The sequence below is a fragment of the Phodopus roborovskii genome, unplaced genomic scaffold (genome assembly GCF_943737965.1).
Source record: "Phodopus roborovskii unplaced genomic scaffold, PHOROB, whole genome shotgun sequence".
Classification (NCBI taxonomy): Eukaryota; Metazoa; Chordata; class Mammalia; order Rodentia; family Cricetidae; genus Phodopus; species Phodopus roborovskii.
The window spans coordinates 1,740,160-1,879,162 of NW_026125059.1; the positions used below are offsets into that span (position 1 = coordinate 1,740,160).

The window sequence follows — 139,003 nt, forward strand, 5'->3', positions numbered from 1 at the left end:
CCCTAGACTCCAGGTGTGACAACCCAAACCTGTAATCCACGGCCAAGGAGGCAGAGGCAGGAGAATTCCTGGATCTTGCTGGTCAGCTACTCTAGTGAATCAGGAGATTCCAGATCCAGGAAGAGACCCCAAAAATAAAGGGATGAGGCCCTGCACTGAAGGAAAGAGCCTCCGAGGATCTGCAGAGGTCAGACTGCTCAGAGCAGGCGGCATCCTCACATCCCCCTGTACTGCCCCTAGTCACCACTTGGGGGCAGCGGAGAGCCATCCTGGGTCAGAGGCTAAGTGAGAACTAGGGAGGGGAGAGGGAGGTCGCCCTGCAGAACCTTAGGCCTCAGAGTTGAAACTGTTTGTGCAAGGCAGTCCTGTCATGGTCACTGAATGGCCCTGGGTCTCTTCCCCAAGAACAGCTGCTCTGCCCAATGTACCCCAATACCACATAGGGATTGTGGGCCGGCTTTGTATTTGCTGTTACTTTTGGGAGGGGGTTGTAAGAATGTTATTTTGTTCTTTTTGTTGTTGCTTGCTTGCTTTTGTTTCTCAAGTCAAAGTTTCTCTGTGTATCCCTGGCTGTCCTGGAACTCATTCTGTAGACCAGGCTAGTCTCGAACTTACAGTGATCCTTCTACCTCCCTAGTGCTGGGATTAAAGGCATGCATCACCACTATCCATATTTATTGCATTTTACTTATTTGTGGACACGTTTATACATGCTGGTGCACATATGACTTGGTGTGTGTGTGTGTGTGTGAAGGTTCAAGTACAATTTGAGGAAGCCGATTCTCTTCTTACACCGTGTGGAACCAAGGGTCTAACTCAGGGCATTGGTCTAGGTGCCGTTCTCCACTGAGCCATCTCTGGACCTCTTCTGACTCTGGAGATGGCTCAGCAGTTAAGAGCACAGGCTGCTCTTCCAGAGGACCTGGGTTCCATTCCCAGCACCCACATGGTAGCTCAAAACTGTCTGTGACCCAGGAGATCCCAACATTCTCAAACATACAGGCAGGCAAAACACTGGTTCATATACATTTGGAAAGAAGTATGCTGTATCTGGACAGATAATATCACATAGGTATTGTGGGCTAGCTTTGTACTTGTTTCTGTTTGATCATCCTTTTTACTCTTAAAGAGTCTCATTTCCATTTTATGTGAATGGGTGTTTTGCCTGTATGTGTGTATGTGCATCGTGTGTGTCTGGTGCCTGCAGGTGTCAGAAGAAGGCACCAGATCCCCTAGAACTGGAGCTACAGATGGTTGTGAGCTGCCCTGTAGGTGCTGGGAACCAAACCTGCATCCTCTTGAGGAGCAGCTAGTGCACTCAGCTGCCACGCCATCTCTCCAGACCCCCTCCCTTCTGCTCCTTTAGCCATGACCTCGGACAATTTGTGTAGTTGTTTCTTCTAGCTACAAAGCGGAGTGATTGTAATGAACCCACCCTACAAGCCTGGAGTCACTTATATTCAGTTAGTTAGCATATGCACAGTTGCTCACCTAAGGTGTGTACCCAGAAGGTGCTTGGTATACCAGAACTTACCACCATCATCATTCCTACCATCGCCACCATTATTGCCAATATCGTAACTACCATCGTCATCATAAATCACCAACATTCCATCATCAGCCCCGTTACAGTCTCATCGTGATCACTTTCATCGATATTATAATTCAAATTTTGGGTGTATAGGATCCCAATCCTCAGTCTTACAGTCTTGATCTGGGTTCTGGGGTTTTGTGTGCAGCGGACCCCACTGGATTTCCTATACCCGCCCTGAAGCCCCACCTCACAAATATGTAAGCTGAGACTTAGTGTACAATGGAGCAGCTATGTGTGGGCGGGCCAAGGGGTGGAGCTAGGCCAGCGTCCAGTACAGTTTGTGCGAAGGGGATCCAGCTAGGACAAGGAAACCTTCCTAACAGGCCTGGACTTTGGTCAGGGTAAGGGACAGGCCTTCCCCTGGGGCAGGTCCAACCAGGGGTTTCAGCCCCTGCCCACTCGGGTCCCTCCAGGATGAAACGCTGACCCAGCACATAGTGGGACTCCTAGGACCACTGCTTCCCAGCATGGTAGAGACCATTTTCTGGTCTCCGGCAGCCAGCAGAGGGTCAGCCACACTACTGGAGTCTAGAGACCCATCAGGTCATTAGCCTCAGGCCCAAGGAAAACAAGTGGGAATGCTGGCCTGGGTCCTTCCTGCTGCCTTCCATTCCTTCTACTCTGTTCTGTTATGGTTCGTGTCGACCTGACATAATCTAAAACCCACTGGGAGCATGTCTGTGGGGGATCATCTTAGCGATGCTCACTGACGACGTGGGAAGACCTGTCTGCTATGAGTGGGCCCATTCCTTAAGCAGGAGATCATCCCAGGCTAGTGAAGTGGAGAAACTGAGCTGAGACCTTGTGAAGAATAAAACACTGTTTGGCTAGTGGCCAGGCAGGAAGGATAGGTGGGTCTACCAGAGGAGGAGACAAGGAGAATTCTGGGAAAGGTAGGCAGGGGGAGACTGGAAAGAGACACCACGGATTGACCAGGAGGATAGGACCAACCAAGCATTCTCCGATACGATAAGGCCATGTAGAAATAGATTAGTAGTTATGGATTAATAATTAAGACAGAGCTCTCCAGTAAGAAGCCCCAGCCGTCAGCCAACAGTTTTATAATTAATATAAGTCTTTGTATGTTTATTTGTAACTGAAAAGGGCGGCGGAACCTGGCAGGACAAGAAAACTGCGCAGCGCTGAGCTGAGCCCTTGCGAGCCTCATTTTCATTACTCTTGTGACTGTGGAGCCAGAGAACACCTGGATTGGCCCACATGAGGAGCCCTCCCTGCCTGGAATGAGCACCAAACAACCCCCCCCTTCCTCGCTTCAGCTGCTTCTGTCAGCTTTTCTGGTTTTCTCACTGCATCAGGAAAAGAAACAGTGTCTCCCTGGGCTGTTACATTTTAATTCTTACTGTAGTTCCTTCAGTGAAACCCAGCCCATACCCCGCCGGGAGCACAGGCCCCAGACACTTAGGAAAGCCACCTTTGATGCTGCCTGCTGACCACTGCCAGAATTGGTCTGAGTCTGGGTAGACCCCATCCTGCTCCCCAAAAGACCCCCTTCCAGGCCATGAGTGACTAGCATGGAGAGGCTGCACCCCACAACCCAGTCTAGCCTAGGCTCTGTGGACAGGTCTTACCGCATGTGTACCCACAGTGTGGGTGACAGACGGTGAAGTTAGAATTCCCTCTCCACGAGTGTCCCATCTTGCCTCTACCCAGCTCTGGGTCACAGGGAAAGAGCCTTTGTATCCCAGCAATCCCACCGGAGCTCTGATACTAGCCAACACTCCCTCCAACCAAGATGCCAGGTTCAGAGAGATAAAGCAGAGCGGTCCTCCTGAGTCCTGCCTAGCTACTAACAAGCTGGCCTCCGACCCCAGTCATAGACAGTGTCCAGACCCAGATTCCAGGCTGACCTCTGAGCCCAGGCACAGATGGCCCTGACAGGCCTCGGGCTGGCTTGTTTCTGGACTGCTGCCACACCCTAGCACTTCCCTTCCCTTGGAGGCATGAAGACACATGCTGCACGCATGAGCCAGCAAGCAGATCTAGGCACTGGGAGGAGCTGGGGCCCAGCCCGTCCCGTCCCAGGTCGAGCCTGCCCCCGGGTAGGGCTCCTCTAGCACATACCTCCAGCGCTGTCGGTGACTTAATCTCTTCTGTCAAACAGGTTCCCCACAGTCATATGCTTCTTCCCATGCCCTCCCCTTTGGCTCTCCTGTCAAGGACCGAATGTGTTTGCTCACTCAGATATGATCTACTTCTGGAATGTCCGTGTGTCTGACACCCTGATGCATGGACACAGTTTCTTGGAATGGTTAACCTAAAACACACCCCTTCTCCTCCTAGCCTCCTTCTGCCTTCCCCACCAAATTAGCCAATGGGTGTAGATTGTGAGGCCGAACCCCTCAGCCAATGGCAGAACCAAAGCACACGCGCGTGCACACACACACACACACACACACACACACACACACACACACACACAGTTAGGGGATAGGGTGGAAGCCAGTGTGGAGGACGGGAGCTTGCTCCCCAGCTTTGGGGGACTCCTGATTTAGAACTGAAGTTCTCCTTGCTGTGACCCTTAATTCGAGCGGCCCCACAGTTGTCTCTGAGGACATGGGGCCCTCGCCCAGGATTCTGTCCCTCCTGAGGAGGTTCACGGCTCCCTTCCCGGAGGAAAGTCATCCCAGACCTGTAAGCAGTGAGCCCTGGGCCCTGAGTCTCTAGTGCTCCCTGGGCTAATGAAGAAAAACAAACACAGGACTGGAATCTGGAAAGGTGGCCCAGGGCTTAAGAGCTCTTCCTGCTCTTCTAGAGGACCCAGGTTTAGCTTCCAGCATGTGCATGGTGGCTCGCAACCACCCTGAACTCCAGATCCAGTGAATACAACATCTTCTAACCTCTACAGACACCTACACCCACACATACACACAGAACATATATACACACACAAACACACAGACATACATAAACTTACTTTTTCTTTTTCTTTCTTTCTTTTTTTTTTTTTTTTTTTTTTTTTTTTTTTTTTTTTTTTTTGAGACCTCTCTCAATCGCCCTGGAATTTGCTGGAATTCACTCTGTAGACCAGGCTGGCCTGGGACTCACAGAGATCCACTTGCCTCTATTTCCCAAGTATTGGAATTAAAGGTATGAGCTACTATGCCCAGCCATAACTTTTTTTTTGGGGGGGGGGAGACATGGTTTCTCTGTGTAACCCTGACTGACTGTCCTGGAACTCACTCTGTAGACCAGGCTGGCCTTGAACTCAGAGCTCCTCCTGTCTCTGCCTCCTGAGTGCTGGGATTAAAGGCGTGCACTACCACCAACCAGCCATAAACTTTTTTTAAAGCAGGGTGTAGCCTTTAATCCCAGCACACACACACACACACACACACACACACACACACACACACTAGGACTGGAAGGTTCTCAGCTTCAATGACTCAGACCCTGTGCCCAGGACACAGTTTAGAAACATTGGAGCCCACAGAGTGTTCCTTGGCGGTTGGGTCATCATGGAGGTTGAATGAGAATAAATAGAAACTGTTCATGAGTGTGGAGTCACTCTCTGAAGTTCCGTGGGTGCACATCCTGGTGACGTCATCCAGCCTTTGCCTGTGCCTTTGGACCTATTCAGGGCTCTACACCAACATGCCCATTGCCAAGAAGCATCAAACACAGGATACTGCCCCATAAGAATCAGTTTGAAGCCATGTGATCGTGATGGTGACGCACTCCTTTAATCCCAGCACTCGGGTGGCAGGGGAAGGTGGATCTCTGAGTTCAAGGCCAGCCTACCTACAAAGCAAGTTCCTGGACAGCCAAGAATAGCTAAGACTACACAGAGAAATCCTGTCTCGAAAAACAAACAAAAAGGCTGTGTTTCCCAAGAGGGAATTAAGTATGCTCAGTGCTGGAGGGAACGTTCCATAGTTCTGCTCCCCCTAAAAGCAGATCCGGACAACAGCAAAGATGGACGAAGTGTAAATGAGAATCTTGCTTGGTTTTCTCCCTCCTGATGTAGCGGGGCCACTGCTGCTCCCTCTGCCTTCTCTTCCCTCAGACAGACGCTGTGTTAGGCTCAGCCAACGCCAGCTCCGGTCAGCAACATGAGAGAAGTGATTATCTCCCAACAGCCTGAGACCCTTCGGCAACTGACGCACCCACTTAGGAAAGCTCCCCTAGGAAGAGGAGGGGGCTGTGTTTGCATGTGAACTCTCTGGTCTTTTGGTGAAGTCAGAGACAACCAGGAGCAGAACCAGATCCCATGTCCTGGAAACCAGGAGAAACTAAGTTAATAGAGGACACTGAACCCCACTAAAGCCAGGCTTGGGGGGGCAGGGACTCCATTTCAGGGCAACCTGGTCTTCAGAGTGAGTTCCAGGACAGCCAGGGCTACACAGAGAAACCCTGTCTCCAAAACAAAGAAAGAAAAAAAAAAAAAGAAAAAGAAGGAAGAGGAGAAAGATTACCTATTTCTTATTACTGCCTTGTAATTTAGCCCTACTTTACTTAGAAAAGCCATTCCTTTTATCTGTTACTGTTAGTAGAAGGACGGCAGTTGGTGGCTTCACACAAGAACACAGAGGACAAAACTACTCCAACCATTACTCTGGTCTGTGCGAGAGCCAAAGTTACGTTTTAAGTTTTAATTACTTTGCCTTGGAAGTCTACCAGACAAAAAAGCTCAAGGACAGATGGTTCCTGAAATGCTGGAGGCTGTTGTTTATGGGAGATGACAGCCTCAAGTCCTTCACTCCCCTCCTAAACAAGTTTGTTTGACCCATCTGCATGCAACAGATGTGCTTGGTCACAAGTGAGCAGGAGCTGCACTGGTGGGAAGAGGTCAGGATGTGTGCTTGTCCCTGATTGGATGTAAGCTAGAGGTATGTATGCTTGCCCCTGATTGGACCTGATGGGAAATGCAATGAATTGTGGGTTTTCCTTCTTCAGCCACTGCAAACTGTGACTCAAGGGCCATTTCCAGGAACCTGGGTAGGGACCAGGCCAGAGCCCATCTACCTGGCCAGAATTTAATTTTAAAGCTTGCTTCAAATTTGGCGTTACACTGTGGTAGTGGTCTTATTCTCCAACGATGGGATTTACAGCCTGCCAAACCCGTCCAGTGGGTTACAGCCACTGCTCTTCCTGTTCTTCTAACAGAAGAAAACAAGACACCAACCTTTGAGGGAAGATTACTATTCATTTCCCATCAAAGTATGGGCTACCTCATACCACCGGCTCACGGACTCTCAGATCTTCGAGAATGGTGCTGGCCTACTAGAGGTTGATGACTTGCCTCTGCTGGTCCTTGGATGCAGCCCAGCTTTCTGTTTGCTGTCATATGACTATAAAGGAATCTGAACACCATTGTTTGCACAGCACAGAATCCAAACTGAGGTCCTGTTTGACCTAAGAGAAATTCACTTTAATACCGGACTTGGGAGACGGGCTGGAGAGATGGTTCAGCAGTTAAGAGCACTGACTGCTCTTTCAAAGGACCCAGGTTCAATTCTCAGCACCCCACGATGACTCACAGCTGTCTGTAACTCCTGTTCCAGAAGATCTGATGCTCTCTGACCTCCACTGGGTCCAAGCACACACATGGTGAACAAACATCCCTGCAAGGCACAACATACACACAAGAGTAAATAAAGGGTGTGTGTGTGTGTGTGTCTGGGGAACAGTCTAACAGGGAACAACCTGAATTTGCTGAAAAGGCCGCTTAGACATGTCCTTAGTCTATCTCACCTTCGTTACGTTTCCTATCTCAAGTTCTCTGCCCTGATATTAACAAGGTAGGGTCTCCAAAGATGAGGATGGGGAAGGGTTCTATAGAGATGGTTTGGTGGCTAAGAGCACTTACTGCTCTCGAAGAGGTCACAAGCTCAGTCTCCAACACAACTGCCCGTAACTCCAACTGACCAGAAACTTCTGGCTTCCATGGGTACATACTTTATAAATAAATCATTAAAACAAAAGGTAGGAAACAGCTCTTACAAGCAGACAGAAAATGCTGCTTAAGCCCCAAATGTGTGAATTACTGTACCATGCACTTTAGGGCAGTCATTGGGACACCGAATGACGTGTAATGATACTCCCTTAGAATTTATGGGTACCTGGACCTTTACACCATAGCTAAAGAAGTCCAAGGATGCCTTATTTGTTCTAGTGTAAATAATCAAGGTTTGAGACCGCAGCCTTCTGGACAACACAAGACTCAAATAGTCTCCTTCCTGTTAGGGCAGACCTTCAGTCCAAATGTCATGCATTGTATGGTGTCCCTCTTCCAAGACTGAGGGCCCTGAAGCAACGTGTCCTGTAGCTCCTGTCCCTGCCGTTTCCCCCATCAAAGACATGGCGCCCTGACTGCCATAGAGCCCCCACCCCCCAGGAGTAATTGCACATCATGCCTTTCAGTTGACTCCAGTGGACCGTGGGATGGGGCACAGTAAAGGTCTGCCCTTTGAAGAGCTGACCAGTCAGCCCTGGCAGTCGCACAATCAGATATGTGGTGGTGTCATGGAGGACCCTTAATTGAGGTCCGATCAGTGGATCAGAGTGACTTGTACTTTAGTGCAATTGGCCACCTCTTTCAGTATGGCATTTAGATGTCCCCACCTGCCTTAAGGGCCCATCCCACAAGAAGGGGGTGCTGTTAACTCTAGGAGACTCGTTTGATCCCCATATTTATGTAGATGATATAGAAGTGTCCTGGGGAGCCCCCAATTAATTATTTCTAATCAATTAACCTTGGACCCAAATAGCAACCAGTTTCAAGCCAGCGTTGTTCTGGTGGCCAAGGGTTAATAAAAATGCAGGTTGTAATGTTCGCTTCGGCAGCATACATATAAAACTAGAATGGTACAGAGAAGAGTAGTATGGCCCCTGAGCAAGGATTAAGCAAATTGATGAAGAGTTCCATACTTTTTTTTTACTCCAAGCTCTCTGCTTCCGTTCCTGCCTCCAGGCTCCTGCCTTGACTTCCCTGATGAAGGACTATATAACCTATAAGCCAGATAAACCCTCTCCTCCCAGAAATAAGGAAAAAAAAAAAAAAAAAAAAAAAAAAAAAGAACAAAAGGAAGGAAATGAGGGAGGGAAAAGAAAGAAAGAAGAAAGAAAGTGTAAATTGTAGCAACTAGCCTACTACAATCAGAAAAGATTGCTTAACGGTACTGGACGCTGTCAAGGGTGTAGTGGAATTACTGATTGGGGAAATAAATTGGCAATTAGCATGAGTTTAGCTGAAAAAGGTGGAGTCTGTGTTTGTGAGGAGGACAGTGCTGCACATTCATTCCAAACAATGTTGCACCACTGTTACCATGGGCCTCCATGGTTCTCAGCAATGACATACCCAAAAACTTAGGAATAGACAACAGATGACCCCTTTACCAACTTAATGGAGCAGTCGTTTGGAAAATGGAATAATGACCTCACCTTTAACATCCATCATAATAGTTGGAGTCGTGATTCCAGTAGGTTGTTGTAGACAACCTTGTGTTCTAGGTCTAGTCCCAAGGCTTATAGTAACAGCTAGTGCCAAGCAGCCGCCACTCGGTGCCCACATAACCCTTTCCATTGGCCGCTCAGCAAGAGAGCTCCAGTGCCTCTTAAGAAAATTTGAAGAAGGGGATATATAACAGAACAGGGGTAGGGGTTTGTGAAAGATTTAATCTTTTTTATCAAACAAGTTTAGTAGTGGTAGCCTGCTTCCTCTCAGGTCCCTCCTGTTTTGCTACTCTGTAAGGACTTTGTGTTTGTTTAGCCAGATGTAATCTGCTTCTTGGAATGTCCATATGTCTGACACCCTGACTCATTGCCACAACTTCCTGGAATGGTTATCTGTTAAAATTTACCCCTTCAGGCTGGAGAGATGGCTCAGCAGTTAAAAGCACCCAGCTGCTCTTGCAGAGGTCCGGAGATTGGTTCTTAGCACCCACATGGTGGTTCACAATGATCTTTAACTCTGGTTCTATGGGATTTAATGACCTCTTCTGGCATCCATGGACACCAGGCATGCACATGGGTCACAGACATACATACAGGCAAAACACACCTGTACTCCCATGCACATGGGTCACAGACATACATACAGGCAAAACACACCTGTACTCGTAAAACAGTATTTTAAAAGCATTAAAAAACCCATCCTTTCTCTCTGTACTTTTCTGTTTCCTTTGTTGCTAGTTTTCAAACTGGCCAATCAGGTGTAAATTGTGAGGTTGATTCAGCCAAATCCCCCTTGCATTAGGGATAAAAGGTTGACACCATTTGGGGCTGGTTGTGCGTAGTTTCTGGCGTTTGACAGCAACACACCCTTTTGTGCACAAGTAAAGTTTTGCTTTGTCAAACCACATTGATTGATTGGTTGACTGATTTTTTTTTTTTCCCCCGAGACAGGGTTTCTCTGTGTACCAGCCCTGGCTGTGCTAGAACTCACTTTGTAGATCAGGCTGGCCTTAAATTCAGAGCTCCACCTGCCTCTGCCTCCTGAATACTGGGATTAAGGGCGTGTGCCACCATACTGGGCTTTTATTTTGATTTTGAAACAAGCTTTCTCTGTAACAGCCCTGCCTGTCCTGGAACTTGCTATATAGAGCAGACACTGCCTTGAACTCAGAGATCTGCCTTCTTCTGCCTCCCAAGTGCTGGATTTAAAGGTATACGCCAACACACCCGACTCTGAAACACGGTGATTTCTTGGTTTGCCTTGTCTCTGATCTTGTCTCTAGCAGCAGTATTCTGACACATGGGAGAGTTTCTTGAAGGTTCCAAGAGAAACACTTTGTTTCTATTTTTTTTCTTATTGTAACTTTCATTTTTGTTTTATGTGAATAGGTGTTTTGTCTGTGTGTGCACACAGGTTCATGCACTGCCTGCAGAGGCCAGAAGAAGGCATTGGATCCCCTGGGGAAAAGAGTTACAGACAGTTGTGAGCCATCATGTGGGTGCCGGAAATCGAACCTGGGTCCTCTGGAAAAGCAACCAGTGCTTAGCCATATTTCCAGTGCAGTTTCTGTTTTTGTCTTCTGTGAAAGGTGACTAGACATCCAAGGGCCAGTATCCCATAAACAACCCCCCCACACACACACATTTGTGAAATGTTGCTGTACATACCTGTTTGTTCAACCCTAAACATTCTGAGATTGTCGCCCTCTCCTTGTGCCCAGTTGAGCTAGATTACAAGGTCAAGCTCCTACAAATGAAATGACACACAGTCACCGCACCTACCTGCCTTTGCTTGCCAGTGAGGTCTGGCTTGTGGCATGCCATTAATGTAAAAAGTGCCTCACTTTCTCTTTATGCATCATTGTGCCACACTGAGAATATTCTTTTCTAACAGTTCTGAGAAAATATACATTCAGACTCCACTTTACAAACCAGGAAAACGAAGCTGAGCGAGAGGAAGTCAGTCCTACAGAGTCAGAAGCTAGGAGCCTGAGGGTCCAGGCTGCACTGCTCAGGGGGATTAGGAACTCAGGGACCTCCTCTCCCAGGTGAGGCGAGAGATGTCCAGCTGTAGCCCTGGATGCACTGCAGAGAGAAGTACCTGCCTCCCTAGGGCCTATTCCATCAAAGAGTAACTGTCATCTAGGTGTGCTGGTAGCTGCCAAAACAAGCCTGAGGCCAAGGTCTGCTGGTGGAAAAAGAGAATCCAAATTTCTGCCCAGGTGAGTTGCCTGGGCTTGTCTCTCTCAGCCTGGTGTCGTAGCTCCTGGAGGCTTTCACCCCACTGGCTTTACAGGTCTCTCTGGAATGTTCTTAGAACCCATAGAAAACGCTGCCAGAGTATCAAGGCCCTGCAGGAAGATTCAGAACTCCCCCCCCCCTGCTGTGCTCTGCTCATCCGGGCTGAAGTCTGCCCTGAGCCCTTGGCAACAGTGCACCAAGATTTCCAACTAGCCTTGTGCGTGCCCTGAGGATAGAGCTGTGCAGGAAAGCAGGGACCCTGGATGGGCTCTACGTCTGGCTAGCCACTGCAGGACGACCTGTCTGTGCTGCTGCAGCCAAAACCTGTGCATTGCAGGAGCCATGCCATTATCCAGGTGCATGAAGGCACCCTACTCCCTTTGTGAAAACCTCACGGCCACAAGCCACTGTCCAATGTTCTTCGCTGTACAATACAGCCTGGACACCCCCTGGCCCGCCCTGACCTGCCCCAGGCACAGCCGAGCTCAGCCACCGTCTGCCTGGCCTGGGCTGTGTGCAGCCCCAGCTCCAGGCACACCTGAATCACAGTTCCCCACTACTCTGGCCATTTGTCCAGGCCTGTGAAGGGCAGGGCAGGGCAGGGCAAGGCAGAAGGTCACAGAAGTTTCCCACAGGACAAGTGGCAATATGGGAGACATCTGAGGTTCTCACAACTAGGGACAAGTAGGAGGGCTCTTTTATAGGGGCCGTGGTGGTGGCTGCTCACAGGCCACCTGTGACTAACCTAAACAGTCAACAACCTGGACAGGTCTTGTTTTCAGTTGGGGGTGCTGGGGACGGAACTCAGAGCACCCCACATTCTGGGTTAACACTCACTATTGAGTTAAAACCATAGCCTGGCATCCAGATCTTTGTGGGTTCGAGGCCAGCCTGGTCTACAGAGCTAGATCTAGGACAGGCAAGGCTGTTACATAGAGAAACCTTGTCTCAAAAAACAAAACAAACAAACAAAAACAATAACAAAAAGTAGCCCAGCAGTGAGTGAGTGGCTGGGGGTTTTTAAAGGGCCATGGTTCCAAGGAGCCATGTGGGGAGGACGGCCTCTTAGAAAAGTAGACTCTGTTCACAAGTGAGCATACCTGAGCTAGCCCCTCCCACCATAAAGAAAGGCAGAGGATGCTGGTGCCACTGTGCACAAAGAGAGCTCAGCAGGCTCCTCCCAGCAGTGCCAGGCCTGGGGGAATTCCAGAGAGAGGCCCACTGCATTCCTCTACCTGGGTGGGCAGGAGCCGGGGGCCCTGTGCATTCCTGGTAGAGACGGGCCCACAGGCTGCTGCACCAGCATCAAGAGGGACCTAGATAACCTCTGCCCAGGCTCAGCTCAGTGCAGTGGGGCTAGGCCTCGCTGAGGACAGCAGGGGTCTCTGCCACACTTAGAGGCCTGGAAAGCTACTAGGTTAGGGCTTTTCCAGCCTGGTGGGCGGGTGTGTCTGGGGGGGTAGGATGGGGGGGCAGTGTCACTGGTGTCTGGAGTCAAATGCTCACCTGTCCAGTCATACGTGGCTTGTCTGCCACAGTTTGTTCTGTGAGCCGGGTCCCCGGTGACACTGTCCCTCCCATTGGAACCATATACAGGGCTGCAGAGGCCAGGAAGTGGCCCCTGGCTCCATGCACAAAGGTGGCTCTGGGACTGGGCCAGAGGGCCCAAGGCAGACGATGGTAAAGGTGGAGAACAATTCATCACTGTCCCAAGGTTCCAAGGGCTATGCCTGGCCTGGTGGTGTAGCAAGAGCTAGTCTGGGCCCTCCTGGCAGGAGAAGGCACAGAGGCTCTCCCTCTACCTTCAGCAGGACTGTTGCCGGGGATCTGAGAGAAAGCCCTCAGTGCCCGGCTGCTGGGACCGCATATAGACCTCTGGAAAGAATCATCTTGTGCTTACAGCTTACAATGAGACCTCCCCGCCTGCCCAGACGCAAACCCTCAGAAAGCAGGAGCCTCTAAGTCTCCAGATGTTTACATTCCCTGGAGATATATTTCTACGCAAGAGTCACAGGACAAATATTTTGCTAATGTTGGAACTTGGGGCAAACAGAGCAGGAACGCAACCTCCACCTTTGATCAACCCCTTCCACATAGGTATGACCTCCTCAACAGGCCAACCCATGTTCCCAGATGGCCTGGCCTGAGCTGAAGGCTACCCAGCCTGGCCAGGAATGGCCTCCCACCTCCCACATCAGTAACACCTCCCACATCAGTGGGCACCGCAGGTTCCTTCCAAGCTTTCTGCCCACGTTGGACTTTTCCTAGCCCTCTGCCATCAGCCTGGGGGGTGACAGCCTGTGATAGTAGCTGGGTGTCACTTTGTAACCCGTGTGCCAGGCTTCCTGTGCATAGGGTGGGGTGGAAGATTGTCCCAGACAAACTCCAGACTCCGCAGGAACCTGGGGTGGCTGCTTAACTGAAGACATGACAAGGGGGTCCGGTCCACAGCTCTAAGTCCCTGGGCGTGCCATGGCGTGTCCCCTCAGGCTGAGACAGCTTGAGGGTTGGGCGTCCTGGGTTCACTGCAAACCTAAACATGGGTGCAGACCTTCTAGTGCAACGTGGCCCAGCTGCGGTCCATAGATCCCAGGACATCGCTGACAGCCCCCACTGACAGCCTGATAGGCCCCAGGCACCCTCTCTGCCTCCGTGGCCCCCAGGTCGGCTCCCTGACCAGATCCAGTCACTGGGCTTGCACAACTGAGCTTCCCTTTGACACCCAGGAGGGCCGTGGCCACGGCATGTCCTGAGCTGTCCACATCTAACCCTGGGCAGCCTCTCTAAAGAGCTGGCCTTCAGGGTCTACACAGCAGGCCGGGTGTGCGGGAGCCGCCCTCCGGTGCTAGCCATGGCTGACGGGCACTGGGCCACCTCCACCTCTCAGCTGTGGGGACTGATGCTGCTGTAGACGTGGGTGGGTACACAGCCCTCTGCGGCTCGGTTTCTCTGATGGTTTGTGGGAGTCTCCATGGGTCAAGTGTGATCGTATTTACTTCTAGAGCGGCCACTAGACAGACTGTGGACACTGCTGCACCTCAGCCGTGTGTGCAGTCCCTGACATCTCTCCTTACCCCTCTCATGGCCCTGCTCAGTGAGTAAAGACTGACCACCCCTGTAGGCCTCAGGCGGCCACAAACAAACATGGTGTCTGAGCACCGACCAAGTCCTTAGCCTGCTGGCCTGTCTCTCTGATCGGAGCCTCCAGCACCTGGCATGCGGGAAGGGGATGGCCTCCAGGTCAGTGTGAGAATGACGGTGAAATGGACCTCGGGTCACGCGCGGCACTTTGAGCCAGCCATGACTCAGCACTGGGCTGAGGCTCACAGAACCATCGCACCTCGCGGGCTCTTGCGCACCGGGCTGAGCGAGTCACAGTCTTTCGCTCTTTGCTGTTACTGTGTTGTTGGTCCCCACCCCCACCCCCCACCCCCAAGGGGAATGGGAGTTTCTCCGTGTATCCCATCCCTGCTCATCCTGGAACTCTTTCTTAGACCAGGCTGGCCTCGAACTCAGGGATCCACCTGCCTCTGCCTCCAGAGTACTGGGATCAAAGGCGTGTCACGCCATAGGCTGTTAGCTGCTGCCCACTGATAATGGGGTTAGTTCTTAGGAACTGTGCTACAGCTTCCTAGGGACCATGGCAGACCCTCCCTGGGCTGGGGAAGCACAGCATTTCAGGGCGGAGTGAGGCCTGGAAGCTGCCGTGTAAGGTTCAGTGTCCCGTGGTCCCTGTGGATGAGAGCCAGGCCCAGCGCCATCCTTCAGTGTGAGGCAGGATCTTGGTACCCTGGAGTGACTAGCCCCTGAAGTAGCCTCATGCCACCCGCCACCTCACAAACAAAGCGCTGAGGATGAGGACGGACGTGGTGTGTATGGGGTGGCTCTGGGTGCCCTGGGGTGGGCTCTGAGTGGTTTCAGGGCACAGCTAGGCCAAAGATACCGTGCTTCTGAGGACAGTGAGGCCTTCCCAAGGGAGCAGGTGGGAGAGACCTGGGGGCAGCGAAGGGGCACTAGTAGGCCTGAGAAGCTTCTGGAAGCCCAGCCCTAGGGCAGTTGCAGAACTAGGGCCTCTCAGCTTAGGGGTCCAGGGTATGGCCCATTGTTCAACCCAGTCCTGACAGGGCCAGACCCTGCTGCGAATTTGGTAGACCTGGGTGGCACTGGCCATGGGGTGGAGAGACAGAGACAGAGAGATACGTGGACACAAAGAGACAGAGACCCAGAGGTAAAACCACAGACAACAGAGGCAGAAAGCACCCTGAAAATGCAACCCAGCAAGTCAGAGAGAAGTGAGTTGGGTTAGGAGAGGTGGAGGGGGTCAGGTGGGCAGAAGGGTTGCTCGCTGCAAAAGGCAGAGGTTGCTGGGCCTAGAGACCTGTCTGATGGGTGTGAGCGGGGTACAGTTTGAGTTTAAGGACCCGACACACCCGTGCTCCCAAAGTTGGTGAGAGTCCTCTTAGGTGGCTCGCCTGCTGGGCTGTGGCCAGGAGGCCCAGGCCCCTGGGGAGCAGTGGCAGTCCAGTATGGCTTGTCCCGGCAGCACTCAGGCTCTGCCCCAGGGCCTTCCCTCAGAACATTCCTCCTGAGCTTAAGGCCTCCTGGCCATATAAGGCTGCCTGTGGGCACCTCTCACAGGCCCTCACCCCCACCCCACGTCTGCCCCATGGGAGCCAGTTTGACCAGCCAGGATGGGGAGGAGCCTGTGGGAACATTGGTACTGGGGAGAGCAACAGCATCCCCATGAGCCACCAGTCTCCTGTTGTGTCCTGAGCTCTTCTCTCTTGCTCTCTCCCTACAGGTTAGAGCCTCAGGCTTCTCCGGGTGCTGTCTGGGAGGTGATGGGTGGGGAAGGCAAGATGGATCCCAAACCCTCTATCTCAGTGAGATGCCAGGAAGTACTTCGATACTTTCTTGAGCAGGTAGTTTCCTAGGAGCAGACTCAGGGTTGGTATCTGTGGTTCCTAGGCCTATTACGCTATCCCTTCCAGGAAGCTGTTGGGCCTAGAAGAATCCGACATTGCCTCTCAGGCAGGCAAAGGGCTGTTGTGCTCTTGCGAACTGGCAGGTAGAGGTGATGTCTCACCTGGATGCAGTGATGTCTTACCTGTCCTTTACTCTGGCAGGGATGCTTCTGGGGGGCCCCCTTCTTCCAGTTCCTGAGCCCTCCTCCCCCAGGCTGGGAAGTGCCAGGATCGGCAAGAAAATAATTGGGTTGTAAAGGTGAGAGGTCTCCCTGGGAACACAGATCTTCCTTCAGACTCCTACAGGTTTCCTCTGAGAACTTCCAGGGCTCGGGGCAGGGGAACCCCAAGAGTTGGTCCATTACTCACCAGGCTCTGGGCACCTCATCCTTCCCACTGGTGGCCTGACTCCCACACTCAGATAAACTCTCTCAGGCTGGGTGAGCATCTGAGCTGGACCCCGAATTCTTGAGCATCAAATTGACCACTGTATGGAGGCCTCCCTAGGCTGTGTACCCATTATAAGTGTGCCCTCCGCTTAGGGCATCCAAACAGTTACAGAGCTTCATCCCACCCTAGGAGAGGAGAAGCTGGGCAGGGAGGGAAACCTTGAGTGAGCCTTGTGCGATGCCTGGGACCTGAGCCACCATTACCCACTCTCCTGCCACACCCTACCTATCAGGCCTCCACCCGGGGGACAGTGACTGCCTTGGGTCAGGCCTGCAGGGGTGATGGACCCACTTGGACCCTTAGGTTCCTTCTGTGGAAACGAGACTATGTGCTGTCTGTAGGTATATATATATATATATGCACATACACACGCGCGCGCGTGTGTGTGTGTGTGTGTGTGTGTGTGTGTGTGTGTGTGTCCACAGAGCCCAGACTTGAAGGTACTAAAGAACCAGGAGGGAGAAGCCCCTGCTTGAGGAACAGCCAGAGACTGTCTCCAGGCTCTGACTTAAGCCAGAGATGTCTAGTAGCCCTCAGCCCCACCCTCATGGGTGTAGGAGCCAGGAGACTTTGGGGAGGTTGGGGCAGGTAGCTAGCTGCCCTTGGGACAGGGTTCTCCAAGCTTGGGTGTGAGGCTATGTGACTGCTGACCTCCAAGTCACCAGGCTCCCCGGCTCTAGGCTGCGTCTCACGGTGCACAATGCTGACAGGACACAGTGTGCTGCTCTGCCAAGCAGTGGTCAGCAGAGGCCAGAGTCTGTCCTTTGAGTTTACGATGTCCTGATGTCAGCTTCTCAGGGCTGTGATTCCTTTTGGCACCCATCCAATATGAATCTTTGGAGGACAGAGCTGGATCTTGCTGGCAGCAGCTGCCAGAATCGGCCCTGCCACTGGCTCCTGGCTGCCCGCCATAAGCAGGGATAGAGGTCCCACCATTGGCTCCCTGAAAAGGCCTCGGAGCAGCCCTGAGAAAGGGAATGTGGCTTCCATACTGGCTTCTCTCCAAAGCCTGTCCCTGTGGAGGCACGCATCCTGGGCCTTCGAACTGGACCCTCTTGATTTAGCTTGTCCAAGCAAGAGGTCGTTAGCGCCAGCTGTCTGCGAAGGTGTGGCGGCTACCTGAGGCTGGCCCGTCTGCTGTTGCTTGTGATGCCTAGTGACATGGTTGAGTGTAAGCAAGGGGTACCCTCCTGTCTTCTGTGTGGTTCCCCAGACGCTCCCAAGGTGTACTTCATGTCAGATGGCTCTTATCTGGTTCTGTTTCCAACAGCTGTCCCCAGGCTGGGTGGCTCAGGGGCTGATGTGTACCCCTAGAATGCTGTTGGAAGTAGGACCCTGTGCCAGGGCTGGGAGAAAATAATGCCAGACTTCTTCCCTAAAAGCTGCAACTGACTTCTCTGCATCCCCCTGAGCCTGGGCCTAGATGAGAACTCTCCCAATACACATCCCCTCTACTGGCCAGCTTATTCCTTACCTCATTCCGGATGGGCACCCTCTCCTGCAGGTACAGGACAGAAGCTTCTGGTGCTGTCTGGACTGTCTTGGGGACCGGTTACCCAAAAGATCCCAAAAGGCATGTCTGAATAAGAAGTAACGATTTGATTCCTTCTCTCTTTAGAACTGTGTGCAGTTGCCTGCCTCCATCCACATCCACGTAGCCTCAGTTTCTCCATCCACGAGGAGGAAGAAAATTGGATGGGTTGCCTATGACTTAGAGGAAGTTGAAGATGCTTGCCCACTGTAGCAATGACTGGAAACAGGACCTGGTTAGCAGGGAGCTGGGGTGCAGTGGGCAGAGGAAACCACCTCATGGGATAACTCCTCCTGCTCCATTCTCCAGCTGCAGCTGCCCCCTCCTGGCCCAGGCACATCAGCTGCCACAGGGTAGGGGCAGAGTGTGGACACCTCACCAGTCCTGTACCACAATGTCCTCTGCCCACATCACTCGCCCGCCCTGCCCGACACCAGTTGCTCTTGGGGCAGCTGTCTGCTGGGAAGTAGCTAGCTTGGGGTTAACCCTCCCGGTGCTGGCTGCTGGGCTGACTCAGCATATTCTCAGGCATCTGCCCCTCTCTTGCACTGGGCCAGTCTTCTGGGATCAATCCCAAATACGTCTTGCCTGGCCACTAGGGGGCTCAGAGGAGCCCTGGCACAACCTTTGCCCTCTAGACCCTCGGGAAATTCACATGAAGTCACTAGGCTATCAAGCCTGGCGGGCAGACACTTCAGTATTGTATCTTTCAGCCTCAGGCTATTTGGACCCCCAGCTGTCAAAGGGGATAGAGGCTGGAACAGCGTCCCGATGGGTGGACCTCCCGGCAGCAGTAGGGTGGGGCCAGCCATCTGGGAACCTGCTACTGCCTCACACGGGGTCATAAATCTCCTGAGTCTACTCTACCGAATTCCAGATTCCTCCCGGCCTCCCGCCCTCCCTGGGGCCAGCCCCTCCCCCACCCCAAGTCTTTTCAGCAAAGGGAAGCCGCTGCCTTGCCCTCCCCCAGGTGGAAAACTCAAGAATGAGGTTGTGGAGGAATTCCGGGGAAGGAAAGTGGAAGAATCCAGGCAGGCCAGCTTGTCTCGGTCGGTCCTGACCGGTTTTCAACCGAGGCAGGGAGCCACCCAGCCCCTTGGGGTTTAAGATTTGTAGGAGGCTGGGGACAGCCAGGAAGATGCGAGGGTGGTGCGACCTTTCCTAATAACTATGGGTCAGGGCCTGGCCAGGACACGATGTCGTCAGGAACTCACTCAGATCCCTGGGATTAGCCAGAAGGCCCAGCAAGATGAGAGCCCTACCCCCCAGCGTGAGATGATGGCTTGGCTGGCCTGGCTAGGAGACTCAGGGGAGCTGCTGGCCCTGCTGTTGTGGTCCCACTCCTACCGGCTTGGGACTTTCCTGGAGATAAGTTTGGCCCTAGAATCCGAGGGAGGAGATCCAGCGGCTGAGGCTGAAGCAGAAGTGAGGGACATACATAGTCGTCTCAGCTCAGCCTCTAGGACCTTCAGTGCCTGCAGCACGATCATCTGGGGCCCAGAAGCTCAGGAGCTAGAGGGACCGCTTGCTTAAAAGATGTGTCACCAAATCTCGCTTCCCGAGGAGCCCACCAGACTGGCACCTACAGGACAAGGAGCATCCTTGGAAATGCCCCATGGGTGGGCACCTGTATCATTCATTTGCTCCTGTCCTGATCGATTACTTATTGCAGAGGATTTTTAAGCCCAATACAGGTAGACAGGGCTAAATCTGCCCTAGCAATGGAGGAGGCAGGGGGTCCCCTCCTATCTGGTCTTACCCCCCCCACCGTTTGCAGATCACATATCCCCTCTGGGCCCCCACCACGCATGGCCACACGGTTTATACAAACACCAACAGGGAGGAGAAAGAGTAACAGGATAGGGCAACAGGGAGGCGCCAGGTGGCTGAGACCTGTTTGAAGTTAGGAAAACAAAAAGGGGAGCCGCTGGGCGGGTAGAGGCAGGCCCGGCTTGCTGGGGTCCCCAGCATCCACGGAAAAGGCAAGGGAGACTCCCTAAGGGTCGAAGCGTCGACCCGGGGGAGAGGAAAGGCTCAGCAGCGCCAAATTCTCACGGCCTGGCCTGGGGCCAGCAGGTGCCCCTTCCGGGACGCTGGTCTGGCCGGGGTCCGAAGGGTTAAGGTCCCCAGGCCGCCCCCTCCCTCGTGCCCTTCCCCAACCCCCTCCCCGGGGCACAAGGCTCGGGCGCCGGGGCGGGCCGAGGCGGGGCCTGACGTCCTCGGACAGGCGGAGTCAGCCGGGCCGGCCGCCCCAAACTAGACTCGCTGGGCTCCCGCGGCGCGCGCTGTCCCCAGAGCCGCTGCCCCCAGCAGGAAGATGGCGAAGCGCGGAGGGCGGCTCTGCGCGGGGAGCGCACCGCGCGCCTGTGGCCCCCGGGGCCTCCCGCCGCCGCCGCTGCTGCCGCTGCTGCTGCTGCTTGCTAGGCTAGCGCTGCTAGGCGAGGCGCGGACTCCCGGGGGCGATGGCTTCAGCCTGCACCCGCCCTACTTCAACCTGGCGGAGGGCGCCCGCATCACCGCGTCCGCGACCTGCGGCGAGGAGGCCCCGACGCGCAGTGCCTCACGCTCCACCGAGGACCTCTACTGCAAGCTGGTTGGGGGTCCGGTGGCCGGCGGGGATCCTAACCAGACCATCCAGGTGAGCGCGGGGCGGGAGGAGTTGGTTACACCATCCTGCGGTCTACCTACTCCAGAGCCCGAACCCAGCCCACTCCTAGGGGCTCCGGGGGCGGGGGCGGGGGGAGCTCAAGAACCGACGTCCCCACCAGAACTCCCTGGTCCTATGTTTTGATGGACCCCAAGGCAGCCACCGAAACTCGCTCAGAACCTGCACGTGCCTCGGGGAGAGCCTATGAAGTGTCCCGGTGGCGGACCAGGGGCCCCAGGGGCGGGTAAAGCTCGGGTGTGTGTGTGTTGGGGGGGTGACCTAGGCCCGAGGGGACCGGTGATCAGTCCCTGGCGGCCCTAAGTCCCGGATCCCTGCGTGGGCGGGACTTGGCCAGGGTGCCCGCTGACTGTGAGGAGGGGGCGGGAGCTCTTTCTTCCCCCGGGACAGGCTGGAACCTGTCGGCCTCCCGGATGGGGACGGAATGAGCGCGGAAGCTATGCCGGCGGCGCCCTTTCTCCTGGTGTAGGGTCTCTCTGTCCCAGCCAAGGGTTGAGGTTTCTCCACTTAGGATCTGGGCACTTCGGAGCGAGGTTGGAGAACGCAGGCAGGCAAGGTTTTAACCGGGAACACCTGTGGCCCATCAGGAGGCAGCCCCTTACCCAGCAAGTGTGGTCCCTGGGCTTTAGTCTACCAGGAGTTAGGATTCTGTGCCGAAAGGCAGACCTGTCTTTAATGCTGAGCCTGCAGGTGGGCTAAGTAGCCCGTTGCAGGACCCCAGCCTCGTGTTAGGGAGTTGCGAACTGTAAGGGCCTAGCTAGTAACTTTAGCTGCTTCCACTTTCCTGGAAGGAGGCTAAAGAGGGGGAAGTAGATGAAAATGAATTCCCCGGGTGGAGGAAGAGGGGAGAAATGAAGGCGCTTAGTTCTGTTCACTGCTTACCTGGCCACCACCCTCCTTGCCTGCACTTAGCCCCCCTTCCAAGTCGGAAGGAGGGAGTTGAGAAGCCCCACCCCCACCTTGAGTAAGAACTAATGTCCATCAGAAGCAGATTCAGAGACAGGAAAACTGAGTCCTGGAAAGTTAACCAACACCTGTTTTGAAGCCGTTTTAAGTCAGAGCAGGGTTCATCTGAGCCGAGCTGTTGGAAGTGGGATGCCTTTCCCCCTGTGTATAATGTCAGGGAGCTGGCTGGGTCTCACGAAGGGGGTCCAGTAGGGGCCTTCAGACCTGACCCGCAGGGACGGAAACTCAAGTCGATGCCCACACCCCAGACCATGGTTCCCTCGTCTACCTGTGCACAGGGTCCTTGCAGAGAGTCACTGGCGTGGATGACTCTGTTCCTGCTCAGCTGTTACTGGGGGGGGTCAGAGGTCAAGCCCCCCTCTGCTGTACCTCCTTGGTGAGAAAGTAAACGTAACAGCTGCTTTGCCAAGAGACTGCTGTCTAAAGAGATGGGCGTGGGACACAGACCCCCAACCTCACAGCATGGCCCCAGGAGTCAGGGACCCTCAGGAGAGGGACTGGGCACCCCAGGTGGGAGTCTGCATGAGTCCCACAGGGCCTCTGCGCAAGGTGCAGTGCAGGTTGGCACTCCTGCCCTGCCAGTGTCCGGTGGGCATCTGAAGAACGCCGCAATCCGTGACTCATTGGAAGGGGAACTCCTAATCAGCCCCTGTGTTTCCTAACTCTGTTCCTGGCAGGACCCTCTGCAGCAGAGGGGTGGAGCAAGCCTGGTTTCCCAGCCCTGTGTGCTCTAAGCCAGAGAGAGGTCAGTGGGGAAACCCAGGCCACCAAGGGTGCTTGTGGCTTGCTGCTGACCGGAGACTCTGACTGTGGCATCCGAACTCTAAGACCCTCTCTGTTGGCTGGAAGGGGGCACACTGGCTTTCCCGGACTCCCCCTGGGCCTGACTTCTGGGGACAGTATGGTCATGTTCCATTCGGTCTGGACCACAAAAAACCCCGCTAGGGGGCCTGCCCACCCCACCGTGCTTGGCACCCGTGGGGGCAGGGTCCTATCAGTGAACCCCTTGGGGCCCCTGCTCTATTCCATCCTGTGGCTCTGAGAACAGTTAGGGGAGGGAGGCTTGACAGACAGGCCCACTTGGGGTCACCATGATCCCAGCTCATCTGAGAGGCAGCTGCGGATGGTGGAGCACAAAGGTGCGTCCAACACCAAAGACTTTCAAAGACTTTCAGGGCCGCAGTGTGGGACTCTACGAGAATTGGTGCTTGGGGTGGTGGGATAAATACAGCAGGAGGCAGTTCCTGACAGGGGCAGGCCACCTTCTGGGGTGGTCCAGAGCAGTGACCAGGGACTGACATCTAAACCAAGATCAGAACAGTAAGCACCAACACCCTTACAGGGTGCCAGGCAAGAGCCTCCCAGATGTCAACACCTGGGTTTCCGAGAGCCACAGCCTTTGGAATGGGCACACAAGGTGGAAGGAAGTCTGACGCCAGGCTTTCAGGGAGGCATCGGCTACTCTGGGCCTGTGGGGGCTGGAGGCTCTGTTGCCACTAAGACCTCCTAATTAGGGCAGATTTCTTCGGAAAGAAGTTCTGTACCCCACGCTCGGTCTGGGAGGAGCGGGGGGGGGGGGTCACCTTCTGGGCCTCTCCGGGGCTGCCTTTGTGTAGGACAGGCTTGGTTTCCCTGTGGAGTGGGGCAGTGGGGAGGGGGTGGTGTTCTCCCTGGCCTGAAGCCATGGCCCCTCCCCTCCCCCACCAGGAATAGCAGGGCCAGGACACTGTTGGGAACTTCCTACAAGCCCCAGCAGGTGGCTAGGCTGTGACACTGAAACCTATCCCTACCCTGCAGATGGGAACACTGAGGCTTCCGGGGGTGGGGTGGGGTGGGGTGTCCTGACCTGGCTGTGTCTTGACTTAGCTTTGCCCCAGAGCTCAGACAGAAACGGTAGTTGGAAGCTCCAGGCCTCTCCTGCCATTGCCCACACACTTGCATTCTATCAGGGGCCCCCAGAAGCTGCAGACAGCTTAACTCTTGTATCTAGAGACCCAGTCTAGGAAGTAAGTACTGGACACGGGGTGGGGCCTTCAGGTACAGGCTGGGAGTTGGGGGGAGCATCTGACCCCCCATGAACCCTCTTCCTAATAACTCTCCCTTTCTTACACACACACACACACACACACACACCCTGTAATCCCGTACTGACAACCCTTTGTGGGATCCCTGGAGGGTACCCTACCCTCTCTTACCTCTTTGCTCACTGGCTGCATCAATCCTGGAGCCTTTCCAGTAGCCAGCCCTCTGCTGGAGCTGAGCTCCCTTTCCCCGGAAAGCCTCTGGTGCTGTCTTCCCAAGGAGACTGGCCTTGATTTTTCTCACCAAAAGCAGGTGTCTCCTCCAACACTGGTTTTCCTGTAATGTGAGCCATCCCTCTTGAGTTGATTTAATAGCGGAAAGATGGAGATGGGAAGGTTGAGGACAGGGACTGGTTTTGTAGGTCCCCGGGTTCATATGGCAGGGTGCTGTGTCTCTAGAGGGGGAAGGGGGCTGCTGGGCCCTTCTTGGTCATCTGGCCATCTCCTCCCTGCAGGGCCAGTACTGTGACATCTGTACAGCTGCCAACAGCAACAAGGCACACCCTGTGAGCAACGCTATCGATGGCACAGAACGCTGGTGGCAGAGCCCACCCCTGTCCCGTGGCCTGGAGTACAATGAAGTCAACGTCACACTGGACCTGGGCCAGGTAGGGCTCTCTTTTGCCTGCAGCTCCAGCCACAAAGCTAGCTTTGGGCACAAGACAATGGGTTTGGTGAGACCCTCTGGGGAGACAGCCTGGTAGCAGGGCCAGTACAGGCAAGGCCCCGTGGTGGGCATCTTTGTTCTTACAGTGTCCCCGGGTGCACACCGAAACTGGGGACTGAAGGGGCCACCACCGAGGGCCACACCAGAGATGGCAGGGGATGAGTGCTGACTGCACAGGAAGGCATGGCAGACCTGCCTTCCGGCCCCTGGTGCCCTCCGAGCTGCCCTGGTGTTCACTCTGAGGAATCCCTGGTGGAGCTGGGAGGGGCACAGGAATGTGCAGGAACCCTCGCAGAAGTGCACATTCCTGAGATACCTGTGCTCTGGTGGCCACCCTCAGGTCGGAGGCTCACAGGCCGCCAGGCTCCTGTGTGGGCAGGAGGGTTGGATGAGGCTGTTTCTCGGTGATGAGCAAGCCACCCCCAAAGTGGACCGGGCCCGGGGACTCTGGTGTCACTGCAGGACTGGGTCACACACACACACACACAGAGGCTCCCTGGGACCAGGATAAGGATGTGCAGGGATGAGCTGGGCTTGGTGGGGCTGGGACTGGGGAAGGCTACGTGGTTGATCCCACGGGCTTGCCGTCCTTCCAGTCCAGAGGCTGTGTCTCCGTTCCGCCATCCCTGCCACAGCACAGCTGGCCTCTGCTCCTTCCTGGGTCCTTGTGCTGCTGCAGCCTGAGGTGTTGGGGATGAGACGCTGGGCAGAGTGAGGTGTGTCTCCACAGCCCAGCCCACGGAGGGACAGGCGGCTGGACAGCAGACAGAACCCGCATTCGCAGTCAGTGTGGGGAAGGAGAGAAAGGGGCTGCCTCTTCCATTTCCCTCTTCTCCCAGCTTTCCATCATCAGAGTTCCTGTACCCTGGTGCTTGGGGCTGGGGTGGGGGTCTCAGGAGCTCCTTGAACCCAAAGCCACCCTCTTCTTTGGCAGTGGGGCACCCGTGGGAGGGTGTGCGTGTGAACTGTCACTTGCTGGGGGCAGCAAGGGGATGCTCATGTCCTCATTCCCCTTAGCTCCATTTTCACATCTGTGCATTGGGTCTTCTGTTGTTACAAGCTGGGGGGGAGCTTCATGCATGGGCATCTTCTTTCTGCCTCAGTTTTACCAGATACAGAATGGCACAGGGCAAAAGGAAGCCTTCCCATCCACCGCCGCCTTCCCTATCTGCACTCTCTTGGTCCGCTACAGCTCCTTTCACTCCCAATGGGTGCCAGCCATGGTAGAAGCAGGAAACTCTGGGGTTGGGGCAGGCAGACTGACTCCGGCTCTTCACGGGCCAGCGAACTTCTTCCTGGGTCTGTGCTGCAGGTCTGGGAGGTCCTCCAAGGCGCTAGCCCTGGGCTGAGGCTCCTTCAGGAAGCATCAGGAAGCGCCTGGCCAGGCGCCTTTGTTCTGGTGAAAGCGGATGCCCTGCGAAGGGGTGGGGGTGGCTGGCAGGGAGCCCTGCAGGCCTGGGGAAGGCGGGCTGGGCTGCTAGACTGCCCTGGATCTTGTGCCCTGGTTTGTGGGTCCAAGGCTTGGAAGGCTGCTCCCTATGACACCTGTGTGGAAGTGGCCAGGGCACCTGGACTGGACACCTAGGAGAGATGTTTACTGGAGGCTTGAAAGAGAATGCTTTCTGTTGGAGAGCGTCCCCAGGAAGAGGTTCCAGTTTCCTGAATCCTAGCCTGACTTCCCAAGGGTTGAAGGGGCTCTTATATCTCCTTGTGTTGTGTCCTCTGGAAGTTTCTGGTGCCCAGCAGTCAGCTTGCTGCTCCCATCTTTCTCGGGGGACCAGGCTCAGGTCTCACGGCAGGCAGGGATGAGTGGCTGGCCCTGGCTTGTGTTCTCTTCCTCTGCCGACTGTCTGGGGCCTCGAAGGACTGTTGGTGGCAGCTTCTCTACCTGCATTTCCTCCCTCCCCAGGTCAGCTCAAAGAGGTGAGGAGTGTTAGTCTCCTTCCTGATGGGTGCTTTACTCTCTTGCTAGTGTGCAGGCTACTCAGCCCCAAAGGCCCTGCGCTTCAGGATGTGCTCACTGGAGGTACCAGGCAGGCTAAGGGCAAAGAGGAGGTGGGCATACAAGGGCGCTGAGGCTACTTAGGATGAGGGCTGAGCTGGTTGGATCTAAGCCTAAAAAAGTTGGCTAAAGTCAAGTAAGGCCAGAGTATGTGCCCGGTGCCTTGGCGGTGGCTGTATGGCTGGGTCTTGACTCCTACCCCAGGTTTTCTAATCTGACTGGGAAAACAAGAGCCACCCGTCACAGACAGGCATGGTGGCAGTGGGCTGTCAGATGCCCTGTCTTGCTTGCCTGGGGCTGACAGGGTTGGGGGCCCTGTAGACAGGCTTGCTAGTCTTGGGCTGCTAGTGGCCATGAGGTCGAAGCTTCTGGCATGGTTCCCTGGGCCTGGCTGGGCACACAGCCACATGGCCAATGTCCGGAGACCAGTTGGGTTGTCCAGGGAAATGGCAGGAAGTGTAGCTGTGGCCAGGCTTAAGTTACAAGTTACAGAGTCCAGTGGTCAGGACAGGTGCAGGGTTCTGCCAACCTCATCCCCCCCCCCTTTTTTTTTTTTAAATTTGTAAGCTGTTTTGTTGTATGCTACAGCCAGTGTACATAAAATAAATAGTCCAACCCTGTGAAACAGGAATCCGTGAAAATTCAGAGAGGTAGATGTTAAGAACTGACAAGTAGAAGATTGTCTATTCATGGCACGTGTTTCAGAGCTTTTGCACAGGCTTCAGATTTGGTTCTCTTGAATAAGTCACTGGTTCACGAAAAGTGGCTTGAGAAACCTTACGATATTTGACTACGAAAAGGAGCGGACTTTCTGGGGTCTGAAGGGTTTGTACTTGACACTCCGGCGGTCAGTAGAGGGTCGTGGTGAGCATTCTGCAGACAGAACTGTTTCAGGTTGAGTCCTGCCTCCAGCGGGAGCTGCTGCTGAACCATGCTAGGAGAACCCGATATGGCGCTGGGGACAGCCGCCGACTCGTCAGTCCGACTCCCACACTCCCACCCCCTTTTTTTAAGTGCATTAGTGTTTTGCCTACATGTATGTTTGTGTGAGGGTGTCAGATCTTGGAGTTACAGACAGTTGTGAGCTGCTGGGATTAGAACCCGGGTCCTCTGGAAGAGCAGTCAGTGTTCTTAACCACTGAGCCATCCCTCCAGCCTCCAATCTGACCCTTTAGCTGGACTTCCAGGGGCAGGATAGAGTAGGGGTCCTGCAGGCAGGTTCTCAGACCATCCCTGAGTTAGGGCCACCTTCCTCCCCTCACTGGCTAGCTTGGCGCTCACACCGCTTACCCCTTCTGCCCCTCCCCCTCCCTCCTTCTGGGTCTTCGCTCTTCCCAACTCCTCCCTCCCTGCTTCCCCCCCCCCCCACACCTTTTCTTTCTTTCGGTTTTTCGAAACAGGGTTTCTCTGTGGCTTTGGAGGCTGTTCTGGAACTTGCTCTGTAGACCGGGCTGGCCTTGAAATCAGAGATCCACCTGCCTCTGCCTCCTGAGTGCTGGGATTAAAGGCGTGCACCACTGCAGCTCAGCCCCCCTCCCCTCCCCTCCTTTCTTCCTCTTCCTTCTTCCTCATCTACCTTTCTCTTCCCTCCTCTCACTCCTAGCTTAGGGGAGGTCTCGGCCCGGGGGCTGTGGGTACCCTGACTGTTCCCTTGCCTCCCATACCTCTCTCCCCTCTCTCTGTCTCTGTCTCTGTCTCTGTCTCTCTCTCTCTCTCTCTCTCTCGCGCACACACACACACACACACACACACACACACACACACGAGGAGTCCCTTGCTCGCCGCTCTGAGTAAAATGATGTGCACACTCCTACGCCGCCACCGTCTCTGACTCTCCCGCGTGCCTTGGCAGCCCCCAGAGGCTTCCTGTTTTCTGTGTTCTTAAACAAACTCCGCTGCCCTGGCCTCTACCTCTCAGTAGAGACTAAACTGTTTAGGTTTTAGCTGTGGGGGGTCCCCTGCCCCACTAGTTGACCTTCTGGCCCTGACCTGGCTGGGTGGCAGGGAAGCAGACACCAGCTGGGCGCATCCCAGGAACCGCAGGGTCTGTTGGCAACCTCCTGTCTCCTGCAGGACCCCTCATCCCTGCCAGTCCCTTTAAGGTCCTTCAGCAGCGCTCAGGACATACCTGTGGTCTGTTCTGGGTGTGTACCACGTGTTTTGTTTGTGTAGTTTATATAAGACAGTATCTCCTGTAGCCTTGAACTTCTATGTGGCTGAGGATGACCTTGACCTTGCCTCAGCCTCCCAAGTGCTAAAATTACAGACCTGTGCTACCATACTGACTACTAACCGGTGCCTTCGTTGAATGATTTGCCTCTTTTACAGTCTGCCCAGTCCCTCACACGGGCTAAGCAGGTATTCCACCTCTAAGCCGTACCCAGACCCCCGCTTTGATTTTATTTCTATGTTTGAGTTGGTGGGCTTGCCTGGTGGCTCCCTGGATTTTTCCGTACCTGTCTCTTGGGGTGGAGTCCACACATGGCTTGTTTTTGGACTCCCTGGTCTGTTGAAGTAACGGCTCTGCCTGTTTACCCAGCTGTTGAGCCTGAGCAGACCCTATCGTGGCCATGCCATCGTGGCCATGCCATCACAGCACCTCCTGTGGTTTCTGTGTGAGGTGGGTAAGGACGGAGAGACTGAGGGCTGGACTGGATCACTCAAGCAAGGTCAGAAGGTCCCAGGTGCCGTGGAGCTTGATGTGAAGGGAGCCAGGGCATTAGCCGGAAGCCTGGGGCTAGGAAGGGCTTCCTGCCTCCACCCAGCACCGCCTGGGACCCTGGCCTGTCCCCGGGAATTGGCAGCTTGCCTCCTTCCTGCAGGGCGCAGGCTGAGTCACGGGCGGCCCGCTGAGTCATCCCACTGGAAAGGTGGGCTGATGCCCTCAGCCCCGGGACATGTGTCACAGCCGACAGCCTGGGTCTCCCTCGGTCCAAGATGGGCCAGGGCAGAGCCCCAATCTTTCCCTGGAGGTGCCAGTTGCAGCCGGCCTCTGGGTGAAGTGGTTTGGTTATCTGAGTCTAGGAGGCTGCCAGCCAGGGGGCTTTCCTTCTGCATACCCACGTGCCAGGGCCCGGGAGACCCCACCCGCTCCCCTCTCATCCTCACGAGTGTGATGTGCAGACCCAAGATCAATCCCACTTACTGTGCCGGTGGCTCTGGGGCTGGCTACCTTATTAGCGTCACCTCTGCCCGTGCAGGAGACAGGTGTTGACTTCCCGTTGGGGCTTTGGAACCTTCATACCATCATGGAGCTGTCTTACGTGGCACTTCTCTGTGTCTTTTCCTACTGCCCTGTCCCTAGGATGGAGAAGTGGTTTCATAGGGCCACACGGTCACCTTGCGCCCTGAGCCTGCCCTAAACTCCCACCCTGGATGCCCAGCCTGCTTCATGGGACTTTTGCCAGCGTTGTCAGGCAGGGTTAAGGGGGCATAACCTCTCTTTTAGAATCTTGGCCCTCTGCGGTCTGGCTGGGCAGGGGGGAGGTGGGAGGGGTATAGTGGCCAAGAGCCTGGCCCCGGCTGCTGCCCTGGAGACGTGCCTGCCCCAAAATAGCAAGAATTTTTAAAAATAACCAGCAGCTTTTGTTTGCCTTTTGCTTTAAAAGACATTTTTTCCCCCTCTGCAAAGAACTGTGCAGCAGTAGAAAGGTCAGGCTGCCTGGGCAGCTGAGCGGGGTGGGCGTGGCAGGGGAGGGGCTGAAGCCAAGGGTCTGTGCCCCTCCCGGGTCATACCCCGGGCATTGCTGTAGTCCTGGGAGCAGGGACCAGGTTGGGGACAAGCCTTCCTGCCCCTCAGTGTCTGCAGCCAGCAAGCCCTTGAGGACAGCTGCCCAGGGCCACAGTGCGAGAGGGACTTAGCCGGGCAGGTAGATGGGAAGCGGTACGTGAATAGGTACATGCCAGCACAGGATAGCCATTTCCATGGCCCCTTACTCTGCTCATTAGCGGCTTGGAATCGGTATTTGTAAATGTGCTCTCAGCTGGGAAAAATGCAGGGCCAGCTGACTGGGGAAGGCCAGAGCCTCCAGCGAGCTCCAGTGAGGATGCAGCCCGGGGATGGGCCCAGGGAAAGGCGGGGGTGGGCCAGGCTGCCAGCTCCCAGGAGCGAGCAGCCACTGTCCATGTCTGCTGCTGTCCCTGGCCCGTCTTCTTCATGGGGGTCCTTAAGTCATTACACACTGTTCCAGGCCTGCTGGACCTCCGGTTTAGGGCCATGGGGCACAAGAGGCCGAGGCATGAGGCAGAGTGTAAGGTTGTGCCTGAAGTGGCTTGAACACCCCTTGGGTGGGGTATCTCCCTGCCCTCCCCCACAGGGAAGTGGACAATGACCTCAGTACTGGCAGCTTATGAATAGGCCTGTGCCTCGACCCTGGGAGAGGTTGTGCTTGGCCCTGCCCTTTATCCCAGCAAGGACAGCACTCAGATTGTGTCTGGGGGTCCTGGTACACTGCCTGCTTGGGGTCTGGGTAGCTTGGGTCTCCCCAGGACTAGAGCCCCAAAGGTCTGTTTCTGCCTGAGGCTCCGTGGGGCTTCAGGATGACTCAAACTGTGTGGTTTAATTTTTGTCAACTTGACATGAATATACACATTCCTAGGACATCCATTCTTTCTGTCTCTTTTCTTTCAAGACAGGGTTTCTCTGAGTAGCCCTGGCTGCCTTGGAACTCACTCTGTTCCAGGCTGGCCTTGAACTCAGAGGTCCACCCTGGTGCTGGGATTGAAGGTATGCGCCACCGCTGCCCGTCTGTGGGAAGGGTTCTCGACTGAGGAATCACCTCCCTCTGACTGGCCTGTGCGATGTTTTCTTGACTAATGACTGATGTGGGAGTGTCCAGCCCACTGTGGGCGGTGCTGTCCGGGACAGGTTATCTAATAAAAAGGCAGCTGGGGGAGGCTCAGTGGTTAACAGCACTGAATGCTCTTCCAGAGGACCCGGGTTCAATTCCCAGCACCCACACGGCAGCTTATAATTATCTGTAACTCTCACTCTAGGGCATCCAGTACCCTCCTCACCCAGACATATGTGCAAGCAGTGAACATAAAATAAAATTAAATAAAAAAAAAAAAAAAGGTAGCCACACCAGGGAAGCAAGCAGGTAAGCGACATTCCTCTGTGGTCTCTGCCCAGTTTTGGTTTTATTACAATGACAGAAAGCAAACTAACACAGCCTGGAATAGGGGTCCCCCTGGGGGCGGGCGGGGTTCCTACAGACTTGGTGACAGACTTTAGCCTGATGGCGTCCACCTGCTATTGGTGAGAATCACGGGCCAAGTCCAGCCTGCTCACGCTTGGCTCCAGCACTTGGAGCAGATCCTAGCCTAGACAATTGTCTTCTCTTTTCATCCAGCTCCTGTGCCCAGGACTTGTGGGGGTGCCTTCTCAGCTTTCAGACTGTGGAAACCACTCCCTCCCTTCCTCAGCATGGGAGAGGTCAGGCCTGGGGTGAGGGCTGCCGTAGAAGCAGACAGCAGGGGACATGGAACTTCTAGGTGCTGTCCAGGAGTGAGGGAGGAGTGTTCGTGTGTGTTTTTCTTGAGATGGAATCCAAGGCTTCATGCTCTCGTTTACTTATTTACCTACTTATTTATTTTCTGATTTTTCTTTTTTTTTTTTTTCAAGACAGGGTTTCTCTGTGTAGCTCTGGCTGCCCCTGTAATTCGCTTTGTAGACCTGGCTGGCCTCGAACTCACAGAAATCCGCCTGTCCCTGCCTCCAAAGTTCTGGGGTAAAAGGGGGAGAGGGGGTGTGCCTCACTATGTCCTGTGACATTCCCATTCTAAAAGGGACAACAAAAGGACAAGCATTAAATCCTATAGCTATGTGCTCAACCTTTAAGGCCAGGCCGGCAGCTTTATGTAAATGACCTGCTGTTTGCAGGTCACATGGCCTCTCTGGGGGTCAATGCCCGCAGCTTTTCTTTGCAGATCTTCCAAGTTTCTGACATTACCAATACCTGGGTTTTTGCTGTTGCTTAGGCTTCTTCATTTGCAACCTGACTCTTACACATCGAGTCTCCTGATGGGTTTTTCTCGGAAATCTTGGTAGAAGTCTCCATGACCCCATAACTCTTGTATTCTGCACCCCAGCAAATCTAGGTGATTTGCCAGGTTCTGTCACCAGCCTGAGCAGTAGATGGGCCCCTCGTCCCATAGCTGCAGTGGCGTGAATCTGTGGCGATGTGTCCCTTCTGCTAGTAGGCGGCAGCATTCCTTATAAAGCCTTTCGGAAGGATTTGTAGTTTCATACCATGGAGCCTGCTAGAGTCGTCTCGTTTCATCAGGGTGGCTAACACATACCAGCAATAACCATGGCATAGCTTGAAAGCTGTCTTGAAATTTACTCCACAAAATTAATTAGTCCATTACTTTTTAATTTAGCCTCACTCACTCATATTTTCAGGGCATAGGCAAAGTATAGACAGATTCCTTGCCAGAATTAACACGGTGACCCCAGTCTGGTTTCCTATGGGATAATGGTTCCAGTCTGAAACCTCATGAACCTACCTTTCATTGTCCACAATCACCCCCTCCCCCCCATACAGGCTTTCTCTATGTAACCAATCTGGCTGTCTGTGCTAGAACTCACTTTGTAAACCAGGCTGGGCTTGAGCTCACAAATTTTCCTGCCTCTGCCTCCCAGGTGCTGGGATTAAAGGCTTGTGCCACCAATACCCAGCTGTACATTTAAAAGGAAAGTTAATTTTTATGTGTATGGGTGTTTTGTCTTCATGTATGTTTATGCACCACATACATGCCCGGGGCCCATGGGAGATGGAAGAGGGCGTTGAGTGTCCTGGGACTAGAGTTAACAAACTTGTGAGTTGCCATGTGTGTGCTGGAAATCAAAGCTGGGTTCTCTGGAGAGCAGCGAATGCTCTTAACTGCTAAGCCATCTCTCTCCAGCCCCTGTCCACATTTCTTCTATTATGTTGTGTGTTATTATATTATTGTGTATTTATGTGCCTGTGTGTCTGTGTAGGCATGCATGCCATGGGACACACGGTGTGGACTTCAGTCCATCTTTGTTGGGTTCTGGGGATGAAACTCGGCTTTTTGTTGGTTGGAAGCACTTTATCTATACATGGAGCCATCTCCTTGTCGGCCTGAGTTTCTCCTGGGGTCCTGGTCTTTCATGCTTGGTCAGCATGTCCCAGGAACCTCCTCTTCCAGCTTCTGGACTTTTCTAATCTAACATTCCCACATTATCCTCACTCCTCCTTCGAACCAGTTCCAGAGGCCCGGGAACCACGTGGTTAGGTTTAGTGACAGCAGCGACCCACTGCCTTGGTATCGAATTCCTTTGTAAGTTACTTTTGCCATGCCGTGCCTAAACTGAAACGAGGAGGCAAAGGTTTATTTTGGCTCGCGGTTTCGATCTGTCCTGGCAGGGAAGAGGTAGTAGAACAACTCGGTTCTTGGTGACGGGAACGTGCTGGCAAAGGTTGTCAAGTCGGGAACTATGTCGTCGAGGCTCCACCTTCCAAAGGCGCCTCACGTCCCGGCATCTGAAGCTTTCTCTGCATTGCCTCACGCCTGATAGGGTGGGAAGGTACACAGAGGGGCCCAGTGCCCGACGTCACGGTGGTTGTCCCCTGCAGGTATTCCATGTGGCCTACGTGCTCATCAAGTTTGCCAACTCACCTCGGCCCGACCTCTGGGTGCTGGAGCGGTCCACAGACCTCGGCCAAACTTACCAGCCATGGCAGTTCTTTGCCTGTGAGTGTCCTGAGCTGGGGAAGGCTCTGCAGTTGGGCTATAGTCGCCTCAAGGCCTCTGATGCCAAGCCCTACCCTTGGGATGGCTTCTGTGTGTTTCGTTGCCCCTTGGGTAGATGGGAGCTGACTTCCATGCTTGGCGCTGGACGTGGGCGGTGTCACACTGCTGGTACCAGGACCCTTTGAGCCATCTTATTGCTCCTCTAGATTGGCTTCAGCTCAGGCAGCTCCCATGGTAACAAGGCAGCCCTGGCAGCTGTGGGCCTATTTCCTGCCAGCTGCCTGTGGCAGGAGGGAGCTGGAATCGTTGGCTGTCGTGGCCACACGTCACCCTGACCAATCGATCATGTTGGCAGGGTAGAGATGCTGATTACACAGGCCTGCCTGCCTGCCTAGTGACATGTCCCCCAAAACTCCCTGACAGGTTGTTGAAGACTGCCTGGGAAGAGGTTAAGGAATGTTTGTTCTGTGGCATGACCCAGGGAGAGGCCTGGGTAAATGGCTTATGGGAGGCTCTGCAGGCCAGCCTGGCATGGCCGCCTGGGGGCCTCTGCCTTGAGCCAGGGTTTTGCTCTCTCAGTAGTAACTTCCGGCCAATAGAACACGGGAGAGCAGTCCTGTTTCACAGACTTCGGGGAGCCCGGGGTGCGGAGCACTAGGCTGGGCCCCGGGGTTGGGTATGCTTCTGCTGGCCACTGTCCTCACCTTGTCATCCGTTTCCTGTAGCCTCCAAGAGGGATTGTTTGGAGCGATTTGGACCTCGGACACTAGAGCGTATCACACAGGATGATGATGTCATCTGCTCCACAGAGTACTCTCGAATAGTGCCTCTGGAGAACGGCGAGGTGGGGGTGGGGCGTAGCTGTGCTTGTACGGGGCGGGGGCGGGGGGTCCTTGTGGCCAAACTGGGCCTCTCAGCCAAGCCAACATGCGGTCTTCTTCAGATTGTAGTGTCCTTGGTGAACGGGCGTCCCGGCGCCACGAACTTCTCGTACTCACCTCTGCTCCGAGACTTCACCAAGGCCACCAACATCCGCTTGCGGTTCCTGCGAACCAACACACTTCTGGGCCACCTTATGGGCAAGGCGCTGCGGGACCCCACCGTCACCCGCAGGGTGAGCCTGTGGGTGTGGTTGGGAGCTGAAGGAAGGGTGGCAGAGCTAGTTTCTCAAGGCTCGGGGAGCGGGGAGGTGCCGGTGTCACCGCGATGGTGGCGCCTGGCCCTCATGGCCTCCCCTACAGTACTATTACAGCATCAAGGACATCAGCATTGGCGGTCGCTGTGTCTGTCATGGCCACGCAGACGTCTGTGACGCTAAGGACCCCTCGGATCCTTTCAGGTGAGGCCTTTTGTTCTCTGCCCAGCCTCATCTACCTGCCTGCCCAGCACAGCTCTGGCTGCCCGATGGGGCCTGCACTAATGGCTTTCCCGTCAGAAGAGGCAGTACTGTGTGAACCTCTCAGGGTGTCCTGGTCTTGGTTGTAACTTGCCCTGGATGTCCCAGAGGTGGGGCTGTAGACCTTTGGGATGGGCATCGACGACAGACAGGATCCTTGCCACACGCGTGTGTCATCCCTAGATGGTCATCCCTAGATGATTGCTTGCCATTTGTCTAGGCAGCCCAAACCAGCCCCCCTCACCTTTGAACTTTATCCCCTGAGGCACAAGGTCAAGGACAAAGGAACTGCAAGTTGCAAGTGTGCAAGTGTTCTCCATCTCATGTAGCTAGGCTCAGACCAGCCAAGGGCTTTGACCTCTTGTGTAGCACTGTGGCCTGGCACTGGCTTGGTTTATACAAGCTCCCAAAACCCACCCAGAGCCAGCTGCTCGGGCAAGATCCAGAATCTACACCCACCACCATCACACAGTTTGTGCCTGAGTCTAGATCCTCTGGTGGCCTGACCCCCCAGTAAGCCCTTACCTAAATGGATGACCGGAGCCTCGCTCTGGGTCAGGGCTCACATGACCCTTATTCTGCCTGGAAGCTGCTCTCAGGACACAGTCTGTTTGTCCGTCCGTCCTTCCTTCCTTCTTTCCTCCCTCCCTCCTTCCCCCCTCCCCCTCTCCCTCTTCCCCTCCCCCCTGCAGCAGCCGTATATTGCGCTCCCTGCAGACAAGGCCCTGTTGGCACAAGCACACCTGCCAGCATCTGCCACACAGGGACAGCACGGTTGGAGCTGTGTGGCAGAGCTGGCAGTGGGTAGCCAGCCCGTGGCGGCGAGACTCCCGTGTCTTGACCCGGTACTGCTTGGCCAGGCAGCCCACCCCAGCCCCACAACCGTCCCCAGAGGTCAGCAGCCCACCTGCCACTTCATTGCCTCAGAGTTCTTTGGTCTTCGGCTCAGTATAGGACCTTTTCTGGGGTCTTCAAGCTTCACCCCAGCTCCAGCTTCTGGAGGAAGTAGGTGGAACCAAGACTCTGGGCAGAGGCCTAGCCACACCCCCCTTCACACACTGACAAAACTGTCTCCTTCAGAGGCAGATGATGGCCCTAAAGTAGGTGTGGCATGGTGTCCCCAGCTGACGGGCGCAGGCTGGCTGTAGTCCTGGCCTTCTGAGTCCCCTGGCAGTATAGCTCTGGGCGCTGCTAATTGCCCTGGGAAATTAAATGTCAAGGGGAGTACAGCTCCCTATGGCTGGGGCGGATGGAGCCTATTAAGCCTATTAGAAACCACATTAGCCTTAGCGGGAACGGTGCCCCAGGATCTGTGCTTACCTGTTGGGAGAAGTCCACCGTTGGGCCTGTCTCCCATGCTCGGCTGGAACTGAGGCCGGCCCTCCCTTCAGGGCAGGAGGTGAGGGATGGTGTATGCTGGCATTTTTCCCAGAACCACAGACTCCAACGAAACATTATCACACAGCTCCATCACAGGCCGTATTCTCGGCCCACGTCCAGGCTGGGGAGGTGTCCTGCCCCTGCAGCTGGCTCTTCCCTGCCCCTGCTCCAAGCTCCCCTTCATCCCATCATTCCAGAGTTGTTCCACCCCCTACTTGTCCATACCGGGGCTCCCGCCTCTGGAGATGAAATTAAGTTGATCTTCCTGCCTCAGCCTCCAGAGCGATTATAGGTTGCCCCACGAGGCCTGGCGGCATGTACTTTGTCACGGTTTGCCTGGCTCAGCCAAATCCAGATGTAGAGAGATACTCTGGCATCTCCCCACGTGGCCTGGTCCTTAGCCTCACGTTGTTCCCACGGGGGATATTTGCTCTCCCCATAGTGTCTGGGTCTCCTTCTTGTCCCATGATCCTTGTTCTCATGGCCCCTTGCTTCCCCAGATCTCGTTCCTGTTTTCTGGAGTGTGTACCTCTCAGCCATGTTCTTTAGATGTTTGCTTAGCCGGGCAGTGGTACCACCTGCCTTTAATCCCAGAACTTGGGAGGCAGAGGCAGGCAGATTTCTGAGTTCAAGGCCAGCCTGGTTTACAAACTGAGTCCCAGGACAGCCAAGGAAGGCTACATTAAGAAACCCTGTCTTGAACCACGCCCCCCCTTAAAAAATAAGAAGACGATGGTTGCGTAACTAGAGTATGTTGCTTCTTGCTTGATGTCTGAGCCTTCAGACCTTTGTGGGGAGATCTTTACCTATGTCAGCATTAGGTACTCCACAGGGTCGAGGGTCCCTTGGGCTGTTCCTGTTGGAGTTGTTGCCATGTGTGTATGCCCTACTTGGAAGTGGGGGGGGTATGTGTGAGGGGTGTTTCTTGGGCCTCTGCTCTCTGGCTCTGAGATCTAAGAATGCATGTGTCTTTGCTAATCGGGGGCCAAGGCCCTCCTTGCCCTTTGGGAGCAACACAGGGCTTCCTGAGAACAGCTCATGCTTTCCATTTGCCTGCCCAGTATCGAGCATCCTCAGCCCCAGCTACCCCCTCACGGCCACCTTTTCCCATTGACTGTGTCTGCCCCCTCCTTTACCTATTCCATTGAGAATCTTACTTTCCTTTAAAATATTTTAAGCATTTTCTATGTACGAATGAGTGTTTTGCCTACATGTGTGTATGTGTGTCGAGTATTTGAGGAGGGCCAGAATAGGAGGGTGTCAGATCACCTGGAACTGGAGTTACAGATGGCTGTGCGCCATAATGTGGATTCTAGGAATCAAACGCTGGTCTTGGAAGAGCAGCCGGTGCTCCCAGCAACAGATCTTTCCAAAGCCTGGTCTTGGCGCTTGGCTTGGGTTTTTTTTTTTACATTTCATAATTGCATTTTTTTTTTCAATTCTAGAAGTCCTGACTAGTAATTTTTCACATCTGCCTATTTTTAGGTTCCTTTGTTTATAGTCATCTGAAACAGCCTTCCACGGCATCTACCAGATTGTTCCATTAAACGGAGTTCTTGGGCTCAAGTCCGCTCTGCATGGCACCCGCCACCCCCATTTTCTTGTTCCCGAGCAAGGTTTCCCCGGGGCTCTATCTGTGACTAGGAAGACTCCCCTCCCCCCCGCCCCCCGGGTAGACCCGGAAGGATTTTTACCAGTTGGCCAACTTTACACCTCTTACTACACCGCCTTTGCTTATTATCTCAGGCCTTCCGTGACCATGCAGATCACGCGGAAGCGAGACCCCCACTGCCGACCTTTGGCTCTCCCTCCGAGGGTTAGGCTAATAGATGCTGTTTATCTGTACTGACAGGTAGTTGGTTTCTTCTCCTCTACTGAGGCTGAGGCTTTTCCAGAAGCCCTTGGGATGGGAGGGGCATCAGGCTTGACTCCCAAGGCCACGGGGCCCCCTGTTGGGGATCACCGGGAGTAGAACTTGGTGATCTGAGACTCTGAATTTCTGGTGGGCTTCCGGCCCCCTGCTCAGGAAATGCACACGCTGTCCCTGAGTGGGCTGGCTGTGACCCTGCCACGAGTTGGTAGAGTGCAAGGAAGTGTTGGTTTATGCACAGCGTATGCTCCAGCTTGTCCTCATCTCCAACCAGCTGTCCCCCTGCCCACTGGGACAGCAGGCAGGCCTCCAGCCTCTGGAAAGAGGAAATGGTTCTTGGCCACTTGCCCCTGGGGAGATGCCCTAGATATACGGGGGTGTCCGGCTGACACAAGGATTTCACAGGCTGAATGAGATCCAGGTCCAGGGTTTGTGGGCTGGGCAGCACTGGAAGGTGCCAATGTTACACCCGTGCTAAGCTCCTAGCCTTTCCCACCTTCAACAGTACCCTTCTCTCTGACACATAAGGCTGTCACAGAGGTCCCCTCTCCTCTCTGCTGACACAGGGAGTCTCCGCTGTCTCCTTTCTGTCTTCTGTGCCCATTCTCTGATGCTTCAGCCATGTGCGGAGCCACATAGGGTAGGAGTAGGGAGTCTGGACCACAGCTTACTGCGTGACAGCTGGGGAGCTGTGGGGAGGGGGACCTGTGCCCACACAGCAGCAGGCTGGCGGTGTCCGGGCACATACCACCCACCTCGTCTCAGCCCTCTGTGGTCTCTGGGCTCCTAACTCCTCCGTGTCCCTTCACAGGCTACAGTGTGCCTGTCAGCACAATACATGTGGAGGCTCTTGTGACCGATGCTGCCCAGGCTTCAACCAGCAGCCATGGAAGCCTGCCACCACTGACAGCGCCAATGAGTGCCAGTGTGAGTGTTCTGTGCATGCGTGCACCGCCAGCGCCCTTGCATGACTCAGGGAGCGTGTTCCAGGGGTTCCAGAGACTCTCCTCAGGACAGTGCTAACCATCAGCCCTGACTCCACAGCCTGCAACTGCCATGGTCACGCCCATGACTGTTACTACGACCCTGAGGTGGACCGGCGTAACGCCAGCCAGAACCAGGACCATGTGTACCAGGGCGGGGGCGTCTGCCTCGATTGCCAGGTAGGCTGGGCAAGGTGGTCGGGTGTAGGTGGGCCTGTGTGATGGCAATGCAATGGAGACATGCCTGGACTGAGGGAGCTGTGTTCCCTGTATCCCCAGCACCACACCACGGGCATCAACTGTGAGCGCTGCCTGCCTGGCTTCTACCGTGCCCCTGACCAGCCGCTGGACTCACCCCACGTCTGTCGCCGTGAGTAGAGCCGTGTTCTAAGCCGTGGAGGCTGTGAGTTCCAGGCTGGGAGGGTCTTAGTCTCCCAGACCTCCCCACCCCAGGAGGCGAGGCCATAACTCCCCGTCGTCGTTTGGTGACTTTTATCTCTGACTGTTCTTCAGGCTGCGACTGCGAGTCAGACTTCACCGACGGGACGTGTGAAGATTTAACAGGCCGCTGTTACTGCAGGCCCAACTTCACAGGAGAGCGGTGTACAGTCTGTGCCGAGGGCTACACTGGTTTCCCACACTGCTACCGTGAGGACCAGCTGGGAGCTCGGGGTGGGGGTGGATGGAAAGGCAGACCCAGGGTTGCTGTCTGAGGGGCTCTCAGAGGGCTGAGGAACGCACTGCAGAGGACCCAGAGCTCTGGGGTGCTTGGTGGTGCTGGAGGCCGAAAGCTCGCCCAGCAGACCTGGTTGACATGTGTGTGATATTTACCCCCTCAGCTGTGCCCTCGTTTCCCCTCAACGACACCAGAGAGCAAGTATCACCTGCAGGACAGATAGTGAGTAAGTACGCTGAAGTGACTGACGTCACAGGAAGGAGTGTGAACCAAGGACGGGTTTTTTTTTTTTTTTAATCTTAGTTACCTTTCATTTAGTCTCTTCAGTTTTAAAATTAATTTTTACTTCATATGCATGTGCGTTTTGCGTGTATGTCTGTGCACCATGTGCCTGCCTGGTGCCCGTAGAGGCAGAAAAGAAGGTGTTGGACAGCCTGGTCCTGGGGTTACAGTAGCTCTGAGCCGCCCTGTGGTTGCTGGGATGGATCTAAATCCCAATCTTCTACAAGAACAGCCAGCGCTCCAAACTGCCGAGCTATGTCTTCAGCCCCCAATTTTTTAATTTATTTTTATAAATAATGCAGGCACATTTGAAACCCTGACAGAAGCTCAGTGCTTGAGAGCAGCCTTTTGGGGCTGTAGCTGCAGTTCAGGGGTGTAGCCCTTGCCTAGCTTTCACAAACCTCCGAGCTCCATCCTCAGCACCTCACATGCACGGTCTGTGTGTGCTCATTCTTATAAACACTGTAGTGAACCACGCACGCTGTTTAGGGATTGTGTCTGCTCCCACCACAATCCCGTAAACATGTCTTTTCACAGCCCGGTATGGAGCATTGAATTAACTAACTGCCCTGCCCTCCTTCCAAAAGATGTGACAGACATCCAGACAGCAGTGTCTTTTCATGGTCTTGTCTCCACAGGGTGTCTTCCTGGAAGTCAGCAGGCTCTCTCTGGCTTATCAGACTTCCATATTTTGTGGCCTTTTGCCCAGGTGCCAAGTTGCTTTCCCAGCATACGGCAGCATACTGGTACACTGGCTGTGTGTACAGCTGTTGCCTGGACTGTTGCCAACCTGCACAGGAATAGCCTCGTGAGTGGAGGCTTCTCTCCCAGTGCAGAGACAGGCGCCTCCTTCTCAGGGTTTCTGGGTTATTGTTTATGTTCAAGACAGGGTTTCTCTGTGTAGCTCTGGCTGTCCTGGGAACTCATTCTGTAGCCCAGGCTGGCCTCAAACACAGAGATCCGCCTGCCTCTGCCTCCCGAGTGCTGGGATTAAAGGCGTGCGCCGTTGCATCCAGCAAGATGGTTTATATTTTGCAGTGTTATTGTTTCCCTAAGGCACTAACTTTGGGAATTTCACTTTTGTTAGATCCTGATTTGTGCTCTGTGAGTGTGCAGTGGTGTGACTTTGGGGAGAAGTTGTATTTTTTTCAGGTGGGACGGGTTGGTTTCTGCCCCGTGTCTAAGCCTCCTGCTCCCGCCTCCCAGATTGTGACTGCAATGCCGCAGGCACCCAGGGCAATGCCTGCCGGAAGAACCCGCGGTTGGGACGCTGCGTGTGCAAACCCAACTTCCAGGGTACCCACTGTGAGCTCTGTGCCCCTGGGTTCTATGGCCCTAGCTGCCAATGTGAGTTCAGCCCCCTCCTTACCCCACTTGGGAGGAGCCCTGTAGCAGCTAAGCGTTGACTGACCAGTTGGTCCTGTCTTTGCAGCATGCCAGTGTGCCAGCCCTGGGGTAGCCAATGGCCTCTGTGACCCAGAGTCAGGCCAGTGCACATGCCGTACAGGCTTTGAGGGGGACAGATGTGACCGCTGTGCCCTTGGCTACTTCCACTTTCCTCTCTGTCAGTGTGAGTGGTCTCCCTTCCCGCGGCCTAGGCGGTTGGGGTCCCCAAGGGACAAGCTGCCCCTGCCAGGGTCCCCAGTGACACATCCCACTCTGTCTACAGTGTGTGGCTGCAGTCCTGCAGGGACCCTGCCTGAAGGCTGTGACGAGGCTGGCCGTTGCCAGTGCCGACCTGGGTTCGATGGCCCTCACTGTGACCGCTGCCTCCCAGGCTACCACGGTTACCCTGACTGTCACGGTGAGCAGAGAATTAGGGTAAAGGGAGGAAGGGGTCAAGCCGTCCCCACGGGATCAGGGTCCGACACCCCTCCCCCCGCGCCCCTGTGCCCATAGCTTGTACCTGTGACCCTTGGGGGTCCCTGGATCAACACTGTGGAGTAGGTGGTTCGTGCCGCTGTCGTCCTGGCTACACAGGCGCCGCCTGCCAGGAGTGCAGCCCCGGCTTCCATGGCTTCCCCAGCTGCATCCGTAAGTTTCCTGGGAGAATGGGAGGCGGGCGGTTCATAGCCCTGCCTCGTGCTCACTGACTTCACCCCACAGCCTGCCACTGCTCTGCTGACGGCGCCTTGCACACCGCCTGTGACCCTACCACGGGGCAGTGTAGCTGCCGGCCCCGCGTGGCAGGACTACGGTGTGATATGTGTGTGCCGGGTGCCTATAACTTCCCGCACTGTGAAGGTGAGCTATGGGTGGTGCAGCAGACGGCAGCCCTGTTTGTGTGATGCGTGCACTGTTCGTGTGTGGGGGGGGGCGGGGGGGGTCCGCCTGTGTGTTCTTCCAGGGACTGTGTTCTGTAGCTGTGTCCATGCACTGACTAGGTTTTGTTTCTTTTTTTTAAGGTTGCTCATACGTTGTATGTTGTGTGATGTTTCTGTGTGCTGCGTATGTTCCCGTGGTTTGTGATGTTCATGCAGCTGGCTATTCATGTGTTTGCTCTGTGTGCGTGTTATGTGTGTTCACTTGTGTGTGATAGTTCACGTGTGTTCATGCATGTATCCACATGTTGTGGCCACTTTCCACATGATGGAGGAGCATGTGCACCCTTGACACATTGGCAAGGGAGGTTCATGTTTCCACTTCTGTTCACAACTACAAGAGGGATTTGGGTTCTGTTTGGGGCTGGTAGGCCACTGGCCTTGGGGTCACTCACTGAGGAGTGATCAGAGCTCGGTTACCTCTCCCTAGCTGGTTCTTGTCATCCTGCTGGACTGGCCCCGGCTAATCCTGCCCTTCCTGAGGTGAGCATAGGATTGCCCTTGGTGCAGGATTAGGCAGGGGACCCAGCCCAGGTAAAGGTCTGAGGCCCAGAGAGACCCTGGCTTCCTGCCTACTGCTTGTTTGCTATGCGACCTCAGGCATTTTCTCCTGCTTGTCCTTTATTTTCATCCTGGGTGGCTGCCAAGCACGGGGCAAGGGCAGGTGAGGGTCTTTGGCCTTCTTTTGTCCTTTGCCAGGACTCGAGGGCTATTTGGAGGGGACCTCCGCCGTGCACCCACAGTTTTACCCTCTCTCAGACACAGGCTCCCTGTACGTGCCGGGCTCACGTGGAGGGGCCAAGCTGCGATCGTTGTAAACCTGGGTACTGGGGCCTGAGCCCCAGCAACCCTGAAGGCTGCACGCGTGAGTCTGCCCGGGAGGGATGGTTAAGGGCTTGAAGGGTAGGCCCCCAGGCTCTCCTGTCCCCCAGGGCTCTCACTCCTGCTCTGCCCTCCCCAGGCTGTAGCTGTGACCCCCGAGGCACACTGGGTGGAGTCACTGAGTGCCAGTTGGTGAGTCACTGTCAGGGTACTGGGTTGGGGTCTGTGGGTCAAGTGCATTAAGACCCTGCTCCACCAAGTGTCACTTCCTGTCCTCCCCAGGGCAATGGGCAGTGTTTCTGCAAGGCCCATGTGTGTGGCCAGACCTGTGCAGCCTGCAAGGATGGCTTCTTCGGCCTGGATCATGCCGACTACTTCGGCTGCCGTAGTAAGTGCTCTCACACACTGGCCCCCAGACTGTCTGTGCTGACTCATGCACAGTGGAAGACCGAAGCCCAGGGAGGTGCAAATGGGTCAGGCAGGCAGAGCTCTCACTCTGGCAATAGCAGAGTGATCAGAGGTTCAACTGGGCCCCGGCAAACCCCGTGCTGGAGGCAGCTCTGTCCTGACGCGTGGCCATTTGCTCCGAGCTGTGCTCGTAGCAGACATCGCTAAGCCAGAAGACTCTTAAGGGCTGATGTTCGCTTCTCTACTGAGGGTGTGTAGAGACCTGCCTGTGAGGCCTAAGCTGGAGGAGGAGGGTTGTGAGAGGGACCCCTGAGACTGCTTGGGGCTAGGCAGCCTCTGATCCTGTTCTTTCCCAACACAGGCTGCAGGTGTGATGTCGGTGGTGCCCTGGGCCAGGGCTGTGACCCAAGGACAGGTGCCTGCAGGTGCCGCCCTAACACGCAGGGCCCCACCTGCAGCGAGTAAGTACCTCCCAAGTGCCTCCAGCTGGCTGGGCTCGGGCTGGGGAGGCCGCATGTGTTGTGCCCTGTCTGTTTTCGTCGGGAGCCCACAGGGTGCCCAGCTATGGCTTGGAAGTCTGGGTGGCCGCGTAGGGCAGTGCCTGCCCCACCCAGACACCTGTGCATGGCAGGCCGGCGAAGGACCACTACTTGCCAGACCTGCACCACATGCGACTGGAGCTGGAGGAGGCAGCCACTCCCGAGGGTCGTGGTGTGCGCTTCGGCTTCAACCCCCTGGAGTTTGAGAGCTTTAGCTGGAGAGGCTACGCACACATGACACCTGTCCAGGTGGGCCGTGCTGCCAGGGCTTGGCACAGAAGTGGAACCAAACCAGATGGGTCTGCTGGCAAGGAGGCCAGCAGCACCTCAGAGTCGAGGGAGCCCGGTCAGCGATGGCCAGAGAAGTGACCCTGTTGTCTGCCACCCCACTGCAGCCCAGGATCGTGGCCAGGTTGAACGTGACCTCTCCTGACCTCTTCCGGCTGGTCTTCCGATATGTCAACCGCGGACCCACGAGTGTGAACGGGCGGGTGTCTGTGCGTGAGGAGGGCAGGCTTTCCGGCTGTGTCAACTGTGAGTGGAGTCTGCTCACCCGTGCCGTCGTCACCCTGGCCCTCCACCCCATGGGAGATGTACATGGCCCGGGGGAAGTTTAACCCTGGGGACGGGGTAGCCCGAGGACTGAGCCCAGGCCTCTTGCCCTCTCACCCCAGGCACCGAGCAAAGCCAGCCAGTGGCCTTCCCACCCAGCACAGAGCCTGCCTTTGTCACTGTGCCCCAGAGGGGCTTTGGGGAACCCTTTGTGCTGAACCCCGGCGCCTGGACTCTGCTGGTGGAGGCTGAAGGTGTACTCTTGGTGAGGCGAGGACCACGGCAGGTGGGGGCAGGCCCTGGGCCCCAGAGCCTTGGCGCTTACCTCCCACCTCTCCCAGGACTACGTGGTCCTGCTGCCAAGCACCTACTATGAGGCAGCTCTCCTACAGCACCGAGTTACCGAGGCCTGCACCTACCGGCCCTCAGCCCTGCACTCCACGGAGAAGTAAGGTCCCACAGGATGGGTTGGGGCTGGATCCTGGGTGAACCCACGATGACCTCAAACTTTGTTCTCCAGCTGCATCCTCCATGCTCACCTACCCCTGGATGGCTTCCCTTCAGCTGCTGGAACCGAGGCCCTGTGTCGCCACGACAACAGCCTCCCCCGACCCTGCCCCACAGAGCAGCTCAGCCCTTCACACCCGCCACTGGCGACCTGTGTTGGCAGTGATGTGGGTATCTGAGGGTCTGTGGAGGGGCGGGTGCTGTGGGCCTTGGTCTGGAGGGAGGGGCCTATCCCAGTGGCAGAGCGTCTGCAAGGCAAGGTTGTGAGACGATGGAGCTGGCATGCATGACCCAGAGTGGCTTCTGCTGTTCCCAGTGGATCCTGGGTGTGAACGGGGACTTACTTAGCTCTTCTGCTCCCTCCATGACCTGCATTTGCCCCTTCCCCTTGGAGATCCCCTGGGCACCAAGACCTAGCCTTAGGCAGCTGTGGGAAGGAGGAGGACCTTGGGCCCCTGGACACCCTGCCCTCCCCCAGGTGGACATCCAGCTTGAGATGGCTGTGCCTCGGCCTGGCCGATATGCTCTGGTGGTGGAATATGTCAGTGAGGGTTCGCACCAGGAGGTAGGCGTGGCTGTGCACACCCCTCAGAGAGCCTCCCAGCACGGGATGCTCAACCTCCATCCCTGTCCATACAGGTGAGCTTAGTTAGAACAGGGAAGGGTTGATGGGACCCTGCCCAGGGCTTTCCACTTACAGTCTATCCCTCCCTCCCCACAGCTCCCTGTGCCGGGGTCCGGCTCGGGATACCCAGCATCACCTGGCCACCTTCTCCCTGGACTCTGAGGCCAGCATCCGGCTCACGGCTGAGCAGGCTCACTTCTTCCTGGTAAAGCCCCTTGAGCCATCACCCCAGAGCCTCTTCTTCTAGCATATTTTAAATATCTGGAAAAGAGGACGGAGCCTTCGGGTCCTGGAGCTCGTGCGGTGTGGTAGCCTGACCCTGTTTGCTCGTGATAGAGATGGGGTGGCTGGAGACGGAGTAAACCGTTGGGGTACCATGGGGGCTGGGGGGCAAGCCCTGGAAACTGTTCTGTGTCCCACAGTCTGGGCTCCAGGCAGAGGGCAGGAGTGGTTGTGTTCAGGCTCAGTGGACCCCTGGGAACAACACACCATCCTTCCGTCCACAGCACAGGGTCACCCTGGTACCTGTGGAGGAGTTCGGCACAGAGTTCGTGGAGCCCCGGGTCTTTTGTGTGAGCACTCATGGCAGCTTCAGCCCCAGCAGGTAGTGGTGCTGGGCTCGGCTAGGGTGGCTAGCCGGGACCCTTGGCCGCGAGAGTGTACTTACCCCTGCTACTTCCTAGCGCTGCCTGTCTACCCTCCCGCTTCCCGAAGCCGCCGCAGCCCATCATCCTTAAGGACTGCCAGGTCTTGCCGCTGCCTCCTGACCTCCCTCTGACCCAGTCACAGGAGGTGACGCCAGGTGCACCCCCAGCTGGACCGCATCCTCGGCCCCCAACCGTCGTGGACCCGAACGCAGAACCCACCTTGCTGCGCCACCCACAGGTGAGGGGTCAGGTTAGATGGAAACCTCCACACAGATGGGCATGGGTCAAGGCGGGGCTCTGGATCCCTGTCCTCCACCAACCCCGTGCTCGTGCTCGGCGGATGCTCCAGACAGCAGCGGGAGGGATCAGCTGTTACCCGCTCCGGCCACTCACCGGAGACTTTTACCTACAGGGCACTGTGGTGTTCACCACCCACGTACCCACCCTGGGTCGCTATGCCTTCCTGCTGCACAGCTACCAGCCTGTTCACCCTACCTTCCCTGTGGAGGTACTCATCAACGGTGGCCGCGTCTGGCAGGGTAAGTGGCCGAGTGCGTCTCAGTGAGAGGGGAGCATGATCTGGCTGCTGTCAGCTTTCCAGCCAAGTGCCCTAAGTGAGTGGCAGCGTCACTTCACCTTCTCTCAGAAGCCTTACCCAGCACCTGCTCCCTGTATTAGTTAGGGCTGTCCATTTGTGTCACAAGCGGTGGTCCTGTATGGGTATAGATGACCTGCAAGGGCTGCCTGTAGGCTCTCTGCCTGTGACACATCCTGTCTGTGTCCCCTTCATATCTCTAACTGTACCCTACACCCAGGACAGGGCAGCCATGCAGCTAGCAAGGTCGGTATTGGAGCCTGACTTTCATGTTTTGACCCCTGCCAGGCCACGCCAGTGCCGGCTTCTGCCCTCATGGTTACGGCTGCCGTACCCTGGTGTTGTGTGAGGGTCAGACTATGCTGGATGTTACAGACAACGAACTCACCGTGACCGTGCGTGTGCCAGAAGGCCGGTGGCTCTGGCTGGTGAGGCCCAGGGCTGGTGTCTGATTTGCAGAGTGCCTATCACGTAGCTGGGGGTCTCGGTCAGAGACCTGTTTGCCGGGGTGTTTCCCACAAGTTCACCCTGTGAGGCTATAGAGGGCCACTGAGCCCACGGGGCGGAGGGGCCTTCCCAGACCAGGTGGAGCCTTGGTAACAGGAGAAAGAGGAGGACACGAGCGGCCATGGCTTATGGTCCCCTTCACTGCCCTCGGCCTATGACACACTGCCTTCCTGAGTAGCCACGCCCTAGCCCTTGCCGGCCTGAGGGGGGCACCCCATCGCCTGCTCCTGCCTGCAGGCTGTGTTTCCTTCCCCCAGCCAGGCCCTTTCTCTGGAGCCTCGGGAAGGTGACGAGGCATTGTTTTCTTAGGACTATATACTTATCGTCCCTGAGGATGCCTACAGTTCCACTTACCTCCACGAGGAGCCCCTGGACAAATCCTACGACTTCATCAGCCACTGTGCCACCCATGGCTACCACATCAGGTGGGCTGGGTGAGGGCAGGGCATGGGTCTTGGGGCTCGGGGGTCAGGCCAGGAACCAGCGTCACCAACGTTTCTCAATGTAGCCCCAGCAGCTCATCTCTGTTCTGCCGGGATGCTGCCACCTCCCTGTCTCTCTTCTACAATAACGGGGCCCTACCTTGTGGTTGCCACGAGGTGGGTGCCATGAGCCCCACATGTGAGACCTTCGGAGGCCAGTGTCCCTGCCGGGCCCATGTCATTGGCCGTGACTGCTCCCGCTGCGCCACCGGCTACTGGGGTTTCCCTCACTGCAGGCGTGAGTAACCAGCGCTCGAAGGAACATCAGAGCCAGTGTGCTGAATGCCAAGGGCTTCCTGGGGGATGGGTTGCACCAGGACCCAGGCAGGGGGCATGGTGATCAAGGGGACACTCTGGAACCCAGCAGACTAGCCTGTCACTCACTGTCTGGGCACTCCTTCTAAGAGATTGTAGGAAGCAGCAGGTGGCCATAGCCCCTGACAATGACACATTGATTGTTCTTGTGCAAGGAGCTATGTGAGGTGTGGAGCTATGAGGAAGGGGTTAGAGCTAGGGGTGGTGTCCCTGGCTTTCCCTACCACATCCTTACGGGCTGCACCTGGGGCCCGAAGGGGACAGAGGGGCCAACCATGTTACCCACCCCAACAGCCTGTGACTGCGGTACCCGCTTGTGTGACGAGCTCACAGGCCAATGCATCTGTCCACCACGCACTGTTCCCCCTGACTGCCTGATCTGCCAGCCACAGAGCTTTGGTTGCCACCCCTTGGTTGGCTGTGAGGAGTGTAACTGCTCAGGGCCCGGTGTCCAGGAGCTGACGGACCCCACCTGTGATGTGGGCAGTGGTCAGTGCAAGTGAGTCTTGTGGGGTCTTGGGTCGGGGAGAACATTGCCCCTCACCCAACTCCTCTGCATCTCAGAAGATACTCTCGGGGCCTGGGTCCTAGGTGGCTCCGGGTGACCCAGGGCTGGAGGAGGACTCACATTGCCTTTATCCATACGCAGATGCAGACCCAACGTAGCTGGGCGTCGCTGTGATACCTGTGCCCCGGGCTTCTATGGCTACCCTAGCTGTCGCCCCTGTGACTGCCATGAGGCAGGCACTGTAGCTAGCGTATGTGACCCCTTCACAGGCCAGTGCCATTGTAAGGTGAGCAGGGGCTTGTGTCCAGCTCACTTTCCTAGGTCACCTTCCTGCGTCGTCTGCTTCAACCATGACGTCGTCCTCAGCAGTCTCCCTGGGCTGGTGGGGCCTTCCTGGAAACCAACTGACCTTTGTTGTCCCCCCTGACCTTAGGAGAACGTACAGGGCTCAAGATGTGACCAGTGTCGCTTGGGGACCTTCTCCTTGGACACTGCTAACCCCAAGGGCTGTACCCGCTGCTTCTGCTTCGGGGCGACAGAGCGCTGTGGGAGCTCTAACCATGCCCGGCATGAGGTATCCTGCCCTAGCCTGGAACTGAGACGGGAGCCACTGGAGGGGCCTGGAATGCAGGGCAAGGCCGAGTTAATTCTCCATGTGACCCACGTGTGTGCTTCACAGTTCGTGGACATGGAGGGCTGGGTGCTGTTGGGCAGTGATCGGCAGGTGGTGCCTCACCAGCATCGGCCTGAGATGGAGCTGCTCCACGCTGACCTGCGCCTCATAGCTGACAGTTTCCCAGAGCTGTACTGGCAGGCCCCGCCCTCCTACCTGGGTGACCGGGTGAGCAGGGGCATTTGGTTTGAGGGCAGGAGTATTCTTGGGGTGCCGGGGGAAGTGGGTGCCAGTGAGGTACACCCAAGGGCCCGTGGAGCTACATTACATTGTAAAGGGAGCGTGGGAGGTACCCGGATGAGGGGCCGTAAGGAATGGGCGTGGGAAGGAAGAGGAACGTTCCCTCTGTGCCGGCTCCAGGTGTCATCCTACGGTGGGACCCTTCACTATGAGCTGCACTCAGAGACCCAGCGTGGTGATGTCTTCATTCCCTATGAGAGCCGGCCGGATGTGGTGCTGCAGGTAGTTGGGTGGGGTAGGTGTGTCCCGCTGGGATAGTGGGCCAGCCCGGTTGCCAGCCCTTACCCTGGTGCATGTGTCTGGCTCTCAGGGCAACCAGATGAGCATCATCTTCCTGGAGCCGTCATACCCTCCACCCGGCCACATTCACCGAGGACAGCTACAACTGGTAGAGGTGAGCAGAGCTGGGCTGGACCCCTGTCCTGCCCAGGAAGGAGCCATAGTCGCTGTACTCACTGCTCTCCACGATGGAGAGCAGCCCTGTGGTAGGAGACAATGGCTGGTCACCCGGGAGTGAGTGGTCACCTCTGGTTTTAAGACCTTGAACATAGTGGATGAGACGAGATGCCCTGGGGCTTCAGTTTGTAGCTTGACCTTTTTTTCAGTTTACTACATTTTGTTTATTTGGAGTGTGTGCGTACACACATGCGTGCACGTTCCGGCGTGGGTGTGGAATCGGGACAACTTTTAAGAGTGGGTCTCTTCACCACCCCATGCGGGTCCCGGGGATTGAACTCTGCCTGTCAGGCCGAGGGCAGGCAGCCCGTTACTACTCACTGAGCAGTCTCACTGGCCCCGGGGCTCTTTATTTTTTTAAAATGTTGTTTGCTGCATGGATTCTTGACATTTTCAAGTTTATCAGGTGGTCATGTTTGCTCATTTTTTGCGTCTTACTTGTCTCCCTGATGTGGGAACGGGCCCATTTATGTTTTACTTTTTCCCTAAAAGCTTGAACTGTTTCCTTTGCATATTCAAATTCTTCAAATACCTGGGGTTGACTCTGGTGTGAGGTACGGGCTGCTCATTCTCTTCATGGGTGGCTGCTGGAGTTCCCTACCCCTGGGATCTCCGCGCACCTGCGGCCTCTAGGCGAGGGTCTATCTGTACTGCGTGCTCTACCCCAACTGAGGTCCTATCTTGGCCCCACAGGGGAACTTCCGGCACCTGGAGACCCACAACCCAGTGTCCCGTGAAGAGCTTATGATGGTGCTGGCTGGCCTGGAGCAGCTGCAGATCCGTGCTCTCTTCTCACAGACCTCTGCCACCGTCTCCCTGCGTAGAGTGGTGCTAGAGGTAGCTGGCGAGGCCGGCAGGGGCCCTCCAGCCAGCAATGTGGAATTTTGTATGTGCCCTGCCAACTACCGTGGGGACTCATGCCAGGTAAAGCGGTGAGGGTGGGCGCCGCAGGTCCTTCCCCGAGCGAACTTCTGCCAGCACCCGCCCTCACTCTATCCCATCTCTGCCCACGTGTGTCTTCCTCTCTGCTACCCTGCCAGCCTTGTTCGTCAGCTACTCCATCATCACCTGCCTCTCCCCCCCCCACTACACACAGCTGCTGTCACCCATCCATTGCTCAGCCCAGTACCCACCCACCCACCCCCAACTGTCACCCTCCCTCACCGGTGCCCGTCTGCCTGTGGCTCTGGGTAGTCTAGAGGTACCTGGGGAAGGGCTGATGTTTGTGGGTAGAAAGAAGACGGCTCTGGTCGACAGCCACACAGCCTCGTCTTCCCGAGCGATGCCGTCTACATTTGGCAGTGTGTCCACAGGTCCAACAGCCAGACAGGGCCAAGGGTTCTAGCATCCAACTCCTGGGCCCTGTGATCCACGGTGTGATATCCGTGCAGCCCATGCTGGTGCATGAAGGTCCCCGGGGACTGATGTGTGAGCCGCTGCCTGGTCTGCCCAGCCTTGGCGCTGGCATCGTCCAGTCACTAATGCCCTACCTGCCTTCCTTCCTCCAGGAATGTGCCCCTGGCTATTACAGGGACATCAAAGGTCTCTTCCTGGGCCGGTGTGTCCCCTGTCAATGCCACGGACATTCGGACCAATGCCTTCCTGGCTCGGGCACCTGCGTGGTGAGTAGTCTGCAGAGCCTGGCCAGCCCAGGAAGACCCCAGGGCCCGTGGGTGGGGCTGGGGTGGGGATGTGCCTGCTTTCAGCACTGACTTCCCACTGTGCCCCAGAGCTGCCAGCACAATACAGAAGGGGAGCACTGTGAACGCTGCAGGGCCGGCTTTGTGAGGACCGACCCCGGCGACCCTGCAGCCCCCTGTGTGAGCTGCCCTTGCCCCCTGGCAGTACCTTCCAACAAGTAAGCAGCGCCTGGTCCCTTCTGTAGTCCCTGAGCAGCTGGGGTAGGCCCAGTAGGTGGCACCCAGCCCCGGTGCCCACCCCGATGGAGACGGGGGTGCAGCTGCTGCTCGCTTCCTTGCAGCTTTGCGGATGGCTGCGTCTTACGAAACGGCCGGACCCAGTGCCTCTGCAGAGCAGGCTATGCCGGGGCCTCCTGTGAGCGGTAATTAGGCGGGGTGACTCTGTACAGATCCGAGGGTGCCCTGAGTGGGGCCGCCAGACCCTGACGACTCCCTTTTCCTTGTCGCCCGTATCCAGCTGTGCGCCTGGCTTTTTTGGGAACCCTCTGGTGCTGGGCAGCTCCTGCCAGCCCTGTGACTGCAGCGGCAACGGAGACCCCAACATGATCTTCAGTGACTGCGACCCCCTGACGGGCGCTTGTCGCGGCTGCCTGCGGCACACCACCGGGCCCCGTTGTGAAAGCTGTGCCCCTGGCTTCTATGGCAATGCCTTGTTGCCTGGCAACTGTACTCGTAAGCACCGGGTGGGATCTCGGATACACCCTAGGAACAGGTTGGTTATATGCCAGTGTGACCCGGCTCCTTTCCCTGCATGGTCAGAGCCTCCGTGGTGGCCAGCTTCTCATGGCCAGACCCTATACTTACCTTGTCCTCTTTAGGGTAGGGCAAGGCCGCAGGGAGGAAGCCAAACAGGACCAATGAGGTTGTGTGTGAGGCCTGGACCAAAACTTGGGGAAAACCGTAGGAAGTAAGGTGCTGGGTTTGGAGAGACGGGGTGGGGCCAGTAGAGTTACCATAGCCCCCCTCCCTACTTTCTCTAGGGTGTGACTGTTCCCCATGCGGGACAGAAGCCTGTGATCCCCAGAGTGGGCGCTGCCTGTGCAAGGCAGGCGTGACTGGACAACGCTGTGACCGCTGTTTGGTAAGGCTGGGAGAGGTTACAGGGAGGGACCTGTGGAGGTACGCCGAGGGAGAGGTCTATGGAGGAATAGACGAGGAGGAGGTTCGGCTGGCCCCGAGGAGCCTGAGATAGCCCGTCCCCAGGGCTGGGCAGGCTGTTGACTGCAGGGTGTGTCACAGGAAGGACACTTCGGCTTTGAGCAGTGCCAGGGCTGTCGCCCTTGTACCTGTGGGCCATCTGCCAAAGGCTCCGAGTGCCACCCTCAGAGCGGTCAGTGTCGCTGTCAGCCAGGGACCACAGGACCCCAGTGCCGCGAGTGTGCCCCTGGCTACTGGGGGCTCCCGGAGAAGGGCTGCAAGCGTGAGTTACCAGAGTGTGGGCAGTAGGCTGGGGAGGCGGGCATCCTTGGACACCTGTCGTTACCTCTGCCTACCCCTCTTGCAGGCTGCCAGTGTCCACGGGGCCACTGTGACCCACACACAGGCCACTGCACCTGTCCCCCAGGGCTCAGTGGGGAGCGCTGTGATGCCTGCAGCCAACAGCACCAGGTGCCCGTACCGGACGGGCCCGGGGGCCATGGCATACACTGCGAAGGTGCGCCCTCGCCGTACACGTCTCCATATTTGCCCATCCTCTCTTCCTACCCTGCCTGGTGTTCCTTCCCTGTATTAAGTAACCTCAGCACCCCAGAGGAACCCCAGTTGTCTGTCTCCATTTCCTGAGGGATTATCACAACTCCGTGCTAACCTGGTACCCACTCTCTTACTCCTAAGTTGAGGAGTAAGTTGGGAAACTGGCCACTGCCATCAGCAGACCCCACTGCCCAGGATTTTCCCCAAAAGAGTGCTCCATAGTCTTGGGCCCAGCTTCCTCCTCCCCACCCAGTCTTGGGCCCAGCTTCCTCCTCCCCACCCAGTTTCCTCCCGACCCTGGGATGGATGGGTGCCCTTGCTGACCTCTTACCCCGATGACTTTGACATAGCCAGCATGGCTCCGTCCCTGGGCTTCCCTGACCCTGTCCCTATGCTGACCCCACGGTGCTAACCCATTCTTCAGTTGGTCCTGCAATCTCTGGCTCACCCATACCCTCAGTGTCTCCTCTCCCCTGCCTACAGTGTGTGACCATTGTGTGGTCCTGCTTCTGGATGACCTCGAGCAAGCTGGTGCCCTCCTTCCCGCCATCCGGGAGCAGCTGCGGGGCATCAATGCTAGCTCTACAGCCTGGGCCAGGCTGCACAGTCTGAACGCCTCCATCGCTGACCTGCAGGTATTTCACGCCCACCTGCCTTCTCTCTGCCTCCGGCAGCTGGCCCTGTGGTACTTAACTTCTTGCCCCTAACAGGGTAAACTCCGGAGCCCACTAGGACCCCGCTACCAGACAACGCAGCAGCTACAGACTCTAGAACAGCAGAGTGCAAACCTTCAACAGGACGTTGAGCAGCTGGGCAGTCAGGCAAGACCTGTAAACCCTGTCCCGGTGCCCTGCGGTGCCTTGCCTTTCCTCAGGAAGCTGTCACTGGGACACGCCCCTCCCCCCCCCCCCCCAGTCCTCGACACCAAACCCACCTCCCCCTAGTTCTTTAAACCATTCCCCCATCCTCAGAGCCACCCTTTTCACCGGACTCATGCCCCAGCCATGTGCCCACAAACGCCATAGCTGAAGAAAACTGTACCCACAGGCCACGGGGGCCCAAGACCGGGCAGGCCAGCTGGTGGACAACACGGAGGCCACACTGGGCCGGGCACAGACATTGTTGGAGACTGTGCGTGCTCTGGACCGTGCCCTGAGGGGTAGGGCTGGCTGATGGCATGGGCGGGCTGCTTGGGGTGGGGTGCAGGACCTCCTGGAAGTCTCCCCTTGAGCGGGCAAGTGGCTAGTTGGCCAGGGTGTGTTGGTTCCTTTAGCATTGGACTGACCCTCACCCAGCTCCCCTAGGGAATACTTGCAGAGTTCCTTAGTGGCAAACAGTCCAGCAACTGAGAAGAAATTGGGGCTCCCAAGCTTACGATAGGATCTGGCACAGACAAAGGATTGGAGAAAAACTGAACTTCCTGCTTAGGAAAGGCCAGGGAGAGGGCTGGACCAGCACGTCAGGCGTACAGGAGGGGCAGGCATAGGAGATAAAGGCGGAGAGGGAGGGTATCGTCTAAAAGCCACCAACGTGCTGTCGGGCTATGTGCTGAAATACCCCAGACGGGTCTCAGGCTTGGAATTAGATCAGTAGAGGCCACCCGCGGGCCGTGACGATCTTCTCTCTGTAGAGCTGGCATCTCGCATGGGCCAAATGTCTCCAGACGGTACCCCTGCACCGTCTGGAGAGCAGCTGCGCTGGGCACTGGCTGAAGTGGAGCAGCTACTCTGGGATATGCGGACTCGTGACCTGGGGGCCCAGCGGGAAGTGGCAGAGGCTGAACTGGCAGAAGCCCAGAGGCGTGAGTGGGGCCAGTTGACGTTAGGCGGGGCTGCTCGGGGTGTCACACTAGATGGGCACTGGGCAGAGACCAGAGTGACCACCCTTCCTACTTCGGTGTTGGCCAGTGATGGCTGGTGTGCAGGGGCAGCTGACCAACTTCTGGGAGGAGAACCAGTCATTGGCCACACACATTCGGGACCAGCTGGCCCAGTATGAGGCTGGCCTCATGGACCTCCGTGAGGCCCTGAACCGCGCGGTCAATACTACCCGTGAGGCCGATGAGCTCAACAGCCGTAACCAGGAGCGGCTTACTGAGGCCTTGGTGGGTTCACCTGCTTCTTGCCCGCCGTTCCTGCCCCCACCCACTCCCGCCACCTCCTCCCCAGGCCTCTCTTCCCCATGTCCTGGCTTTCTGTCAACTCTTCCCAATCTCCTCTCCTCTGCTTTGTTCTTCCCCCATTTCCCCCAACCCTGTCCTCCATCCTGTCCTCTCCCTGCTCTGCCCTATCTCCTTCCCCTCTGCCCTCTCCCTCCTCCCCTCTGCCCTCTCCCTCCTCCCCACGGCCCTCTCCCTCCTCCCCACGGCCCTCTCCCTCCTCCTCATGGTCCTCCCCTCCCCCTCTTTCCTACCCAATGATGCTCAGGGCCCCATTACATCTTTTATTCCCCCTCTCCGAAATTTTTGCCCCAAGTTATGGAAGCAGGAGCTGCTCCGGGACTATGCCACCCTAAAGGCTGCTCTTCAGGCTGCCAGCCTCACCTTGGGCCATGTTTCTGAGCTTCTACAGGGCGTGGACAAGGCTAAGGAGGTGAGCACAGCCCACCATTCCTCCACAGCTCCTCCAAGGTGTTCGCTGCCAGCTTAGAGTGTCCAGGACTCACTTGCATGCAGAGCAGCATCTGGTCCTGGGATCCCAAATGAGAGGGTAAAAAGGCCCATCCCCCTCCTCAGGATCTAGAGCGCCTGGCAGCCAGTCTGGATGGAGCCTGGACACCCTTACTGAAGAAGATGCAGGCCTTCTCCCCCGCTAGCAGCAAGGTGGACTTGGTAGAGGCTGCCGAGGCCCATGCCCAGAAGCTGCATCAGTTGGCGATCAACCTGTCTGGGTATGGGCCATCCATCCCGTAGAGTGCAGCCTGGGTGCCTGTGGGCGCAGTTGACCTTTAAGTAGGGTGATGGGTCTGGGAGAGCTCCTGGAGGGAGAAGTCATTATTCCAGAAGGCCCCAGGCTTTCTGTAGCCTCTTGGGAAGTGTTGGGCCCAAATTTTGGTAGAAAAGAGCAGATCTAAAGAGGTTAGACATGGATGTAGCCTGCCAAGCTGTGATCCCCAGCACCCCCATCCACACATCCCGTGATCCTCCTTCCCTCCTGCAGGATCATCCTTGGCATCAATCAGGACCGCTTCATTCAGAGGGCTGTGGAAGCCTCCAATGCCTACAGCAGCATCCTGCAGGCTGTTCAGGCTGCTGAGGACGCCGCAGGCCAGGCACTGCAGCGGGCCAGCCGAACGTGGGAGGTGAGACCCTGAGCATCTGTGGCTCAGAGGAGCCCTGCTCCCCAACCCCAGTTGTGTGAGCAGCAGCCCCCGGTGGTGTGAGCAGCAGCCCCCAGTGGTGTGAACAGTCCCTGTAAATAGCTCTTGATCTTCTGCAGACAGTGGTGCAGCGGGGCTTAGCAGCCCGAGCCCAACAGCTGTTAGCCAACAGCAGTGCCCTGGTGCAGACCATCCTTGGGCACCAGGAGAGGCTGGGCCGTGGTGAGTACTTGGATCCTTGGGTGGTGGTGGGGGGGGGGTACACTGACCTCTGTGAGATGTCCATGTAGCTTTGGGATGGTTCTAGTGTGGTTCAGGGTGAGAATCAATAGGCACTGGGCATTTCCTGCCCTATGTGACTTGTGTTGGCTGGTTCTACTCCAGGGGGTAGGGGATGCTGATAATGTCTGTCTGTATGTCTCGGTGTTACGCCAATGGACAACAGCCAGAGAAGGATGAAATTCAAGGCCCCCGTCTTTGTTCTCTGTCCTTCTATGGGCCGGGAGGGTTGGGTGGAACTCCTTGTCACTGAGGCTGCCTCCTTCACAGCTCAGGGCCGCCTGCAGGCTGCCGGGACCCAGCTGCATGACGTCCGGACCAAGAAGGACCAGCTGGCGGGCCAGATCCGGGAGGCACAAGCCATGCTGGCCATGGACACAGGTATGTGGCTCATCCCTGCTCTTAACCCGTTGCTCCTTTGTGCCCCGTAGCGCCTTGTGAAAGTAGACACATTCACACTGGCGGCCGGTGAGTCATGGGAGGAGGCTCCCATGCTAAGGTACACTCTGGGGTTGTACCTCTGAGCTGAGGCACAGGTCGCCAACACAGCAGCCCCAGGCACTGGGGTGCAGGGCAGCGGTGAAGGCTTGAATGAGAGAGAGCACACAGGGCGGGTAGCAGCCGCTGGGTGCTGATGGATGTAGGAGCATGTCCAGTAGAACCTGTTGGCTCAGAAGGAAGGCGTTCCTAGGAAAAGACCACGTGACCATGGAGGTCAGAGTGGGGTTCATCTGGCTGCCCCTCCAAGAGGGCTCAGAACTCAGTGAGAACAGCATGGTCTGGCCTAGTTGTCTAGGTTTCCCTGTGGCCACCAGAAGTCCCAGGCACACCTGGGTACAAACTTCAGAAGCTGGGCAAGACTTGGGAATTGATGGTGGTCCTTGGTTGGGAGGATTGCAGGACCAAGAAAGGTGTCTGGGTAGAATTTCGAATGCATTGAGCTGCAGGTATGGGGGCCTATGCTACCCATGGGGTGGGCATATAGGGTGGCTATCCTGGGTGGGGCCCAGGGAGCATGAAGTTGTCCCCTGCTGGGCATGGCCTCCATCTGCAGGTGACACCAGCAAGAAGATCGATCACGCCAAGGCTGTGGCTGCCGAAGCCCAGGACACGGCCGCCCGTGTGCAGTCCCAGCTTCAGAGGATGCAAAAGAATGTGGACCGATGGCAGAGCCAGCTAGGGGGCTTGCGAGGGCAGGACGTGGGCCAGGCGGAACGTGATGCAAGCACTTCAGGTGAGTTGGCGGGTCTCGTCCTCCTGGGGCCTGAGGTACCGAAGACAGGGTTCTCAGCCCACCTTTCCTGCAGTATCCACCCTGGAGAAGACACTGCCACAGCTGCTGGCCAAACTGAGCCGTCTGGAGAACCGTGGAGTGCATAATGCCAGCCTGGCCTTGTCTGCCAACATTGGTCGTGTGCGCAAGCTCATTGCCCAAGCCCGGGGTGCTGCCAACAAGGTGGGTGGCTTCTCACCTTAGGGCTGTATGTAGCGCCCCGGAGGATGGGTAGTAAACTCTGATGTGCTACCCTCCAGGTCAAGGTGTCTATGAAGTTCAATGGGCGTTCAGGAGTGCAACTGCGTGCCCCACGGGACCTCGCTGACCTCGCTGCATACACTGCCCTCAAGTTCTACCTACAGAGCCCAGTGCCCGAACCTGCACCGGGCGAGAACACTGGGGACCGCTTTGTTCTGTACATGGGCAGTCGCCAGGTACCAGCCAGCAGGAGGGGGGATGGGCCACAGTGGGCGGCAAGTTAGAAATGGGTGATGTGTGGCCCATCCTGACAGCGCGTTCTGGCCTCCACCACAGGCCACTGGGGACTACATGGGAGTGTCTCTGCGTAATCAGAAGGTGCATTGGGTGTACAGGCTAGGTAAGGCCGGCCACACCACGCTCAGCATTGACGAGAACATTGGCGAGCAGTTTGCAGCCATCAGCATTGACAGGTACAGATAATTGAAGAGAGGTTACACACTTGTGGCTCAAAGTGTCCTGTCTGTTCCTCACCCCTCACCTCTGCTCTTAGAACCCTCCAGTTTGGTCACATGTCTGTCACCGTGGAGAAGCCATCGGTTCAAGAGATCAAGGGGGACACAGTGGCCCCTGGGTTGGAGGGGCTGCTCAACCTACAGCCTGATGACTTTGTCTTCTATGTGGGAGGGTACCCCAGCAACTTCACGGTGAGCCTAGCTCCGCCTCAGGGTAGTTACAGAGCGTGCTGGCAGCCCTGTCTGTCTTGACCTGGGGGAAAGTCCTTGTCTGGTTTTAGTTCATTCTCCTACAGTCTGAGTGCCCCTTGGTCCCTAGGCAAGCAGGAAGGTGCCCTGACCATGCTCTTTACCCACAGCCCCCTGAGCCTCTCCGATTCCCTGGCTACGTGGGCTGCATTGAGATGGACACCCTGAATGAGGGAGTGCTCAGTCTCTATAATTTTGAGCAGATCTTCAAGGTGGACACTGCGGTGGATAAGCCGTGTGCTCGGTAGGTAAGGCCCAGCACCTCCCATTTCTAGCTTATCTAGCAGTCCCCCTTCACTGACCTGAACCCTCTAACGTGCAGCTCCAAGGCCACTGGTGACCCGTGGCTCACGGACGGCTCCTACCTGGATGGCAGCGGCTTTGCCCGCATCAGCTTTGAAAAGATCACCGGCACAAAGCGCTTTGACCAGGAGCTGCGGCTTGTGTCCTACAGTGGGATCATCTTCTTCCTCAAGCGAGAGGCATGGCTGGCCCTATGCCCTCTGCCCCCTTCTCCCCCCCCCACCCCCCCCGTTCGGGATGTGCCCTGCTCTGACCCTTCCTAATGCCCCTGAGATGCCCTTGCTCTGCCTTGTCCCTGCAGAGCCAGTTCCTGTGCGTGGCAGTGCAGGAAGGCATCCCTGTGCTCCTTTATGACTTTGGCTCCGGCCTGAAGAGGGCCACCCCACAGCAGCCCCTACAACCCTTGACAGCACACAGCAAGGCGGTAAGGTGAGGGGCCTGGGGATAGGAGGCCCAGCAGGGACTCAGCTTTCATGAAGCTTGCTGCCCATTCCCCGCAGGTCCAGGTGTTTCTAGTGGCTGGCAACCACAAACGTATACTGGTGCGTGTGGAGAGGGTCACTATGTTCACTGTGGACCAGGACAACATGCTGGAGATGGCTGATGCCTACTACCTAGGGGGGGTGCCACCTGAGCAGCTGCCCCCAAGGTGAGCATGGGCCCTGGGGTATGTGTGGGGTCCCTGTGCCGGCGGGAGCAGCCACTCAGTGTGTGACCTGTGCCCTGCAGCCTACAGCAGCTCTTCCCCTCTGGAGGCTCTATCCGTGGCTGCATCAAAGGCATCAAGGCTCTGGGCAAGTATGTGGACCTCAAACGACTGAACACCACGGGTATCAGCTTTGGCTGCACCGCTGACCTGCTGGTGGGACGAGCCATGACTTTCCATGGCCATGGCTTCCTGCCCCTGGCACTCCCCGATGTGGTGCCCATCACTGGCGAGGTCTACTCTGGCTTTGGTTTTCGTGGCACCCAGGAGGACAGCCTGCTGTACTATCGAACCTCCCCGGTGAGCTGTTGGCAACTTTGCTTGTGCTGTAGCCATGGTCTGGGCCTGTGGGAGTTGGAAGGGATGAGTCTGGACTCCTGGCCCTGCCAGCTGACCTTGCTGCCTCTGTCCCTAGGCTGGGCCATACCAAGTGTCCTTGAAGCAGGGCCATCTGACACTCCAGTTCTTGGGAACAGCAGTAGAGACTCAAAGGGTCTTTGCCGACGGCGCTCCCCACTACGTTGCCTTCTACACCAATCACACAGGGTAAGCCCCGCCTTGGACAGAGGGAAAGAGTGCTGGTATGTTCTATAGGGAGGGTGTGGGTGAGGCTGGCCAGGGATGGGAAATCCTGCCTTCTCCCCAGGGTGCAGCTGTTTGTGGACGACCAGCTACAACGGATAGAGTCCTCCCAGGGACCACTCCCCACGCTCCAACCACAGCCTCAGGAGCCCCCACAACTTCTCCTGGGGGGCCTGCCTAAGTCTGGCACCTCTCACAACTTCAGCGGCTGCATCAGCAATGTTTTTGTGAAGCGGTGAGCGGGGAGCTGGTTGATGTAGGGAACAGGTCCCAGCTGACCCCCCCCATCCCAGTTACTGACGGTACCCACCTGCCCTTCCCTGCCCCCACAGACTTCGGGGACCACAGCGTGTGTTTGACCTACAGCAGAACATGGGCGGTGTCAACATCAGCATAGGCTGCACACCAACTCAACTCATCCGGACCTCAAGGGCCACGGCTCAGAAGGTGGGGTGTTCAAGGCAGTGTATGGGCAGGCCTGGGGCAGCTGGGAGGCTGGCTACCAAAACTCTGGCTCCTGCACTGCGGTCGGTCTGATCTGTGTTCTAGGTATCTCGCCGCAGTCGCCAACCTGGCCAGGACCTTGCCTGCACACCACCCTGGCTCCACAGGACTATTCAGGACGCATACCAGTTTGGGGGTCCCCTGCCCAGTTACCTGCAGTTTGTGGGCATCTCCCCGTCCCGCAGGGATAGGTAAGGTGGGCCAGGCCAGGCTTGGGTGGCATTGGAGGTGCTGCGCTGTCCAGGCTGACACCATGCTTGGCTTCCAGGTTCCACCTCTCGATGCTTGTCCGCCCACGTGATGCTTCCCAGGGCCTCGTGCTCTCCGCTGTCCCCCTGTCGAGTCATGGTCCTTCACTGGTACTCTTTTTGAGCCATGGACACTTTGTTGCACAGACGGAAGGCTCAGGGCCCCGGCTCCAGGTCCAGAGCCACCAGTACTCACGGGCTGACAAGTGGCACAGGGTGAGAGTTTAAGGAGAAAGGGTGTGGGTGGCAGGGTGTTGGGACAGTGCTGACCGGGTTACTTCCCACACCCAGGTGTCTGTGCGCTGGGGAATGCAGCAGATCCAGCTTGTGGTGGACGGCAGCCAGACCCGGAGCCAGAAGGCACTGCGCCCTCGGGTCCACAGGGCTGAGGGCCCACAGCCCCACACCCTTTTTGTGGGAGGTCTCCCTGCCAGCAGTTACAGCTCCAAGCTCCCTGTGAGAACATCACTCCCCATCCCTGGCCTTGGCCTGGGTGTCTGCCTTCAGTAGACCCAGCCTGACACACGTGTTCCTACAGGTGTCCGTAGGGTTCAGTGGCTGTGTGAAGAATTTGCAGCTGGATAAGCGGCCCCTGAGGGCTCCAACGCGAATGGTGGGGGTCACACCCTGTGTCTCGGGACCCCTGGAGGATGGCCTGTTCTTCCCAGGCAGTGAGGGAATTGTCACATTAGGTGTGTGGGGCAAGGGAGGTCCTATGGGTATGGGGGCTCTAAGCAAGGGCCCGGGCCTCACCTACCACGGCCCCTCCTCCCCACAGAGCTCTCCAAGGCCAAGCTGCCCCATGTAAGCCTGGAGCTAGAGGTGCGGCCCCTGGCAGCTGCTGGCCTCATCTTCCACCTGGGCCAGGCCCAGGCTACCCCGTACATTCAGCTACAGATGTTGACAGGGCAGGTGAGCAGGGCTGGGTTGCGGGGTGAGTGATGTGTGTGGCTTCTGGTGGACAGAGCCTAACTGTCTTTCACCTCAGGTTCTGCTGCGGGCGAATGATGGGACAGGAGAGTTCTCCACATGGGTGACCTACCCCAAGCTTTGTGATGGACAATGGCACCGAGTGGCAGGTGAGGGGACTCTTTTCCTCTTCTATAGAGCGGTGGGTTGTAGAAGTTGACACTGCAGGTTGGCTAGCTAGGGGACACAAATCTTCTCCACAGTGACCAAGGGTAAGAACACGCTCCGGCTGGAGGTAGACACGCACAGCAACCGTACCACAGGCCCTTCCGCAGTGACCCTGGCTGCTACCCCAGCATCTCTGCACCTTGGGGGCCTGCCCAGTAAGTATGGACTGCCCTGTGGGAACTGGGATTCTCTCACCCTCCAAAGGGCAGCAGAGGTTTCTGGAAGTCTTCTCTGGCCCCTCTATTTTCAGAGGCAACAACTGCTCAGCCAGAGCCCCCTGCCTATCGAGGATGCATGAGGAAGCTGGTGATCAATGGGGACCCTGTCGTTGTAACTGCTTCTGCACGAGTCCAGGGAGCAGTGGGCATGAGCGGCTGCCCCTCTGGAACTCTAGCCCCAGCTTACTCTGCAGGACTTCCCAGGCCCCTGGGGTGGAGAAAGGCACTGACCCGCCCCCTACTTCAGCGGGTGTTTGCCTAGACTTTTCATTTCTGGTCTAAGTGATCTTTACATAAAAGACTCTGCAGAACAGACTTTATACTTTGTTATTCCTGCCTGACAACCTTTAGTAATTGTTTCACTGGAGTGTGTTGGTTCAGACAGCAATGACTGAGCCAGGCACAGGCCTGGTGCTCAGGCAAGTCCAAGACAAGAGTTGGCAGGTACAAGAAAGGGCTTTATTAGTGGGGTGGGACAGGGGAGGGTACAAAGCAATCACAATCGCCACTACAGAGTCACACAACTATGAATCCCAACTCGGGGAAGGTCAGCGAGTAATTTAATCTAGACTCATATCTTCCTCTTCATCTTTCTTGTCCTTCGTGTCGCCCTCCTTCGGCTCCGATTTGGCGTTATTCTGCATGGCTTTGGCAAATGCTTCCACATCTGAAATGGCCACAGCAGGGCTATACACTACCCAAGCAGACAGCCTCCAGCACTCCACACAACAAGGGGCTAATGCTGGCCAAGACTGAGGGTCGGTAGTACTCACCTCCTTTGTTGGCGGCCTCCACAGCCTCTGCAGGAAGGCCGAACTGGCACATGAGGGGGCCGAGCTGTCCTGAGGCCAAGGCCGCACTGAACATACCCAGGGCCTACAACAAAGAGTGTACATGCAGAGCTGGGGGCCTGGGGCACCAGGCCCACCATGCTGGAAGCCACAGGTCCAGAGCGCCATGGACACACCTGTTGGAACTGGGGTGAGGTCAACGTGTTCTGGATCTCATCTGCAGTCTGCGGCAGAGATTCCCCAGAGGGCAGGTAGGGCAACAGGCGCTCCTGAACGTCTGCATTAGCGAGGATGGGAGCCATGATCTCTGGTGTCAGAACGCTGGCCAGATCCACTAGGATACAAGCAATGTAGCCATCAGTGGCCTGCAGCCAGCCCAGGCAGGGTAAGGTGGGCAAGTGTGACTTGACACCACAAATACACCCAGGCTCCACATCTAGAAAGGCACCGGGTGCGGGCTGTAACAGCTCTTCACCCCTGGGGCACCTGCAGCTCTTTACCTTGCTGGCTGCCTCCTGGCCCTGCCGGCACATTCATAGTGGCCAGAATGTTCTGGAGGTCACTCAGCTGGATGGGCTGGGTCGGGCTGGCTGCTGTGCTGGTTCCATTACCTGAGCTGGGTGCGGGACTTGGACTGGTTGTCGAGGCAGCTGCTGGGGCAGAAGGGGCTGGGGTGGCGCGAGCGGAAGAGGTGGTGGAGGATGGGGTGACGGCCGCCGACTGGCTCCGCGAGCTGGATGAAGAGCTGCTTGCCGGAGGCCCACTGCTCCCCAGCAAGCTGGCCAGGCCTGGCCCAGTGAGGGCTCCAAGCCCACCTAAAGGAGCAAAGAAACGTGTGCTAAACACATCAAGCCCGCCTAAGGCACTAACCCATGTCCTCAGACTCAAGACACCACACAAGGCAGGCCACAGGAAGCTAAAGTGACCACTCTAGTCTGGACCCTAAAACCTGTTCTGCCAAGCCGAGTCATCCCCACCCTCCTCCCCACGTACATCTGGGCCAGAACAGTGCCCACAGTGTCTAGAGCATCCTCGGCTCTGCCCCAGACAAACTACATACGCACACACAGGTAGGTATCCAACCCGGTCCCTCCCTGCCCGCCCAGCTTCTACACAGCAGACAAGCACCTACCAAAAAAGGGTGATACAAGGAATACACGGACACAGACATGTCAGGACACACAATTGTCAGGTGTGTGTGTGTGAGACTTTTGTTTATGCTACATTTGATAAACTCTGTGAAGCTGGGTTACGGTGCCTGTATAATATACCTGGCAGTCTCAAGCAAGGAATGGGTGAGGCTGGCAGGCGAAGAGCACAGATAGAGGGGCAGCCATGGAGAAAAGAAAGTGCACAGGGAAAAGGTAGAAGGGTGATTTAGAAGAAGCTAGAAACAAGCCAGGCTAAGGCTGGGCATTCATAAAGAATAAGCCTCCTTGTGTGAGGCGGGCAGCGGAACCCTCAAAAAGCCAAACGGGGGAAAAATCTTACAAAATAGTGGTGCCCAGCGCGGAGCCCTGATTCCTTAATTGTCTTTTAAGCTGACCTATTCAGCAACTGTCGCTCTGTGGATAGGATACCAGTAACAGCGAGGCCTCAAGAACTGAACGGAAGCCTGAGGGAATTCTGTTCCCCAAGGCATCGACTCCCTCAAAGCCACTAAAAAAAACTTACTTAAACCCCACTAAAGAACTCAGGATTCAAGGGTCGAGGTAGAATCCCACTTCAGAGACCCAAAAAGCAAGCAGCTCGTACCCCTGTGTGTCACCTCCCTGTGTATCCCGGAAGTCCTCATGCTTTCCTCCTTATAAACCCTTCTCCGCCTGGCTCCTCCCTACAGCTTCCTGAAGGCAGGTGAATTTATTTAGTCAAACACATCTTTGCATCACTAAACAAGCGTTCCAGAGCTTAAACAAAAGTAATACACCTTAAAATGACATTCTACCACCCAGACATGGCTTCGAACTCAGCAAGAGGAGCCGGGAGGAAACGCTGTGTCTTGCAAATACTGCAAAGACACCTTATGGGACAGCTAGGGACAGCGGGGTATTACCCAGTCCTCCGAGGCCGGCTGGTCCGATGAGCTGCATGAGTTGGCTATGACTCATGTTCCCCAACAGGCTCTGCAGTCCACCCTCACCTGGAGAACACAGGAATCAAGACATGGGCCTGTAGGGGCCATAGCCAGGTCACTACACATTGCTGACTATGGCAGATGCCTGGCCTTGGCCTCTGGAAGGAGGCAGCGAGGATCAGGTGAATTCTGCCCAGTAGAGATGAAGTAGAGAAAGAACCAGAACTTAGTTAAGCAGGGCTCTCTCGGCCTTACAATCAAACTGCCAGTTCAGGGATGAGCTGCCCGCCCAGGACCAGGGGATCGTTACCGCCCAGCGCTGAGAGCTCATGGCCACCACCCCCGCTTGCTCCCAGGGTTCCAGGCATGGGGGGGTTGTTCAGACACTCGTTGACTTTCCGGCAATGCTCTTCATCTTGGTCAGTCTTGGGCTCCTGCCAGAGAGGATAGGCAAAGAGAAGGGTAAGCACTGTGTACAAGGAGCTGGCTTATGCCTGCCTGCTGGCTTCTCAGCACCCACATGCCCAGCCGTCCTGACTCAGCCCACACGGGGACTGGAAAAGCAGTCACCTGCAAATGTCACAGCACCAGAGACAGAGCCAGCCTAAGAGGCAGCAAGTAATGGCGGCAGCAAAGCCAACGAGAAGCCTCCAGTGCCTCCAGAGTAACACACTAGCCGCATCTCAACACTGCCCGAGGGGCGGCTGGCCCTAAAACTTCGGGATACAGTGCGATGTGGCCCCTGTGCTTGTGGCAGAGGGGGCGGGAAAAAGGCATTACAAGAGTGAAGAGGTCCACTCACAACGGCCAGAGCTGTCCTCAGCTGTGACCAGAACCCAAGCTGAGAGGCCTTCCTGACATTCTGGGGACACACAGCTGCTGCCCCTTTGGATAAGGGTGCCAGTCCACGCTGAAATGTGTACACCACCCCTGAACGTACCCCAACGCTAGCTTCTGACCCCAGACTGCCCTTACACCCAAGAGAGCCCACGCCCCCTACCACCACAACACCGCATTAACACCGCATTAACAGCACGAGAACACAAATGTCAGTGGCCTCCAACAGGGCAGAGTGTGGCACCGCTGGTGTGGGGCCGGGAGGACACGCGAAGGAAGGCCTCAAGCGTTGTCACAAGGAGACAGAGCGGGCCACTCTCCTGCATACCTGCATCCAGAAGAAGAGTCTCTTGGACCCGGCCTTAAACTTGAGCACGTAGACCCTCCCGCTGGGGCACTGGGGCACCCGCTTGAACTCACAGTCATCGGGAAAGATAATCAAATCCTGGTGACAAGAGGGAACAGTCAGCCACGCCAAGGTTTACGTCCCCCGGAAACGTGCTGCACCCGAGTCTGACAGGGCTGGGGTCGACGGGCTGTGAGGGCCCGGAGACTTTTAGCAAGAGGCATTCTGGAACTGTGCTCCAAGAAGCAAAAGGTCAACCAGTGTGCGACAAACAGTGTAGTCTGAGAGACAAAGGGCCTCAAGGAAAGCAGCCTCTCCAAGAGCTCAGACTGCCCGAGGCTGTGAAGGTCAGGTCCGCACACCCCTCCACCACACTGGAAGTTCAAAGTCGGGGCTGGCGACGATGTGGCCAGCTGACTTTGTCACCCTGTCAGCAATCCGTCCCTGCTAAAACCTTAAGAAGCATGGCCACCACGGGGTGCATGGCTTCCCAGAGTGACCGGGGCAGTGTAGTCTGCCAACCTCGGGGCCAGAGGTCCGCACCCTCCCCTCTTGCCCGGAGCCTCCGCTGGCCTGCTCCGGCCGCAGGACTCACATCCTCCACGGTCCCAGAGGTCCTGTCTTTCCAACAGAAGTGGATGAGGGAGTCGTCCGTCTGCTGGATGTACACGAGCCCTTTCCGTTTATCTGGGGTGACCGTCGTCCCTTTTAATGACATCTTTCCTGCCCGGAACTCCACCAAATACTTGGTGGACGATCCCCGAGAGCCGGGCACCAGGCTCGGGAACAGGGCGCCTGAAGTCGTCATCCTGAAAAGCACAGCGAGGCCCCGTCGTGCGGCGTCGCGTGCGCGGCGTCCCGCCCAAACGCTGGCCGGCCCGGGGCTGCCCGGGAGCAGGAGCGCGCCGGGCCGGGCTGCGCAAGGGCCGGGTGCCGTGCGCGGGGCCGAGCGCAGCCCCGCGGGGCCCGCGACGTCACTGCCCGCCCGCGCGGAGCCCGGCCCGGCGCGTCCGGGGCCCCGGCGTCCGGCCCAGGCTGCCTCGGCCCGTCCCCGCTCCCGCCGCCCGGCAGAGCCCGGGCCGCGCGCTCCTGCCTCGCCGCCGCCGGGCCCCTACCTGGCTGTGCTCACACTCGGCCTCAGGGGCGCCGTCCGGGCTCGCTCTTCCTCCTCGGCGCCTGCCGAGCCTCGCCGGAAGCCCGCGCTCGGCCCGCCCCGCCACCGATTGAGTTCCGTCAGCCGCGCGGCCGGCCCTGACCCAGTCCCGATTGGCCCTCGCCGCTGTCCATCGCGCCCGGCCCGCCTCCGCGCCGGCGGCCTGCTTCCGGCGGAAGCGCGAGCCAGAGCGGCCTCTATTGTTGCTGTGTCATAGGGGAGCGGCGGCGGCCCCTGGCGGCGGCGCCGGGAATCGCGGGCCGGCGCGGCGGGGCGGGGCGGGGCGGGGCGGCGCTGCAGGGTCGAGGCCGGGACCCGGGGCGGTGGGCGCCCGACGGTAGGTACGCAAAGGCGGCCGTGGGCACCCAGGGGCGGGTGTCGGCGGCGGCTGTCCACACCCGCAGGAAGGCAGCCGGCTCGCCTTGCATCACTCGGTGAGCGGGATGTTGGGGCCGGAGACATGGAATAGTCACATGGTTGCAGAGGTAGGAGCGAGGAAGGTGTCAGCTCCGTGTCACCGCGTGCTAACCTGACATACCTCGCAGCAAAGTACTAGAGATGGGGAGGCCGCTCGCTCGGGCGGGGCACGGGAGGGTGCGGGAAGGTAATGTGGGGTTGCTCAACGCTGCAACCTTGCGCCCCGTACGTAGCGAGCCAGGTGGAGAGCCCGAGCGTCCTCACGGTTTTTGTCTAACGCACCGCTCTCCCTCACCGACGGCCCCAGGCCCATCCTCCATCTCTCTCTCTCCAGGGTTGAGCAGTGCTGAATCTTTGGCTTCCCACAGCATGCTTCACAGAAATCTATCTACCATCTGTACATGTGTGAAACGTGCGGTGCCTTTAGCTTTTTCTGGAAGGCAGAAAGGTGAAAAGTACTTTTTTTCACTTATCAGTACTTGTTCAAAGCTGACACAAATGTGTTCCAGGCCAGCCTGAGCTACGGGGAGATCTGCCACAGTGCTTCGCTCACTTTAATTCCCGCCTGGCATTATGATGCATCTGTCATCTTCTTGTTGGGAGTCTGTCCCGCGGAGGTCTAAGCACAACTTCCAGTATTTGGTTCTCTTTCAACCGGGACTTCCTGTGAGCAAACTTGGGTTGTCAGGCTTGCCTAGCAAACAGTTTTACCTGCTGAGTCATCTCACTGGTCCAGTTTCTATCTTTTTTACTACAAAAAAAACAAAACAAAACAAAAACACCCTTCAATTTAGCCTGGTTCATGTCTATAATAATCTCAGCCCTCATAAGGACAAGGAAAAAAACAAAACAAAACAAAAACCTGCCAAGTGTTCAAGACCAACTTAAAAAATTTAAGTGGTGTCGCAGAAATGGTTTCTGTGGTTTAAAGCACTGGCTGCTCTTTCAGTGGCCCTGGGTTCAATTTCTAGCACCCATCAGCTCACAACTGTCTGTAACTCCAGTTCCATGGGTTCTGATGCCTTCTTCTGGCCTCTTGTGGGTGCCTGGTACACACGTTTTACAGACATGCATGCAGGCAAAGCACATATAAAAATTTTAAATATTTTTAATTAAAAGATGTAATTGATTTGGAGAGGCAGCTTGGGAAATATAGCTGCCATTTCATTAAGATGTTCATACATTAGCCAGGTGGTGGCAGCGCACACCTTTAGTCCCAGCACTTGGGCAAGTGGATTTCTATGAGTTCAAGACCAGCCTGGTCTACAAAAGCTAGTTCCCTCCCCCCCCAAAAAAAAAAAAAAAAAAAAAGTTCATAAAATTTTTTTTTTTCTTTTTTGGTTTTTCAAGACAGGGTTTCTCTGCATTGTTTTGGAGGCTGCCCTGGAACTAGCTCTGTAGACCAGACTAGCCTAGAACTCACAGAGATCCGCCTGCCTCTGCCTCCTGACTGCTGGGATCAAAGGCGTGCGCCACCAATGACCAGCAAGGTATTCATAAATTGAAGGTTTAATTTGTTTTTGCCATGCTAGGGATCCAACCCAGGGCCTTGCATTTCTGGCAAGTGCGTCACCACTGAGTCACTGAGTTCTAGTTTGTTTGCCGTTTTTATCTATGTGCACGGGTGTTTTGCCTACATATGTGTGTAAAGCACTCATATGCCTGGCGCCCGTGAAGCTCAGACGGTGCAAGCTCCTCAGGAACTGACGTTACAGACAGCTGCAAGCCACTGTGTGGGCGCTGGGAGCGCAGCCAGTGCTGTTCAAAGCCCACACAAAGAAGACGTATTTGGAGCCGATCATTCTTTGGTGTTCGGTGCTTGCCACCGTACACCTTGAGGCAGACCTCATCACTTCTAAGAATCTTAAGTTTTCAGAGGCCAGAGATGGTCACGTGAAGTAAACACAAGCTTGTTGACGCTACAGCCCACTGGGCTATGAGACAGGAAGCGGGAAACAAGGAAATCAAGTCAACATCACTTGTTCAAAGCCAGATGCCAGAGCGGACTCTGGACGCCACGAAGAACCTGCGTTCCAAAACCAGGAGATCTGGGCTTCTTCCGGGTCACGAGGGCGCTGGATCCAGGGTCTCCTCTCATGAGCCTGCAGTCTCGGGGCCGCACAGAAAGAGTGGGGTTCTGCACACAGACACACTTGGAACGGCATCCGCTGTGTCTTCCATACATAAGCACTCTGCCGCAGGAAGCACATTTCCCCAGCTGGTTGCTGTGGAGAGAGGCTGTTGGTGTCCACTCTACATGAGGGCACTGAGACGCAGCAGCACATAGCCCGCAAAGATGCAGGTCCCCGTAGTCACTGTGGCTCACAAATGCGGCTCCTGGAACGCGCAAGCCTGTGGTAGACCCCATGCGAAGGTCCCAGGGGAGCCTGGGAGAAACACTGGGTGGGCTGCAGTGAGCACCTCGGCCCCTGGCCTATGTGGACCACACTGTGGATGGTTCCACCAGGGAAGTCAATTCCAGCAGCACTGTGGGAAGAGCAAGCCCTGAGCTGGGGGTGGGGAGACCCAGTGGCTGAATGATCCCTAGCATTTAAAACAAACAAGACAAAAGCCCACAGAAAAAAACAACCCAGAACCCTCTGCGGCTGTAATGGCGGCAGTGGTGGCTCACAGCCCTGAGCACAACAGCAATGTGGACAGTGGCCCAGGTCTGACTGCACGCTTTACCTGGGGGGGGGGGAGGAGGGCAGTTCCAGAGGCAACGGCATCAGAAAAGACATCTACATCCGCTTTTTTTTCCCCCAAAGAAATATAGATGAAAACTCACCTTTGAGAACAGGTACAAAGCAAAAGCAATGGTGGGCACCAAGGGCTGGGGGTCTTCAGAACTAGGAATGCAAAATGACACTGCCACTGGGGACCTGACTTTGGCAGGTGTGACTTTTTTCCATCTGTTTTATTAATACACAGTACTTCAGAATAATTTTAGGTTCACAAGAAAACCGAGCAAAACACACAGGCAGTTCACACTGCCCTGCCCCTGGACAGACAAACAGTTCACACTGCCCTGCCCCTGTACAGACAGTTCACACTGCCCTGCCCCTGGACAGACAGACAGTTCACACTGCCCTGCCCCTGGACAGACGGTTCACACTGCCCTGCCCCTGGACAGACAGACAGTTCACACTGCCCTGCCCCTGGACAGACAGACAGTTCACACTGCCCTGCCCCCTATACAGACAGTTCACACTGCCCCGCCTCTGGACAGACAGACAGTTCACACTGCCCTGCCCCTGGACAGACAGACAGTTCACACTGCCCTGCCCCTGTGCCTACTTCCAGGCTGCCCCTTTCAGAGGTGGGTCTGTTGGAACCAGTAAACTTTCTCCCATAACCCATGACCCTCCAAGTCAACAGTGTACACAGGGCTCGCTCAGCAGGTCACACTATGCACCTCCAACAGTTTCTGGCTGAAAACTAAGACCACAGTTTCAGGGTCTAGTAGGGCTGTGTCTCAGTGAGGACAAATGTGTTTTTACACAGTGAGAGATGCCAGGGCAAGCTAGGGGAAAATGGCAGGACAGCTCCACTCGTAAGGGTCTAGTCCCATGCATGAGGGAAGCACCCCCATACCTCATCTCTTATAGGTCCTGCCTAGCATGCTATCACACGGGTACCGTTAAACCATGCCAACATTGCATGCTATCACATGGGTACCGTTAAACCATGCCAACATTGCATGCTATCATCACACGGGTACCGTTAAACCAAACCAACATTGCATGGTCCATGTATATTGCTGTTGAGATGGTCTCTAAATACCCCAGACTGAACTCCAAATCTTCATCTTCCTTTGTATGCTTCCTGGATGTTTCCTCCCTCCTTCCTTCCCTCCCTCCTTCCCTGAGATAGGGTTTCTCTGTGTAACAGTCCTGACTGTCCTGGAACTCACTCTGTAGTCCAGGCCGGCCTCAAACTTAAGAGATCCACCTGCCTCTGCCTCCACAGTGCTGGGATTAAAGGTGTGCACCACATGGCTAGTCTTTCTTTTTATGGCATAGGGTCCACATAGCCTTGGCTGTCCTGGAACTCACTGTAGACCTGGATGGCCTTGAACTCACAGAGATCTGCCTGCTTCTATCTCCCAAGTACATGTATAGAGGTATGTTTAGTTTTCTAAGTCTCTGCCATGCATTTCTGCATGCCCACTGCAGTGCTGCGTGTCCTGCTGCTGTGCCTACCTGCACCATGTGTCAACAGAGCATGTGGCACGTCCTTGTCGTCGTCTGCAGTTCCCTAACGCCCTGTGACAATGCGGAGTACTTCCTCCATGTGTCATTTCTGGTTCATTTTTGATGAGGTGACAATGTTTTGTTTTGTTTTGAAATGAAAGTACTACTCCCATGTGGCCCAGCTAGTATTTCTTGGGCATTTATCTAAGAGAAATGCAAGCTGGTACACAGGCTGTGTACAGTGACTCACGCCTATAATCCCAGTACGAAGGAAGCTGAGGGTCGTGATTTCAAGCTACACGAGATTTGACCTCAAAACCCCAAAGGGTCTGGGTAGATACCTTAGTTGTTAAAGTGGCTGCCACAAGGTCCCAGGTTTGAGCTCCAACACTCACGCAGAAAAGCCAGGCACAGCATATGCTTGTAGCCCTCATGCTGGGGGCGGTGGTGGAGATGAGTGAATTCCTGTAACTCACTCACCAGCCAGTCCAGACTAATCATGCACTTCAGGTCCCACAAAGAGACTGTCTCAAGAAACGAATGGATGGCACTTGAGAATGACCCAAGGTTCAACTCTGGTCTCTGCATACAAACAACAGAGAGAAAGGAGATGTTCACAGAAAAGCCTGTGTACAAATATCTGGCGATTTTCTTCACAGTTGCCCCAAATTTGAGGCAGCCTAAGTATCTATCAGCTGGTGAGCAGACAAAAGGGGACACTCCAGTGCTGAGTAACAGAAACAAACAAACTCTGGCTCACACACGCCCACAGTGACTTTTCAAATGCACTGTTCGATAGGAAAACAACCAGACTGAAAGGAAGGGCAGAATCTTGGGGACAAAGCCAGGCTGGGGTGGTCGGGGCCGGGGAAGCCTGCAGTGGGCCACCTACGTGGTTTCTCCTGTGGGCTTTGGCAGCATATGGCCATACAACAGTATGAACTTGTTGGAACTGGCAATGTTACACTCTGAAGGAGACACCTCTCTAATGAAGGGTCTGAGTACTTCCCACCAAGCAGATCTAAGCCCCGGGCAGCTCTACCTTTTGGGGCTTGTTCCTTGGGGTCAGACTGGAGGTAGCAGTCAGGTCTGTGACTGAGCACCTGTGGCAATGGTACCATCTGCCCAGCACAGTGGGAGCATTCCAAGCACGTGAATTTGGGGGGACCATCTGTCCCTCTATCAACAGTCTGGGCTCCCTCCCAAGCAGCCAGGCTGACCCCTGACCCAGCTGTTTCATGGCTTCTAGCAGCAATCTCTAGTCCCCAAGAGAGAGGACAATTACACAGAGCTGCCACAGCTCAGAAAGTCCCAGACACGCCACCCTTTAATCCCCTCTCCACCAGGACAAGCCATTTTAAGACAATCAATTTGCTGGGCCCGCTCTACAAAGTACCCAGTCCAAATAGCCACTCCAGCTGGATATGAGGACTTGCCTGTAGCTCTTTCCAGAAAAGTCAGAGCCCCGAGACAGTAAAAAAAAAAATTGTTCAATGTAAAATAAATGTCAACCACAAGCCATTTCCAAAGAATTGCTACTCAAGCCTGAAAGTTAACATTTATAGACTCAGAAATCTGGACACAATCCTCAAAAACAGAACCCAGAGGTGACTGATTTTGCTAATGTAAATGGCACTGACAGTGATAAAAACCAACAGTACACTATGAATTTTCTTGATTGACATTTCCAATGGTGGGCAGGTAGCTGTTGGTAAGAGGCCTTGCATAGGCACGATAATGAAGAATGAAGACATAAACCCTCCTGTGGTCAGGGGCCAGGCCAGAGTGAAGTGCAGATATCCTGTCTTCTGTCAACTACTGCTTTCCTGAACATCTGGTCAGTGCAGTTGGCTCTGAGGGTAGTATAGAGGGTGACTTTCACAGGGCACACCAAGAGCTGAAGTGCGTTTGTCACTGGGAAAACCTCACACCAAGCAGATAGAGTAGTGAGGAGCCAAAGGAGATATCCGTTCTTGAGAGGTCAGCTGCTTTAAGAGGCCACAGGTCCTGAGGCAGGAGCTAAGCCGTGGCTCCGAGGACTTCCTGTGCAACTCCTCCGGGTCCAAGAGCTGAGGCAGAGCATCCCTCCTTGCTCTTAGCCCAGTGCCAATCGAGACAAGCACTTCTGACACACCTGACACTCAGGATGTACTGTAAAGTGTTCTCCCTTCAGTAGTGGGAACTGAGCCTAGGGCCTCACATGCTCTAGACGAGCAATCTGTTCTTTTTACCCTTTGACACAGTTCATCTAAGTTGGCTAGCTTAATCAAGTATGCCCTATACTTACTTGTAACCCTGCCTCACGCTCCAAGGAACTGGAATCCCAGTCTAGTTCATGTTGGAACTTTAGAGATGTCTCCACCCTTTATTCTGTGGAGATGTAAAGAGGCATAAAATTTGTTGCTCCCTTTCTGGAGGGAGAACTTTCCAGAGCCTGCAGGAACCATCCCTCAAAGGGATGCCTGCAGGTCTGGCTCACTGATGGAGAGAAGGGGCTCCAAAGAGTTTCTTCTGATTTTCTAGGCTTGAACCATGAGAACGTAGGAAGTAGAGGGCATATCCTCTACGCTTGAGTATATTGCCTTACCAGGTGGCTAGTTCAAAGTCGACTAAGACCCCAGAGCCAAAGGGGCTGTGTGACATCCTCCTGTACATGTAGGGTCATCCTAGATGTGCTCTGCGCCAGGCTATGGAGTGTGGCACTGATATGAGTGGTCACTGTAAGCCTGGGGAGCCTGTCCCACACTTCCTGCTTCCCAACATGGCCATGAAAGCACGTTTACACGCACATACATGGTGCTCACATACACGGGTACATGGTCTTTCCTCCTCAGTGCACTATGCTCCGGAGCACCGTGGGGCAGCCAAAGGACTTCCTCCTGTTTACTCTCCAGCAGGGACTGAAGAGCTGGACTCTGGAGGGCCAGGTCCAAAACACTGATGTACAACGGGGCCAGGCCTGCTCCTTCCAGCCAAGTCCTGGCAGGATGTGGAGGCTAGTGACCCAGCTTCAGGGAACCACCAGAGTAATGAGATACAGCCAGTAACTTAAATCGTTGAAGAAGTTACTTTTTACATAAAACGCTCTAAACCTCTAACAGGTCAGGGTAATGCCCCTTGGACTTATGGAAATGTACTCAATTCTAACATGGATTAGAGTAAAAAACAAGTGGAACTGTTTGAGGAGTTTGAGCAGCTCTAAGCTCTATTTCATTTCCTGAGACATGACCTCATACACCCTAGGCTAGTCAGCTCACTTTGTAGCCAAGGATGACTTAACTACTGACCATCCTGCCTCTACAACCCAAATGCTGGGATACAGGCATGCCACCACTGTTCCTGACCTCAGAATATTAAATTTGGAAAAGCCTGTTGCCCGTCTTTCCTCCCACAAGGGCACCTGAAGTGACAGTACTACTCTGCAAGCACCTAACCCCATGCAAGTTAGTGCCCACACGCAATTGTGCATAGGAAGCCATCTTTCCATATGTACCTTCCATGGAAAATCTCGTGATGAAAGCGTTCAAGTTGTCCAGGGTGAGGGGTGTGCCAATGAAGACATCCATTTTTGGTGCTCCTGACATTTTGAGAGAGGCAACTTCCTTGTGTTGATGCAGGCAGAGGTTGCAATGATGCACCGATCAGTTACGTTCTCTGGCACACAGCTGTCCTTTCTGGAAGCCCTTTTGCTCTTTTATATTTCTGTTTGTTTGGTTGGCTTTTTGAGACAGGGTTTCCTTTGTGTAGCCTGGGCTGTGGCTGTCCTGGAACTAGCTCTGTAGACCAGGCTGGCCTTGAACTCACAGAGATCTGCCTGCCCCTGCCCCCTAGTTCTGGGATTAAAGGCTTGTGCCACTGCTGCCCAGCTCCCCTTACATTTCTAGTTTAGAGCTGGGTATGGGGGCTGTGTGCATGGTGATGGACCCCCAAACACCCAAAGCCTTGCTTCAGATCATATGGAGGTGTAAAACCACTGGCTTGTTAATGCATTAGCTAACATTCTCAGCTTTCCACCTTTTGGGAGGGAATGAGCTCTGCTCTGCTCTCTCTCTCTCTCTCTCTCTCTGTGTGTGTGTGTATGTGTATGTGTGTGTGTACAGTCATGGTCTGGAAAAGCAAATGACCCCTCAGAGACACAGACACACAGGGTGCCCTGTTCTATCAGACACTTCACCATCTCCTCTTGGAGGACAACGCCAAACCCTTCAGCTACATCTCAGAGCCATCGGAGGCTTTGTTAAGGGGTCTCAGTAGATAGAGCAGAGCTGCTTGCCCTGGGAGACCCCGTGGCTGCCACAGAAACACCTGTTTTCAGTTTCCAAAGCCATAAAATCAAATCTTCAACTCAAAAGTGTTGGCTTTTCAAAGTGTTTTAATGACAGAGGTGGTGGTTCATAAGCCTGAACATGGTAAGAATGCCTTCTCATCCAGAAGTGCCTGATGTAGTGACTCACACATGTATTAATACACATGCGTGCAAGTGTGCCAGAGCACAGGCATGTGCACACAGTAGGTTGTCTTTGATGCAAAGAGCTCCACTGTGGTCCTTGGCGTCGCCATCTCTACATAACGTCCATCGCTTCACAGGGATGCAGAGATGGACACACCTGCTTGTGTTTAAACAATTTTAATGACACCAGATAAGCACATCCTGCTTCTGACCTCCCACTGCACACAACCGGATGGGACTTGCCTGGACTAGAACACGCATGCTGGGAAACCAAATACAAGACTGCAGGACAGGGGTAGGGAACACACAGGCGAGGTGAGTGAAGAAGTGACCCCTCGGAGACAGGGGTCCACAGGGACAGCGAGGCTGTGGGGAGTGGCTGTACCAGAGGCAGGGCCTCCTGGGAGGCCGGAGCAGCCCTGGGGGTTTCTCATCCAAGTCACAGTGTCCCTGCCACTGTGCCTGTTACAGGGACACTTTCTGGACACTACACAGTGGTGATTAATGTGTTTGCTACTCTTCAGCAGAACATTCAAGTAGTTTCGATTTAAATATTTTCTAAAGTAATCTTTGCCTTATTCAGATTGGTAGAAAGCAGAGTCTGACAACCGGCCACTTGGTTCTGTGGGTGCCACCCACCCACCCACAGTGAAGTGACCCCTGGCCACTGCTGCTTTCAAAACCCAAGCTCCCCTCCACCTTCGGGTCTGGGTTTGAAACTCTTCCAGAAACCCACACGGCAGGCTTGAGAGCAGCACGCAGGCCTTGCCGGCTCTTCCTCTGTCGCGTGTCTTATGACAGAGTGCTGCCAGCTCAGCTGGCCTGGTGCACTACTGTCACTTGTGTGAAGGACTGGAGAGTTCTCCTGAGGCCTCAGGGAATGTGAAGACCCAAGTGGAGCTCCGTGAAGGGGCTGTGACATAGTGAAGTGCTGGGCAGAGGCTAACTGAAGTCCTCCATCAGGTCCGAGGCCATTTCCACAAATCGTGGCCGGGGAAGCTGGTGTCTGGCCCCGTGAAGGTCAGAGCGCCACTCACAGAGCCCAGCCTCACAGGCCTCTTCCTGGGCTTCCAGGCCTGACTTAGTAGATGTCTGGGCAGTCTGAGAAATTACGCTCAAAGTAATCCCCTGCATACAACCAGTCGGGAGTTCCCGTGTAGGGGTTGGCGCCTGGATAGAACCACCTGCAGGACATAAGGAAGGCGGTCAGCAGATGGCAGCGCTCTAGGTCAGTCTTCTCAGCTGTGTGGACAACTCTGCCGCTACAGTAACTGACCAACCTCCATGTGGCTGTGCTCTCCCACAGATATCTACCTGTAGTGCGATATTTACTGTCCAAACCTGTGGCACTGACCATGTCCATTGGGGGTGGGGACAGGGTCAGCCGTGACCTGGAGGAATTAGGTCTGAGGAGGGGTCCTGGAGCGCTCTCTTGCTTGCTGGACTACAACAGAGAGCATCTGGAGGCATCCTTGGGACCAGCAACCTGCTGGTGTTCATCTGTCTCTGTTGTTATTTCTCCCTGAATAAGCATCTATTCAGCCTGTTTTTCTCCGATTCTTATTAATCCACGGTATCTACCACATCACTGTCTAGTCCAATATCCAGCACTCCACAGGGATACTTTCAGAGGCTGGTCTCATGTGTGCATGGAGAGGGTCCCATGCAGGTGAACCTCACCAGGTTCAGTCTGCACCCCTGCAGATGCACAGCACCAAACAGAAGCAACTACTGTTATCAGGAGCACACCAGGAAGTGATGGGCTGGTTTTACAGCCCAGTGGTCAAGCAATTTGCCTGCTCCGTGCAAAGCCCCGAATCCTAGTACCAAAAGGAAAAAAGGTAGAAGCAATTATCTTCTATGGAAAAACATGTCATTTTCACAATGGATTTATTTTTGTTTGCTTGCTTTTATTTTTTTGAGACAGGATTTCTCTGTGTAGCCCTGGCTGTCCTGGAACTCACTCTGTAGACCAGACTGGCCTCGAATTCACAGAGCTCCACCTGTCTCTGCCTCCCGAGTGCTGGGATCAAAGGAGAGCACCACCATTGCCCGCTCAAATTATCTTATTTCTTGAGACAGTGTCTTATTATATAGCTCAGGCTGGCATCAAACTCAAGATCCTCCTGTCTCAGCTTCCAGAATGTTAGAATTTGAGATGCATGTTACTATCCCTGGTTTATGGTTTTCTTTAGTACTTTAAAAGGCCAATGGAGGAAGATTACTTTCAACAGTTTTTCTCTAGAACAAAGGCAATTACCAAAACCATGGACATTAAAGGCATAGAATTAAATCAGGAGTCCGTGCATCAATAACTGGCTCACAGAGGCTGGCGCAGTAGTACAGTGATAGAGTGTCTCCACACACATAAAGCTCTGGGTTCCATCTTCATCAAAGGTGAGAAGGGATGGAGGGAAAGAAAGAAGAAAACTGGTTTCAAAACCCCACCCCTGCCATTAGGCACGGCTGTTAGTGTGGCCCAGATATAAACACCACAAGGGATGGAGCCAGTAGGCAGTGACACACACCCGCAGTCTCAGCTACACAGGCCCAGATAGCTACTCTGGACAATAGTGAAACTCTTCTTAAAAATAAAAAGCAACCATAAAAAAATAACAAGCCAGTCAAGAACTGAACTGTTTAACCATCCAAAGATTTTTACAAAAGACTAAGAACGTCCCTGTGCACTTACAGAGGTCCGTGTCTTGCTTATGCTTAATTATTATAGTACTTTGACTACTGAAGAAAAAATACAACCATTGTACAAATCTGAGTCAAAAATAGGGCTACAGCTCCTAGCAGCTGGTGTGGCCCAGTCACAGCACCTCTGCATGCCCCCGTAGTGGCAGTGGGCCCAACTTAGGGCTGCACCTTCACTCACAGCAGGACCCAGACTTCAGCCCGGAACCACACGGGGGTAGGGAAGGCGATCTGTGTGTAGACTGCATGACCTTACCACAGGTGTAAGTGTGGGGCAACATCAAAACTCTCACCACTTGTTTATGTGAACAGCTGGCTCGGGTATATTTATTCTGCCTTTAAACTGACCATTTTGAGAAAACCACTGTGGATCAGGTGTGCTGTGAAGCAAGGCCGAAGGGCCTGAGGGAGGGGCCTCCTAACCAGGGAAGCTGGCCTGTGGCGCATGGCTCAGTCATGAGCACTGGGAGCAGGGGTGGGGCCCAACACTGCTGCAACTTGGCCACAGGGCTGGGCAACAAAGAGGGAGTAACATGATGTGGGTGTGGCTCCCTCACTCCCTGCTCTGGTGTGAAGGCCTCACTGTTCAAGCTCACCTGGTCCGCCACTCTGCCTCCTCTTTGGCACGCTCCTTGCGGGCCTCTCTCTGCTTTTCCTCCAGTCTCTCCTTCTCCTGGCTGGCCAGATCTAGATCCAAGCAAACAAGCAAACACTTAAACTCCTGGTATGTCAGAGACATCAGACCTCCTGGTGACCCCTAAAGACCACTCCCATTTTGATCAGAAACTGGGAAGTGAACTTTGGCTCTAGTGTGTGGAGTGAACGGTGTTAAGACTGAGTTGCTCCTGCCTGGAAGTGTGAGGAGCACTCCCCGGGACAAGCAGGGTGGGAGGATTCACACCAGACCATGGAGAGCATTCCTGCAAGTGTAGACTGATGTGCTGGGAAGCAAGTATCTGCAACAGTGAGCTCACAGAGCCCCAAGTCTATTTACTATTAGAAGACAAATCTACTGAACCTTCTCCCGGCAGGGTATGGCTTCTGATGAAGGGCAAAGGGTGACTTTTGAGGGAGGAGTACCACCTGCCCAGTATGGATCAGGATGGGGAGTGGCCCTCCAGGCATTCTGGCCTTTCTCCCCGTCCCCAGGCATGCCTCTCACGAGGTGGATTTCTTCTGTATTCATCTGTTATTGCAATGTAGTCTAGGATCATCTTGCCTTGTAAGCAAGCAACAAGCTCTCACAGGGAGAACCTACACACAGTGCTATCTGCAGTGTGACTGCCTGGTGTTGGGCAGAGTGAGATGCACCCGGGCAGCGGCTCTGCTCACAGGGACTCCACTCTGCATGAAGTCAGCCCTTAAAGGCACTCTACCTGAGCTACACCCAGCTTCTGAAATGCAACTTTAACCCACTGAATTAAATAAATAATGAAGCCTCGGGATTTGTATATTGTTCATTTTCCCCCCACTCATTTTCTTTTCTATTGTTGCTATTTTAAGACAAGGTTTTACTACGTAGCTTAGTCTGGCGTGGAGCTTATAATAATCCTCTTGTCTCAACCTCCCAGGTACTGGAATATAACAGGCCTGTGTCACACACTTGGCTAACTCATTTTCAATTTAATTTTAACATTTTACAGCTGGGCGGTGGTGGCGCATGCCTTTAATCCCAGCAATTGGGAGGCGGATCTCTGTGAGTTCAAGACCAGTCTGGTCTACAGAGCTACATAGAGGAACCCTGTCTGGGAAAATAAAACTAAATTTTAACATTTTACAAAGGACTGGTCTGTGGCAAGCTGGAAGTCAAAATTGATCATTGCTTTGTAAAGCACTTGTCCTTGGAGGACACCAGCGTTTGACAGTCTGGAGGAAGGGTCTGGGCATCCTTCTCACAGAGAAAACCTTAACTCCTCAGCCACACAAGCCCTCTGGAGAGGACCCAGCATTACCCATGTTGCCATTCTCCATGCCACGGATGTCAGGGCGGAGGCGGCAGTCTGTGGGTGGCAGTGTCTTCTCCATGCCTGACTGCAATTCATTGAGGCTCACAGTGAAGCTGGTGAAGTTATACATCTGCAGGAGAAACAGAAGCACGGTTTGAGCGGCCGCATGGGGACGATACACCTGCCTGGCCTGATCTGTAGGTACCCTAAACCCAGAGTGAGCAGTCACCTGCTCAACAGAAGGGCAGCAGTGTCCTACTCAAACAGCAAAGGCATTTATCCTGGCTTCTGGGGTGTCCGTCTATTCAGTCTTCAGTCAGATTGTGTTGGATGCCTGAGAGGAATCTCAAGCTCAGCACAAAAGTCAGGGCTGCCATTTGCTGTGCACATGACATCCCTCAAACTGCTTTACAGCCTTTCTAGGTCCTGACTCCTCTGTTCTTCTTAACTGGCTCTCTCTCCTCTTTCTTACCATCGTCTACAAGCACGTGGCTCGCGGGTTTTAGGGAATGTTAAATTTTCTCCGGATACCCTGCTTCAATGACTTCCAGGGTACTCACACCACTCAAAACAATAGCAGATTTGCCAGGATCCCTGAAGCTTGACCTCCATAGCACCTGGGGTCTATGAGGAAAATGTTATGGGGAATCTGTCCTCAGGTGGCCACAGCTCATGCCTGACTCTCTTTAAAACCCTGCTCCATCACCACAGCCTCCCTGTTCTGTTACCAGCTTGCCCAGTGCCCTTAGGGGAAGCAGCTCCTGTAAGGGTGCACTCTTGCCTTTCCAGAGCCCTGTTTCCATTACCCCAGATCCACCAAGCCAGCCCCTGGCAGGTGAGAGGGACTAAACCAGCACATTGAACAAAAAAAGGAACAAGTTCACCTCAAAATTTTTTCTTGAACACACAGGCATTATTTTCCTAAAAAATAATCTAGGAGAACACTGCTCAGCTAGTCCATGCTTTCTGATGGTAACAGAGCATACTGAGTATGCTAAGCAGGGGTTGTTTGCTGTTGTTTATTTTGGCAACGTTGACACAAGCTCGAGTCGTCTGGGAAAGAGAACCTCGTTGAGAAGATGCCTCCTTAGGATGATCATAGGAAAGAGTGGGGGGCATTTTCTTGATTAATTAGATTAATTATCGATGTGTGACCCACACGTGGGTATATGGTCCTGGAGGTTGTAAGTAGCTGACCATAAACCCAGGGAACAAGCCAGTGAGCAGCACTCTTCCACGATCTTTGCTTCAGTTTCTGCCTGTCCTGCTTGAGCTCCTACCTAGACTTCAAAGCCCTCAGTAACAAACCATTATCTGGAAGTGTAAGCATTTCTTTCCCACATTAGTTCTGGCCAGTAATTTATCACAGCAATAAAAGTAAGCTGATACAGTAAGGCAACACATTCACAAGTAAACGGGCCACTTTGTTCTTGTTATGTGTATTTATTCTGTGCACGTGTGTAGATCAGAGGATAACCTGGGAGAATTGATCCCTTCCACCTACCATGTGTACCAAGGATGAAACTGCAGTCATCAGGAACAGTACAAACACTCTCACCCACTGTACCATGTCACTGGCCCCACATTTTCTGACATTATCACTGGAGACAGAATTTGGGGGGCTGTTTTGAGATAATCTTTGTGCACTGTAAAGATGTGTCTGCCAAGGTGCCTTCTGATTGGTTTAATGAAGAGCCAAATGGCCAATAGCCAGGAGGGAGAGGTGAGACAGGACTGCCAGGGAGAAGAACCTGGGAAGAATCTAGGCATGCAAGAGATGCCAGCCAGATCGGAACAAGTTGGACATACAGAACGGGAGAGAGGTAAAAGCCTCGTGACAGAACACACATTAACAGCTTAATTTGTTATAAGAGCTAGTTGGGAAGAAGCCTAAGCTAAAGGCCAAGCTTTCATAATTAATAGTATGTCTCCAAATCATTACGGGCTAGTGGTCCAAGGAAAAAGCTTACTATAATTTAGGGCTTTGTTTGTGCACTTAGGTAACCCCATCACTAAGCTACATCACAAACCCTGGAGCCCCTCCTTTTTAAAAAATAAAAAAAATTTGTATTATTTTTGTTTGTTTGGGTTTTTTGGGAGGCAGGCAGGGGGGATGGGGGTTAATACAGGGTTTCTCTGTATAGTACTGGCTGCTCTGGAACTCAATCTGTAGACCAGGTTGGCCTTGAACTCTGAGATCCACCTGTCTGTTTCCTGTGTGCTGGGACTAAAGGTGTGCACCACCACCACCAGGTTTTATTTTGGTTCCTGAGATAGGGTTGCACCATGTAGCTCTGGCTGACCTGGAACTCATTTTGTAGACCAGGCTGGCCTCAAACTACAGAGGATCCTCCTGCCTCTGCCTCCCCAGTGCTGGGATTAAAAGGTGAACAGTGCCACATCTGGCTATTTTTATTTTCTAATTACATGTATGTGTGAGCGTATATATCTGGGGCTGGAGAGATGGCTCAGCCAAAAACATAAGAGTGTATATATCTGTGTATGGGTGTGTGCAAGTCCACTCAAGAGACCAGAGGTGTTAGACCCCCTGGAGCTATTGTTACAGGTAGCTGTGAACTGCTTGGCATGGGTGCTGAGATCTGAACTCAGGTCCCCTGAAAGAGCAATGATCATGCTTGATGGCCAGGCCTTCTCTCCAGCCAAGCACGAGTGCTCAGGAAGAGCTCTGACAGGATGGAGAATGGGAAGCCCCAATGCTGCAGGGATACAGACTCAGCCACGAGTTCTGCATCAAAAGTACCAGGGCTAGGTGGATCTCCACACACTATTCCCAAGTCCCACATGGGCACTACAAACGGCACAAGTCACTCTCAGGCTGGACATGCAGCTCCAGGGAGTCAGGGCCCTCAGGATTGTGGGATGTGATGGAGTCTCCCTGTGTGCTTGGAGACGGCTGGTTCGCTACATCCAAGAACAAGACAGAAAAGTTGTGGGCCCATCTGGGAAGGTACAAACAGGACTAATCTGCAGTAGACAGGCCTGGTCTCAGAGAGAGGTGCTAAGATACAGGACACAGACCTGAGCTGAGTTGGGGGGCCGGCTGTTGATCCTCCAGAGCAGCTTACTGCCAGGGATGACTTGCACAGTCTCCTGAGCCACAGGAACATCGTCTGTCACATCGCCAGGCACATCACTGTTAGCTTTCTCAGGGCCATCATCCTGAAACACAGAATATCTCAGTATGGCCACTGGCCAGGAGCCTTGTCCACAGAGCACTTGAAGACTTGCTCCCAAGTCCCCGTGCAAAGCCAAAGCCTTTTCTAACTCGGGAGAGGAAACTTAAACTCTCTCCCATCAGGCCTCACATCCTACCTCCACATGGCTTTGCTTTCTGCAGAGCTGTGCCAGGCTGGATTTCTACTCTCTCACAGAGAAGAGAAACATGTTGAAACAGAAACAGGTACACACACTGTCCTCCCAGAGACATGCTTGGCCACGTGCCTGCCTTTCTTCTGGACACACACCATCATCTGAGACAGAGGGCCTCCTGATGCCATCTGTTGTCCAACTAAACGCAGTTACTTCTCCTGGGCAAGCTCATGAGCCCATTCCATTTTAACAGACACAGCCGCTGAAGGAGAACACCAGGGACATAGGATGGAAGCTTGGGGCCCTTCTACCTGCCAGCAGCAAAGCTACCTGGACCCAGACAGCTACAGGTGGGCACTCATTGCTAGACGATCCAGGGGAGCAGTAAAGTTTGTGAGAATGGCATTCAGCAGATTCAACAATCTAAATGGAATTTTTCTTTTCTTTTCTTTTCTTTCTTATTTTTTTAAAGACAGGATCTCACAATGTAGTCCTTTCTTGAACATCCAAGAGCTGCCATGTAGATTAGGCTGTCCTGGAACTCACAGAGATTCTCCTGTTTTTGCCTTCTGAGTGTACTATCATGTCTGGGGAAATTTTCCTTTTTTTTTGAGAAAGGGTTTCTCTGTGTATCCTTGCTGTCCTGGAACTCATTTTGTAGATCAGGCTGGCATCAAACTCACAGATATCTGCCTGCCTCTGTCTCCTAAGTGCTGGGATTAAAGGCGTGTGCTACCAAACCTAGCTTGAATTATCACTTTTAATTTTAATTTTGCATAGTCACCGGCATGCTAAAATTCTTAGAGGAAAAGTCTTTGCCAATACTTCCTGACTGCTGAGCATATTACTGAGAACTCAGAGCTGGAAAACAGAAATGAAATGCACTTGACTTCTTAAGAAGACTGTGTAAAAGGCGGCTTGCGTCCCCTGGAGCTTCCAGCTTTAGAAGAACAACATAATCAAAATGAAGTCAGACCCACCTCTGCCCCCATACCAGAACCCAGATGGAAGGCAGTTCTGCCTGGACAGACATATTCCATCCACTACACACACGTCCTGGCTGAGGGAGGCCCAAAGCAGTGCTCCTGGAGGGCCTCCCTGCCTCCACACACCCGACAGGGTCGGCTGCAGGCACTCACCATCTTGGCTTTCCTGGGGTGGTCACCTCTCCTTTCATGTTTCTTAAAGGACTCGTATGAGACAGGGTCGATGCCCCACAAGCATTCTGTCCACTTGCCATAAATTATAAACAGCTTCTTCCTGCTGCAGCCAAGGAGTTAACAGTTAACAGTCATCTCCAGGGCAGCAATTTAATGCTGACCTGGTGCCCACTTCATTAGTCCCCACATTCTGAGACACCTCCAGGTGTGGCTACAAGGTAGAAACTCCCTGTCTCAGGACCTCCTTCATGATGTTGGAGACAAAGTATCCCTACCCTGAAAATGAAGGCACAAAAGCCTCAACGGGCCCCAGCACCTTGGAAAACAAGGGGAAAACAGCACAAACATTATTTTCCTAAATGTAAAGCTATGTGTGCTGGTCCTTTGCTGGGGTGGGGTAAGGCTCTACCGCTGGGCTTTGACAGACTGTGAGTCCTTCAAATCTTTTTCTATCAATTCCACCCATAACGCCTTCCAGGGTCACTTGATGGCATTTGCTCTCTCTTTGGTTGTCATCTCTATCTAATCACAGCCCTGGAAGGTTCCACAGCACAGTCACACACACCGCCTCACGTCAGTGTAGACTTTCTCTTCCTTTTTCCTGTTGGAGGAGGTATGTGGTGGCCACATGCTCCCTGGGGAGTGCTGCCCTGGCAGGAGGGGGCTATCAGGAGAACACACCTGCACACACAGGTGCTTGCAGCACTGAGCCCAGCTCCGCAAGTCAGTCAGTATAGTAGCAACTCTAACTCCAAGGGGGAAAAGTGTGCTTGGGACTGAAGAGAACGTTCAGTGAGAACTTGCTGCATAAGCACAAGGGCTCAAATTCAGATCCCTAGAATCCACATAAAGCTGGATATTAGCCCTGTACTGGGACGGCAGATACAGACCCAGCTAGCCAGACAGTCAAGCCAAATCAGTGATCTCCAAGTTCAGTGAGACCCAGTCTTAAAAATAAAAACTAAGACAGAATAATAGAGGAAGATACCAAGCATTAGTATCTGTGGCTTCCACATACATGTTCATGTATAAAACACATATGCACAAACATACACATGCATATACCAAACAAATAGCAACAACAACAACAAGAAAAAAGAAAAGAGGAAGCATGCTTAGATCCAGGATACAAAACCAACAGGTCAAATCAAGACTCTCCCATTGGCTTGAAACATCAGCCTGTTTCAAAACCATGGGCAGGCCAATCTCAAAAGATGCCTTGGTGCCCTTGGTCACCATTATGATCACAACAGGGCCTATGTCCTTTACAGCACATTAACACAGAGGTTGGAACAGAAGAGTCTCTGGTTCCCTAGGGATACGCATAGAGAACAAAAGAACTGACTCTTGGCATTCTATTACTAAAGAACGCTTGGTGAGAGACACAATTTAGACCCAGAACATAATTTCACCAAAGGGAGAAGGAAACATCTGGTTTACAGAGTGGAATAGTGTGGGCACATGAACCGTGGATGCCCGTGTGCTTTGCTGATATGTAAAGTGGGTGCCCACACGGTCAAGTGTTAAAACTCTCAGTTCTGTTTGTAAAACTGTAGCACTAGAGCCTGGCAAAGCGATGCAGGCCTAACCCAGCATTTGGGAGGTTGATACCAGCCTGAGCTGTACAGCAAGACCATCTCAAAAAATGAAACTAAACAAATGGGGACAAAAGTCACATTATCCCTGAGTAAAGCTGTTTCATTTTTTTCCTTTTTTCCAAGGCAGGGTTTCTCTGCTGCCCTGGAACTCACTCTGTAGACCAGGGTGGCCTTGAACTTAGAAATCTACCTGTCACTGCCTCCTGAGTGCTGGGATTAAAGTCGTGAGCCACCACCACCTGGCAAAAATGCCTATTTTTTTAGGCTAACTTATCTTCTCTCTCCAGAGGGGACAAGCTTCACTTTCCTATCACCAGAGACTACACTCAAAAATGTATCCTTTAAAAATAGAAGAGAAAAAAGACCTAGCATTGCTTCCATCATTAACAGACACCATTGCATAACCACACATAGGTACAGCACTGGCCACTACAGACCCACCCCACTGGGCACCAATGGGGAGACCTACTTTTTGTCCTGAATGTACCCTTCTACTCTGTGAAGTTCCTTTCCAAACAATCCACATGGCTTGAAGTGAAGTATACACTTATCTCCAGTTCTGTGGGAACAAACAGTCATTAGTTTATGTGAAATGTCTAGAGAACCAAGCTACAAAGGACGTGGCCACTTAGGAAAGGAGGCTGTGAGTGATAGTTAAATTAATAAGGGGCCTTTGCTGGTTGACAGGAAGGTTCTGTAACTGACTTGGGGTGACTGTTTTCACAACTAGGGTAATTTACTAAATTATCACTTCAGTGCACATTTAGAAATTAGGTGACTTTTGTGATTTATAAATTATCTCTCACAAAGGTGTTAACAAGCAAAGCCAATGAGTCATAAGCTTCCTGCTGTAAGCCTAGGCCCTTGAGTAATGTCGGGGCATAGTTACACGACATTTTCACTGAGCACTGACAATACTTAGGAGCACTTCTCATTTTCAAATAAATTAACAATGGCAATGAAAAAAACACCCAGTAAACATGGGGCATTCCTGATTATTTCAATACCAAACACAACTAAATCTAGCAGACACCATGTGTAGGGGCCCCACTGCAGGAGGGAAGCTGAGGGATGGGAATGTAGGGCTAGAAGTCCAGAGAGAAGGAATGCAGACACAGACAGTTCCCTTTAGGACAAGCCAGTTCATCATGGCGTGTCTTGCCATATGCAGCTCGGCCTGTCACCTTTGGCTCAGAATCACCATGCCAAATACACAGATGGGCCTGTCACCTGTGATTTAGGATCTCTACTATCCCGTACTGTTCAATCCATAGCTGCCCAAGGATGACATTGTGCACACAGCAGGTGGGGTTGGTCCACGTGTAGGCTTCATTGTGTCTGTGAAAGCACCAAAAAACAGGTCAGGGCAGTGAAGTCAGAACTTGGGTGACCCAGAAGGCCATGGCCAGGCAAATGCAGACCATAGCTTCTTGGGAGCAAAGCAGTGCTTTGAAGTCTTTCCAGAGCAGGCTATTTAGTTATCATGCATCTGAATCTATTTCTCCGTTCCTTTGTAGCATCAACAAAGCTTTCTACTTAAATGTCAAGACAAGTTAATAAGCAATAAAGGGAGAGGAAAACAAAAGAGAGACAGCGCTCCTGTGAAGCTGCCAAGAGGGAAGCTGGTGAGACCCACAGCCCCAGCCTTGGCCTGGCTGCGAGGAGGGTAGGAGAGGGCTGCTGCCATGGACACCCAACGCCTCCTCCTTTGAAATGACCCCACAACATGAAACACAGTGGTGCCCAGACTTGTGCCTATTGGAGGGAGGCTGCATCAAGGAGCCACAGCTAGGAGCAAAAGCATCTTGACACAGGGTGGTTGAGGACACATATCTGGACTCTCTCAAAATGAATTTTTGAGATAGGGTCTCACTTTGCAACCTTGATTATCTTAGAGCTCACTATGTGGACCAGGCTTGACCTTAAATTCTGAGAGATTCACCTACCTTGGCCTCCTGAGTGCTAGAATTGAAGGGGTGCTCAACTACCCAGCCTTAGATTCTTAAAAACTGTCAGGCAAATGGCCAGTGCAGAGCAAATATTACATCGATGCTCCCCCACAGCAGGCTCATAATAGAGGATCACGGTAGCAACTGAACTGCAGCTGTAGGGGCTGCCATGGATTTCAAACTATAGCATATGCAGACCTGCCACCGGCTGAGTATCTCTGATGTGAGTAGGACAGGACAGCCTCTAAGAGGCCTCTCCAGTGATCCTCACCTCCAGGTCCTCAATTTCATATGTCAGACAAACACAGATGCCTATGCGACCATCAGCAAGCAGAGGTATGTGTGTGTGGCTGAGGGGCGGCTACTGCAGTCTCCTGTCTTAGCTGCTCTCTACAGGGTTCCTCTGCCTAAGGCAGAACAGCACTGGAGAGGGAGTCTAAGGCCGAGAGTGAAGTTCTTGCTGATCCAGGGCCCGCCTGTCTATGTGCAGCTTAGAGGTAAGAAGCTAAGCTAAGCAGTGATGGGCTGTTGGGCTTGGGGTTATCATACAGCAATAGTTGATGGCTAAAGTGTGTAGCGCTGATCAGTGTGTGAGAGGCTGTGAGACTCATCCACATCGGTGGACAGAGGAACACTCCTCACCAGAAAGCCTAGCACAAGAAATGCTGCGAGCAGAAAAGTCTGTCAGCCCACAAAAGGTAGGGATCTCCCCAGAAAGAAGCCTTTCGAGACATGGAGGGGACAACTTCCTCCCAGTCAGAGCAGGGCACTTGCTCTTGTCACTCACTTGAGAAGCTCCAGCGTGATGGTCCCCCGGGGCTCTGCCTCGACACTCTTGCCCCAAAACTTCAGCTTTGGGTAGATGGAACCATGGAACATGAAGTCTTGGTTGAGACCTTCTGAATAAAATGCACTAATGGGAGGGTGGTGACTGACCTGTTCAGATATAAATCTGAACCCTAAGTCTTCCCTAGGTCCAAAAATAAGAATGGAAGGGGAAGAAAAAAAGCCACATTAGTGACAGCAATTACAAAGGGTCACCAGCTTACCCACCAGCTTAATTGGCCAGTTGGCATGCTCTGCCCTCCCAACTACCTGGGCCCAGAAGCATCCAGCTGTGATTACCCTGCAGCACACCTGCCCACCACTGCACAAGCTCTGCTGGGAGGGAGCCTCCACCTGGCTGCTGCTGTTCCACTGACAGCTGAGCCTTACAACCATGGGGCAGGCAGGACTCAGATGCAGTCTCCCAGGGTCAGTCAGCCCAACTGAACCAAAAGCCTATGAAGGGCGTTCTGTCCAGGCTTGGCATGGGCTCCCAGAACTTCTATGGTGGAATGTCTTAAGATCCCAAAATATTCCTGGCCAGGAAATAGGATTTTTAGCAGACTCCCTTATTCAATAAAAATGTCAGTTTTTAATTGTTCCGGAACTATGAATACACCTACAGTTGTAGTCATTAGGAATTATAAAAGCTAAACCACATAATTACTAACTTAGCTGGAATCAGAATTCCCAATCATTACAGAGGAAGGAAAGTTGAAAAATTAGATTTTAAAAGGTTGCCTGCCAAGGTATGTAATCTACAAAATGAATACTTGTCTAAGAAAAGCAAGTATATTTTTAGCTGTTCAAGAGGGATTTGAAGGGATGAACGATGCTGTACACAGCCAGGTCTGCGCAGTACTGTGGGGCAGGGCCACTTAGTGTCAGGGAAGCTCAGTGTAGAGACACCAACAAGCAGGACTGGAGAGGAACACATGCCAAACCCACTGTGAGGGAGGTTTCCTGGCAGCCTGTGAAACTTCAGTTCAGCCTCTGAATTAAATCCTGTCTTACACCCCATTCAGCAGTTCAAGCTACTCCTGCTCTTATCCATATGGTGGCTGAAGCTACTGCTGCTGCTTTTTCTTTTATTTTGTTGAGACAGGTTCATGCTATGTAGCCCAAGCTGGCCTGGAACTTGTAATCCTCCTGCTTAACTCTCTGAGTGCTACAATTTAGAGGTATGAGCCACCATGCCTCAAAAAAGCTTTCTTCTTTTTCAAGTCACCCAAAACCAATCTTCTTCTATTCCTCCTTCCTTTCCTCCTCCCTCCCACTTTCCCTCCCTCCCTCATGTAACAGTCCTGGCTGCCCCAAAACTGCTCTATAGACAAGGCTGGCTTCAAGCTCAGAGTTCTGCCTATCTCCACCTTCTGCGAGCTAGGATTAAAGGCATGTGCCACCATTGCTGGGCTCCTATCTTTTCTTTTTAAAGACTACTTTGATAATTTCCTGACAGCTACACAAGATTTGAACCTCAAATCTTGGTATGTGATGAATGGACTAACAGAGTGTGAGGAAGACCAGGGGCTGGAGCTAATGTGTTTTTACTTTCCCAAACTACAGTGTACTATCTTGGCAGGTCCCCAAAGAGCCTGCATGGACAAAAATGACAATTCACAATTAATATAGTGTCTGCATGCTTATTTGGGGCCCAAGGGTGGCAGTACCTGACTGGCCAGAAAACTCATACTTACAAAATGGCACCCAACATGGAGCATGAACCCACAATCCTGAGATTAAGAGTCTCATTCTCTTATTGGTTGATGAATAAAACACTGTGTTGCTAGTGGCCAATAGGGCAGCAAGATAGGCAGGACTAGGAGATGAGGAGAATTCTGGGAAAGGTAGGGAGAAGCCTGCCACAGTCACAATGCTACCGAAGGAGTTAACACCATGCCAAGCATTACTGGGTAAGCCACAGCCTCTTGGCAATACATGGATGATAGAAATGGGTTGAATGAAGACAGAGCTAGCCAATAAGAAACCCTAGTCATCAGCTGACAGTTTCATAGTTAATATAGCATCTATCTCTGTGTTCATTTGGGGCTGACACTGCTATGGGACCAGGCTGGTTGAAAGAATAATCAGCAACCAGAAAGCCCAAGAACCACCTCGAATTACAGAGAAACCGTCCTCTGAGTTCACTGACTGCTCAATATGTCATTACTCTTATGACAAAGAAAAAATTAAACTATGACACAGAAAACACTGCGACCAGAAAAACGGTCTTAGAATCAACAAGAAACTACCATTTAGAAAACTGTAACATGCCAAGCGGTGGTGATGCACACCTTTAATCCCAGCACTTGGGAGGCAGAGGCAGGTGGACCCTCCAAGTTCAAGGCCAGCCTGGTCTACAGAGCAAGTTCCAGGATGGCCGGGACTACACAGAGAAGCCCTGACTTGAAAAACCAAAACCCCAAAACAGAAAAGGAATTAAATTAAACTAGAACATCAAGGAAAATGATCATGGCTTTTTGTTTGTTTTTGAGTCATGCCTGTCAAGGAACTCGCTCTGTAAACTAGATTGACCTCAAACTCAGAGATTTGTCTGCCTTTGCCTTCCAAGTGATAGAATTAAGGCATGTGCCACCATGCCCAGCTAAGGAAAAGTGATCATGATACAATGCAACTCATCAATTAGCATCTCACACACAAGAAAAATCTATAAAGATGTTGATGCCATCTGTCTTTGGCAGATACATCTGTTTTCTACTTCAGCACTGCCATATTCTATGTAGAACATTATCATGGCCAAAACACCAACACACTCCCTTAGTGAATTCCTCAGATTACCAGCTGACCCCGATTCCAGGGCAGTGTCTGAACTCTTCTCTATAGAAAAGACAACAGAGCAGGTGGCAGGTGCTGGCCCTCCTGCCTGCAGCCCCATGGCCTGTGGCAAATAACCATTATGCCAGCCAATGAGAATACCCCATCCTTCCATCAGAGAAGATCTAATTACTAAACTACCCTGTTGGTCTCTGCAATCCCCAGGCATAAGCACAACACTATACTGGCCACAGATTCAACACTGAATGATAGGTACCAGAGTAGCAGACTAAGAATGACCCTGAAAAGCACAAATGGGCCTATTAGGAACTGTACACATTAGTAACTAGACCTTGGAGGCTCAGGCAAGATGAGATCAAAACGCAACAGGGGTATGTGACATGTGGTTGGAGTGTTGTCACCACAGCAGCTTCTCCAAGACAGTTTTCTGCATAATTGCAGGAGACCTAGAGTTGACAAAGAGTTAGCAACAATCCCCCTGTCCAGCCCTCTAGAGGATCACCACCATCCTAAGAACTAAGATTCAGGGTCCAGGCTCAGAGATCTACTGCATCCAAGGATGAGGATGGAGGGGTACATACTGCTCACGTGTAGGAGCACTGACAACCATCTGCCCCATCCCTGCTGCCCAGGGAGCCTCACATTCTAAGGGCTCCAAGAGGCATGATACTACCCAGAAGAAACTACACAAAGGAACTTCAGCCAACAGGGGCCTGCAGGACAGGGGCCTGTCCTGCAACATAGGCATGAACTAAACAGTGAGCTCAGTGGTTTCTCCTCTCTTTGGTTTATTTCTCTCTCATCAAAGTGCTGCAGCAAACGGCACAGTCCTACCTATTAGTTCTGGTTCTATCTTTTTGTTGAAAACTAGTGACTTCCCATGTCTTGGCCATGTGGTACTAATATATCAATAGGTCTACACCCATGGCCTCCATCCTGGAGACCCCTGCTCTAAGAATCTATGCCAACCCTTCTTATGGTACCAGAGTTCTATTCCATCATTAACATCACATTCCACATGTATGAACACCTTCTTACCCACAGCATTCCAAATACTTCAGTAGCTCCTAACTCCAACCATCTATCCTGACCTGAGGAATCAATGCTATAGACAGAACTGAGCTCTTCTGCCATCCAACAGCCCTTCTGAAGACATTCATTATGAACCCTCCTTACCTGATCAACTCATATGTCTCCCCCAGGAGTGGGTTGAAGGGTTTGCCAGTTCTCTCCCACTGGGAAGCCACAGCAGAGACCGCAAAGGCAGCTACAGACTGCAAACAATTCAAAGATGGATTACAACAGCTTCAGTCAAGACAACAAATGCGTAAGCTCCCCACAGGGTATCAATCACAGCACTCAGTCAGGATCACCTCCTCTGCTGACTTCTGCGTTTCCACTCACAATGGCTGTTCATATTTATTTATTGTTCACAATATTTTTTTTCTTCTTCAGATGATGGAACGTCTGAGGAAACACTACTATTACACACTACTTCCTCAAAGCCACAAAAAAAGAGAACATGTTTTCTCCACCACAGGCTGCACATCCTGCAGATGCTGAAGCAATGTTATGTGTGTATCTTACACACTGGCACTCCTGTCCACATACTCCCACATATTTGAACACACATGTGCACACACGCAGGCACAGGTAAGTACCCACCGCATAAGCAAATGGACATGCGGCAGTGGCACTGAGATGCCAGAAGGAAGCCAACTCTGTGAGGCTGACAGCTGGGCGCTCTGGCCAGATACCTGGGTCCCTACAACTATGGGGCCAGTCAGTCAGTTACGGCATCGCGGCTGTCTTCACAGTCACATGCAGTGCCCACCTGCATCCTCTCCAGGGTCTGGGTTTGGCTCGAGGCTTTGTGAATGAGGTACACATGCTCCATGTACTCAGTGATCCGCTGCAGGAAGCTCAGTGGCTCATTGAAGGCAATTGGCATCGTGATCTTGGACAGCTCCTAGAAGGACACAGAAGACAACAGGTTGGGTTTCTGAGCCTTCTAAGCAAGCCTCAGATGCAAGCAACCCACTCCACTCCAAGTGCTCTGAGGGTCACTTTCCAGAGCCTCCCATTTCCACACAGACAAGATCTTAGAAACCCTCTATGAGCAAGCATTAATAGAAGAGCTTCCAGAAGGAAATGGGCTCTTTATAACAAAGCAGGTTCAGAGGCTCCCGGAACAAGGACAAGCTTTGGATCTTAGGTTGATTTCATACTTTCTGTAGTGAGAGCCAGAGTGACCCCTCTGCTCTCACTGGCCCCAGACGTCACTAGTGCCAAGGCATAAAGATTACTAAGAGTGCTGTGGGGGAGGCAGCATGCTCAGCAAACTACCAGCAAGACAGCCTTCCTAGCCAGGTCCTGGGAGACAGCATTCTGGGAAATGCTAGGGCCTTGTTTACAATACTGATCTAGGGAGATCCCACGGGCAGCCTGAACTCACAGACCCTGAACCAGAGTCAGCCAGGCTCCTCACAGAGGACACATGCCAAACTGAGAGACAATCAGATATTTGGGAATATGGGGTTGCTGGACAGGGTTACAAGTCAGGTGCCTTCTGGCATATATATGATGGTGACCAAAACCACACAGCAAATTGTGTAAGATTAGCAGGAAGGACAAGAAACTTATGACTACATCAAGCATATCAAGAACAAGTAGAAGAGAGAGCCGAGGGAAGAAACTCTAAGACAGCAGCCAGAAAAATAGAAAGGCAAGAAAAGACAAGACTTCACATACCTTCTGTGCATTACATACCTATAAAGCAAGGGAAGTTGAGCCCACAGCCCACAGTGCAAGAGGTCAGCAATGGCAAGGAAGAAACAGAAGGCAGGGCCAACCAACTGGGCTCACAAGCACTTACTACATGCACACTGCTTCCCTGCTTAAAACCCTCAGCCTTGTGTTCCATACCCAGGCTCCACCCCTGCTACTGGGTACCTAGCATTCAAAGAGGACTCAGCTACAGCTAGCAAAATGCTAACACATTTCTCCTCTGATCCAGCAATCCCATGTTGGGGAACCCATCTCTGAACCTCAGCAAAAAATAAATGCAGGGCTAGCCCCTATAATGTGCTTTGGTCAGCCAAAAGCCAAAAATGGTCTAATGTCCAAACGGTACCATCCCACTAAACTGAAAGACAACTAAGAAAGGGGCAAGAAGTAGTTACAAGATCACTTAGAGATTGGTGCTGAGAGAATAGGGATAAAGAAAAGCCTATTGCCCTCTGAAGACATGGGCAGAAGACTGATTTACACATACGTCAGGGTGTGAGAATGGGGTGAGATACCATGAGGACGGGAGGCAGCAATCTGCGGGTTGGAACAAGGATCGGAAGCTGAGCTTCCTAGAACACACTGCCATGCTCTGGATGTGGTCTTGGTAATCTAAGGCTTCAGCAATTAACTGTCAAGAATTAAATTAATCCATCTATGGTGTTGAATGTCAGTCCTCTGGGAAGCCATTAGGATTAGGTACAGTCATTGGATGGAGCCAGCCCTGGCTGTCCTGTCGCTTTGTAGACCAGGCTGGCCTCTAACTCACAGAGATTCACCTGCCTCCCAAGTGCTGGGATTAGAGGCATGCACCATCATGTCTGGCAAGCCAATCTTTCCTTTACAGTTCACCCAATCTATGGTATTGTCGTACAGGCAACAGAAAACTGACTAACACATATTTAATGAATTTGACTTTGGACCAATATTTTGAAAGAAAATTATAAAAGGAATCTGTAAACATCAAAAATATAAAACCGATGAGTAGTGGTGGTGCACACCTTTAATCCCATTTAATCCCAGCACTTGGGAGGCAGAGGCAGGTGGATCTCTGAGTTCCAGACCAGCCTGGTCTACAAGAGCTAGTTAGTTCTAGGACAGCCTCCATAGTTACAGGGGAAACCCTGTCTCAAAAAAACAAAACAAAAACAAATCAAAAAACAAAAAAAACTAATGAGCCTACATGATTCTCCCAGACCCATGCAAAATCATTAAAACAAAACAAAACAAACAAAAAAAAAAAAAAAAAAACAGGAAAACTTTGCAGTAGGGATCAAGCAATTAAGGTAGCACAGACAAGAGCTCCTAACGTCTGTGTTCCTGTGTTCCAGAAGAGAATCTCTAATTATTCCTTCTTCCAGCTTCCAATGCCAACCCCCATAACAATCTATCTACCTTTAATCAGTCTAAAGTTATTTAAAATAAAAGGAGGAAGAAAGCCAAGTATTCTCTGAGAAGAAAATATAGAAATAAGTACCACCACCACCACCACCACCAACAACAACAACAACAAAAAAAAATGGCATTTAAAGAATGTAGGTAGGTTAGGCAGTGGAGTCACATGCCTTTGATCCCAGAGCTCAGAGCACAGAGACAAGCTTGGTCTACAGATGGAGTTCCAGGACAGGCTCCAAAGCTACAGAGAAACCCTGTGTCAAACAAACAAACAATGCACGTAGACACATATGAAATTCAGCAATGGGTACCTCTGCAATCTTTTTGTCTTGTTGGCAAGTTCTGGTTTATGCATGGAATGTGCAGAGACCATATGGGCACACTAGCTTCTAATAGTCAGAGGTTATATGGAAAGTTATAGCTACTAGATACTTCCTGACACAAAGCCTGGGGACTTGACAGAAGCTTTCTGAAGCCCAGTGTGTAGCTAGGGCCCCATCTTGTCTCATGCAGAAGGTGTTCAGGTCATAAGCAAAGAGCACATCTTAGAGCACTAGAAGAAAGGCCTTACAGGATGTCTCCTCCATCTGCTTAACTGTAAAATTGCCGTTGTGCTGTTCCCCTTACATATTTTTTTTTCCTTTCCTGCCTTGTTATCTTAATTTCATGATTTATATATATATACACATTTATACATACATACATACATATAATACATTCTCTTACCTACCAACAGAGCAAATCTAATGGGAATATCTAAGTTCTACACTTCAAATGAGTTAGTTATCTGCACTCACCAAACCAATGCACTTTTTCAGGATACTCCACACGCTGAAATCGCTTCTGGTGAACATGGGGGCAGGAAGGGCTGTCCTGTGAGCAATTTGAGAGCAACAGGCATTTATTAACCAATAGAGTATGTGGTGTGTGTGTGTGTGTGTGCGTGTGTATTCACAGTGAGTGCTTAAGAATATCAGCCTCTGCACAATAGTACAACCAGGAGAGAAGCTGCCAAAGCTGAAACTGCAGGGAGTCTGCGCCACTGCTTTTAAGTCCTGGTAATGGTTATTGGTTATGGCAACCTTGGAGTCTTGACCTGAGCCTGCAATGGCCAGGCCTCATTTTCCTTCTGTGAGCAGGAGACAGGCTGACAAAGAGAACAGAATCCCTCTGCTCACACCCCCACTGCCCCCTTAGGGTCTTCTGCCCAACCCCAGGATGGCGGGCAGAGCTGAGACTAAAGAGTGAGATGAGTCAAGAAAACCTCCAAAATTAGTTACCGCCCTTCTGACATAGACCCGCCTTCCCAAGGTGCGTGTCTTCTTAAGCTGCCCTCCTATCCAACAAGAGCCCAGCAGCAACCTTAGTCTCAACTCCTGCTCTAGCTACTGGGGACAGACTATAGCTCCTTCCAGAAACTGTGGACTATACTGAGCACTGTCTCCATGAGGGAGGAAGGAATGTGGCTCATCACAGGAGTGTAGAGAAGTACAGAGCAAGCCTTCAGACATGCATGACTACTCTGAGCCCTTAGAGGTCACTTTGGTTTTTATTGTGGAACTCTCAGTGACATTTCACTGAAGTTGAGCAGGAGAACACTGACTGGGCACTGTGATTCAGGGATGGTGACAGTTGGGGTCTGCCTGTCAGAAAGGGCTCATGTGAGTAACTTGAGTCAAGACAAGAGGAAGAAAAAACACTCTGAGACAAAACAGGAAAGGAAAGAAATCCTTACAGTTTCCAAAGAAATATGCACCAGGGCTGCCAAAAATAGCTAGAATGCTGTGCACATAGCAAACTGTGAGGGCCACAAGAAGTGGAAAATACAGCTCTGTACAGGATCAGGGTTAGGCCCAAGGATACAACCTGTGCTGGTTTATTTTTGTCAGCCTGACAGAAGCTAGGATTATCTGGGAAAAGGAACCTCCTCGCAGAAAATGCCTCTACCAGACTGCCTATAGGAAAGTCCATATAGGGATTCTCTTGAATAATGATTGACATGGGAGTGCCAGTCCTCAGCACGTGGTCCTAGATTGCATAAGGAAGCAAACTGAGCAAGCCATGGGAGCAACACAGTGAGCAGCCTCCGTCCACGGTCAGCCTCCCTCCACGGTCTCTGCTTCAGTTCCTGCCTTGGCTTCCCTGATGATGAGCTGCAACCTGATTTGGTTATGGTGTTGATAACAGCAACAGAAAAGTAACTAATACACAACCCTTGCATGAAGATGCATAGTGGAAATGAGAGTGTGGAGAAGCATCAGATCAGGTGACAGAGAATGAGATAGTGGTCTCGAGCTCAGTGCTGTGTTTGATCACACTTAGGAGAGAGAGGGTGAGGTACAGAGTGAGCATAAGCTGCCTGAGACAGGCCCTCACAGCCTATGTGATGTGTCCCTGCACCCACTAAACGCACGAGTGAAGGACAAGAGAAGGGTGAGCAGTCTAGGCACTGAGGGAACCTGCCCTGAAGGGAAATGGGCCCATGTATAAAGTCAGCAGTGAGGTTGCAGGGTCCACTGAGGCCCAAAACACCTTTTAGTATAAGTGTGCATACTATGATAATCCTATGTCCCACAGATTATCCCTCTGTGCTCCTGCTTTTCCTAACACAGACTGAGGACTTTCCATCATGACCACTGTTATCATAGTCCAGATACCCAAATGAACATGGTGGTGGCAAAACGGAATGTGTGTTTGCTGTAGCAATTAATCAAACCCTTTCAGTCCCTACAAGGTCAGTGGCCAACATTTCTCAGTGAGATACAGAAGAGACAAGAGAACCTTGCTATTTCCACTAGCCCAGCCAAGCCTATCTCAGTAAGACACAGAAGGGACAAGATTAACCTGGTGTCTGTGGGTGAGGTCTATGGATCATGTTATGCACAGGCTCTAAGCCGTTCTGGGACAGAACGATCACTTCACGGAATGGGTCAAACACTGATCCACAGTATCCATGCCCCCAGCAGACAGGCAAGTCTCAGGGGACTTTGGTGGCTAGAGTGCCTGGAAAAGTGGCCTTGGAACTGGGGATGCACCTGCTTAATTCATGAGACCTAAGGGGATGCGTTTAGTACATATGGGGTAACCACAGATATGCTTTGGAAAACTCTGGAACAACGTGTGAAGACGCATACCTGTGCTGTTGAATCCCATTCTCCTGGGGTGGTCTCTCACCACTTTTCCCACTCCTAGTACTTTTGCTGGTGTCCAAATCAATCATCCCACTGGTTTTATTTGCCTCTGAAAATTCCCCTGCAGAGTTATCAGAATCAAAGCCTGCAAGAAATAAGCAAACTGGTCATCTTTGCTAGACTTGGAAGATACAGACATCTACTTCAAGCCTCTACACAAACAGAAGCCTAAAGGTCTGTTTTGTTTTTGAGACAGGCCTCACTATGGATCCACGTCTAGCCAGGCACTCTTTTTTCATTTGTTTGGCTTTTGGAGACAGGGTTTCTTTGTGTAGCCTTCACTGTCCTAGAACTTGCTTTGTAGACAAGGTTGGCCCAAACTCGGAGATCTACCTGCCTTTACCTCCTGTGTGCTGGGATTAAAAGGCATGTGTCATTATCACCTGGCTGGCCTGGAACTCCTATGTAGACCAGTCTGGCCTCAAACTCACAGTGATTCACCAGTCTCTGCTTCCCGAGTGCTGGGATAATGTACCACCACCCTGTCTGATCATTTTCAAGTGGTTCCCAGCTCAGCCAGTGACCTCAGTGTCAGGACACACACAACATTGCTGTGTGGGTGTAGTGCCTCCACAGTCCACTGCAGCGTGCTGGGATGGTGGAGACCATCTGAGCACCATCATAACACTGACGCCATCTTGGGGGACTATCAAGATAAGTTTATCCAAAAGCTCAGGTGTTGCAGTAGTACGTGCTACACTGAATCCCTAAGTAAAAGGGAACTTGTAGGGGACTTGTGGGCATGGAGACATCTGAGGTAGTCTTCCTAGGGCAGGCATGGCCCCTCTTGTAGGCACACAAACAGAACCACTGAGTTTGGTTCCACTGAGCTTTGGAAATGGCAAGGAACTTGGTGTCTCCCTGTGGGATTTCAGTAAGTCCACCAGCGTCATTGGCCAGCAATGGACAGAGCAATGAATGACTGACTATTCCATACCCAGATGCTCCAGGAAAATGGAGGTTCTAGCAAGCAGGGGGATAGGGAGGTAATATTCTGGTGGAGCTGTAACTGGGGAGCCACTGAAATACTTCAAAGCTGCTCTGTTTATGTACTTAAAGCCAAGGACAAGAAAGGGAACAGATAAGCCTTAAAGTCCCTTTCCATGGGCAATGAGTAGTCCTTCACAGAAAACAAAATGGCACTCTGAATATGGACCTTACGGGGCAGCACAGTAAATAACTGAAATGCTGAAGGACAGACAGCCATAACCGGAGTCTCCAGACCTCTGAGGGGACCCAGTTCTCCTCTGCCCTGTTCACCTACTAACCACTGCCCAGAGGCTCAATGGTGCACACCACCACGTACAACGGCCACTTCAAACATAAAGACTGAGCTTTAAGATAGCTACTATGAGGGCAGGGAAGCAATGCGTCAGCGCACGTGTGTTATGTATGCATGTGGTCACTTGTATGAATAATCTAGGACAAATAAGGGTGGCACGTGGCTTCCCCTATCGCTCTCCATTTTGTCTTTGGGGACAGGGTCTCTCATTGAGTGTGGAACTCATTTTCAGGTAGACTGGCAGACTGGCCAGCTCTAGCAATCTTCCTGTTTCTGTGAGGCTCCCTCGTCAGGACTGGGGTTACAGGCATATATAGCCAAACCATGCTTAGCTCCTCCTCCCTTCTTTGTTCATTTATGTATTTTTATTAAAATATTTTGTTTATTTATCTTTTATTTATTTATTATATGCGCAGTGTTCTGGCATGTAGATAGTTGTGAGCCAGCATGTGATTGCTGGGAATTGAACTCAGGACCTCTGGAAGAGCAGCCAGTGCTCTTAACCTCTGAGCCATCTCTCCAGCCCCCATTTATGTATATATCTCTGGTAGGCCTAGATCTTGCTATGTAGACCAGACTGGTCTTGAACTCAAAGATCTGCCTGCCTCTGTGTGCTTAGTTCCCATGTGAGAACCAGAGACTTGAATTTAGTTCTTCATGAACAGCAAGCAGTCTTACCCACTAGCCCACCTCTCTAGCTCTAGACAAGTTATTTCATAATGTACTTTAAACAATGAAAACTAATTATAAAACTCATTTTTATATAAGTATTAATGAGCTAGAGAGATGGCTTACTATTTAAGAACACTTGTTATTCCTGCTGACAGGCTCAGTTGGCCCACCTTAGTGTATATGTAAGGAAGTCTATGTCTCTCTGGCTATCTCTACAGTTACTTTATGTCACTTATATGTCTCTTTTGCTCATGTGTGTGATTCACATTCATACATACAAGTAAAACTGACTGCTTTCATGGAGGTTCTTACAAAGGGCCCAGACCCCACTGCCCTTCAGTCAAGGTTCTCCTCATAAGAGAAGACACCACTGTCTTTCTAAAAAGCTAATGTCAGCTGTCTTTTAACAGCTGGGGTTACAGCCCTGGCTTTGCTGTGCTGAGTCAGGCCAAACCCTACAGAGTCCCAGACAGGATGTGGTCTCTGGGTCATGTCTCTTGTAGTTGCTCACCTGTGACGGCATCAAAGAACTCTTCCTCCCCGTTCATCCTTCAGTGACCAGGCTGTCACTGCTCTGCGGTTGGGTCTTCCTACGGGATCATATCTGTTCTATATTTATGCAGAAATCGTGTGAATACTGGCAATCTGAGGAAGAAATATTTTGGAATGAACTCAGCTTCTACAAAGCCTATGCTCTGTTAACAGCTTTTAAATACACTTTTTTTTTTTTTTTTAAATTTTGACATCTCGAGTTGTGTTTGTTTGAGACAGGGTTTCACTATGTAGCTCTCTGGTTGGCCTAAAATTCAAAGATCCACCTGTCTCTTCTTCAAGGGCTGGGATTAAAGGTGTATATCACCAAGCCCAGCTAAATATCCACTCTTGAAATTGACCCAATTGATCTCCATAAGGGCATTGGCACAAGCCTTTAAGCCCAGCACTTGCCAGACACAGACAGTAGGTTTCTGTGAGTTCAAGGCCTACCTGGTCTACAAAGGGAGATCCAGGTCAGCCAGGCTACAGCATGAGAACCCCAATTAAAAAAAAGAAAAAAAGAAAAAAAAAAGAGAGAGAGAAAAAAGAAACTGTCTAAAGAAAGAAAAATTATAACAGATATTCTCTTCAAGCATCAGGAATGAAAGGATGAATACCTAATGTAAAGATGAAAAAGAAAGCTGGCCTTAAGGCCCACATGGTACTAGAGACGACAGCCATCCACTCTCTGAAGCTAAGCTTCTAATTATCAACCAATAGGCTTTCAGCAGCCGCCCCCCCCCACCCCCCCCCCCCCACACACCCACACGCATGCTTTGGGCACTTCCCTTTTCTCTTCCCCCTTCTCAATGAGCTACATAACCAGACACCTGTGAAGCCAAATATCCACCAAATGTGGATTTATACAGACTGGTCCAAAGATCTGCCCTTGTGAACAAATAAGTTATCAATGTCACTCTGGAGAGCGTAGGTCTCCAGTGACAAGTGAGGTCAGCTCGCACAGGCACACTTGCCTCCTGTTGTCCTCACACAGCAGGGACACCTCACCAGACACTGGCACCAGTTACTGCATTTTACAACATTCAAAATTTACACTGGCATTTCGAGCCAGTGTGTTTCTGTTCACTACAAACTGCTACAATAGCAACAAAATGGACAAAGCCAAAAGGCCAAATCAAAAGCTCCAACGGCAAAGGCGAGACAACCTGGGAATCAATGAACTGCAAATAACAGACTTAGCAAACACACCAATGGCCTAAGTTCCTGATGATACTGACAAAGAGGTGACTGACTGGGAAGAGAGGCTGAGGACGTGGCAGCAGGAAGCCCTGTGCTTCATCCCCAGTACCACGGGAACCCTAACCCTGTAACCTCAGCATTCCAAAAATGAAAGATCAAGAGCTCAAGGTCATCCTCAGCTCTCAAAACAAACAAAAAAGTAAAACTGCTTCTTAGCCCTTGGCTAAGATCAAATGTGACCATCAAAGCAGAAACAGTGTCTGTACATTCTGGGGGAAAAAAACACATGGCCAACTAAAGCCATCCTGCTGAGAAAATCATGCCAACTTAAGGAAGTGCTCAGGAAGGATTGTGCTAGACACTGTGGGAGCCCACACAGCAACACTCAGACTCTGTAATCTTCCAGGCCAGAGACAGTGTCTCCAGTAAACAAGTCAAAAGGAAGGAGACAGTGCAGAGGACAGACATTATCCCTACTGAGCAGTGCTTCTATGGTAGTACATGTCATGCATACAGGAAGGCACAATTAACACACAACTAAAAGGCCATATTCTCATCTCAACCTTATACCTCAAATGCATGCATTACATACATCACTCACTTCAAAAGCCGCCTTGAAGGTGTGATAGCCACACCCATAATCCCAGCAATCTTGAGGTACAAGCAGGATCAGGAAATCAAGGGTATCCTGATTATAAAAGCAAGTCAGAGGCCAGCCTTGGCTACATGAGACTTGTCTCAAAATAGAACCACAAACAAGTAAGTAAAAAAAACTATCTTGAGAGGCTACAGGTATGGTATGGTTGGTAGAACAATTGTCCAGCATTTATAAAACCTGAGATCAGCTGGGAGGTGGTAGCACAGGCCTTTAATCCCAGCAGAGGCAGGCAGATCTCTGAGTTAAAGGCACACACATCTCTGAGTCTGAGGCCAGCCTGGTCTAAAAAAGTGAGTTTCAGGACAGCCAAGGCTACCCAAAGAAACCCTGGGGGGGGGGGGGAACAACATAAATGGCTGCCAGGCAAGGGTGGAGAACATCTTTAATCCCAGTACCCAGGCAGAGGCAGGTGGATCTCTTGAATTTGAGGCCATTCTGGTCTACAGATGGAGTTTCAGGAGAGCCAGGGATATAGTTCCAGCACAGCTAGTGATACAGAGGAACCGTCTCAGAAAGTCAGAAAGAGACACAAATGGAACCTAGACAGTGGTGCACCCCTTTAATTCAAGCACTTGGGAGGCAAAGGCAGGCAGATCTCTGAGCTGGAGCCAGCCTGGTTTATAGAGGTTTGTAGAGCAAGCTCTAGGACAGCCAGGACTACAGACAGCCTGTCTCAAAAACCAAAACGGAACAAAATGTCAAAAGAGACATAATGAGGACTGGAGAATGGCTCTCAGGTTAACTGTGCTTCCTGCTCTTGCAGAGGACCAGGGCTCAGTTCTTGGCACTCACATGGTAGCTCACAGCTGTCTATGATTCCAGTTCCAAGGGACCCGATCCTCTTTTGACCTCTGCAGGCTTCTGTATGCATGTAGCGCATGTACATAACTTCAGGAACACACACATAATTTTTTTTTATAAAAAGAGACTAATATCATGCCTGAAGCCAAATTCAAACAAGGTTGTACATAGCTCAGGACCTCAGAGATGCTGGTGAGACAACTAGACATCTGGCATCACGGAGACCAAGTTCATGTGTAAGCTGCTATGACAAGGGGTATCATATTCTAGCGCTGTACACAGACATACATCTGGACCAGGAACCAGCCTGCTGAGCATCTCTTCAGAAGAATCAGGGAGTACCGATGGCAGGACAGGCCTAGACGGTCAGTGCCAGGGCTGTTCACAGGCACATGAGGGGCCCTTGTACTTCCCTGCTGTGTTTGTGAAACCCCATAATAAAAAAGCGTGCTTTCTCATCTAAAGCAAAATCCCTAATGCTAAAAGAAAATATCAGAAAATCATTGTAACAAATATGAGGTCAGACACAAGCTTGCTGGCCACTGTGGTCTATGTCCCTGTCATGTGTACCCTGGTGTCCAACTATAATCAAGAACCCATCTTAACAGGCACACACCTTTAATCCTCGCACTCAGGAGGCAGAGGCAGGCAGATCTCTCAAAGTTCAAGGCCAGCTTGGTCTACAGAGTGAGTTCCAGGACAGCCAGGGCTGTTACGCAGGGAAACCCTGTATTAAAAAATAAAAACAAAAGAACCTATCCTGGAAAGCATTTTTACAAAACTCCATAAGGTCAAGGGTCCAGTCTTCCCATGCATCCTCAGGATGTCTCACAATTGTAAGTGAAACCACTGACCTGTAATTAACTCCCAGCATGGCTGCAGGCTGCTCTGGAGGAGACAGAAGGTGCTCAAAGGTCTGAAACCATTACTGTATTATCGGGCCAAACCTGGTGCCATTTCACTAGTTTTCAGCAGACCAAAGGCCACCAGAAGCTGAGCTTCAAGATGGGGCAAGGCCAGCCGCACAGTGTTCCCAGGGAACTCTCCTGATGGACCTCTACAATTGACGTGTAGATCTGCAGGAAGATGGGGCTGTGTACCACTAAGGCACCTAAATACATAGCACTCCAGATGGCCCACAGGGTAGAGGAGCACCTACCCTGACCAGTCCTCAGACCTTCTTTCTGCAAGTCTATCCCATCTCCAGGGTCTAGTCCAGAACATGGGTGTCAACATCCCTGTAACAGGCTCTGCGTTTTTTCAGTTTAGCAGAACACCCTGAGAGATTGCAAAGCTGTGTTTGGGAACTGAGCCTCTTCTGTTAAAGGAAACTAAGTCCAGCTTTCTGAACAGAAAACACCACTGTGGAGAGTTGGAGTATTAAAGTTCCAGAGCCAAACTATCTTGGGTTATCACTCCCCCCCTTAACTGCCACTCATTGCCCACCTTACTGTTTGACCTAACATCCCTTTGACTATCAGGCAAAAGCTCTGCCATGTGTTCTCAGCAGAGCCTCATCAGACAGCACCGCCATTTCTACAACGGCAGCAGAAGATCCAAACCTTGCTGAGCTGCCGGCCTCGTGTTCCCACCGGTGCACGTGGTAAATGCCTGGACCTGCCTCTTGTTCTGCAACTACACAACGTTCATGACAGCCTCTGTGCTGGGACATTTTACTTGGAACACCCCAATCCTTTATTCTTGGGCCAAGGTGACTCACATGGCTCAGAATACTCTTCCTCCCTCTGAGGTGAGGGCCGTGGGCTGTCTTGCTTTCCATTTATTTATTCCTGTGTGTATGTAGGGATGAGAGGGTATGTGTACCACAGGCACATGTGGAGAGCAGAGGACAAGTAACTCATGGCGTGCTTCCATGCTTCCACTGAGCAACTCACTGGCCCAGAGCTGGGCCTCATGTGTTGACACAGCACACTGCCACGCTGAGATCACACACAAAGTAGACGGAAAGGCAGACCTCACTTCCTGGCAATGGACCTTTAATCGGTGCTGTCTGGGGAGGTATTTCCCTCTCAAGTCTACAGAAAACCCAGGAAACTAGCTCTGGGCATCAGTTTACTCTTCTGTCTTCTCCATGAATAACTCTAGGCTGGGGGCAGGGCTCTCTCCTTCCATCACTGTAGCCCCTCCCAACCTGAGACACTCAACAATTATTCTGCTACCCATTAAATGCCTACCGGTTTCAAAAGAGCCCTTATCAGGCTCTTTGCTGTCCTCCATCTCAAGAGGACCTGACCCAACCAAGCCCAAAATGTTCCACTACTTCCAAGAATTTCTATGAATTCTCCTACTTTACTCTTACAATGCGTCTAAAGGTTATTTGTAAAAACAGATCTAGAGCAGATATGCTGGCACGTACATATGATCCCCGAACATGGGAGACTGAAGAAGAGGACCTGGGGTTACTATTCTACACTTTAGACCCTTCCTCTCTCCCTCTCTCTTTCCCTTTCTTTCTTTTCCGAGACAGGGTTTCTCTGTGGCTTTGGAGCCTTCCTGGAAGTAGCTTTGTAGACCAGGCTGGTCTCAAACTCAAAGAGATCTGCCTGCCTCTGCCTCCTGAGTGCTGGGACTAAAGGTGTGCACCACCACCACCACCACCACCATGCCTTTAAGACCTTTTCTCAAACAAATAGTTTGAGAAGGGAAGGAGGGAAGGAGGAAGTCAGGGAGAAGGGAGGGAGGGAAGGAGGAAATCTAGACTTTGGACGATGAGTCATTAGAACAACCAGGAGGGACATCACTGTCAGCTTGCTGAAGAACCTAGTCATGGGAAACCTCTGCTGTTAAAACCAGGTCTGGCAAGCTAGACAGGATCTCTACAACACACAGCATGCATGAGTAATTCAAACATTCTAAAGCCACTTTTTCTCAACACCTGTAATCTCAGAACATGGGAGATAGAGGCAGGAGGATGGGAAATTCAAGGTCAATCTGGGCAGAGACCCTATCTGAAACAAATGTGGCAGAAACTCTCCAGTTAGTTTCTGTAGAAAAATGTTAAGTCTTCAATCCCCAAAGCCCCTGCTTGATCAGACAGGAAGCTAATAGATGTTCCTGAAGAACCTGCCCTGTCCCAAAACAGGAGTCCTCCCCCATACCAAACACACCATTCCACCCTCACTCAAGGGTAGACGGCACAGGAGTCTACCCCAGAGAAACAGCAGCCATAGGCACATGCTCCTGATAGCACCTTTCATCCCACGGACCCCAGAGCCACAGCATTTACTGTCAAAGTTGACATATCAAAGCATAACAGAACTGATTAGGCCCACTCGGGGTACCACCACATCCTCAGAGCCAATCCTTCCTCAACATGTAGTCAGTGATCTGGCATGAACTATTTGGCTGTGTCCCCTAGGTAGGCCTGTTCGACCCAACAAATGACATGAAAGAGTCACTCAGGAATACCGTGAAGAGAACATATCCTGCAATGGTCAAAACACCTCTCCTAGACTGAGGTGGAGGATGGGAAAGCGCGTCAAAGCTAGCTACGCAATCTGAACACCAGCAGTTCTGTGCACAGCCCAGAGGCAGCTAGAGCCTACCCCTTCCCAACATCTCCTGGAGGCACCAGCCCAGGGCAGGGTGGCCAGGCCTAGTGAAGGATCTCCTCCTTTCCCCCTTCAGCAGGGCCAGTTGGGTGGACAATGCTTCTTGGCTGTGTTGCCTTCTTGATCACCTTCTCTTCGGTATCTCTGTCCTCCTCTGTCATTTAGGTGTCACCTTGTAAACCCCAGCAAGCCAGGAGCCACAGAAAACAGGTATGATAGAGGAAGGAGTGTTCAACAGGATTCCATACACCAAGTACTCCGGTAAGGCAGCATGGCCCAAGGGCCTCACGGGCTACACCACTGATCCAAGAGTGCTTTACAGCTCCCAAAGGGTAGCAGGAAAAGGAGCAGACTTTGCAGCCCCGTAAACCCAGGCCTATGCTGGGGCAGCAGCAGTATAGCCTAGCAGGAGGAGATAGAGAATGAGATCGTCCATGCCCATCTCATCTCTTCTCCAAACCACCCTGCAGTTCTCGGTTCATAGCCACTGGACAAATGCTCTTTGCTAGCACCGATGAAAGTGTAGTGTGGTGATATGTTGTTTATACTCTTAACAAAGCTTGCCTGAAGAACAGGGGGCGGAGCTAGCCACTAGCTAACCACAAGGCAGGAAGTGAGATGGCTGGGTGGACAGAATACAGGAACTGGCTCTCTTCTCAGTCTGAGGATTCGTAAGGTAAGAGCTCTAGTGGCCGCTGCTCTGCTTCTCTGATCCTCAGCTTCCACTCCCCTAATATCTGACTCTGGGCTTTTATTATTAAGACCAATTAGAATTTGTGTTACAGTCTAGTAGGTTTTGTATACATTTAGAATCACAGAAACAATCCCTACTCTTTCACAATAAAAGCTTTTGGGGGAAAGAATCCAGAGTGGCTGGCTGGCTTTATTTAGCCTTGCCCACATTTGTTACGAGGAGAGTGGGTCAGGCAACCTTGCTTTAAGCACAGGCAGTCTTGAGGAAGGAACCAGAAGTGACCTTTACCAAAGACAGTTAACTCCAGCTGTACAACAAGTGCCAGTATAGGCAGGACACATGGGCTCTATGTCCCTCAGCTGTCACAGAAGCCTCACCTTTCTTCAGGCTCCCCACTCTTAGAGCTGTGTAAGTGAGCAGCTGACTTCAGCCTGCAGTCCCCACTCAGCACCTGCTGTGCAAATCCCCAGCCACAGGTTCTGACTTTATTAGGAATTCATGTAGGAAATGGGAAGTGTTAGGTCCTGAGAAAGGCAAGGGCATTAATCACCTGCTGTTCCCATTCTCCACATCAGCAGGGTGGCCCTCAACTGCAGGCCAAGAAGGTGTTCAGCAGCCACTCGGGGGAGGAAGGACAGTCACCTCCAAAGGAAGCCTGAAGCCCATTATTCATGGCAGATCCCTTCCTTCACTAGATTACATTTAGTATCAAAGCGAGCATCAAAACCATACCACACACTTCAGGAACATTATCTTATAATCCAGCACAATGTATTTCAAGCACATACAAGATGAGTTCAATGCTTTTGTACAAAGATGTTTGTTTTAGTCATCATTCTCCTACAACAGAAAAGAACCATTCAAACGCTGCTCGAGAGTGGGTGGGAAGTTGTAGATGGGTCTCCCTGCAGCTGCATCTGCCACTCAGACAACAAATAGCAGAATTAGACAAGTGGTCAATCCTCTGCTACATGTCTGCTGCTCCTCCCAACACCCCACCAACATCTTGCCGATCATCTGCTGACCAAAACCACAGCTTTGGCAAGAGCCAAAAGGAGGGAGCTGTTGCAGAACCAGATGGATGACCCTTGACCACCACAAATGAGGTCCCCAGTGCTCCCAGATGAGGCTGACACCCTCTTTGGCCAGCTTTCGCTTCCACTGCAGGCCCTTCCTCGCCATGGTGGTCAACATCAATCACTCTGAAGTCCCCTAACTGAACTGATTTTACTGTGCTCAGAAATTTGTCATGATAAAACCAAACCTACCCAGGTCATTCCCAGGATCCTTCCTGTGCACTGGGGAAGGGTGAACAGCTATTAAGATCAAGGTCAGAGAATCCACAAACCCTGATCCCTTCTGCCAAAAGACAAAAGGAGAAAAAAGACAAGTTGCTAAATTCTGTGTCCATGTCGTCTGCAGAAAGGCAACTCAGCTATTGATTAGGTGGTCAAAGTCCCTGATCCAGAGAGGGGCTCTGACAAGAGCAGATCCAACCTCTGGGTCTGACAGGTGCCCATGTTTGCTTCCTCCTACCCTTGTGGCCCCACCTACCCCACCCACCTACAACCTGGCTGTACGTAACTATTAAATCTACAGTGCTAGCTTTGCTACACATCGCTGGGCCAGGTCAGCTCTAGGACAGAGCACACATGGGAGTGTGGAACGCCCCAGATCTACATGGGAGTGTGGAACGCCCCAGATCTGCATGGGAGTGTGGAACGCCCCAGATCTGCATGGGAGTGTGGAACGCCCCAGATCTGCATGGGAGTGTGCAACGCCCCAGATCTGCATGGGAGTGTGGAACACCCCAGATCTGCATGGGAGTGTGGTACACCCCAGATCTGCATGGGAGTGTGGAACGCCCCAGATCTGCATGGGAGTGTGGAACGCCCCAGATCTGCATGGGAGTGTGGAACACCCCAGATCTGCATGGGAGTGTGGAACGCCCCAGATCTGCATGGGAGTGTGGCCGCCCCGACGCATGGGAGTGTGGAACGCCCCAGATCTGCATGGGAGTGTGGAACACCCCAGATCTGCATGGGAGTGTGGAACGCCCCAGATCTGCATGGGAGTGTGGAACGCCCCAGATCTGCATGGGAGTGTGGAACGCCCCAGATCTGCATGGGAGTGTGGAACGCCCCAGATCTGCATGGGAGTGTGGAACGCCCCACATCTGCATGGGAGTGTGGAACGCCCCAGATCTGCATGGGAGTGTGGAACGCCCCACATCTGCATGGGAGTGTGGAACGCCCCACATCTGCATGGGAGTGTGGAACGCCCCAGATCTGGCCCAAGTCCTTTAACGGCTTCTGGGATGGCCTCACTTATGATACCTACTTTCTTTTTCTTTTCTTTTCTTTTCTTTTTTTTTTTTTTTTTTTTTTTGAGACAGGGTTTCTCTGTAGCTTTGGAGGCTGTCCTGGAACTCGCTCTTGTAGACCAGGCTGGCCCCGAACTCACCGAGATCCGCCTGTCTCTGCCTCCCAACTGCTGGGATTAAAGGTGTTCGCCACCAATGCCCAGCATGACACCTACTTTCATCAGCGATGGTAACCCTTCTCCCACTCCAAGTGTCCCAGACACTGGGTCACACACTTACCCTGTTTTTAAAGCACTGTCATTTCCTGTCAAGAGCAAGTACCACAAGATGCCAGGTTGCAGCTGGCCCTTTCTACAACTAGCCTTTAACCAGCCTGTGCTCATCTGACAGATGTGCCTCTGTGGCCTCCCCTCCCTACAGCTGCCTTCATATAGTCCACAACAGACTCAGCACAGCCTCACAGCAGACCTCTTGTTATCCACGGGTATCTGTCCCCACCCCAAGAATGCCAGCATTCACCAGTGCAGGCACTCATAAGGCACCTTTCCAAACCAGCAGTCCAGCCCTTCTGGGAAACTTGCCTATAGATACCAGTCAGGAGCTCATGGGACCCTACTTAACTGCTACACCTTAGCATAGGCTCAGAATACAACAGTACCCAGGCTGGGGTCAGGCACTGTCAGCCGCAACAGGTAAACATCCCACTCCCACCCAGCAGACATTAAGAGCTCAGAGAGTGTTCCTCAAAATTCACCAGGTATTCAGAGGGGGCAGGGGCAGGAAAAAACAAGCAAAGAAAAAGTCACACCAGGCAGCCAGCAGCAGCCCACACAGCAGACCTCCTGCCATGAGTCCTGCCCAGCTCACCACCACCACTGAACCACTTTCTTTTCTGACTTTGGAAATATCAGTGAGCCACATGGCCATGTTTAGAAGCAAGGGCTGCAGGCTCGGAGTCAAGCAAGTAGTCCTGTGAGGCCACAGAACCATCAGTAGAAATATGTTAGTGATTGAGTTTATGTAGCCTTGGCTGTCCTGGTACTCGCTCTGTAGAGCAGGCTGGCTTTGACTTCACAGAGATCTGCCTGCGTCTGCCTCCTGAGTGCCGGGATTACAGGTGATTGAAGTATTTTTTATTTTTATTTATTTATTTTTTTTAAGATTTATTTATTGTGTTTACATGTCTGCTTCAACACCAGAAGAGGGCACCAGACCCAATTACAGATGGCTGTGAGCCACTATATGGTTGCTGGGAATTGAACTCAGGACCTTTGGAAGAGTAACCAGTGCTCTTAACCTCTGAGCCATCTCTCCAGCCCTTGAAGTATTTTTTAAATCTTATTTATTTGTGTGTATTGGTGTTTTGTCTGTACAGCACATGTGAGAGTTACAGGCAGTTGTGGACCTCCATGTGGATGCCGGGAGTTGAGTCTGGGTCCTCTGGAAGAGCAATCAGCACTCTTAAGCATTAAACCATCTCTCCAGCCCTAAAGTATTTACATGTGTTTCTATTTATTCTGGGGGAAGCACATGTCAAAGGCCAAGGACAACTCAGTGGGGTCAGTTCTATCACCCCATATTCACAAGGGTTCCAAGAATGAACTGGGCTCCTCAGGCCCCTGCAAATGCTTTCACCCTCTGCGCCATCTCATCGACCCCATGACTGAAGCATTTCACAGTTACATTCAAATACTGACCTGTTCCAATCAACCTGAATGTTATACAAGTTTGGGACTAAACCCTGCACTGGCCAGTTGGTGCTAACCATACATCAGATGTCAGCATCCAAATGGAGGCAGGTGATGACCAGGAGACGCTGCCTTACACCCAGAGCCACCACAGAGGCCCACAGCAAGTCACAGTAAACACACCCTCAAGTGTCCAGGCATGTTTTCATAAGTAGGACGTCCACCTGGTGGCCTGTATTCCTCAATAATGAACTCTAGACAGAGTACAGATCTGCTTAACAAAGGTTCTCTAGACTCTCCAAACTGAGTATGTCATGTGTTGTGTCATTCCTAGGTGTCTGTCGCACCCTGCAAGTGGAGAGACCTACTGCACGCCACATACATATGGCTATATTTTACCTGCATTTCTCTCAGTAACGCATTTTTCAGGCAAAGCCCAGAAGAGGAAACACTGACTGCTCCTGTCAAATAGCGAGGTAACAGCTGGGACTCAGGAACCTACCAATAGTCTCGCCCCTACACCCTACACATGTCCACCACAGTGAGAGCTAAGAGCTATCACACAACTTCCACTCAAAGGCATGTGCTCCCATACCGAAACAACAGAGATGAAGACAACAAGGCTGTCCAGAGGAACGTCAGAGAAATAATTTCCAAGACACAGTAAACTCCATAGTTTAACGCCATAGAATAAAATGAAATGAACCAAAAGAAATACCGGGAGGTGGTGCTGCACACCTTTGATCCAGTACTCAGGAGGCAGAGTCAGATGGATCTCTGTGAGTTCAAGGCCAGCCTGGTCTACAGAGCAAGTTTCAGGACAGCCAGAACTGTTTCACAGAGAAATCCTATCATAAAAAAAAACCAAAAAATAAACAAACAAACAAAAAAAAAGAAGTTAGGCTGGGCATAGTGGCTCACATCTTTAATCCCAGGAGGAAGATCCTGGTGGATCTCTCTGAGTTTGAGGTCTGACTGCTCTACAATAGTGTTGTGGGATATTTGATCACTATTTGTCTGTGTTTTACCTTACCTGCCTAAGGCACCTTCTGATTGGTTTAATAAAGAGCTGAATTGCCAATAGCTAGATAGGAGAGGGCAGGTGGGACTTCTGGGGAAAAGAGGAACTCAGGGGAAGAATCTGAGAGGCAGAAGATTCACAGAGAGACGCAGAAGTCAGGCATATTGTATGAGGCAGAACATAGATTAATATAAATAGGTTAAGTTTTGGCCTGGAGAGATGGCTCAGCCATTAAAGGCTAGGCTCACAACCAAAAAATTAGGTTACGTTTTAAGAGTTATTTGGGAACAAGCCTAAACTGAGGCCAAGATTTCACAGTTAATAAGTCTCCTCATTATTATTTGGGAGCTGGCAGTCCAAAGAAAATATGACTACAACACAGTGAGTTCCAGGACAGTTAGAACTATGCAGAGACCCTGCTTGGAAAATAACTACCCTCAAAAACATGTGTGAAAGGGAGTACGGAGTTCTGCTCAAGAATGTGAATTTAACAATGAATGCATGGTGGCATATGCTTTAATTTTAATCCCAGCACTCAAAACAGCAAATCATCCCTCCACAAAAAGATTGTGAACTCATGGTCAAAATACATAGCTCACTGGGCAAAGGCACTTACTGCCAAGCCTGAAGACTTGAGTTGGATCCTGGGCATTCACAAGGTGGAAGACAAGAGCCAACTCCCACAAGTTGTCCACTGACCCCCCAACATGTACACTGTGACATACACACACACACAATAAATCCTTAAATGTAATTAAAAGAGAATCTGCAATAAAAAGAAAATGCCAAACTTGGGAGGAGGCAGGCAAGATAAGGAAACAGGGGGGATGAATCTGATCAAAATATACTATATAACATGTATGAAAATGTCTTAATGAAACCCATTATTATGTATAGCCAACATACACTAATAAAATGTAGTTAATAAATGCTAATAATTTTTGTTGTGTTTGGAGATAGTGTCTTATTATGTATCCTTTGCTGGCTTAGGACTACATAGATCAGGCTGGCCTTGAATTCAGACATCTGCCTGCCTCTCAGAATGATAGTGTTAAAGGGACATAACATCATGCCTGGCTTCACATTCTTTTTTAAACGGCAGAGAGTACATGTGGTTATGGAGTGCCTTCGGGATTAGGGGAAGTAATTGCTGTTTGCCCTTTATATGTGATAACAGAAGTCTTCTACCACTGACTCCTCCTTTGGTTGATGACTTAAGTTTGGAGGTATGAAATAAACGGGGCATCAGTATGGACTGAATCTGCTCTCCTGACGACTATCCTGTGTTTCTGTCTCTTGATTCTATTAGCTACCCTTTCCCTCATCCACACTCCCTGACTCAGGAACAGACACGGGGCTATCGGCTGATTCCAATTGCAGCCCTACAAACTCCAGTCTGAGGCAGTGGTACACACCTTTAATCCCAGAACTTGAAAGGCAGAGGCAAGCAGAGCTTTGAGTTGGAGGCTATAGCCTGGTCTACAAATCAAGCTGGAGGGCAGCCAATGTTACACAGTGAGGCCCTGTCTCAAAAACAAAACAACAACTAAAATAATATGAACTTGCCAGGGGCTGTGGAAGTAAGAAATCAGAAGTTCAAGGTCATCGGCAACAATGTTGTAGTAGTCTACCCTGAGTTGCATAAGATTCTACCTCAAAAGTAACAACAAAAAGAAAGTGAAGAACACACCATCTGGTACCCAACACCAAACGATCAGCCTCAATAGCATATATACTAATGATGTTGTATTGACTGAGAAGTCTGCTTTTATTGTATTTAAGGGTACATACGTATGAAGCAATAAACCGAGGCCATGAGTTTGAAAGGGGGTGCTACAAGGGGATTTGACGGGAGAAAATGATATAATTATACAATCAGGAAATAAGGATTTCTTTTTTAAACATGTGAAATTGGGGCTGAGGGAATAGCATAAAGACCTTGTCTGACTTGTCTGACAGGCTTAAGGTGAAAAATAAGAAAAACAGGAACTCTGGAGTTACTGCCCTGTGATCTGCTGGGAAGCTACTTGACCTGGCCATTCTTCAGAAATAAGGATGTTAGCGACTGCGGCTGGACTCATGCTTCTAATGATCCAAAACAAATAATTGCTCGAAATTATCGTCCCTTGAGATAAGAGTTGTTATTAATAGACTGTACCTGGGGCAAACAGGAAGGTAGAGTCTATGGAGGATATGCAGCCATTTCCTCATTGTTACCTTTACATGGCACCATGGGCACCAGCAGGCAAGAGAGAACGTGCCCACCCAAGTGTCCCTGTCCCCCTTACTCACAGCAGCGGACTCACACTTTGGAGCACCTGTTGCTTGTCAGAGCCACTGCAGACAAGTGATCCACACGCACCTCTCACTGGTATAGGAAATGTCACATGCCACAAACAGAAAGGAAGGTGGCAGAAGGGACAGGTGGCAGTTAGGAAGGCCCGCGCTCTCTGCAGAGGCCAGCAGGAGCTCCCCAGCCCGGAAGACCCCACTCAGGAGCCGTCCCTTCAATATCTCCGAACCCAGGACTCCACGAAGTGTATGCCGAGCCCTACAGAACCGGCCCGACGTGCCAAGGCCGCCCCAAAGGGCATCGCCCAAAAGCCTGTCCTCCTCCCGGGCCGAGGGCGCAGCGTCTGGGAGGAGGACCCGGGACCCTCCGGGAGCACCGCGCGCCGCCGCCGCCACCTCCACCTCCACCTACCTGCGGGGCCCACGGGGCGCGGAGGGCTGGTTGTACGCGGCGCTGACAGCCCCGACCGCTTCGCCGGCGCCGGCAGTCTGAGGGCTCGCTCGGGCTCTGTGGGGAGAGGGGGAGAGAGAAGGGACCGCCGACGTGAGGCCACCGCGGGCACCAAGTTCCGCGCGCCCCGGGGGCATGCGCAGCTCACCGACCCGAGCGCGGACGGCGCGCGCCGAGGACGCCGGGCCCCGCGCGCGTGCCACGGGCCCTCGTCCAGCCCGCGGGCGCCCGCACAACTCCCGGCGGCCGGCGGCGGCCTAGCGCCCCGACCCTCCAGCCCGCCCGGGGACGGCTGAGGCCTAGGCTGCACAGCGGCCTCCCCGGGGCCGGCCCTCGCCCGCCCGCCCGCCCCGCCGCGGCGCCCTCACCTGCTCGCGGTCCCCGCAGCGCCGCAGACCCCACGGCCGCCCCGCCCCGCCCCGCCCCCGCCCGCGGCGCGCAGCCCGCAACCCACTGACACCCAGGCGGAAGTGCGGCCCGCGCCTCCCCGACCCACAGCCCGCCGCGCCGCTCGCCGTGCGCGTCAGCCGCCGGCCGCCCAATCAGCGCCCTGCCCGCAGGCCGCGTCGGGGGCGGGGCTATGCCGATCACGTTCTCGGGACGGCTTCGCCGTCGGCCCCTTGGAGTGGCGGCGCGCTCAGCCAATTATCGCCTGGGGAAGGCGGGTTTATGCAGATCCCGCAGCTAGGAGGAAGGAGGAAGGGGCGTGGCCTCGGGGAGGCTAGTTTACAAACAGTGAGTCAGGTGGCTGGGCGTGGACGATCCCCGGCTGGCGCTGGGCTAGCCCCACCCTTCAACTACAGTCCGCAGGGATGTTCCTGACGGTTGCCGAGGACTAGACAAAAATGGTCAACGTCGCCGTCGCGTCGCCGAAGGCCTTTGCGCGCCAATCGTGGCTCAACGTAGCCTGGGGCCGGTTTAACCCTCCAGCTGCCTCCCTGGACGGTTCACCCTGTTTCACACCCTCAGGCGCCCTGCGTTTCTGCAGTGGCTTCTGGTCAAGCCCAGCATTTCTGGGGACACGTCTGCAGCTTGCATCCGTGCCAGATGTCTGGCCCCAGGAAAGCTAACCCACCTCTCCGGGCCCTCAGTTTCCTCTGCAGACAGGGCTCCCCAGCCTCCTCGTATCATTTGCATGGTGGTCTGGTTTGAGAGAGGTGGGGTGGCATGAAATAAGATGGCTACTGATTTGCACAGGACTTTCCAGGGCACATGAACTGCACAGGGATGAGCCTGTCCTAACCAGGAGGTTCAGCTCAGTCTCAGACGGGAGGGAACCAAGTCAGATGTCTCTTGTCTTCTACAAACATTCCGAGGAGCAGGCGAGGCGAGAGAATGATTGGAGTCGGGCTGCTCTAGGTGTCTGGTTGCTCGAGAGAAGGAAGCCAGGGAGGAAGTGAGACCCCTGTGTCACCGAGAGCCAGCTGCACCTGTCCTAGGCTTTCCAGTTACTTGAGTAACCAATGGGATTTTCTGAGCCAGTCTGAGGTTTTGCCAAAGGGGTTCTGAATCTCTTAACCATGAGACCAGTGATGTATGACCTTCAGCATCTGCTGAAGGACCCTGCCCCAAGGCCACACACACACTTCCTCCTCCAGTAAGGTGGTACCCACACAGAGGCCCCCAGCTGCCTCTGTGGCCCTCTCTGCAAACCTGCAGGGGGTGCATGGTCCTCTGTAGCAGAGTAGACCCTGGCTGCCTGTCTGGCTCCCACCCCAGGGACAGCCTGCCTTTTCTGGTGGCCCCTTGTCAACGGCGCTGGGGAGACGTGCTGGGACTGGAAAAGAGCCCCCTGCACGCTCTGCTCCTAAAGAGAGAGACAGAGGAAGGCGGGCCAGTCCTCCGAAACAAAGGCGTTGCCATGGTTACCTCTGAAGAAAGCGACTCCAGCCCGCTGAGGGCTGATGGAAGGGTGCGGCAGCTGGCCCCCCAAGCCAGGACAAGGACAGCTAGCTGGTTGCCACGGAGATAGTCGGGCTGACCAGGTTCTGCAGTTTTTCTGGGGGGCTGGCCAAGACCAGCTCAGAGACCCTCAAACCCCTTGCCAGGCACACCCTCACCTAAACCTCCAAGACCCATCCCTGTGCAAAGGACAGGCCTGAGGTGCGACTTTGAGCAGTCTGGGCGTCTGGGCTGGGCTGTCTCTACTCAAGCCATGGTAGGCTGACCTTAGGTGGTCCCTGGAGCTGGGGTGGCATTCTGACTACCTGTCTTCAAGTTCATGCAGCCGAGGGTAGCCTTGAATCCATCACCCTCTTGCTTTTACCTCTCTAGTGCTGAGATGACAGGTGTGCACCACCCCTTTTAAGAGATGTAAGCCAAGGGGCTGCCGCCGTCTCTCAACAGTCTCAGGTGCAGGGCTGCGTGAGTCAGCATCCCTAAGTCAGTGAGTGGGCTCACCATCTTCACAAGGTGGCCAACTCCTTAGCATGTCCTCTAGAAATGGACTAAGAGGGTGTAGAAAGGGACGGACATGGCTCTGGGCCCTGCCGTGACAGTGAAGATGATGGTGATGACTGAAGTCACACCCCCCCCCAGTGTCCTATGATGTGCATGTCCCATCCGGTTCCATTTCAGCAGCCAACCAAGGAGACGCGTGTCATTACTCCCACAGTCCAGATGTCGGTCGGACTGAGTCTCAACCCAGTTGGTTACGTGTCTCCTGCTGCCGAGGCCCAGAAAGGTCTTATGCACCAGCAGTGTGGCCGGGCCAAGCCCTCAGACCAGGATCTGCCCTGAACGCATTGCCAGAGTTTCCTGAGGGGGCTACAGCTAAAAGCCACAAGGTAGCTGTGGCTCTGATTGCCCTCAGCATCTGAGAAGCGCTGGCCCAAGGGACAGCTCGGGAACTGTGCTCCTCCCTGAAGTGCTCCTGGCAAGACCACACCATACAGTGCATTTAAGGGGTGCTGCCCCCACCCCGTGGTGTGACTAAAGGGTACCTTCCCGTCCCAAGTGCTGAATAGAGGTGGGGCACAGCAGGATAGATCCTGGAGGCCAGGACAACTGTGAGGGCTTAGAATGGAAGGCCAAGGCTCCCGGACTGGATGTCCAGATCACCCCTCTGTCTTCTTGACCAGGGAGGGCAGGCCATCTGTCTGTGACCCACACAGAGCTGGTGCTGTGGGTGGTCAGAGCCAGAGAGGAACACGCTCTGCATCGTCCTGCCCCCCATCTTCACCCCTGGAGGAGGCAGAACAGAGAGAGCTCTGCGTCCCCCATTCTGGGGGGGGGGGAACTAAGACTCAGGAGCCGCAGCTCGCCCCGGCTGGGCTGCCCGCCGCCTCTTCCCTTCACCCACTTCACTCTCACCTCCTTGCAGAGAGCAATCTCCTCATCTCAGCCTGTTTGCAGACCAGCTGGGCCAGGGTGTGGCAACCAGGAACTGGGTGCCTTGGCATTGTGGCCCCACCTGGCCCCTGCTGCTGCCGCCAGCCCGAAGCCATCTCCACCCCACGTTCCCAGGGCTCTGATAGCACGCTCTTCCAGCTCTCTTCCCAGGCACGCCATGGAGCCTTCTGTGGGGACACGAAGCAGGCTGCCGGTGGGCAGCCTGGCCACAGAGGCCTGGCCCAGCTCACGTGGCTTGGCTGAGTCTTCCCAGCCAACTTTCAAGTCTCCTCTGCAACGTGACGACGACGCCGGCTTCCCTGTCGGGGAGGGAGGGTATTTTTAGGTTGAACCCGCCTCGTGAAGAGACAAGTTATCAATAGCAGCAGCAAAGGGCTTTTTCTTATTCTTTTTTCCCCCTATGGCTTTGGGACATGCACACGCTGCACCCATTAAACTCTGCCAAAAGAAAGCAGGAAAAGTAGCATTCCCCTGATAACTTTCACCCCACAGTCCCCTCCACACCGCAGCAAGTCCAAGTCACCCCAGGCTGACCTCCTCGTTCCTGCTTCTTCTGAGAAGCTACCCAATCAGCCTGCCCAGAGACGGGAGACAGGCTTTGCAGAGGTCAAGGACCTTGCAGAGTGAAGAACCAGAGGAGATGGGCCAACAGACCCCCCCCCTTCCTGAGCTCCAAGGCAGCTACTGGACCATTTCTGAGTGATGTGTACCCACCCAACAGTAGGCTGAGTGCCCTAGAGTGCACTGTGTCAGCTAAATGCCCAGCAACTCAAGACAAACGATCAGAGGGGCCCCCGGAGTCTGCCTGCTTGAGGTCTGGAGGCCTCACCCTGCCGGTATCTGGTATTTCTTGAGGTCACAGGAGTGTGTGGGAAGAAAAAAAAAAGTTCGAAACCAACACATTTCTTACTTCCCACCAGAGTGTATAGAGGTGCCCGCATGCAAAGGGTCTATGCAAAGGGACCTGTGCACACCCAGCATTTACAAAGACTGAGATTTTCTTACAGGGCACTGCAATGGTGTCCTGCCTTGCTGAAGGAAACATTTGAGCCAACTTGGCTGCCTGCCCCTCTCGGATTGGTTAGCAAGTACGCCATTTCCGAGGAAGCCCAGAATAACAAAGGCTTCAACAAAGTAAAAGTGTGCTTGTGTCCCCTGTGACAGGAGCCCAAGCTGCCCTGTCTGGCCCCTGCCTTGCAGCGTCATTCAACCAGGGCTAGCTTCCAGTCTCACGTCACCCCACGGCCCAAAAGAGTGGCCGGTGCTCCAGCCATCACACACGTCTCTAAACAGGAATGAAGGATGAAAAGAGGAAGGATGCTGCCCCACCAGAATCAGTTTGTTTGACGACCTGTCCTTGGAGGCGAGGGATGCTGGGCCAGCGAGCCTGGGGTCCCCTCTTCCCCATATACCTTGGCTGGTGGAAAGTGGGCTCCTGTCTCTCTTCCCAGTGCTTACTTTTGTGCTCATGCCTCACTAGCCGGAACACCATCCCCATGCTACGCTGGCAAGGCAGCAGCATTTTAGCCAAGGATGTCACCTGCCTGAATAAAACAGGCTGGCAAGAGAAGGCTACAGCAGTTGCTTATCAGACAGGTCTCTGCTGGCCTCATCCAGAGGAGAGTCTGAGACTGTCCCCCCATAGGGCCCAGTGGCTGGGACTCCATGCACACCCACTCCAGCCCGTAAGAATGGAACTTTCTGGAAGCAACCTTGAGTGTCCTTCTGCACACTGGTTCCCTAAGGTGCATGGTAATGTACAGGTGCAGAGAATGCCTGAGCAAAGAGATGTCCCAGACCCTGGCCCCTCTCCACCAGTCCCAGGGACCCATGCTGGGTGGCAGGAATATATGCACATCCTCGTGCAGGGCGGGAGGGAGACGGAGGAGCGACAGCTGGGCTGGGTTAGATTTAGCTTGAGAGAGCCAAATGCGTTGGCCGGAGCCGCTGGCTGGGCCTCAGTGCCAGCAAGCTGCACCCCGGATGGGAGAGGCAGGTTGAGCAATGCCCGCCCGCCCGCCCGGGAGCCTAGATGGAGAGCAGAGATGAGGTTCGGGACAAAGAATGGAGGTGCTGTCTTCTTTCTGGTATTAGCCGGGGCCAGTGAGGAAGGCTAGTCAAAGCCACCTTCCCTTCCTGGCACCAGCATGTTTGCAGTGGAGGTAGGGACGTGGGTTAGAGGCAGCCGGGAACTGGGGTCCTTCTTCTTCTGGGGGAAGGTGTGCAACTCCTACCCCATCCTGGGAGAGGTGATCGGGGAAGACACAACCAAAGACTGCCCATGTGCCTGGCTGGGTTACCACAGAGGACAAGTGGCCCCCGACTTGTGGTGGAGTGGGTGAGGTGGCCCCTTACAGGAGCCTCAGTGGACGCAAGCGTATGCCAGTGTGCTGGACCCAAGCTGGATTTACTGCACTCAGGTTGCTGTCTATAAATTCTTAGGCCACAGTTCGTTTCATAGCAGCCACCCTATAAAAGGAGTGGGCTGGGCACATGGCTAACGCCTTAACCAGCTTAGTGACTTATCCCCTCCAGGTATGGGGATGGGCCTGGCCATCAGGTTGGGGTTGTTTGGGGAAGATGGAGGGAGTGATAAAGGGGCCTCATGCTCTACACTTTGCCAGGGCTGGGAAAAGTCAGGAAGCCCAAGACATCCTTAGCCCTGGCTTCAAAGGGCCTCAAGGCCAGGCCTCCCCAAGGCACCCCTGGAAGATGGAGCTAACCCCGGGCTCCCCCAGCACCCTAGTCTCAAGAGCAGTCTGGCCTTCTTGGTCCACCCACTGCACATAGTTAAGGACCCAGAAATGGGACAAGAGGATCAACACAGACAAGCCAGGTGGGACAGAGCCCACGCCCGCGTGGGCCTTCGCCTCGCCATGCTCTGGGTGTTCCCACTTTCCCAGGGCTTGGGAAGATGTGTGGAAACCCTTCAGAGGACACTTGGTTACCTGTAGAGGAACTACCCTGATGCCTCAGACAGGTGCTGAGACAGCGCATGACAGCCAAACAAGGGTGGAGTACAGGCCCTCTACCTACCCCTGGGCTGTGAGTCGGCATATGAGACTGAAGATATCCTACTAAGGGGAGAGGCTCGCCAGGAGAGCAGCTCCAAGGGGACACAGGTAGCAGTTAGGCTCCTAAAGCTGACCATGCCCACACGGTGGGTGAAATGATCATCTGTTTCCATTGGGCACCCCAGGCTGGGATCGCCCTTCAAAATGCCACACAAGTCAGGAGTGGTCACACACACCTTTAGTTCCAGCACTTGGGGAGGCATAGACAGGTGGATCTCTTAATTAAAGGCCAGCCTGGTGGGCATTTAGAGACCCTGTCTCCAAACAAAACAAAAACCAGAGTCCCACACAGGTGATCCACACAGGTGATCCACACAGGTGATCCACTCAAGACAGACTCTAAGGGCCCTGGGTATATAGAGTGTGTTTGTGTCAGGTGTGTGTGTGACAATGTATGTGTGTGCGCCTGTGTGTGTGTGTGTGTGTGTGTGCGCGCGCGCGCACGCGTTAGTGCGTGCGTTAGCTCATAAATCAGGGGCAACAAAGCCAGGAGAGCCTCCTGGTTCTGAAAATCAGCCAGGCACATCCAAAAAGAAAGCTGGTTACGTGGTGGCAAAGGAAATACACCCAGGCCCAGATCTGGAGGGAGTAGAGGGGGCACTCAGGAGCCAGAGGGGATGGCAGTCTGGACTCTATGGGAAGACATTGGGGATAGGGGCACCGGGGCACAAGACAAGATCCCTCAAAGGCTCCAGGGCCTGCATGGTCTGTTCTGGGAGGGGTTTGGTCTGAGCCCAGAGCTGGGGCAGGCCTGTTCTCCCTTCTCAGTCCCAGCGTGGCCTCTGTTGTCCCAGCTGGAGCAGGTAAGCACTAGTGGCACCCGGCTGATCTCTGGAGAACTACAGCTTCATCTGTCAGTGCTGTGCAAGCCTTCGCAGGTGTCTGTCCCCCAGACTACCACCAGCAAGCATCCGAGCCCCTTTGTCTTTGACAGGTCATGGGGACCTCTGGGGACAACCTGTTCTCTGATTTCCTGTTATGTTCTGACTCCGTGTGTCGCGAGCGTGTCAGGTAAATAGATGAATGTGTGGGACGCAGGTGCAGGGTGCAGGCAAGGGTCTCAAACACCCACCCAGGCATCCTGGGCCTTCGTGGAGACGGGTCACGTTTCATTTCTGACACTACTTGTCTCTATCGGCTGTCCTGCTCTCATCCATTGTCATCAAACACACACTCGCAGGCACACATACAAACACACGCATTCACGGGTGCATAAGCGCACATGCACACACAGACATTCACCCCTTATTCTGCTCCTTGGGAGCCTCCCCAGGCCCCACCCTTCCTCCCTCAAGGATCCAGGGACTTGCCTCCATTAATTGCACGCACGGTTTGGCTCATCCTTATTTTCCTGACGGATGCCTGTTCCCTAAGGAGCAGCCTGGACTCCCAGGGGACATGGGGAGTAAATAGAGCCATCTCACAGGGGACAGGGCCTTCCAAGCAGCTCTAAGCCGACATGCACTCACCTTCCTTTTTCTTCTGTGTTTCTGGGAGTGACAGGGAGGGTCAAGGGGTCTCTAAGGGGGTGAAGGAACCCACATAATTCTGTGGGGACTGGGTACATTCACAGAAGTGAGGTACCACCGCGATTACAGGGCTGGGCTTAGAGGACAACATAGCACAATGGGGAACCTCACCCTGAGGGCACCTTCTGCACTGGTGGTGGGCTGAGCCTGAAGGTATATGACCGGGAGGGGGCTTCAGATGGGGCATGGGTGGAGTGCCCTTCTGCCTAGCATCGAAACCCTACTACGACAACCCCAGTGAGCCAGTCCAGCAATCATCCCCACCCAGGACAAGGACAAACTAGACAGAGGAATGTCTGATCCTCCCCATGGCCTCAGGTGCCGAGCAGCAGTCAGTGGTTGACCACACGGAGTAGCCTAGCATCGCTGGCCCCCTACTTGACCATCTAGCCTTACACCATCCGACTGGGGGCTACATCAGAGGCAAGAGTCATCGGGCCTAATCATGATGTTGTCACACATGTAAGTGACTGAGCTAGAGCAGAGGGCAGGAACCCAGAGATACCAGGAAGAGCACTCAGGCTGGACAAGGTCATGGTGGCGATCAAATGTACAGAATACATACAGAGCCAGGACCTTTACAGAAAAGGTGTCATTTTCCAGGGAAGACAGCAGTTCGCCATCCACGGTCAGGCACAGGTCAAGAGTGCAAACAGAGGCTGGGTGGGCATAGTGGTACACTCCTTTAATCCCAGCCCTGGAAGGCAGAGGCGGGTGGATCTCTGAGTTTGAGGCCACCCTGATCTACAGAGTGAGTTCCAGGAAGCTAGGGCTACACAGAGAATCTCTGTCTCAACCTTACCCCTCTCAAAAAAAAAAAAAAAAAAAAAAAAAAAAAAAAAGTCCAGATAGAGGAATACTCAGACCTATCTAGCAGGAAGCAGGCCAAGGGCATGGAGGGGCACAATGTGGGTGGCAGCTAGGCTGCTGGGAGAGGACCCTGTGAGGACAGGCCAAGTTGAAGAGAGCACAATGGCGCTGTGCCTCCTCTCTCTCCAGTGCAAGGCCCTCCACTACAGAACCTGTCCCCATCTCGGGAGACAAAGTAGCCAGAGGGTTGGCCCTGCGATGCTCTATTGTGTGACATTCACCACGCACAGCTGCTTGGAACAGCTCTAGTCCAACGGTCCCAGAAGAGCTCTGGCGATAAGAGGAAGTAGGAGCCCTGCGGAGTGGGTAGGCAGGCCCGCTGTTAGCATGTCACAGAGAGGGGCTCCACCAGACACTCCAGGGGAAAGGGGAGAGGCTTCTGGCTGTGGGCCGGGCTCCATCCCACCACAGAGCCCCATACCGTCCCAGACACTGTCCTCTGTTATGCTACAACGGCCTCTCCAGCAGCCTCACTGGCAGAGGTGACACCAGCAGATTCACTCACCCCATTGCTTGCTCTGCCCTAGGGCAGAGCAGACACAGGATCTCGGAGAGCTGGCCCAGCAACCCAGTACAATCCCTCTTCTGGCTAGGTCACATCTCTGCAGGACAATGCGTGGGCCCCTCTGGCACCACCAGCAGAGGCTACTCGGGGACCGGGGACCCCAAAGGCAACTGCAGGAGCGATTGCAGTGAAGCCTGTTCCCCATGGTCATTGCGGACCCACACCGTCGCCAGGGCAGCTGCCATGGTTGTCAGAGACAGGACCCACGGGGCAGGCTCTAAGGAGGCTGCTGCAAGGGGGAACCTCAGGGGCAAACAGGGAAGAAAGCAAACCCTGGGAAAGGTGAGCAGGGAAGAAGCTTTCTCTGAGCACCCTGCTGCTGTCCCTGCATCTCACCTTCCATCTCACCTTCCGTGCCCTGTGGGACAACCACCACGCCTTTCTCTTGAGTTGGGGTTTGTCACATTTGGCTAGATGGCAACTCTAGCTCCCATCTCCTTTCTCCTTGCCGACACCTGGTCCCTAAAGTCAAAGAGACAAGGGGGGGGGTGGTTAGACCCTGCATTTGTTCCAAATCATGGCCTCAGACACCATTTTTATCACACTTGGGTCCTGAGCTCATCAGGATGCACCCAGAGCTGGCTCAGAATGTCACGGGATGGGGGGGCGGGGGGGGGGGACAAGGAACAAAAAAAGAAAAATCTGCATTCCCACATTCAAATGAGCTCCTGCAGGAGAGGGAAGACAGCATTTCCACGGAGGAAGTAACACAGTGAGGGGCCAGACCCTGGCCAGCTCCTTGGCCACTACAAGCTGGACAGCCAGCCATCCTGCAAGTAGCCCTTGGTGGCCTCTGTTCCCTCATCATTTCTCATTAGTGAGCCATGTCCACCACGTGCAGCAGGGACAGAGCTCTGCAGGCAATGGTACCAGGCTCACACTTAGTCGAAGGGAGAAAGGTCTTTTCCGGCAGCGAGAAAAAAGCTGGAGGCCGAAGGTCTCCTGGGACAGCGCCAGAGGTTGGCACCAGCTAAGCTGAGGCTGCTGTGTGACCTGCAATGGCTTCCTCAGCCCAGAGCTACTCTTGTCCCCGTGCCCAGCAATGCATTGTACCTACCTATCCTCCCCAGTGCGATTGCAATTCAATCTTGAAACATTGAAAGCCCAACCCCCAGCACCCACACTCTATCACAGCGGCAAACACCGTCCTGTGCAGTAGGCCAGCTCTAAACCCTGGAGGAAGGCTGGACTTCTCGCCCCCTTCCCTCCCACAGCTCATGCCAACCTTGAAACACATCCAGAGTCTTCAGGTCCCCCACTTAGACTTCATTACACAGCTGCCTGCAGCAGGCTCTGGGCATCCATCCTCCTCCTGCCCGGTTAACCCCCCTGTGGCGGGCGGGGGGGGGGAGAAGGGGGTGGCCTTCTAAGATGCTTCTCGACCCTCTTAGAGTTCCTGAGCCACCCCCAAGGAAACATCAGCAGCCGATAGTCCACAGCATGAGCACAGCTCCCCACTTTCCTTCAGAAGCTCTCCCAGCTGCCTGTCTGTGCTTCAGACCCCCTGGATCCCTGGCTGTGTTTGACTGGGACATCATCCTTCTCTGCCACTGTCCACTTGCCCAAACCTGTTCCCTCTTCTTTTCTGTGTGTGTGACCTAGTGAACCCTTCTTATTGGGAAATCCCTTTAAAAATCAGAACCTGGCCCTAGTTAACATGGGGTTCACCAGCTATGGCAGGGCTGAAGTGGGGAGTGACCTATGAAAATAGAGTTCCCTGGCCTCTCTGGGTCCCTTCCTCTCCATGCTCCAGCCCCCACCCTGCGGCAGCTACTACCTGTATAGGGCTTGGGAACTTTCCTTCATGGCTAAGGGGTCTGAATCCTGGCTATCCTACCCTTTCCTGCTGGCCAGAACTACTCACCCCTCCCTAATGTTCTTAGCTGCTTGTCCCCGGTCCCCAAGGAGCCTCAAGAACAATATACCCCCTGGTGGATTATTGAAAGGGTTACTAGGGGTGGCATTTTATTTTTCTTGCCACCGACTCAAGCTCCTTGACACTTATGACTGTCCTCTGCAGGCGAAGAACCATAGAAATGCCTCTAACTCATAGTATATACCCTGCAGGACAGCATCATCCTTATAAGTCATTGTCCCCAGCCTGTGTACCTGCAGGAGGATGGTCCCTGCAGTGTAGGGCACAGCTGCTGCTCGAGGGTGTGTGTGGGTTACTGGTTTTGGACCACTCCCAGCCTCTTTTCCTGAGAACCAGTCTCCTTATCAGACGCCGCATATGTGGGTACACATGTCCAGGGACAGAGAAGAGAGCTCTTGCATGGTGATGCAGGCTGAGTGAATAAGCAAGAGTAACCTGAACCAGGAAAAGGAGGCCATGCGGTTAGCTCACTATTAAGTGTGCTCCTTGAAGGGCTATTTCTCTGGAGCTTGCTCCTGGGATGGGTTCATGGCCCAGCATTTGAAAGTAGCAGGAACAAGGGATCCGAATAACAGGATTAGAGTTTTTGGGCCCACATGAGCCTCCAGTGCGGCCGCTGCATGTCACTAGCGTGTCAGCCTGTATGGTACATACAGGTGGGTATCTGCACACGATACACAAACTGTCATTCTCACGTCACATGGCATCCATGTGGTCCTGGGCCAAGGCTCTCTGTCTCCATCAGCAGGCCTTTTCCTCCAAGGCTCCTGGCTCACAGGGCACTGGACATTGCCTGTGGCCTTGTGTCCCTTTATCTACACAACGCTCTTTCTGGAATTATCCTCCAGGCTAGGGTGCCGCACAGCGACCTTCCTTATTATTGCATTGCCTTGGTCCAATCATGGCCAGCCAAGTTCCTGTGCCTGTGTGCTTTCCACACTGGTATCTCTGCTGGCCTCAGGAGCCTCCATCCTCAGTGCTGAACAAGGACGGTGGCCCTTAGAGGGTGAACTCCAGGCCTGTGTGGACCTAAGCAGGTATTCCGCATGGAGTAGTGGCTCTCGGCCTTCTTAATGCTACAACCCTTTAATACAGTTCCTCATGCTGTGGTGACCCCCAACTATGCATTATTTTGTTGCTACTTTATAACTGTAATTTTGCTACTGTTATGAATCATAATGTAAATAGCTGATATGTGACTCAAAGGGGCCATGTCCCACAGGTTGAGAATCACTGACAGAGGGTGTTTGAGGGCTAATGAGGTCACGCATGCAAGCAGTGAGTCTGGCCTATAGGGGGCACACATCACCATCAGCACTGTCCCTATCAAACCCCTGGGCTAACTCAAACTCTACTTTTCCTGGCCTCCATTTTTGGAGGAAGATTTCCAGGCTCCAAGAGATTGGGTAGCTTCTCCCAATATCACTCAGCTGAATCTTCAATGCTAAGGTCTTCAGTCACCCTAGATGTCTGTCCTCATGGAGCTTGCCCTCCTCAGAGTTCCTGTTAGGGTGCAGGGAGCTGGTCCGTGGGACATGGGCCGCCTGCCCCTCTCTCCATTTGTATTGAATGGTGTACAACCCATTCACACCAGCACCACAGACAGCTGTTGGGCAGTGGAGTTGAATTGTGTCCACCCAGCTGCTGGCCACCAGGGAAGTGCCCTTTGTCCCATGTCGCCAGGTGTTTTTCTGGGGGTGGGCAGCAATTAGGAACATCTGTGGAGGCCTGGACAGGAGCAGCTGTTGAAGGGAGGGAGACACAGCAGGTGGATCTCCATGTTACCCAATCCTGAGTTCTGCAAAGGGCCCCAACCTCCACTTGTGAGGTGGACCAGGTCAGAGAAATGACCAGTACCAGGGCAGTTCAGAGTAGAACTGGGATTGCCTAAGTCTTTACAAGGATTTTGCAAAGTTTTATCGGCTGTCTCCCTCAATCCTGTGTCAAGATGGGATCATGGAGGCTCCGGCCAGTAAATGATATCTGGCGGTACCTCTAAACTCCCTCCAACCCCATCTCCTGAGGACTCTTAGAATTCTAAACAGCATGTCCACTTCATCAGAGGTAGCTGGGAAGGCAGACCTTTGGGGAGGTGCTGGGTAGGGCTGCAACAGTGAGCCCTGCCCAGCACTCGAGGCCATGGGAAGGCTTGAAAGGCATGCTTGATGGTGCCCATTGGGTCAGGTGGGTCTTGCTGCCCAGTTCCAGGTCATGTTCTATTTTGACCACTAGTTAGGCGCCTGAACCCAGCCCAGCTTCCGGAGAAATCAGCATGGTGCTGCAGAGGGGAAGCTTGGAGGCAGTAAGAGCAGATCAGGGAGGGATTTCTGGAAAGGGAGTGTTGGAGCCCACCCCTCCCCCCGCAGAAGCTTTCTGGGTGCCTGAGACTGTGGGACTGGGGCAGGGACTCTTCTTTGCCAGAAGCCCTGGGACTGGAGCAGAAGAATGCCCGTCCCCCCCCTGCCCAAAGTTTTCAGAGAACCGTTTGGGTTGGGGGGAGGGGCGGGCCCCCACACGACCAGCTGCTTGGAGCAGTGCCTGGGGTCCCCCTCCCCCACACTCACGCAGACTGCATTTCTGTCCGCTTTGAGGCATCCACCGATGTGTGCCGCTGGTGACAGAGGACAGTGGCTGCTTCCCTCTCCCTCGGGCACTGTTCCCTGTCGGCTGTCTGATGTCTGACTATTCGTGGGTCCCAGCCCGATGCTGGGTAGCTGTTTCCCTGACTATAGATGTCTGTGTGTCAGAGCGTGGGTGTGTCTATCTGTCTGCAGGGAGCCTCTCCTGCTGACTCCGTCCTTGACCTCCAGTATCTGTGTCAGATGAGGGGGGCCAGCTCTCCTCCCCCCTCCCATGGGCACTAACGCAGCTGCCACCACTCTGGCTGCACTCAGAACTCAGTGACCTCACTTGTCCACTGCAACAATGACCACCCTACTGAGCTATCTCAGGGGCATTGGTGGCCCGAATCACGCTGCTTTGTGGGTCGCCCCTCCACCCAGAGCTGCTGAGTCCTGCCTGGGTGAACGTGCTCAGCTCTGGGTTGGGTCCGCTCAGGCTCGTTTTTTCCCTTATGTAACTCCACATCTGTGTGAGCCTTACAGGTCACCCTGGACCCTGTTCTGAGCTCTGTCTAACCCCGTGGACACTGAGACCCACGTTCTGTGCATATAAGGCTGGAGAGAACCCCTGTCCCTGGCGACTCTTTCAGAGACCCCTCCCCAATCCTTCTTTGAACATATCTTACCCTAGAAACCTACTTGCCCAAAGCAATATGCGAGAGGGACCCTGGGGAGCAAGTTCCCCAGAGGTGGGGTACAGCCATTTCCCCACCCCACCCGGGTTCTGTCCCAGAATCTCAGGAGCTCAGGGGCTACGGACAAGGGTTTGGCAGGGATCATCAGGGCCGAGGGCACGAGGGCGGACGGATCGCCAAGGGACCAGCTTCTAAGTGCGACCTCAGAAATGGCCCCCAACCCTGTAGTTGGTTAGTGTCCGGGTCGGGCTCTCCGCCAGCCAGCCGCCGTGCGCACCCAGGCAGGGGCTCTAGTCGGCCGGCGGGCACGCGGCGCTGTCCGTGGTGCTGCCCGCGGCGGGCGGGGCGGAGGCGGGACGGAGGCGGGGCGAGGGCGCCAGCCAATAGCGGGGGCTCAGCGCGGGGCGCGGGGGGCGGCGGGCCGGGCGCGGGGCGCACTCGGCTGCGCGCTGAGCTCGGGGTGCACCGACGCGCCGCGGGCGGCTGGAGCTCTGCTTTGCTCTTGCTGCAGCAGCCGCGCCGCCCGCCCCACTCCGCTCAGATTCCGACCCCAGCCCCCTCTGCACCGCCCTCCCGGACTCCAGCCCAGGCTCTCGCCTCCCGCCCCGCGGAACATGCTGCGGGCGCCCCCCGGAAAACCGGGCTGGGTGAAGATCTGGCAAAGACTAGCCTCCCGAGCGGGGGCCCCACCCTGCCGCCCTTCTCTTGGCCCGCACCCTGCCCGGTGTCCCTGAGCCGTGTGAGCCTGCTGGGGCCATGGAGCGCGCGCCGCCCGACGGGCTGCTGAACGCGTCGGGCGCTCTGGCCGGCGAGGCGGCGGCCGCAGGCGGGGCGCGCGGCTTCTCGGCTGCCTGGACCGCTGTCCTGGCTGCGCTCATGGCGCTGCTCATCGTGGCCACAGTGCTGGGCAACGCGCTTGTCATGCTAGCCTTCGTGGCGGATTCGAGCCTCCGCACCCAGAACAACTTCTTTCTGCTCAACCTCGCCATCTCCGACTTCCTCGTGGGTAAAGCCCCCAGACCCCGTCCGCAGCCAGAGTCCAGGGGCGCGGAGCCCGGGCTGGGCAATGGGACTTGGCGCTCCGACCTGGGGTGGCTTCTCAGCGTCCGGGCCTGGGGAGGGGACCTCTAAAAAAAAAAAAAAAAACAAAACCTTAGGATGGTGGGCACGGGCGAAGTTCCTCGCCTCTCGGGCCGCAGGACGGGGGCTGGGTAGGTAGGGATGTCTCCGGGGAGACTGCTCCAGTCGGCGGGAGCTCAACAAGGCGCAAGGCGCAGCAACCGCGGGTACAGCGCTGGTTCCTGCGCCGAACCAAACAAAGGCAGCGGCGCCGGACTCAGGATGCTGTGAGGACGCTGGGGGGAGGGGACATGGAAAGGGGATTTGGGGAGCTGCGCTGGGGAAGGGGACCGTGAGGAAGGCGGGGGTGAAACGAGGGAAACGCTCCGAGGAGCTCGTTCTCACGTGTCCAAGCTCTGCTCCCGACTGGGGGAGGGGGGGCGGGGCAAGCGGTGGGGGCCGGAGCGCCAGACACCTGTTGGGGCTGCGAGCTGCAGCGTCTCCCAGACGCTGGAAGCCGGTTTGGGAGGCGAGAGCGGCTGGCGCGGCTGCAGCCAAGAACCTTTTAAGCCAAGAAAAAAGCTTTCTCGGTTTTTAAGCTGAGAAGGCAGGCTGTCCAACAGCCAAGGTAGGGATGGATGATTGGCTCCAGGACCAGACAGCCAGGGAGGACATATAACCCCCTTTCCTCCCTTGGCGGCTGGCAGGGTTGGCAGAAGCCCAGGTTCTGGGTCCAGAGAGCCCTATGTGGAGGGAGGTCCTTCCTCCTGCCTCCAGGTGCAGAAGACATCGGTGGTCTGGAGGTTTTGTGGAGCCTGGAGGCTGGCAGCTGCTCATTTGTTGGGGGACGGGGCAAATAGGATTGCTAGTCCTTGAAAGGTGGCTACCCTATGAGGGCCAAGCTCTACCCTCTCTCCATGTGGTCGGTCAGTCTGACCCCAAATCCTGAGCCGCCGACCGCTGCTCTCCCTTAGGTGCCTTCTGCATCCCGCTGTATGTGCCCTACGTGCTGACTGGGCGGTGGACCTTTGGCCGGGGCCTCTGCAAGCTGTGGCTGGTGGTAGACTACCTGCTATGTGCCTCCTCCGTCTTCAACATCGTACTGATCAGCTATGACCGATTCCTGTCAGTCACTCGAGCTGTGAGTTCTGGGATGTGGGCATTAGAGTTCATTCCATGTGTTGGGGGCACTGGACACCGAATGGCTGCTACCGAGCTGTAGGCGGATGCCTGGTGGACTTGCTCCCTCTTGACATGTGAGCCACTTTTCAGTGACCATTAGCTGCCGGTAGTGCTAGCGTGGGACAGGAGGTCAGCTTGGATCTCCGTACTCTTGCAGGAAAGGATGTCTGCGAACAGCCTCTGTCCTGGGCAGGTCCAGAATCCCTGGAGGGATTCTGAGGAAGGGCCTTCACCCTTCCCACTTTTGTATACATGAAGATGTGCACACAGCCCCAGGAAAGTCGGCCACAGTTCCTAGCTGCACAAGCCCCATGGGTGTGGAGGGGGGCTGCTGCTGCTGCTGCTTCACCTTCTGTCCTTAATGGCTCACTCACCTCAGGCTTTATCAGGGACCGGCTTGCGAAGAGCGCCAGCATGAAGCCCTCCTGACCCTCCCTAGGTCCCTACTTCCACCCCTTGAACCACCCAGGGAGTGGTGCAATCACAGGGCTATTGTGATGGCTGCCCAGTATAGAGCTGGCATGTGGCAAGTGTGCCCTGGACCTCTGGTTGTTGGTCTCGTGGTTCCCAAGGTGGCTATTAAGGACACTTATTTTGGCTGTCCCGCCGAGGCTCCATAGCAGCATTCCTGCTCGCTTCCGTCCCCTTATTTACTGGTTGCGCTTGGAGGTTACACATGATGTTTCTTGGGAAAGACTAGATGGTCCCACCTCCCTACCTTTTCTGGGCATTCTCCTTCAAGAAAGGGTACTTAATTCGTGTGTGTGTGTGTGTGTGTGTGTGTGTGTGTGTGTGTGTGTGTTGGGGAGGGGAGGGGAAGTACTAGAGCAGCCACAGGAGCAAGTCTTCTCCCGGTCAGCACAGCTAGGTGCTGAAGATGGCCCTGGCCCTTGCAAGAAACAAGGATCAGAAACAGTTGTGTGTGGCCCCTGGTGCTGTGAATTCTAACCTGGGTGCTAGTGATGCAGCAGCCAAAGCAGGGCCCCATGGAGCTTGTAGTTGGTAGGGGCTGGTAAAGAGGCAAGGTTCTGGTTAGCTGTGGGAGGCTCCGGGGCTTTGTGGGAGAGTTGGCAGGGCATCAGCCAGCAGGGGACACAGGCAAGGGACGGTTTGTGGAGAGGAGGAACATGGCACCTTGCCATGGCAGAAATGGAGACCCAGGGGCTGCTCTGAGCTTCTAGTCCAATGTTTCTGACCTCATGCATGGTCTGTACAACCCCCCTGCAGGTCTCCTACCGGGCCCAGCAGGGGGACACACGACGGGCAGTGCAGAAGATGGTACTAGTGTGGGTGCTGGCCTTCCTGCTGTATGGGCCTGCCATCCTGAGTTGGGAGTACCTGTCTGGTGGCAGCTCCATTCCCGAGGGCCACTGCTACGCGGAGTTCTTCTACAACTGGTACTTTCTTATCACGGCCTCCACTCTCGAGTTCTTCACACCCTTCCTCAGCGTCACCTTCTTCAACCTCAGCATCTACCTGAACATCCAGAGGCGCACCCGCCTCCGGCTCGATGGGGCCCGGGAGGCTGGTCCGGAACCCCCACCTGATGCCCAACCCTCACCGCCTCCAGCTCCCCCCAGCTGCTGGGGCTGCTGGCCACGAGGGCATGGGGAGGCCATGCCACTACACAGGTATGGGGTGGGCGAGGCAGGACCTGGTGTTGAGGCTGGGGAGGTGGCTCTCGCGGGTGGCGGTGGCGGGGGTGCTGCTGCCTCACCCACCTCCAGCTCCGGCAGCTCCTCGAGGGGCACTGAGAGGCCCCGCTCACTCAAAAGGGGCTCCAAGCCATCGGCGTCTTCCGCATCCCTGGAGAAGCGCATGAAGATGGTGTCCCAGAGCATCACTCAGCGCTTCCGGCTGTCGCGGGACAAGAAGGTGGCCAAGTCGCTCGCCATCATAGTGAGCATCTTTGGGCTCTGCTGGGCCCCGTATACACTTCTAATGATCATCCGAGCTGCTTGCCACGGCCACTGCATCCCTGACTATTGGTATGAGACATCCTTCTGGCTTCTGTGGGCCAACTCAGCTGTCAACCCTGTCCTCTACCCGCTGTGCCACTACAGCTTCCGCAGAGCCTTCACCAAGCTCCTCTGCCCCCAGAAGCTCAAGGTCCAGCCCCATGGCTCCCTGGAGCAGTGCTGGAAGTGAGCCGCTTCCCTGCCCGCCTGTGGCTGTGCCCTTGTATTTGTTACCTGGGCAGCCCTGGTGTGGGCCCTGTGCACTCTAAAATGCCACGATAGCCTCTTAGATCATCACCCCCCGCAGTGGGGCAGCCCGGTAGGCTGGCCAGGGGCCCTCACTGGTGTGACTGGAGCGTGCTTGGCTGGCTCTGCCACCACATCCTCCTTCACCCCAGAAGAGTCAGACAATCTAGGAGTCCCAGGCATGTGCTCCGCCTCCACAGGTGGCGTGGAGCCAGTGGTGTGTCCCCCTTTTGCACTTGGTGGTTGGTGTCCTCTCTAATGCAAACCTTGGCGTGTGCTCCGGGCTCCTGTCCCAGCCGTGTGCCCTGCATGTGCACACGCGCGCGCGCACACACACACACACACACACACACACACACTGCAACACCTTGCCTCTCCCAGACAATCTGGGGGGGAGGAGTGGGTGATGCCCCTTGCTGCCTCTGTCTCTCGCTTAAGCCCAGAGCCCAGTCCCTTTATCCCTCTCCCTGCAACTCTTGGCCCCACAAAGTGTCAAGTGCCACAGGAACCTTGAAGCCTTTCTCTGCCTTTCCCGTTCTGGATGTTTTCAGGAAGATGGAAGAGAAGGAAACGCGTCTGTGAACTTGATGTTCCTTGGATGTTTAATCAAGAGAGACAAAATTGCCGAGGAGCTTGGGGCTGGATTGGCAGGTGTGGGCTCCCACGCCCTCCTCCCTCAGTGCTGCAGCTTCCGGCTGAGCCGCGCCAGCTGCTTCTGCCCGCCCCACCCCCAGGCTTGGGACCGATGGCCCTACTGGCGGTGATGCCTGCTCAGCTGGCCAAAGCCTGCCCTGCCCGTCCCATCTGTGCAGTCAGAATTTGGGGGTGGGTGCATGGGTTGTTGGGTAAAGGCGCTCTTGACTTGACTGTGTGCCCTGAGGGCCCGGCGGCTTACAGGGGAATCAGCAG

General features: G+C 53.7%; 4 protein-coding genes and 1 non-coding gene across 5 annotated transcripts; 3 read left to right on the forward strand and 2 right to left on the reverse strand.

Moving 5' to 3' along the window:
- Positions 1-8,382: 8,382 nt before the first annotated feature.
- LOC127225422 (U6 spliceosomal RNA) lies at positions 8,383-8,489 on the forward strand. Its single transcript, XR_007834778.1, has one exon. It is a non-coding gene; the product is annotated as a U6 spliceosomal RNA (small nuclear RNA).
- An 11,973-nt stretch (positions 8,490-20,462) lies between these two features.
- On the forward strand, positions 20,463-64,317 carry Lama5 (laminin subunit alpha 5). The gene is made up of 79 exons (XM_051185077.1): positions 20,463-20,831; positions 24,361-24,513; positions 34,176-34,293; positions 35,019-35,137; positions 35,237-35,407; positions 35,535-35,632; positions 39,751-39,866; positions 39,984-40,102; positions 40,202-40,292; positions 40,436-40,570; positions 40,762-40,824; positions 42,087-42,227; positions 42,313-42,450; positions 42,550-42,684; positions 42,780-42,914; positions 42,987-43,124; positions 43,632-43,684; positions 43,961-44,066; positions 44,163-44,215; positions 44,306-44,411; positions 44,793-44,892; positions 45,063-45,219; positions 45,366-45,504; positions 45,645-45,787; positions 45,864-45,970; positions 46,043-46,196; positions 46,508-46,668; positions 46,751-46,859; positions 47,161-47,258; positions 47,338-47,539; positions 47,714-47,840; positions 48,185-48,324; positions 48,713-48,828; positions 48,912-49,123; positions 49,495-49,699; positions 49,850-49,994; positions 50,142-50,282; positions 50,388-50,549; positions 50,742-50,843; positions 50,932-51,015; positions 51,771-52,001; positions 52,586-52,699; positions 52,808-52,935; positions 53,059-53,139; positions 53,235-53,449; positions 53,758-53,858; positions 54,017-54,197; positions 54,282-54,431; positions 54,953-55,104; positions 55,180-55,290; positions 55,517-55,628; positions 56,100-56,270; positions 56,377-56,573; positions 56,944-57,060; positions 57,204-57,358; positions 57,628-57,769; positions 57,907-58,009; positions 58,337-58,447; positions 59,121-59,300; positions 59,374-59,522; positions 59,600-59,776; positions 59,877-60,013; positions 60,094-60,247; positions 60,415-60,548; positions 60,627-60,786; positions 60,909-61,031; positions 61,108-61,256; positions 61,337-61,613; positions 61,729-61,859; positions 61,960-62,130; positions 62,228-62,342; positions 62,445-62,590; positions 62,668-62,863; positions 62,939-63,103; positions 63,186-63,339; positions 63,426-63,559; positions 63,636-63,726; positions 63,820-63,939; positions 64,035-64,317. The coding sequence occupies exons 1-79, from the start codon at positions 20,511-20,513 to the stop codon at positions 64,262-64,264; spliced, it is 11,178 nt and encodes a 3,725-aa protein (XP_051041034.1). The 5' UTR covers positions 20,463-20,510; the 3' UTR covers positions 64,265-64,317.
- Positions 64,318-64,464: 147 nt separating this feature from the next.
- Positions 64,465-69,308, reverse strand: Adrm1 (ADRM1 26S proteasome ubiquitin receptor). Its single transcript, XM_051185003.1, has 9 exons — positions 69,166-69,308; positions 68,646-68,859; positions 68,033-68,149; positions 67,178-67,301; positions 66,847-66,933; positions 65,294-65,608; positions 64,970-65,127; positions 64,776-64,878; positions 64,465-64,669 (listed from the first exon to the last, which is right to left on the reverse strand). Exons 2-9 carry the CDS (start codon positions 68,856-68,858, stop codon positions 64,563-64,565), a joined length of 1,224 nt encoding a protein of 407 aa, XP_051040960.1. The 5' UTR covers position 68,859; positions 69,166-69,308; the 3' UTR covers positions 64,465-64,562.
- A 9,116-nt stretch (positions 69,309-78,424) lies between these two features.
- On the reverse strand, positions 78,425-104,495 carry Osbpl2 (oxysterol binding protein like 2). The gene is made up of 13 exons (XM_051184925.1): positions 104,406-104,495; positions 101,884-102,025; positions 99,547-99,622; positions 96,402-96,536; positions 95,744-95,841; positions 91,734-91,916; positions 90,228-90,335; positions 89,467-89,556; positions 87,379-87,502; positions 85,949-86,089; positions 82,916-83,039; positions 81,560-81,650; positions 78,425-79,447 (listed from the first exon to the last, which is right to left on the reverse strand). The coding sequence occupies exons 1-13, from the start codon at positions 104,440-104,442 to the stop codon at positions 79,345-79,347; spliced, it is 1,452 nt and encodes a 483-aa protein (XP_051040882.1). The 5' UTR covers positions 104,443-104,495; the 3' UTR covers positions 78,425-79,344.
- A 29,580-nt stretch (positions 104,496-134,075) lies between these two features.
- On the forward strand, positions 134,076-138,829 carry Hrh3 (histamine receptor H3). The gene is made up of 4 exons (XM_051184937.1): positions 134,076-134,655; positions 135,683-135,849; positions 137,118-138,034; positions 138,646-138,829. The coding sequence occupies exons 1-4, from the start codon at positions 134,406-134,408 to the stop codon at positions 138,674-138,676; spliced, it is 1,365 nt and encodes a 454-aa protein (XP_051040894.1). The 5' UTR covers positions 134,076-134,405; the 3' UTR covers positions 138,677-138,829.
- Positions 138,830-139,003: the final 174 nt, after the last annotated feature.

Excerpts from the sequence above, each read along its gene's own strand:
- Osbpl2 (XM_051184925.1), bottom strand. The coding sequence starts at position 104,442 with ATGAACGGGGAGGAAGAGTTCTTTGATGCCGTCACAG. Across the intron at positions 96,537-99,546 it reads TGAAAAAGTGCATTGGTTTG|GAGCTGTCCAAGATCACGAT; the intron begins GTGAGTGCAGAT and ends GTGTCCTTCTAG. Across the intron at positions 79,448-81,559 it reads GAGGCAGAGTGGCGGACCAG|GTGGTTCTATCCAGGCGCCA; the intron begins GTGAGCTTGAAC and ends TATGTCCTGCAG.
- Adrm1 (XM_051185003.1), bottom strand. The coding sequence starts at position 68,858 with ATGACGACTTCAGGCGCCCTGTTCCCGAGCCTGGTGCCCGGCTCTCGG. Across the intron at positions 64,879-64,969 it reads CCTCACCCCAGTTCCAACAG|GCCCTGGGTATGTTCAGTGC; the intron begins GTGTGTCCATGG and ends TCTTTGTTGTAG. Across the intron at positions 64,670-64,775 it reads GGAGGCCGCCAACAAAGGAG|ATGTGGAAGCATTTGCCAAA; the intron begins GTGAGTACTACC and ends TGGCCATTTCAG.
- Lama5 (XM_051185077.1), top strand. The coding sequence starts at position 20,511 with ATGGCGAAGCGCGGAGGGCGGCTCTGCGCGGGGAGCGCACCGCGCGCC. Across the intron at positions 59,777-59,876 it reads TGTACATGGGCAGTCGCCAG|GCCACTGGGGACTACATGGG; the intron begins GTACCAGCCAGC and ends CCTCCACCACAG. Across the intron at positions 61,860-61,959 it reads TTCTACACCAATCACACAGG|GGTGCAGCTGTTTGTGGACG; the intron begins GTAAGCCCCGCC and ends CCTTCTCCCCAG.
- Hrh3 (XM_051184937.1), top strand. The coding sequence starts at position 134,406 with ATGGAGCGCGCGCCGCCCGACGGGCTGCTGAACGCGTCGGGCGCTCTG. Across the intron at positions 135,850-137,117 it reads TCCTGTCAGTCACTCGAGCT|GTCTCCTACCGGGCCCAGCA; the intron begins GTGAGTTCTGGG and ends ACCCCCCTGCAG. Across the intron at positions 138,035-138,645 it reads TCCCTGGAGCAGTGCTGGAA|GAAGATGGAAGAGAAGGAAA; the intron begins GTGAGCCGCTTC and ends GGATGTTTTCAG.